Genomic DNA, 125,845 nt, shown 5'->3' with positions numbered 1-125,845 from the left:
ATCTTAATATGTTATATTATTAATTTAAATTTTTTTACAAATATTGTTCCATGATTCCATGATTCATGTTGCCTCCCTAACCTCTTTCCTTCTGCCTCCCAGAGCTGACAAGCAATTCCACTGGGTTAAAAAAAATGTATTATCACTCAAAAGCTATTTCCATATCATTCAGAATAAAATTTTAAATGTATAGGGTTTGGGGGCAGCAAAGTAGCACAGTAGATAAAGCACCAGGCCTGGAGTCAGGAGGATCTGGGTTCAAATCTGCTCAAACTGATACTAAGAACTGATACTAAGACCAAGGTAAGGGTTTTTTTTTTAAATGTATAGCAAAGGAAACCAAAGGTTAATGAAAATAAAGTATTTTTTTTCTCATCAAAGTATCCTGGAAATTTCCTCTGAAATTTATCTGTGGAACCCTTGCAGTCCAGACTAATATCTCATATCCTCCTACTGCATTTTACAAGCAAAGAAACTAAAGACTTCAAAAGCACCTCCCATTGAAAGCCATGAGAGGGTGCAGCCCAATTTTGTTTGGTTCAATCATTAACATGTAAATTGTTAATTTACATGTTAAAATTTTTAAAAATTAAAATGTAATTTAATTAAATTTAAACAATTTAAAATTTTAATTTAAAATTTTAATTTTAAAAATTTAAATTAAAAAAATTTTTAATTAAAAAAATAAAAAAAAAACTTTACATTAACATGTAAAGTGCCTACTAAGTGCTGATTACAGCAGACACAAGAAGTCAAGTTCTCTAGGTAGCCCAATTCTACCTGCCCAGAAAAATGAGATGATGTGCTTACATGCATCCTCTTAAAACATAAGCATCAAGATTCCAGAACCTCTGTACTTTCACAGAAACAGCTTTAGGTCAGATGTGCAAATGCTAAAAGATTTTCAGTCTCAGTCTCTATAGCAACTTCCTTTGCCTGACTTGACCCATTTAAAATTTTCTCCACGTCCTGTCCAGGAAGTGTTTGAGTAAACAGGGAACTGATGTCATCTTTTCACCACAAACCACCTAGTGGAAAGAGTCTAATTTTAAAATGAGTGTATGTATCTATTAGGATAAAGCCATATATATATATATTTTTTTTTAAATAAATGAACCCTTACTTTTGGTCTTAAAATCAATACTAGTATCAGTTCCAAGGCAGAAGAGCTAAGCATTATGCTATGCCCTGTAGGGAGCACATGAGACGGATTATAAGGAGTTTGTAACTCACTGACATGAGTAAGAAACATGAATGATGCTGGATTAGGAAATGGAGGCATGGAGGAAAGTCAAGAAGGCTGAGAATCAAAGAGAATCTCTCAAAATCCCCAAGCCAAATGCCCTTCTCTGCTCCCAGAAGCCAGATGGTCCACTGCCACCCTGGAGGCTTCAGATCTATTTTAGGCTGTGCCCTGAAATCCAACAGAATCAGCCCATTCACAGGTAACTGATCTAGATTTCCAGAGTAAGAGAATAAGACCTCATCCTGCCCTGCGGCCTTCCCAAGGGCTCATGGTTGCAACAGGACTTCAGGAAAATGGAAGCTCTTTGGAGGCAGGGATTTCCTTTTGTTTGTTTGTTTGCACTGCCTTGAACCTACCTGAAACGTCCTATGTTTACTGGATCCTTTCTGGGCTAGGAAAATGGAAGATCAGCAGGCCAGGCAAGTCTGTGAACTAAGAGATGATAGGAAACTAGTGACTCACAGAACGGCTTTTGGCAAGTTATCACCTTTTTCCTCCAATAATCAAGGGGATGGCAGATGAGAAAAGGGGCAGGGGGAGGGGGGAATAAGGGGGATTTTCTTTGTCTCTTATTTCTTAAAGCTTTGCAGCTTAATCAGTGCCTTATATCTATGATCTCACACAATTGGGAGGGAGGGAGGTATCAGAATTACCCTTCAGCTGTGACAGCCAAAGACAGCCCAAAAAGGGAAGGTGAAGAAAGGTTGTCTTTTTTTTAACCTTTACCTTCTTATTATTAATTCTAAGACAGAAGAGAGACAAGAGCTAGGCAATTAGAGTTAAGTGACTTGCCTAGGGTCACATAGCTAGGAAGTGTATGAGGCTAAATTTGAACCCAGGTCCTCTTAACTTCAAGCCTGGAGTTTTATCCACTGTGCTTCTCAGCTACCCAGAAAGATGAGTCTTGATCAAAGTCACATGGCAACAGTGGAGATGTGAATTGGACCAAAATGCCTTTTTTTTAACCTATAAAATCAGAGGAGTCAAACAAAATTGTGGGAAATTTTTTTGTAGCTCTTTTGAGGAAAACTGTTAAAACTTGTATTTAATCTTTGTATCTTGCTCCCACCACCACCCTTTTAGTACCTAAACATTAAAGCTGAAAAATACAATAGATATGAGCTTAAACTCCTGCTTGATGGAGCTAAAAGGTGTCCTCCACAAAAACCAAAAGGAAAAAGTAGGGAGAAATTGGGGCAGAGGTGGCCAAGATTTCTGAGTTCTGCCAGTGCCAAATGGGTGACAACCAATGTAAAAAATGCTCTGTGCAAAGGTGTCTGATGAGACAGGAGAGGAGTGAATAAAAGATAGTAATAACGTACAGGCGTGAATAGGTTCATGTGCATCACAGATCTCTTAGAAGACCAAAGGAAGAAATGACAATATCGAGGAAATGGCTAACTAGCACCTAGCATTGTGCCTGGTACACATGAGCATAACAAATGCTTGAAGAAAGGCTGATATTCCAAGATCAACAACCCTGACCCAGGACTAAAGGGAGATACTTGAAAGCTCCCTAAGTATCCCTGTCTACAAGTATGGAAAAGGGGGTAAATTAAAGAGGAAACAGGAAAAAGCCTGCAGAAGGGGGACAATCAGGATACAATGGACTGGGGAATGCACCCACTTCATTATGAAAGCTTCTGGCCAAGCATGTCAGATTAAGAAACCTGCTTGACTCGGTTTGGAATTCAAAATCACATAGCTTGTACAAATAAAGTAAGTTGATATTCTGGTTTCTAAATCAAGGGAGTTTAAGCTGATGTGGGCTAATTACAGCATAATAACCTAAGTGAAAAGACCTGTAGTGATCTCTCTAATGTAGTGAAGTTAACACTGAGGATGCTGCCAACTAGCCTGATCTATTCAGTAATTGGGAAATGATCTATTGCACTGAATTGGGACTCTCAGAAGCTCAAGATGCAGAGAAATCCCCCGACTTTTCATACCTATCAGGAAAATACCCACAATAATTAGCACCCCCAAGTTTGGGCATGTCCTAAAGGGCCACAGACTCTCCTGTTTCTTTGTTCCAATTCTTGACATCAAAAGGTTTGGAGAAGAAAGGCAAAAATGGATGAGATGACTGGCCCTGATAGATGATAAATAGATTTGTGTAGAAAATACCAACCAAACTATGGCTGGAGGTATTAAAAGAAAACTGGGGCCACGAGGTGGCTCAGGGATGAAGAGCCAGGTCTAGAGTTAGGAGGTCCTGGTCTAGCTGTGTGATCCTGGACAAGCCACTTAACCCCCACTGCCTACCCCTTACCACTCTTCTACCTTGGAACCAATACACACTATTGACTCTAAGATGGAAGGTACAGGTTTTTGTTTTTTTTTTTAATGTAGCCTCAAATTCCATGTGAACTGGAACAACCTCCAGGAATTAATGCAGAGTGAAAGGAGCGGGTCCAGGAGAACCTTGTCCATACACTGTGGTACAATCGAATGTAATGGACTTCTCTCCTAGCAGCAATGCAATGAATGATCAAGGACAATTCAGAGGGACTTATGAGAAAGAACACTATCCACATTCAGAGGAAGAACTGTGGGGCAGAAATGCAGAAGAAAAACAACTGCTTGATCACATGGGTCAACGGGGATATGATTAGGGATGAAGATTCTAAACAATCATCCTAGTGCAAATATTAATTTGGAAATAGATCTTGGATCAGTGATACACATAAAAATCCAGTGGAATTGCTCATTGGAGGGGGGAGAAGGGGAGAGAAAGGACATGAATCAGATAACCATGGAAAAATATTCTAAATTAATTAAATAAACTTTAAGAAATGTGGCCCTCAGACTTTCCTGTATAACTCTGGGCAATCACTTAACCCCCACTGCATTGCCCTTAACATTCTTCCCTCTTGGAATTAATGCACAGCATTAATCCTAAAATAGAAGGGAAGGGTTTAAAAAAACAAAACTAGCTAGACTGGGTCAGAGGAGGTGAGAGAAAAGGAGGGTAGACACCTACTCCACCCTGGAATCTGGGTGTATCTTAGAAAAAGGAGTCACAGGCTGACAACAGGAAATGTTTGTGGTCCCCTCAGAGAAGACTTCCCTCGGGGAACAAAAGGCTTCACTTAGCAAAGAACAGACTATCCTCTTATAATTCTCCAGGAAGACAGGATAAGATAGTGCCTTTCCAGGTCTTTGGAAATAACAGATTATCAGAGTGCCAAGAAGAAGATAAGAATGCCAAAAGGAATTTTTATGGAATAGTCAGAGATAGGCCTGCCATTTCATAGCTGTGATCTTGACAATCACTTTTGGCCCTAAAATTCTGAATCTGTTTATTGGGGGCTTTTCAGAGCTGGTCCTAACCTGATGACAACTTGCAGCTGTATTCTGTTGCTTTCTCTAGAAAAGATAAAGTTAAGTTTATTTGGTTATCTTATTGTATGATTTTAAAAGGGGAGGCACTTGAATCCGCCACTAGCTTTTAGATTGCCAAGCTTTTGGATTTCCAGAATCATATTATCAACAGGCCAAAGATACAGGCAATGGGAACAAATGTCTTGAGGGGCATCTGTGTGAAACCAAAAGCAATTTCTAAAGAGGTCTCTGAGACAGAACATTGGATTTAGCATCTTATTTTTTTTACTTTCTGTAAAAGTTCAGAGGCCAGCGTAAACAACATGGTTGAGAAGGTCATTACGTAGGAAACTGGGTAACCATTCGACTTCTTCCAGTGCCTGCCTGTAGGTTTGGCTCAAACCAGATTTGGAAAACATAGCAGGCCAAAGAGGTCCTTTCATCTGCAAAGGGGATTTTGAAAACTATCCAGGCAAAGGAACTCTGTATTCCAAACCTCTCAAAGAATAGAGCATTCATTCAAGTGTAAGGAACAGAGAAGTATGCTCTGAAGGTTCCTAGTATACATAATAGGCGGGCAAAAAAGAATTTTTTGGACTTTATATATTCATTTGTCACTTTCATAGGTATATGACTTGGTAAAAGTCCAAGTGGAATACAATCATTTGTTGGCTGCTCCTCTGGGGAAAAAAAGGAAAAAAACAGTATTTTGGAAGGAAAATTAATTTAGCACAATACTAGTTGATCAGGCTGCTTTGGACACGTCAGTACATTTAAACAAGCATTTCTATTACCCAGACCAAGCTGGGACTTTGTTCCAGGAACACATTCAGGTCAGAAAAAGCTGGCCTGAATGAAGGAGTACACAGAGCAGAGACAAGTCTTTTGGAAAGCCAATTTAAAGGGCATACACTTCAAGGGAATTAAAAAATTGCAGTAAGACCTTTGAAAAGCGCTATATCTGGGGTGGCAAGGTAGTTCAGTGACTAGAGGATAGGGCCTGGAGTCAGGAGAACCTGGGTTCAAACCTGCCCTCAGTCACTTCCTAGTTGTGCAACCCTGGGCAAGTCACCATTCCAACTGTTCAGCCCTTGCCCTTCTTGGTTAACATTAAGGCAGAAAGTAAGGGTTTTTTTTTTAAAAAAAGTCCTCTGGTGAGGGCTGCCAATAAGTAAAACCAAGTAGCAGAAATGAAAAATGCAGATGCCTATTATGAAGAAACCCCTAAACTTTCTTGAAAATGAAAATAGGGAGCGTCATAAAGCCATGTTATGCCCCAAGTCACTTGCACAAAGAGTCATTTGAATGGAATGAATGAAAAGGCATTTATTAAATGTGCTTAAATTGTGCCAAACACCAAGCTAAGCTGTGGAGATACAAATTCAGTCCCCAAGAAGCTCAGTTCTAAAGTGGAAGATAAGCCAAAGAAGGTCCAGCTAAGATATTTTACTTTGAAAAATTCTAAGGCAAATGAGTGGAACCCTTAGAGAAGTAAGCAGACTGACAGTGTGTCATAAAAACATTATGTCCAGAGGCAGCTAGGTGGCTTAGTGGACAGAGTGCCAGCCTTGGAGGCAAGAGGTCCTGGGTTCCAATCTATTCTCAGACACTTCTTAACTGTGTGACCCTGGACAAGTCCCTTAACCTCAATTGCCTTTTCTGCCTTGGAACTAATATGCTGTATCAATTCTTTCGAAAGGTAAAGGTTTTTTTTAAAAAATATTATGTCCAGAGAAAAAGGACCAGGTGCTACTACAGGTTACACTGTTGATAGTCAAATTAATTACTACCAGCAACGGACTACATCAGGTCACTCCATGGCTCCCTGGAAACAAATTTAAAACCTGATGCTTTTCTAAATAACACGGCAACAGGAAATTAAAATGGGCAGTCATGCATATGGAAAGTACTTGACCTGCTAGATAAATTGTTTCACTGCCACTCTGGCCTTGGGCTGGCTGACTCAGAGTTAGGGGCATGAGAAACACCCATATCCTTGTCTCCAAGAACATTGGAGTTGGGAATAATGAACCCAAATGATTGTAGAGTGCTTATTTATGCACTTCTAGGAATATTCAAAAAGCAATGCCTGTGACTAATCCAAATTTAGGAAGAGGGGCTTGGACCTGGGATCTCACGGATGTAGAGAACTCTGGGATGAAGAAATGCCTTCTAAAAAGGAGAAGTGAAATACTCAAGATCATATGGCTAGTCTGTCAGAGGTAGGGCTTCCTGGCTCTAAGGTCATGTTGCCTCTTGAATAAGGACAACAGTAAAATAGAACATGTTTAAGATAGTAAGCTGAGTTGTGTCTACACTGAACTATGCTTATTTCCAAATTTAATAAAAATCTCTTAAATAATTTTGGCAGTGGTCTCAAAGAGGGAGAGGGGTCAGAGGGCCTTTCTTCAGACAATGGGGATTTGTTATATTTTGGCAGGATTTTCTGGGTTGGATGATCACTAACATTTGGAAGGGGTCATCTAATCCAACCCCTGCATTTTGAAAATTAGGAAACTTGAGGTCCAGGAAGGAGAGAGATGGTTTGTCAAAGGTCACACAGGGAGAAAGTATCAGTCAAAAAAATAATAGAAAGTGTCAGCATTTGAATCTAGCTCCTCAGACACCACATTTAGAGTTTGTTCCATTGTATAATGGGTGGAACATTTACGCAGCTATCCAAGTGCTGACATCATTGTGGGAATGAGTGGAGACACATAGAAAGTCCCACATCTGAGAATCCTCAGCAACCTAGCAGGCCACCAGGGGGGCAGGCTCTTCACCCTACTTCAATCACATCAATCAGATAAAGTTGAGAAGTTTATTGGGAAAACATGACAGGCAGAGACATCTCACATGACAAAAATGAAACAGACTTTGAAAATGGCCCCTCCAGCCATGTGAGAGCCCAGCCCCATCTCCCTTCAAAGGACAGAACACCGGCAGGTTAGTAAGAACAACATTCTATGGCAGCCATTGAGCCTGGTGGAGGGCGCCAGTCTGAACAAACCTGACACCGCTCCCCCTCACAATGGAGTTCAGCACCCCCACTAACAATCAGCAGTGAACACAGAGCCCTTCCAGAAACGACAGCGTGGGTTTGATGGGAACGCTCTTCAAATGTGAGAAGCTGCAGGGGGGCAGGGACTGAAGAAGAGGAGGACGAGGGCATCATAAGGGTCCCAGACTTTCAGCTTTTTAGCCACTTTGATAAATATCTCCAAGTAAAAAAATGTCACTTAAGTGAAATGCCCAATGTTGGTTTTCTGAGAGTTCCCCCTGGCCTTCTCCCCCACTCCACATACCCACAGATGCATATGGTAGAGCCCAAAGGCCACATTTTTCAAAACAGAAAAGCAAGAACAAGCCCTGGAGCTCTGTAAGGAGTCAGGAAGGAGCTGGAGTCTGCTGGTGCCTCTCCCACACAGGCGACTGTCCAGCAGCTGTAGAGTACTGGTCTAGGTAAGGGTCTCACCCTTTGTTACCTGTCAAAGAGAAAGGGACACAACTCAGTTGACAAGGATTAGAAGTAGCCAGCCTAGTCTCCTCAGAAAGGATTCCCAGATGAGTGCTTCCCTTAGGCATCTAGGTCCTGCCTTGAGATCAAGTATCTCCCGAGTCTTGCTTACCCTTGCTTCAATGTACTCAATTCTCCGTTCCAGGGCTGTCAGTTTCTCATTGAGTGTCGCAAGCCTTGAACGACAGGACATATCTAATAAAAGGATATAGAAGACTCAGAGTCAACATCACAACATACAGACATAAGGACTGGAATCATTCCCCCAAAACACAAAGAATTGAGACCTCATTTAGAAAATGTTTAAAGCAAAACCTAGAGGCAGACATCTTAAAACAGCTCAGTACAGATGATCATCTGTTCATGACATCTTTTTTCAACAAAGTTCCAAAACTGCTCCAAAGGGTTTAGGATGAAAGAACTGACAGAATCTGAATGCAGATTGAAGCATGTGCTTTTTAAACTTTATTTTTGTCTTTTTTTTGGGGGGGGGGGGGTTCTTTTCTTTCACAACATACTAATATGGAAATATGCTTTGCATGACTGCACATCCACAACCTATATCAAATTGCTTGCCTTCTCAATGTGGGAGAAAAGAGAATTTGGAAATCAAAATTTAAAAAAAGATTACAAAACATTGTTTTCACATGTAATTGGAATAAAAGAAAATATTTGATTAAAGAAGCACACATAGTTCAGTGCACTCAACAAGGCTGGGGCAATGAAATTTCTACCCAATAATCTTGCAAGAGTAATGAACATTCAAGAGAGGAAAAGCCTTACAAGGAAGTTAATGATTTCAATCAAATGGGGCTAAAGAAGGACAGGGCAGGGTAGTACAAGGAGTGGGAGGGGCGGCATATTTTTAAAACTCATGATAATAAAGCTCAAATAATTTCTAGGACAAAGGGACCTGAAAAACAATGCTAATAAATTTTCATTGAAGAATCAATGATGAAAAGATCATATTTAGAACAGGAAGAACCATAGCTCATCTACTCTAGCTCCCTCATTTTGCCTTCAAGGGAATTAAGATGCAGAAAGATGAAATTAGGAAGCAAGAAAAAAGGAAGCTGTCCACAGAACCTGATGTATCTATAAGTCATCAACCAACACTGATTTTTAGCAGACATGGGTAACAACCAAAATATTAAGGGTCACACTACAAAAACATTAGGAGAGAATCAGATCAAATACCTTTCACTTATTGCAAGGGGCAGAGTTCTTACAAATGAAAGAGAGGTGATAGCAAAAGGCAAAATAGATGATTTCAATTATATAAATGTAGAAAGCCATTGCAGGACAAGAGTCAATATAACCAGTTTAAGGAAAGTTGTTGACTGCAGGGAAAAAACATTAAATATGTTTGATTAAAATCTATATAGGAAGGAACTAAGTAAGCATTTATTAAGCATGTATTAAGTGCCAGGCACTATGTTAAGTGCTTTACAAATATCATTTCATTTTATCCTCACAACAACCTTGGGAGGTAGGTACTATTATCCCCATTTTATGGTTGAGGAATCTTGCAGTAGTTAAGCAATTTGCCCACAGCTACACAGCTAGTAAAATATATGACTATGTTGGCAAACCTATGGCACACTTGTTGGAGAGGGCTGCTCTCTTCCCCCTCTCCACGCATGCCTTTGGACATTTCTTACATAACCCACCCCTCTGCCCAGAAGCCCAATGGGAGTGCTTTCTTCCTCCCCTGTTTGGGGTAAGGAGGTAGTTCACATGAGGCATGAGGACTGCAGTTTGGACATTCGGTCACTAAAAGATTTGCCATTACTGATAGATGAGGTTACATTTGAACTCAAGATTTCCTGACTGAACAGTGCTCTATTATTGCACCATTGGCATACATATGAGACTATGAGCCTTTACCAAATGAATAAGTATTCAAAAACTAAAAGCAATTCTCAGAAGAATATTTTAAACCATTACACTATTAAAAACCAAATAAAAGACTGCTCTACGACATCTCTAGTAAATGAAAGAATCAAAAATCCAAACAACCATGAGGTTTCTACCTCACTCCACAAACTGGCAAATATTACAAAAGATGGAGAAAAAGATGGATTAGAGATGTGGGAAAGTAGGCAAACTAATATACTGTTGGTGTAACTGTGAACTGGACAGCAAGCTCAGAGACACCATCATGGTACTAAAGTCAAACATACTAATCCATTTAGGTTATGTTAGAAGTGGCACAGTGAAGAGGACAAGAGAACTCTAGTCTGCTCTAGTCAGTCCCAACCTAGAGCACTGTGGTGAGCTCAGGGTACATTTTATTTACTGTTTTTGTTTTTTATTTACTTATTTTTATTTTAATTTATTTAAAAATTTTTTTCATGGTTACATGATCCATGTTTTCTCCCTCTCCCTTCCTGGAGTTGACAAGCAATTTCACTGGGATGGATATATATATATATATATATACATGTTAAAAAATTCACTTGAACCCATTTCCACATTATTCATTTCTGTAAGAGTAATCCTTTAAAAACCCAAATCAACTACCCAATATAAACAAGGGATAAATCACATGTTTTCTTCTGTGTTTCTACACCCACAGTTCTTTCTCTGGATGTAGATAGTGTTCTTTCTCATAGGTCTCTCAGAATTGTCCTGGATCATTGCATTGTTATTAGTAACAAAGTCCAGGGTACATTTCAGAATTAGAAAAGACACTAAGGATAAACATTTTAGAATAAGAAAAGCCACTGTTAAGTTAGAATATGTCCAGAGGAACCAGGAAGATGATAAGCATTTAGAACATGTCATTCTTGGAACTTTAGAAACTTCTGTGTGATTCAGTGGGAAGGAAAGAGTATTATTGGATGTCATGCTAAGAGTTTGAATGTCACCATTTACAAACTAAATGAGTTTAGTCCTCTAATCTCACAGTCTCAGTTTCTCTATTGTTTTACTTTACAGGGTTGTTATAAGGGAAACACTGTGTAAATCTCAAGCACACATAAATACAGCATCCTAACTCTAGGACATGGTAGTTATATAGTCCCCAGAATCTATTTCAAAAAGAAGGAATTGTGCAGAATTTATGGCTTTACTCCTAAACTCACTACATATTTCTTCTAATATATCCTCTAACCCACAGAAGGAGCACAGCTCAGAAAGCCAAGAATTAGCCTGAAAAATTGGTTTCTATTTCAAAGCAAAAGACCCTAACAATGTCCATTCTGGGGAGGGTAGTGATTCCCTGTTACACATCTCAATGTGATGGGGCCCCCCTATTGCTTCCCTGTATCACCTGTCACAACAAATCACCAAAATCCACATTTCATCAAGCTTGCAAGCACACACACACTAGGCCCAACCAAAGAGTCATGCCACCTCAGAGGGCTAAGGATTAGAACAAAATATATTTTTATGGTTAAAGTCATTAAAATCCCAAGTCCAGCAAGCACATTAAGTATAAAAGAAACAAAGTCAAAGAAAATATATTAAGCAATTACTTATATGGATTTTTCAAAACATGTTTCCAGTGTAAATGCTAGGTCCAAACTATAAAAGCCTGCATTTTTCTTTCAGTTATATTTGAACGTAATACTCTTTGATTCTGAATTCAGCAAGTATGATGTCATTTCAACTAAGAATAAAATGGCTTAGATTTGGGCATTTAATCAGGGCAGAAATACTGTCACCACATCTGATTCTAATTTTCAGAGCAGGCCTGCCAAACAAAATGTGGCAGAGAGCAGTGTCAGGTTTTTTATTAAATGCTAGAAAATGTGTCTCTTGATTTATATGAAAGGTTCTCACATGAGAGAGCCACCAGGTTTAATCTCTTGCTTGGAAGCACAATAATGTGTACACACCATAACTTAAAAGAAACAATCTTCTATACCTCCCCCTACTATTAAGCAAAAGAATTACACATCCTAAGAGCAGAGCTCTGATTTTTCACTTCCAATATCATTAACTGCCATATTCAGATTAAGACAAAAAATCCCTCATCCTCTCACTTTCCCCCACCTCCCAACAGATAACTTGGAAGTCTTTCAGCCTTTAAGTTAAGAAATTATAATGACTTAAAGAATCGTGTGAGGAAATGGTTTAGTTTCTCTCAGAGACACAGGAAGGAAAAGATGTCAGTCACTAACATTAAAAGTCGGAAAGCCCTCCACACTGGAGATTTCAAAGGAGGATCACTAGCTAGCTCTCTGATTTAAACTTAGCTCTACTGGGTAGAGGTATTTTTAATTTTTTTTTTCCAGTTCAGAGAATCCTGGAATATTAGAAGTGACCTTTTCAATTGTTTAATCCAATGCCCACATTTTACACATAAGGAAACTAAGACCCAAAGGAGGCATATAACTTGCCTAAGGTCCTGACAGCCACCTACTGGTCAATATAGGATTAGAGGCACCCAAAGCTTTTGACTTGGAGTGCAGGGCTTTCTACCAGCATTCTAAGAAAGCAGCATAAACTTTTGGATTTTCTCCCAACCTGACCCCATCCCCAGGGCCACAACCCTGACAACGCTTCCTCTTCTTTCGATTACCAATCAATCAGCAAACATTTAAGTACTTCACAAATGGAATAGTTACAAAGTTTAGCTAAGACAAGATCCTGCCCAGAAGTAGTCTACTAGACACAGGACAAGAGCACAGGGAACTACACAAAGTATTACCTGTGTCACTGGAGCCAAGGACCTCAGCTTCAATTATAGCCTTGGATACTTACTATCTGTGTGACTTTGATCAAGTCACTGAACTTCTCTACACCTCATCTTGCCTCAAGTTCCTTCCAACATTTTTTAGGTCTATGATTCATTCTCTAGAGAAAGTATTATGTGATCAAAAGCTTCCTGAATGAAGTGGTGTCTGAGTTATCATAACTGTCTTGACATTCCATTCCTCACTCTCCCCCAAAGTAATTTAGTTCATTGAGCCACAGCTCCAAATTCTCTCCTCCTCACCTTTCCTACCATAAGAAAGCAAGAAAAACAAAACTCATTACAAACACACAGAGTCATTGGCCATGTTCCCCACCCTCTCCTAAAAAAGCCTTGACTCTGCACCTTGAGTCCTTCACCTCCTTATCTGAAGATGTATAGATGCTTTACCATGAGACCTCTGGAACTGGTTGGTTTTTGTATTATCTTTCAAAACTGCCTTTTCAATATTGCTACTTACTATATACATTGTTCTCTTGGTTCCAGTCACTTCACTTTTGATTAGTCCATACAAGTCTTCCTAGGTTTCTCTGAAAACATCTCCTTGATCATCAGCTTCTTAAAGCACAAACAGTATTCTACCTTGTCAGGCACCCTTTCAATTTCCAATTCTTTGACAAAATGAAACAGGCTACCAATGCTCAACCCTGGACCATCACCCAACATCTACCTGCCTTTTGTCTGTACTGAGGAGCTAAAAGACATTGAAGGGAAGCCATTAAGTGTGTGGACTGACACCACTACAAATTCCATTATTTAACTCCATTTAGACCCTCACAGCCACATGGCAATTCTTTTAGTCTTCTGATTGACTCTTACTTCCAAACTTTTTCCTTTAAACTGAATACATATACCCCCATCCCATCTCTCAGTTGACAGCCTTGCTTTCTACCTTCCTGAGAAAATAGAGACCATTGGTCATGAGTTCCTTCACCTTCCTATTCAATTGGAAACCTCTCTCTGTCTCCCCCAGACCTCTTTCTCCTCTAGAACTAGTCACTGAGGAAAAGGAGACCCTTCTCCTTACCAAGGATACTAGAGCCCTCCTGACTAGTCCCCTCTTATTTCTTTCTAGGATATGTGCCCTATCAATCATTCTCTTGCTCATCTTCAATCTCTCCCTAACTACTAGCTCCTTCCCTATTGCCTTCCACTATTCCCAGGTATCCACCACCCTTAAAAAACCCCTACTTAATCCTGCTATTTTCTCAAGTTACTATTTTATATTCCTAAAGGCTTTCTCTGCCAAATCCCTATAAAGAATCTTGTGCTGCCCCCCATCTCACCACCCACTCATTCCTCAACTCTTTGAAATCTGCCTCAACACTCAAATGAAGCTACTTCCTATAAAGCTACCAAGATACCAAGAAAGTTATCTCCCAGGTGCTAAATACCAGGGTTTTTTCCTGTCCTCTTTCTCATCTTTTTTTATTTAAGACACTGATAATCAACCACTCACTCCCTCTAACTGGAAAATCACTTCTCCCTTGCTTCTACCTCTCTGGCTATTTCTCAATGTCCTCTACTGAACCAGTTCATTTCCCACTTCTCCAAAAGTAGGTTCTCCTATTCTTATCTTTCTGTACTTTCTCCCTTGATGATCTCATTGGCTCTCGTGAATCCAATTACTTTTGCTCAGATGATAAATCTATATATCCAGTACAAATCTTTCCATAATATTTGGATATTGTTAACAAAGCAAATCAAACATGTTCAAAATAGAATTTATTGTCTTACCTTATTCCTTCAATTTTCCCTATTTCTGCTGAAGACACACATAGCTTATGCCCTCAGAATCATCCTTAAGTCATTTTTCTACATTATCCCCCATATTCTCATCCATTGTCAAGTCAGGTGTATTCTATCCCCACTGCAGCTCCAATTAATTCTCTTCAGTACCATGGCCACCAACCTAGCTTATTATGCCTTTCTCACTTGTCATAAGTATTTTTAATTGGTTTTTCTGTTTCCAGTCATTCTGATTTCCAATCACATAAGCTGCCCAAAAAATCTCAAGGTATGTCTAATCATATTATTCTCCTGATCAAAATTAGCTTCAGTGGTTCTCTATTACCTTTTGGCTCAAATATCAATTCCTTGGCCTGGCATTTAAGCTACCACATAAGCTGGATCCAGCCCACTTTCCAGATTTAGTTATCCACTCTTCCATGTACACTATATCCTGGCCTGTTGGCTGTTCCTCAAATGTGTAGTTTTATTTTCAGTCTGAATATAATTTACACAATCTTTCTCTCATGTCCACAACATCTTCATCCTCATTTCTAACCCTCAGAAACTTTATGTTCCTTCCAGGTTCAGCTCAAGGCCTTCTTCCTTAGTGAAACCTACCTTGGTCCTCTCAACCATCAGTACTTTCTCCCTTCTCAGACTACCTTTTATTTATGTTCTATTCTCCTAATATAGTGTAAGCTCCTTGAGGACATAGCATCCCCCAGAATGGCATGATGTCTTACAGAGTAAGTCATATGCTGAATTGAACTGCTGAAGTCTAATTCCTATTCCATAAGTAAATATAGCTAAATTTCTCCCTTAAGAGTTTCCTTTTCTGGCAATCTGTACTCCACTCCCATTACTTAGCTATCATTCAAGACAGACAGCTACATTTCTCAATTCTCCTATTAACCTACACATTATCTGAGGACAAGTTCCTGAATTCACCTTTATATATTCTCCTCTAAAGTATCTAGGCCTCCTGATGCGCATGACATATTGCAGCATTCAATAAATACTTACTGAAGGAATAAATAGAGCTAGAGAAATGGATGAAAACAAATAGATTTTGGTGACTTTCATTAGGAGGAGAAAGAGCCCTGGATGTGGAATCTGAGGGCTTTAATTTAGTGTTTGTTTTAAATAACCCTTCCCTTCACTCTTAGAATCAATACTGTGTCTCGGTTCCAAGGCAGAGTGGTAAGGGCTAAGCAATGGGTGTTAAGTGATTCACCCAGGTTCACAGTGTTAGAAGTGTCTGAGGCCACATTTGAATCCAAGCCCTGCCATCTCTAGGCCTGGATCTCAATCCACTGAGCCAACTAGCTATAATCCCTTACTTAGTTTCTGTGGAAATGACATTAAAAAACCAGCTTTACTGCTGTACCCTAAGAAATATCTGCTCCTTCCATCCATTTGAGGCTGTGATCTCGAGTGTCTTCCCATTAGAATGTGAACTCCTTGGCAGTAAGGGCCATCTTACATTTCTTTTTGTAATCCCAGGGTTTTGCACCTAGTAGGCTTAATAAATGCCCACCCCATTCATTCAAGTCCTGGTTCTGCCACTTATTAGCTGAGTGACTTCCTCCTCTAAAATATGAGGTCGATCTCCCTCCCCCTCTTAGCTTCTTCCTTCAAGACTCGGCTCCAAGCCCGCCCTAGGGAGGTAGGAGGCCTTTCCCGTTCCCCTCATCCGAACTTCTCCGAGGACCTTAGCCTGCACTCGAGTAGGAGCTCCTAGGGGCAGGAGCAACGCTCTGACTCCCGATCTTGCCCACCAGATGGATGACCTCTGCACTTTCCAGCCTAGGGGTGACGGATGGATTCTCTCTCCCTTCCCCACGGAAGTGCTCGGAAGGGGTGAGGGGATGGTCTCCTGCGGATCCAGCTGACAGAGGGCGCCCCCCACTCCTTTGACGGTGGGGGGGAGGGTCAGGAGTCACGGTCAGAGGCCCGGCGTAGGGGCGAGATAAGGGCGGGGGAGGGGTGCAAATGGGAAGGGGGGCGCCCTCATCGACCCCTCCCAGCCCCAGGCCCCCTTCCTGGGCGCTCACCGAACGAGTTAAGGAAGTCCGTGATTTTCTTTATGCTGCTGGTGATGACCTCGATGTACTCGCGGTTCGCCCAGTCCTGATGGATCTCCCGCTGCACCGGATCCTCCTGCCCCGCCATGGCCCCCGCCCGACCCAGCGCGCTTGCGCCGCCCACGCCGGAAGCGCGCTCCAGGCTCGAGCCCCGCCAGCTCCCGGAAGGCGGAGGAGCCGGCAGCGATGCGCGTGCGCACTCAAGGACAGCCGCCCCCCCGCCCGACTCTGCAGAGAACCTCCAAAGGAGGAGCGCCGCGCGTGCGCCTTGAGCCCAGCGGAGGAGGGGAGCAGTGCCCAGTGGTTGAAGGCCGTTAGGGGGCGCGCGAGTGCGCCGGCCCAACACAGCAACCTCCCAGGTCTCAGTCTAAGTGACGTCTGTAGAGAGGGCTAAAAGGGAGAGCCAGCTTTTGTGCGCCCAGCCCTTGTGCTAATTTTTTTTTTAACTTTTGCCTTCTGTCTTAGAATCGATACTAAATATCAGTTCCAAGGCAGAAGAGCTGTAAAGGGTTGGGCGATGGGGGTAAATTGACTTGCCCAAGATCACACAGCTAGGAAGTGTCTGAGACTGGATTTGAACCCAGGTCCAGAAGTCTATCCACTGAGCCACCTAGTTTCCCCACGCCACCCCCTTAGCTGATTTTCAAAGTGCCTTTCGAATGGGGCAAGGTGGTGCATCAGTTTGATTCCTGGAGCCTATGGTTCAAGCTGCCTCTGCCAGAGTCTGGCTGTGTGATCCTGGGCAAGTCACCTAAGCTCTGTGCATCAAGTGACTTCACTAAAACCCAGGGCAGTGTCTGTCTGTTCTGCATCACTAGAAGGAGGAGAGTCCTAAGTTCTGTCTCCCAAAAGTGCCATCCAAGTCACCACTTGGGTTGGGGAAGGAGAAAAAGGAATCATAACCGTAGCTGACATTTAATCAACATTGATTAAGTACCTACTATGTGCCATGCAGTGTGCTAAGTGGTATGTGATACAAGAAGAGGCACTAGTCCCTGCCATCAAGGAGCTGGCTATCTAATGGGCAAGGCAAGCTGCGACCCAATGCTCGCAAAGCCGGCTGCGCTAAAGGGTGGTTGTGCTTAGCAGGAAGTCGAAGGGGGTCTGGTGTCTCAGGGGACTTTGTCTCAGATCTGCCGAGACGTCTGTCTGAGTCTGTTTCTCCATTTGTAGAATTCAGGCGGCTGGACTACATGCAGCTAAGGTCCCTCCAAACTGAACATTTCTGATCCGGGGTAATTTTCCCAGCGCAGGAGGCTAAATCTGCCTCTAGGCATCTCCTCCCCATTGGTCGCTTCTTCTGCCCTCCAGCCAGCCAAAAGGAGCCTAATCTCTGGTCTAAATGGCAGCCCTTCAAATATGGGAAGACAACTACAGCATCCCCTCTTCTCTAGGCTTCTCTAGGCTAAATAGGTCCTTCAAAGGATCAACAGGTAGCTCGGACTTCAAAAGACCAGGAGGGAGGCAGAGCAGGTCGTTTTATCTCCTTTTATAGAGGACTAACTTGGCCAAAATCATTGGAAGTGTCAGAAACAGATTTCGAAACATCAGTTGTTCCGAATTTAGTAACTGGTTGCCTAGTAACAAGAGATGACAACATAGCGGAGGAGACCTTATCCTGAAAGCAGACTGGTTTAGGGAGAGACAAGACGAGTGATTCATCCTCATCATTCCATGAGAAAGCAGTTCTCCCGAATGAAAATGGACCTTAGAGGTCATCTCGTCCAACCTCTTCCATTTACAGAGGGGATCCCAGGGTAAGGGACTTATCCAAGGTCTCAAAGCTGTTCAACAAGAGAGCCAGGACTTCTGTCAAGCCTATGCTCTTTCCCATCCCTGGAGAATTCAGCCAGACCAAAAACAAAAACAAAAACGGAGAGCCGCCTGGATTATAAAAAGTTTACATTTTATTCCAGTGCTGCTGGTCTCCTTTGCTGGCTACCTTAGTTTTTCTAGAGCTTGTTACCAGGGTGAGATAAAGGAACCAGATGCCTGTCATTCAAAGCCAAGGAGTATACACAAAATAGAAAATGTATATCTCCTATCCCAACAAGGCCACGTGAAATTTGATATTATCTTGGTGGCTTAGTGGAAAGATCAGGAAAACCAGAATTCAAAGTGGGCTTCACTTACTAGCTGGGTAACCCAGGACAAATCATTTAACCTCTGTCTGCCTCGGTTTCCTTAATTGTAAAATGAGGGTTATCATGGCCGAGGCTGTTGTGAAGATAAAATGACAGAATATTAGTAAAGCATTGAACATAATTCCTGGCACATAATAGGTACTTAGAAAACGGTTGTTTCCTTCTTTGCCTCCAATACAAATATTGTTAGAGGCAGTGCTGTGTTCCACTACCCTCTCTGTGCTGTCCTGTTTGGTCCCTGGAAGCTTATAGACAACCACAGGCATGTTGGCATAGTCAAAAAAGCAGGGCTTCAGAAGATCTAAACTGGGGAGGTCTGGCTCTGTGACTCACCAGCCTCGTGACTTTGAACTCAGTTTCTTCATGCAGTTTGATGAAGATTTATAAAGTGTTGGACAGCTGGATGGCTCAGTGGATAGAGAGTCAGGCCCAAAGACTGGAGGTTCTGGGTTCAAATCTAGTTTTGTGACCCCGGGCAAGTCATTTATCCTCAATTGCCTAGCCCTTACCACTCTTCTGCCTTGGAACCAATACACAGTACTGATTCTAAGATGGAAGATAAGGGTTTAGGAAGAAAAAAAGATTTATAAAGTGTCAACTGCAAGTGACACCCATAGGACAGACAGCCTTGGGTTCAAGTCCCAGTTGTCTGTATGACCCTAGTCAAGTTGTTTAATACCTTGAAGCCCTAGGAGGCTTTGACAATGTTGTAAAACTCAGATAGAAAGTGACAATTAAATCATCCATACTGATCCCTGTTGGGCCTCCCATTGACTTAGAAAACTACATATTAACATTATCTATGTTCTATTGTATTTTTAATTAAATATTTCCCAGGTACAATTTAATCTGGTTCAGCCTGCCATGGAGAGTGCTAGGGTGCCAGATGGATGTTTGGTCCCTCTTCCCAAGACCTCAAATTGCAGAGCAGGTGTAGATTTCTACTGGTCAAAGTTTCCTTATCTAACAATTCCTTATTCCTATAAAATCCAGGGCCAGTCCCTATCATAACTTCTTAAATTATTTACCTTCTCTCTTAGAATTAATAACAAGCATATGTTCAGAGGCAGAAGAGTGGTAAGGGCTCAGCAATGGGGGTTATGTGACTTACCCAGGATCACACAGCTAGGAAGTGTCTGAAGTCCGATTTGAACCCAGGACCTCTTGTCTCCAAACCTGGCTCTCTATCCACTGAGCCACCTGACCAACCATGGTCCTTATATCTAACATAGACGGCAAAAAAATGTTCCTACATGTAACTGAAAATAAATTTTTTTTTAACATAGAAGGCACTTGTCGGACCCTAAGAAGAACCAAAATGCTGTCACACACCTTCTGTTCTCTGGAGGGAAGACAGCTTGTACACTGAGAAACAAGGTGTAAGGGAAATGGGGAAGGAGTCAAAGAGAAGCAGCTAATGGGACATCTGAAAATGGGAGGCGAGTGAGATGGCAGCTTGAGCTAAGGGAATCAGGGAAGGGTTTCTGGAGGAGGCGAAGGCTGAGCTGAGCTTTGGGGGCACAGAAAGACTATGCCACCGAGCTGGAAGAGGGCGGCGTAAGATCAAGCAGCCCTGGAGGACAAGAGAATGAGATGAGGCTGCACATACTCTGCTCAGTGGACTTCTCTGGCCCCAAACACGCATTTTATTTCATTTGCTGTCTCCGTGGTTTTGTTCCTACTGCTCCTGGAATAGCCACCACCTTCTCAGGCTCCCTCGTTGGGTGAATTCTTACTCCTCCTTCAATCCTCCCCAGCTGTTGAGGAGAAACGGATAGCCTTTCCACTGAATCCCAACAAGAGCAATTGGGGTTGAATAGTGACTCACACACGACCGCTTGCGTGATCCTGCTGTTATTGTTCAGTCGGTTTGGACTCTGAGATCTCATTTGGGGTTTTCTTGGCAAAGATCCTGAAGCAGTTTGCCACTTCCTTTTCTAGCCCATTTTCTTTTTTAAAGGAAAACTCTTCCATTCCACCTTAAAATCAATATTGTATATGGGTTCCAAGACAGAAGAGTAGTAAGGGTGAGGCATGGGGGTTAAGTGACTTGTCCAAGGTCACACAGTGAGGAAGTATCTGAGATCACATTTGAACCCAGTAAGATGAATCTTCCTGACTTCAGGCCTGGCTTTCTATCCATTGACCACAAAGCTGCGCCCCTACTCATTTTACAGATGAGGAAACTAAGGCAAATAGGGTTAAGTGACTTGCCCAAGGTCACACAGCTAAGAAGTGTCTGGGGTCACATTTGACCCCAGGAAAATGAGTCTTCCTAACTCCAGGCCTGGCTTTCAATCTCTTGAGTCACATAGCTGCTCCCTCCAGCTCATTTTACAGATGAGGAAACTAAGGCAAACAGGGTCAAGTGACTTGCCCAGGATCACATAGCTAGAAAGTATCTGAAGCTGAATTGAACTCAGGAAGATGAGTCTTCCTGACTATAAACCTAAGGATCTATCCACTGTGCCACTTAGGATTCTGTAGAAAGTTCCTAAAGCTCTCTGAGCCCATTTCCTCACCCATGAAGCAGGAATGATAATCCCTGGAGCACTTACAGAGTTATCACAGAGCTCAAATGGAGAACAATAAAGCACTTTAAAACTCAAAGCACCATATAAATGTCAGTTATTATAATTATTAAAGTACTGTAAAGACTTGTATTTCTACTGACTCAGCCCACCAGATCCTCCACAGTCTGGTAACAAGTCTCTCCAAAATTAGCTGGACTGGTCCTCAGACAGAGGTCGAGCCCATCACTGGGCCCTTATTTGAAGCTTGTCCCGTTTGGCATTGCCTGACAGGATGTTTCCTCTACTGCAAAGCCTTCAACAAGTCAAAGTCCAAGCTTGGTCCAGAAGAAAAATTATGAGCAGGCACCTCCTTCCTCCCTTCCTTGCAGAGGTGCAGAACTAGGGAAGTGAAATACTGCATTTGTTGTGGGACTTAGATGATGTACAATTTCTGGTCTTGGCTGAAGGAAAATGCTAAAACTTTTTGGGTCCTCTCTTAAATTATTTATTAAAAGGGATAGTCCTCGAGGCAGCTAGGTGTTCAGTAGACAGAGAGCCTAGGCCTGGGCGAGGGAAGTCCTGGGTTCTAATCAGATATTTCCTAGCTGTATGACCCTGGACAAGTCACTTAACTCCAATTGCCTAGCCCTTACCACTCTTCTGCCTTGGAACTAATACTTGACTTCAATTCTAAGTCAGAAGATAAAGATTAAAAAGAGAGTCAGGAATAGCTCTGCATGGAAAAGGGAAAAAGGGATGTAACAAAATATTAAAAATGAGGAGGGGGAAAAAGCAAGGTCACTTCCATGTCACGGTGAGATATCAGGCATATTTGTTTACTTTCAAAGAGATGACACCTTTTAAAGCCTAGCTCAAATGCCACCACTTCTGTGAAGTCTTTCCTGATTTCTCCTATAATGATCTTCCTCCCTCAGACTTTATGTAATACTTTGTTCTATACTTTTCTAAAGCACTTGACACATAATAATTAATCCATTTGTTTCTTAATCTCCTACCATACTTTTCTTTTTTCTTTTTAATATATTTATTCTGGATTTAGAACACTAAGAAAAAATTCCATATACAAAATAGAGCACAAAATTTTTCAATGTAAAACTGTGAATCTCAATTTCACACCACTTGCTTTTTTAAAAATACATCCTTAAGGGGGCAGCTGGGTGGTTCAGTGGATTGAGAGTCAGACCTAGAGATGGGAGGTCCTAGGTTCAAATCTGGCCTCAGACACTTCCCAGCTGTGTGACCCTGGGCAAGTCACTTGACCCCATTGCCTAGCCCTTACCACTCTTCTACCTTGGAGCCAATACACAGTATTGACTCTAAGATGGAAGGTAAGGGTTAAAAAAAAATACTCAATTCTACATTACTTTCAAAACTATCCTGTTTGTTGGTTCTTCCTTCTGAACTTCCTCTTGTTCTTTTCTGACCGTTTTATTTATTTTTAATTTTTTAAAACCCTTACCTTCTGTCTTAGAATTGATAACAAAAGTATCACTTGCAAGGCAGAAGAATGGTGAGGGCTAGGCAATGGGGGTCAAGTGACTTGCCCAGGGTCACACTGCTAGGAAGTATCTGAGGCCATATTTAAACCTGGGTCTTCACATCTTGTTCTCTATCCAGTGAACCACCTAGCTTTCCCTTTTCCATTGTTAGATTTAGATTTATGATTTAAGACTGATTATATTCATTTTATTTTGGTCGTCAAGGATTTCACTTATAAAAATCCTAAATGAAACACTCAAGTCAGTATGGAGTTTTATGGTGATTTAATTACAGCAGGAGGGAAAGATTATTAGAGGGAGAGAGGAAGAGGGAGAGAAGGAAAGAGGTTAACTCTACCACTGTGGCTCAGACTGAGCCAAACAGGAGCTCAAGGTCTTGGAGAGCCAAGGCAAAGAAGGGAGTTAGTCCTTATCACTCACGTGACTGATCTGAAGGAAAGCTGTCTGCCAGCCTCCTCCCAGCTCGAGCTGCAGGATCGAATTGGTGCCTAGCCCTCTCCACAGGAAGTCAGCAAACCCCAGAGGCTGTTCTCTACCTCACTTCCTGGGTCTTACAAGTGCCAATGATGGCTCAAGCTTGGCTTAGGACAGCCCAAGGGGGCAGTTAGATGTTTCTGATTTGTCATTAGCTAGCACATGCCCGTGTAGTGTGGGTGTGCCCATTCTTGGGTGCTAGACCAAACAAGATGGAAGAAATTTAAAAATCACAATCCCCCCTGATGATGATTGGGGGACTAATCTCCCCAATTGATCACTAAACATAAGCGTCCTGCACCCCAAAAATTTCTGACTGCAGGTATATACAAAATTTTACCCTCTAAGAGGAAAACTACAATAGTTATAGATAAGGGGGAAATAGAGGAGAGAGAGAAACAGCAAAACCAATGTTTTTGTTTAAAAATCACACTATGCATTTAAAAAACAGCCCCCCCCCCTTTTTTTGGTATCATTATTACTAACTCCCTCTGCTTTTCCTCACACACATTAAAATGAGAGAAAGAAAAAAATCTATAATAACTATAGTCAAGCAAAATGAATCCACACAATGATCGTGCCCATCTCTATTTCTTGTGTCCATCACTTCTCTGTCAGGAGGTGGGTAACAGCTTCCTAAAAGGTCTTTCATAGACATAACTAATTATTGGATTGATCCGAATTCTCAAGTCGTCCAAAGCTGTTTTGCATTATGGTATCACTATATTTGAATAAATTGTTTTCCTAGTTCTGCTCACTATTAATTTATACTTCCCAGGATTCTCTGAAATCATCTTTCATAATTTCTCATAACACAACAATATTCCATTATATTCACATACCACAATTTGTTCAGCCATTCCCTAACCATCTAAGAGGCAACCTAAAACACTCCTTTAAATTTTAGTTCTTGTTTTCTTTTTTCCCTTTCAATTCTCCCTTCGGGAGGTTGGCCTCAGACACTTAGTTGTAGGGTACCAATTGGTTGTAGACAAATCACTTAATCTCTCTGTAGTTCAATTTCATCATCTGTAAAATGGGAATAATAATAGTATCTATACCCCAGGGTTGTTGGGAGGATGAAATGTGATATATGTGTGTTCTACCCTAATGTACTTCTCTAGTCAAACCACTTCTAGGAACACTGGGGCCAGGATGTTACACCTTCTACCTTTCTACTAAAGAACTGCTCTACACCTATGTACACAGTCTAGACTGGATTCGGTCCTTGGGTAGCCTGGTCTTTAATGACAGCTCTTTTGTAGCTTGATAATTAACTTGTCCTTTTACCATTTGGTAATGAGTGACACTTGAGCATTTGATAAGAGTCTGCAGGGGCAGCATTGGCAAAGGTTTTCAAGTTTGCGTGCCCAAATGGCAACTTCAAGCTTCTGGGGAGCCCCAAACAGTACTTCAAAGAGCAGAAGGGGGACGTGTTTGTTTTGGGTGGCTGGACAGAGGGGTGGGACATGTGAAAAATATCCTCAGGTGCTGGGAAGAGGGGGAACAGAACAGCACATACACATACACTTTGCCAGATGGGTACACATGCCAATATTTCACCAACACTGATTTAGTGGATTGAAAGCTAGGCCTGGAGATGGGAGCTTTGGGGTTCAAATCTGGCTTCCAACACTTCCTGGCTATGTGACCCTCGGCAAGTCATTTAACCCCAATTGCCTAGACCTTACCAATCTTCTGCCTTGGAACCAATACATGGTATTGATTCTAAGAAAGAAAGCAAGGAATTTCTTTTAAAAAAGTCAAACAGAAAAGCAGAGAAACAATGTTCCTTCCTGGAGCTTCCCTCCCTCCTAGGTTTCTGAACTGGTCCTCCTAATCCTAGTAACACTCCAGCTTCAGAATCACACTTTCAGAAGGACCTCAGTGGCCATCCAATCCAGCCTGTGACTCAATGAGAATCTCCTCTCCAAAATGACATCCATCTTCTGCTTACTCTTTCTCAAAGGAGACAGAAACTACCATTTCTTTGGGAAGACTCTCATTGTGGGGGAAATGCATTCTCTAAAAACACCCAAGTCCCTCTCTTCCCCTTGAGCCCTTGAAGCTATTTTCCTTACCTCTGATTCTTAGAATTCCTAACTTTCTTCAAACCTCAGTTCAAGAACCAGTTCCTATATTAGGCTTATCCGGAATGCCCTCTTTCCTTTCCTGTGATTATTTTGAACTTATTTTGTATATTTTTTGTATCTTTATGTGTACGTACAGGTCCTTCCCTTCCCAGGAGAATGCCAGCATCTCTATTGTGGCGACTGTTTCATTTTTCTTTGTATCCAAAGCACTACACACAGTTACCTTCCATTTACCCTTCATGTATCATTTATATACTCCTTGATATAAATGTTGCCTCCCCTGCTAGAATATAAACTCCTTGAGGGCAGGGACTGTTTTTGCTCTTTCTTCATACCTCCAGTGCTTAGCATAATGTCTGGCTTAATAAACACCCATGGAATGATTTAAGAGATTTCCCCCAGAACTTTGGATGGGGCATTACAATCTAGAGAGGATGGGGAAAAGCCCTAGATCCACCCCCACCCCCATCCACTTTGGGAGAATGAATCTGGACTCTAAATAAGTCCAAGTGCTTTATGTGAAGGGGCTCTGTGGCCCACTGGTAACATTCTCATTTTACAGATGAGAAAACTGAGGTTCAGAGAGCTTGGAAATGTCAGAGCTGGGAACTGAATTCTGAGTTTCTTAGCTTCAAGTTCAACATTGGTTCTGGTTCATATTAGTTCAGTAGTTGCTAGTAGACAGAGCACTGGATCTAGAGCTAGGAAGCTTTGAGTTCAAATTCAGCCTCATACAAGTTCATCCATAGTAGAAGAGGACCAAAATGACATCACTACATGGGGGTCAATGTACAGGGTGCCTGACCGTGGCTGATCAGCAGCATATGAGCTCAGAAGGCTCTCCTGTAAATATCTTGAACATTTAGGATGGAGATGTCTCTAAATGGGCATGTCTCCCATTTCTTTTGAGCTCCTGCAATTCTGCTTGGCTCATAGAACTCCAGAGCATTTTCTCTGATGAGAGCACGCCGCCATGCAGGAAGGTCCTGTGCCACTGCCGCCTCCGTCTCACAATGGATGCCTTAGTTCTTCAGAGACCTTGAGAGCATCCTTCTCTTGCTTCGTCTGATCTCCACGTGAGGCGTTTGCCTTGGGTGAGCTCTCCAGAAACTAGTCTTTTAGGCAAATGTGGGTTTGATATTGAGACAACATGGCCAGCCCATGAGAGTTGTGCTCTCTGCAGAGGAGTCGGAGTGCGTGGCAGTTCAGCTCAGTGTCTGGTACCTTCCCTTGCCAGATGATCATCAAAGTCTTCCCAAGACAATTCCAACGGAAGCAAGCCAGTTTTCTGTCATGGTACTGGTAGACTATCCAGGTTTCACAGGCTTACAACAATGGCGTCAGCACGATGGCTCTGTAGACCTTCAGTTTGGTAGGCAGCCCAATCTCTCTTCTCTCCCAAACACTGAGCTAGTTCTGACAATGTGTAGGTCAACCTCATCCTCTATGGAAATATACTGCTCACACAATTTACTAGCCCTGTGACCCCGGCCAAGTCACTTAACTTCTACCTTAGTTTCCTATCTATAAGATGGAGATAATAGCATCTATATCTCAAGAAACTGTTGTGAGGATAAAATATTTGTAAAGCTCTTTGGAAACCTGGCTATATAAATGCTACCTCTCATCATCATCATTACATGATACCTGATAAGAGGGATTTTGTTCAGTCACATCCAACTCTTTGTGACCCCATTTTAGGGTTTTCTTGGCAAAGACACTGGAGTATTTTGCCATTTCCTTCTCTGGTTCATTTTATAGATGAGGAAACTAAGGTCAAGTGACTTGCCCAGGGTCACACAGATAGTAAATGTCTGAAGCCAGCTTTAAACTAGGAAGACCTCAGGCTCAGTGATCTATGCACTAGACATAGATCTAGCTGTCTAAATCGGCTCAGGAGCAGGAGACCTATATTCAAATCCTACTTCCTACCTGGGTGAATATGGGCCAGGCACATCAACTCTCTGAGCATTTTTTCCTCATCTGCAAAATGGGGTAATCCTGGCATTAATGACTAGTGGATAGAAAGCTAGCCTTAAAGCCAGGAAGACCTGGATTTTAGTTCTATCTCTGACACTGCTTGTGTTGTCAAATAAACTAGTTAATTTTAGGATTCAAGGTAAAAGACTTTAGGATGACTACAGATTGCAGAGTTCCTTGGACTGATGAGGTCACAGATTCTTTTCCTACCCCTAGCTTATGTATTCTCTCATGGGTTTGTTGTGACAATCACAGATCACAGGTTTAGTTCTGGAGGGGCCCTTAGGGGTCACTTAGTTCAAATGCTCTCAATTTATAGACGAGAAAACGGCAAGAACCTTAAGGTGATTGGCTCAGCCATACAAATATTAAAGTTGCAGAAACAGAATTTGAACTCAGGTCCTCTTGTTGTGGGGGGCTGGAGATTAATGCTTGGTTTGGGGAGGGTACCCTTTCAAGAACAACAGATTCCCCTTTAAAGATAGATCTATTTAGATTGAATGGTTGGGAGGCAGCATGCAGGACTACTAACTGCCTCCCTGAAGAGAGAAAAGTTCAAGATTTTTATATCCTAAAGGGATGGGGTTTAGGTGACTTGGAAGGGAAGGATGGGGAGGGGGATGAACAGTGGGAACCAACAAGTGGAGCAAACAGGGGAGAATAGGTAACAGAATATGTGTCTATGGGTCTGGGGGCTTAAACATAAGCACACATCATTTATGACATTCTGATCATAGACGTGGGTCTGGGGGCATAGGACAAGTACACATCCTTTATGGCATCCTGATCGTGTTACCCATCTTGAGAAACCTGGGGAATGTTTGGGATCCTAAGTGATGTTTGAGATGTGGGGATCATGAAGGTAGGTAAGTTATTTGGAGAAACCTAGTGTGTTTGAGATGTAAACAAGAGCTCTCCCTTGTACTCAGGCCCTTATCATAAGGCTTGTGTAAATACATCCAAAGCTTAGAGGTGTAAACATTAAAATTTGTCTCAATAATAAAAGTATATTTTAGGAGGTTTATTAATGAGCATTAGAAATCAAGGAATAAAGAGGATACAAAATAAAGACCATGTGCAATAGATGATTAGCCCATTTCAAAATCCCCATCCTTAGCCTACCACCGCCACCATGCTGGCTGCAAGTCCAAGAAATAGTCCAAGAGGACCGCACACTCACTAATATCCTCTGTCTACAGGAAGTATGCAACAACAGGAAGTCAGTGGGCTCATGGGAAGTGTAGTTCTTTTTTTTAGGGTAACAGATTTTCAATTATACAGGGGTAAAAGATTCTATCTATGTTTGTTCAGCTTCTACTCCTACAAGATGGATTCCTCATGTAAACTTTGACCTGTGGTGTCTTTAGGAATTTGGGGTGTAGTGGGGGACCGTGCCCACCACATCTTCTCCCTCTTGAATTGCTAAGGGAAAGAGGGTGAGGGTCAGTCTTCTGTAATGTCTTCAAGGCTGGCAAGGGATATAGAGCTGGCCCTTCCTCCTAAGGAGGGAGGGAGAAAAGTGAGGTCCAGGTTATAGAGGTCATAAGGGTTGCAGTGGCATTGTGGTGGCTTCCATGAAAGCTTTTACTCTAGAAGCAACTAGAGAGATGACAAGTGTTAGAGACACAGGAGCCACATATCAGACACCTGGGACTATCAGGATGATAGGAATGAAAGGGCTAAGCAGGGCATATAACCATGAAATCCAGGAGGAGGAGGAACCAGAGAATAGTTGGCTCAGGGTGTCTGCTGTCCAAGTAAACACCTCATGTATATAAATACACCAGGGGTCAAGGACACCCAGAGTACATTCTCCAGAGTTAATGTAGGGGCTGAGACAGGTAAGACTCTTCAGGTGACCACCCCAGGGCATAAGAGATTCCAGAGGTGACATGTAGTGGCCCCAAATAAATCTGTATCCTGAAGGGGAACAAATGGATCTTTCTGTAGATTTCAACATTTGAGTAGCCTTGATTCCCCATTCAGGGGAATCACTACAAGATGAAAGCCTACCCAGTTTAAGGTCAGCCTGGGTTAGAGGGTCCAGTGTAGACCATGAGCCTAGGGGTTGAGGAGGGGTTGTCAAGTTAGAAAAGTTCTTAAAACTATTTCCTGGGTTTTGGATGGTTAGGAAATATAAAAATTAAAATTAATGTCAATAATAAAAATATTATATTTTAAGAGATTTATTAATGATCATTAGAAGTAAAGGAATAAAAAAGTAACAAAATAAAAAACCACGTGCCCATGACTAATCAGCCTGTTCAAAATCCCCGCTTACCACCACAGTCACCAACAGGAAACAAAAGAGGCCAGGACCCCACTGCCTAATATCCCTTGTCTACAGGAAGTACATAACAACAGGAAGTCAGTGGGTCCTGGGAAATGTAATTTTTAGGGTAACAGATTTCCAATTACACAGACACCAATATGTGCGAATGGAGGAATATGCAGTCTTTCCATTACTGAAAATGGCAGGATTCTCAGTATAATTTCTATACAGTGTGTGAGTCATATTAAAGGGAAAAGGATCAGTGTTTCAACCATCATATGGAAGGGGCCATGGTCCTCGACTGAGCACTACCTTGGTGTACTGGACCTGTTTGCATTCCATGAGAGTGAAAGGCTGTCCTGTGAGAAAGTAAGGGACAGGGAGGTAGCCAGAACAGGAGTAGATGGATGCAGATCTAGAAAGTTCAGGCATCAGGTGGGGCTTTTAGGCATAGAGACCATGGGCCAGAGGCTAGGGATTCTCTTCACTCTGTGGGTGTCTCTTGCATACCTGACAATTAGAAGGACCTGCTTTGGCTACCACCTCCCCAAGATGAATTAAGGAATTATCTGTCCAGGAAGCTGAGTACATAGCTTAAAACCCAGGAGAAGGCCCAGAATTTGGGGAAGGGGGTGACCATCTAGCTGGTAGTGAAGGATCAAAGTAACCGGTAACAACAGGAGGGATGAGAGAAAGAGAGAGACAGAGACAGAGACAGAGACAGAGACAGAGACAGAGACAGAGACAGAGACAGAGACAGAGACACACAAAGAGAAAGAGAAAGAAAGAGAAAGAGAGAAAGACAGGGAGAGTCGGTCTCTAAGGCAAAAGTGTAGAAACTAGGACTGGGACAAAGACTGGAGCATATAAACAGAGGAAACTAGTACAATAGCAATTGATAGCATAGATTAAACATTAGACTTTCCCACATTTGAGTGACTTATCCCCATATCGAACAAGGTCCATCTTCAGAAATCTTCTGACCCCAATGGGTCCCCTCAGGAAATTGCCTCCTAAGATGCTTGGATAGATGCTTATGAAGTTGCAGCTAAAATCTAAAGCAAAGATTAATCCAGCTTCTATAAACACCAAAGTAACAATACTTTACAGATAGGATTCTGGAGGAATCACAGTACAGTTGTCTTAAACATTAGCTAGTGGTGGGTGGATTCTGATCTCATGGCTGATACTGGCCAATAGCTTGCCCCTTCTTCTGTAGTGAGGGAATGAATTGTAGTAATTCTTGAATTCTAATGAGAAAACAATAACATTCTCCTTTCCCTTGAGCCAAATTAGGGGGAATAAATTTGCAGGCAGTTTTAACTTCTTAGTGGTGCATCTCAACTCTGTCTTTCATATCCCAGTTGTTTGCAGGACTGGGAAAATGAGGAAAATAATCTTGGTTCTTTCCCCTACAAACCCTCTGCTTAGAGCTGAATCCAACTTTCTTTAAGCTTCCCTATTTCATAATTCCTCTCCAAATGGACTTTGATTAAAGTCCCTTCCACCTTTTTCTTTCATATTCAAAACCAAACATTCGTCTCACCATCTTAGACTTTACTTTTTACCACCATAAATTGGAATAAACTTCATTCCATTAGGAATCACTTCAATTGCTAATCAATAACCCCAAAGAATCCTGATTTAAAAGGATTGTACCATTTAAAAGCTAGATCTTTATCCAATTCACCTCATACATTAATTGTAGTCCATAGTACAAGTTGATAAACTGAGATAACTACTCGGGATGAAATAAAATATGGGGTACAGGCAGATTGCACCAAGCACATGTTTACATTCAAACAATAAAATAATTCTTATTTAAAATTACATATTTAGTAGCAACCCATAGTACTAGCCACGTTTTACAATACATTAGTCCTAGATCACTTCTGTTTTGCTATTTAGCCATTTGTTGGCCTAAGGCTGTGCTAACTGCTTAAAAGAAGTCGTCCTTCTCATACTGAATCATAATCTTAAAATCAGAATGAAATTTCACTGAGTCCAACAAGCACAGTTAAGAAGTAGGGTGTTAACAACATGGACATAGGTTTTGATCAAGGACACAAGTAAAACCCAATGAAATTGCGGTCAGCTGCGGAAAGGGTGGGTAGAGGGGAGGGAGGGAAATAAAGTGATCATTGTAACAAAAAAAATTAATTAATTTTTAAAAAGAATTAGGGTGTTACAGAAGAAAAACAACTGCCTGGTCACATGGGTCGATGGGGATAGGATTGGAGATGCAGACTCTAAATGATCACCCTAGTGCAAATAGTAATAATATGGAAATAGGTCTTTTTTAATTGAAATTTTTAATTTGATTAATTAATTTAGAATATTTTTCCACCATTACATGATTCACGTTCTTTCCCTTCCCTCCTCCCACTCCCGGAGGGAGAACGTGATTCATGTAACCATGGAAAAGTTTTAATTAATCAATTAAATAAAATTTAAAAAGATGAGGGTGTTACTTTCCAAATCACATGTATCCCCAGCCTGACTTTGAAATGGACATCATTTAGGCTCTGGCCAGCAGAGGGGCGGGGCGGGGCGGGGCGGAGTTGGCAGGCGAGCGAAGAATTCCTTTCCATTTTGTCACGCTAGCTTCCAACTCCCGTGTACGTTTTTCTTCCTCTTTCTTTTTCATACTGCTGGTAGCTTGTGAGCCCTTTTCCCAGCCTGGGATGGTTCAAAGCTTAAGCCTTAGAACTGCAGTATTTTCTCCCAGATTTTTAAAGGGATCTTCGAGAAAGCTTGCAGAGGGTTAGCCATGCGCAGCCTGGGAGGGAGTGGCTGAGATGAGGGAGAACTGACAGCCTACTTTCCTTAAAAATGAAAGGGTTAAAAAGAATGTACTGGAATCGTTTGTCTCTGCGGGCACAAATTAGGGGCGAAACTTCCCTAGACTTGATTTCCCACCTATTCCAATTCCCTGTTGCCAAGGTGGAACCACAACGGGAGAAAGGAATAAAGAAGCTTGCTCTTACCTCCTGCCTTGCTTGATTTCTAAACTCCCTAAGTCTAATCCAAGCTGGGGTCCTGGCCAGGCCCTGCTGTGGCCCCAGGAAAAGGATAGGAGCATTGGGAGTGAGCAGGGAAACCGAGGAGAGCCTCGGGAGCACTGTAACCTCAGGTTCTGGCTGAGAGGTATTAAAACTAAATTATGGGGAGGCACTGAGTAGCTCAGTGGATTGAGAGCCAGGCTTAGAGATGGGAGGTCCTGGGTTCAAATCTAGCCTCAGCTAGATCCTAGCTGTGTGACCCTGGGCAGGTCACTTAACCCCCATTGCCTAGCCCTTACTGCTCTTCTGCCTTGATTTGACTGTGTATTGACTCCAAGATGGGAGGTAAGGATTTTTTAAAAATAACTATGGGGGCCTCCAGTCCATATGCCCTCTTCCTGCCAAATACATCCGATTGCCACATGGCATTCTAATTTAATGTGTCATCCAAAAGCCAATTTCCTCGTTTTTCTAGAATATTGCTCAGCCATTCAACCTTACAAAAACAAATCTTTTTTTCAAGCTTTCTTCAGTTGTTAGAGATTCCAGTGGTGAATCTTGGGGGATATTCCCTTTCTGTCCCATGATGAAAGATAAGGGATGACTACTCCCTTATGGGGTTCACCAACCTTGCATCCAAGGAGGGTGCCCAACAGCCAATCTCTTAGGTCAGACCCATTTCTGAACCTAAGAGATGCTTCCCTAAATCAGAACGTCTTCCCAGAGAAGTAGTTGTCTTAGAAGCATCTGGGGCATGGCACCAAAATGTTGTGGGAGGCTAGAGATTAACCCTTGGTCTGGGGAGGGTGCCCTTTCAAGAATGACAGACTTCAGGGAGCAGCTGGGTAGCTCAGTGGATTGAGAGCCAGGCCTAGAGGCAGGAGGTCCTAGGTTCAAATCTGGCCTCAGATATTTCCTAGCTGTGTGACCCTGGGCAAGTCACTTAACCCCACTGCCTAGCCATTACCACTCTTCTGCCTTGGAATCAATACTGTGTATTGGTTCCAAGACAGAAAATAAGAGTTTAAATAAAAAAAAATTTTTTTAAATTAAAAAAAAAAAAGAATGACAGACCAGTGGAAACCCTTTAAAGACAGATTTATTTAGTTTGAATGGCCAGGAGGCAGTGTGCACTGCCTCTCTGAACAAAGAAACGGTTCAGCACTTTTATATCCTAAAGGGATGGTGTGTAGGTGATTTGGAAGGTAAGAATGGGGAGGGGGGTGAACAGTGGGAACCAACAAGTGGGGCAATAAGTAACAGAATAGGTGCCTTTTGGTCTGGGAGCTTAAACATAAGCACACATCGTTTATGACATCCTCATCTTAAAGGTGGCTAAGTGATCCATCTTGAGAAACCTGGAGATGTTTGGGATCCTAAGTGATGTTTGAGATGTAGGGATCATAAAGGTGGGTAAGTTGAGATGTAAACAAGAGCTCTCCCTGGTGCTCAGACCCTTATCTTAAGGCTTGTGTAAATACATCCAAAGCTTAGAGGTAGAGGGTCCTATCTGTGTTTGTTCAGCTTCCAGCCCTACAAGGTGGATTCCTTTGTAATCTTTGACCTGTCTCTAGGAATTTGGGGTATACTGGAGGACCCTCATGCCCACCACAATACAAATATTAAAGTGGCAGAGACAGAATTTGAACTCGGATCCTCTGACTCCAAAAGCTGTAGGGAAAGCACAGTTTCCATTTTAAAGCCCATGCAAATATGGATTGCAGTTATTGTGACCTAATTAAACACTATGTGTCTCTTCAGCATCATGCTCACTCTATTGGTTCTCACAACTTACTCTCACTGCTATAGCTGGGGGCTCTGGCCAGTATTCCCTTTAACCTGCAGATCTGCTGATTGCTTACTTATCCCGACCATCCTAGGCCAATCCCTCCTCCTCCTCCTCTTCCTTCTTTTTTCAGATGAAGTGACTTTCCCAGGGTCACACGAGAACTTGAAACCTGGTCTTCTGCCCCTTCAGAACCAGGATCTCCTACTTACTGTGTGACCTTGGACAAGTACCTTTCCTACGACGATCTCCGGTTTCTCACAGCCCTGTTCCCACGCCGTAACCTCTCCTTCTGGCTCCCTTAAAGCTACGAGCGATGGGAGAAGGCGGAGGACGCCCCCGAATAGGGAAGAAAAGCCAGGAGCGGACCCGACGGCAATGGAAAACGCGCTCTCAATAAGCCCACCCCAGGCACAGAGGATGAAGGAATGAATGACTCAGCCGAAAGTCCAGTTCAGGGAGTTAGGAAAGGGTCGAGGCTTAGAGGGTAGCGGGCAGAGGAAGCCCTCTGGGAGAACCGCCCCTCGCGGAAGCCCCCTGGCCTCACGCCCCTGCCCTCCCCCCAGTCCCATCCACGGGCTCTCCCCGCGGCGCCTGGGTCACAAAGGCCGTTGCCAAGCACCCGGCAGAGGAAAGATGCGGCCCCGGGAACAGCGGCCGCCACTCGGGAGCGTGCGACCCGCGGAGCCCAGCAGGTGAGCTCCCCATCCCGTCCAGCTCCCGCCCCGGCAGCTAGGACTAGAGCCGGCCTGCGGCTCCGGCTCCGGCCAGCCTCACCTTGTCCCCACCCTGGGCGAGGTCCCCTTTCCTCCACCACCCTCGGGCTAAGACGGAGACAATTCCTTTCTGTCCGGCTAGGAGGCGGCGGATCTACCTCCACAGCCACCCGGGGGGCTCCAGCCACTCGAAATACCACCCTCGGCCTCGGAGGTGACACACAGCTCAGCTGCGGTTCTGCATCCTTATTTTCCAGGTGGAGAAGTTGAGGTACAGAGCTATGCCTACGGCTCGTCTGAATATCGGGGGAGCCGCCTATTTCATCTCTCTCCTCCTCCTCCGACTCTACAGTTAGGGGTTTTGGGGAGAGCACTCTAGCCTGCCCCACGGCTTCGTCTGGGGCCCTAAGATCGATGCCTCGGAAAGAGCTGGGTCTCCTGAGGAGATCAGCGGAGTGAAAGCAGATAGGGGTTCTAATCCTGCTCTGCTAGGAGCTCCGACTTTGAGCAGCCGCTTTCTAGGCCTCAGTTTCCTCATTTATAAAATGGAATGGGAAGAGATGTTTTCCTAGATCCTCTAAGGCTATAGTTCTGAGGCTCCATGTCACTCACTTCTCAGGAGACTGATCTTGCAATTACAATTTGTTTTGGTGCATCCCAATGAGCAAAGTATAAATGAAGCTGGGAGGTGAGGAGGAGAGATCATTTTTGTTCTTTCCCAGTTAGCTCCCTAAAATTGCAAGGGAAACGATGCACTCCATTTGAATGGTATGAACAAAAAAAAAAGAATGTTTGGGTGGGGTGTTTAGGATGGGGAATGACTCCTTTACTTCTTGGGAGTTCCTTTCCAGAGATCAGCTCCTAGATTTACTTCTAAGAACTAGATTTACTTCTAAGAACGAGATTTCCACACTGGTTCATGGTCAACATTTGAACACAGAGCTTGTGCAAAGAACCCCTTTAGGTCCTGCTTAGGAGAATTCTGGGGAAAATATTGCAAATTGATCTGGAAACTGCCTTAACTATTCCTCTTCACACTCCACAAAAAGCAAAACCATCTTCCAAACCAATTCTCAGTGACGGCTGGAATGAGTCCATCTAATTCACTGTCACATACATAAGGTGATGTGAATCTAGCATTTTCAGGACTAAAATTGAATGAGATCTCCCAGGCTTTTGTAGGTGAAGAAAGAAGGGTCAGAGAAAGGCCCATTTGTCTAGGAAGAGGAATCTTTCTTACCCTGGGCACTTTGAAATGTAAAAATGGAGAATTCACATGTAATCCTAAACACAGAAGCAAAACCTGGTTTAGCCAAGTTGAGTTGGGGAGGGGGGGGAAAAGTGAGATTTCAAATACAAAGTAAAAGTTTTAGCTCTTGATATAACAGGTATTCTACTGAATAGTGATTGGCCCACCCAGAACCGGAAGCTGGCTTTTAATTAGAAATAGTTGAGATTTGGGGATCTTTCTTTACTAGAGTAGAAGAAAAATGTGATTTGTAATGGATGAGACTTTTTGAAAGCCCTTTTGACCCTTCCTGAAGAGAGGTTCCATGTTTTAATTGCTCTCCTCTAGGTGTAACAATGGCAGGATATCAGCTCTGGTCACCATGGACCCCACTGGATGAGAGTTTCCAGTGGTTACGACATACAACACCTACTCCTTCTTCCAAGCACCCCTTTAGGGCTTCTCACTGCTTCCCACATACCCCTTCAGACCTGGAAGTGCAGCTTTGCTTCCAGGAGGTTACCCTCGTCCTAGACAGCCCATTTCTGGAGACTGGGGTGAGTCCCAAGTTGCCCTGCCACACGTCGGAGCTTCGAACAATGAACAATAAGAAAGGTCTTGTCCGGAAGCCTCAGCCTGTCCGCCTCAGTGGAGTGGACTCTGTCTTTGGCAGGATCATCACAGCTCAGCCCCCAAAGTGGACCGGGACATTTAGAGTTTCTGACAAATCAGCCTTTTGCAAAATCATCAGCCGGGAGCATCAGTGGCCCACTGGACTGAAGGAGCCTCAAATTCAAATGACAGTGACTATGTGTAAGCAGATGCTGCGGTCTATTCTATTACTGTATGCAACGTACAAGAAGTGCACTTTTGCCTTACAGCACTCCAAGTAAAACCCCTACCTGGTTTGCAGTCACACTCACACCATGTCCTTTGGTAAGTGTCTGGAGTTTACAGAAACTCATGTAAAGCAAATTGCAACATCATTGGAGCTGTCTTACCTCTTCTGTCAAGACAAGACAATGCAGGAGTCCCCCCCACCAATAAGGGCCGGTGACACAGAGCAAGAGAGAACGTCTTTCACTTGTAAAATTAAACCACTTTAAAAATGAGGCAAACTAGCACATGTACACGCGATAACGAAGAGCATTAAACAAACAGTAGATACCAAAGAACACAGGAGCTGGCTTGTCATTTCTTTCAAATTTATGGTGACAAATGATTGCAGTTTTTAAACAGTGGGGGTATATGGTGGATGGTCTGCTGTGTGAACAGGATTGAAGGCAAAGGCATCAAATCCAACACTATTAGTTTGGTTGATAAGTAAAAAAAGAAAAACCTGACCGAAAAAACCCCCAGGACTCCTGGAGAGAGAAGGAAGAGAATCCAAATGGGTAGAAATACACTAGATTAAATAAATTCTGACCTGACAGGGACTCGTGAGAGAGAAGGGGAGTAGGGTGGGGGTGGGGAGTGGAGGGATGGGGTGGGCTGGGCTGGAGGCAGAACAGGGTCCAGGCTCTGGGAGGAAGGAAGACATTTGATTTCCTGTTTTTGGCTGAAGTGCACAATCCACATCTCTCACTTGCTGTGGTAACTCAAACAAATTGCCAATGATTTTTTAAAGCAGTCTGTAACTGAGTTATCAAGTATAACTCATACAACATAATAGGAATTGAGAATAAACCTTATGTGCAAATCAAACCCAGCTCTGTCCTGCCTCTTTTACACACACTGCTGTAGAATAGACTACTGCTGAAGAGCTCAGTATAAAGACCCACTTGAACGTCTAGATAGGAGAGGAGAGCCATGAGTGCTGCTGCTCCCTCCTTTCTCCTAGAAAGGCTGAAAGAGCAGGCAGGCTCTTAATCTCCAAGCAATACCCGAGGGGGAGTGACATTTGGGATCCCAGCAGGAAGTCTGATGACATGGATACTGCCAGATGATTTGATTTCTTGGTATCAGTTTCGTTCATTCCTCCCTTTGCAAAGACCACAACATTGCATCCATTACCCCAAACAATTAAGGAAATATAGGAAGCCCACTGAGGGGAAGGGAATTTCTCCAAAAGATGAGATGGGAGAAGTCTAATCCTCAGAGCCATGTAAAGTGCTTGTGTTTATGACTAGCTCCTTAGACCTGAAATCATATCATAGTCTTCACAGCGATCTCACAAACCAAAAGGGAAATGAATTAGAAATGTCATTAAAGAATGTCACTTCCCAAAACAGCAGGCCAGCTAAAACTCATGGCAGGGTGACACCATAAAGATTCCTCATCTTCACACATAGATGTTTTTAACGAGACTGGCTGCTGGCTGGAAGCTGGGAAGAGTGAGCTTCTGAGAAGAGGGAGTAGCTTCTCCCACTTCTAATCAGCCATCACTCTCATCATCATTTCCACCAACGCTTGCTTCATCTGCACTTTCCTGAAGAAAAGAACAATCAGATTGACAAGTTCAGTATTGTAGGCTTTATGGACCTTCCTAAAGCCTTCTGAGGGAATGCTGCAGTGAGGGAATGAGCTCCATGAGCTTTAATCTGGCCAGGTGTAGACTCCCCACTCCTGAGGGAAGTGCCTGCATTGTTTCCAAGCATTCAATAGACAAACCAGCATCCTCCCCAATTCCATAACTTTTTAGAATGTAGGCCACAAACAGCACAAAGTAGATGAATTTTAGTCTCAAAGAATTAAGGCTCTCCAACAAGCCTGAACCCTAACTTAACCACTACATGTGGAGTTTGGTGGAACTTGAAACCTGTGAACATGACCAAGGAGGGTTAGTTATAGGAACAACCAGAAAAGGACCTTGGGCACAGTTTCACTGTGAAATGATACAGCCCCAGCCATGGGTTGAGAGAACATTATGCGGAGGCATTACTACATATCTCTGATGGATTAAATGTTCAAAATGGGACCTTTGAATTTTTTCCTTACAGATATTTGCAGGTTGGTAGTAGGCCTTAAACATGCCAGCTCACTGTGATCTGTGAGCACTGGGCTCACAGTGTTATGTGTATATGTGTCTGTGCTGCCTCCCATTTTCAACCCTACAACTCCGAAGCACTAGAATTGATGGTTTTTGAAAACAGTTTCTTCTTTTGAAAAAAACCCAAACCAAAAAAAGCCCCATGCCTTTTGCTTTGAAAAGATACTCAAGTATCAGTTCCAAGGCAGAAGAATGGGAAGGGCTGGGCAACTGGGGTTAAATGAGTTGCCCAAGATCATATAGTTATGAAGTATCTGAGGCCAGATTTGAACCCAGGTCCTCTAGATTTCAGCCTTGCTTTCTATCCACTGAGTCACCTCACTGCCTAAAGAACAGTTTCTTCTCTGAGACTTTGGAAAGATCTAGGTACCTTATTGTAAACATAATACCAATTTGGGACAAGTATACATTTTTCCTGAAAGTATAAACAAAAGAATTAATTTAACTCAAGACTTTCCTCCAAAATACATGTTCTGCAAGAAAAAAGTAAGCACGATCCCATTCAAGAAAAGTTTTCAGATATGAGCCTTATAAATAAAAAGCTATAAGGAAAACTGGCACAGAAGCCCAAATGTAAGATATTTAGGAATAACTACAGGTAAACCAGTGAGCTGCATAGAAAGAATAGAACTACTTCCATTGCAAAAAAATTTACAGGCAAGATAATTTTTCTTCTCTGCTTCAAAGACCTCTGAGAATAAGGACTATTTGGCTACAAATACATGTAAGACAGACAGAAAAAAAGGGAAAGAGAAAGGGTAAGAGTTTGTGTTCTATACTGTAAAGTGTTCTAAAATTTAACTAATAAAACCCAACCACTATGGCAACAGCAATACCTCCTCAGTTTCCTGCTTGGAGATTTGAGAGCTCACTTCCTGGTTCTCATCCACTGAGCTTTCCTGAGATTGCTGGGATAGAATCTCTTCACCCTATTTGGTAGAACAGTATGTTAATAAAAGAGATGTTAAGAAAAACTCCAGTATGTTTCGTATTTCTTTAAATAATCTTCAGATGTATGAGCAGAATGACTTAACATACCCAATAGAAATGGTCATTTGAGAAGCTGAAGGCCAAGTGAATGCTGAAAGTGATAAGCTAGAGACAGTTTCCATTGGTTTAGAAGACCTTGGCCTCTCTTCCCACTAGCTCCTATCTACAACTTTCATTGGACATTGAACAGGCTCCAAGTCACCATGTTCTCTGACCCATAAGTGGAGATGAATACTACATATCCCAGGCTGCATCCCAGGACTTCTGAGTGTCTATGCTGTCTCCCATTTTCAACCCTAGAACAACTCTGAAAATGGGTTATCTGTAAGTATGTTGAACTTTTAGGAGGAAAGGCCTGAAAGAAATTCTAACTGTCACTGCAATGAACCTTTGTTGCCTTTACTACAACACTGTACCAAATAGGCACAGGGCACACATTCTGTGTGGTATCAACGCACCTTGGGAAAATAACAAAACCCATTTCTGAAGAAGAAAAATAACCACTCCATAAACAAAAGTGACCCTACCAGCTCAAACGCAGTAGGGAATGAATACAATGAGATGTTTTTCCAGGATTTGCTCCAACTCATAAGGTTTTTCACTCTCCCTTATGATCTAAGACATGCAGTTATGAGATGGCTGGCCATGCCTGGGAAAAGTGTGTGATACTGGAACAGAATGACCCATAGGAAGAATTAACTGAAATTTGATTCTCACTAAAACTGTCCTTTTAACCCACCAAGCTAGCCAGGGATAGGTAACCAAAAAAGTCTAAATGGATCTTTTTAAGAACAGGGTTTAAAGCAACAGTAAGAAATAATAGGGGTTAAGTGACTTGCCTGGGGTCACACAGCTAGATTTGAGGCTAGATTTGAACCCAGGACCTCCCCTCTCCAGCCCTGGTTCTCAATCTGCTGAGCCACCTAGCTGCCCCAGGTTCCCCCAGTTCTAACAAAATATACTTTCACTTGACCTTTCTACCCTATGTAGCCATTTTTTCCTTTCTATCACTGACAAATTTCTTGGGAATGGTAAAAAAAAAAAAGAACAGGGTTTAAAGGAGTGAGTTATAGCCATCACTTGCTTTGCTTTCTAGATGCTTTTATCTTCCCATTCTTCCCTGAAGTGAACCTCCTGTTCTAAATAAACCTGGCTCAGTTTTACTTGCTGGCCCCAAGCTTACCTGCAGGTCCCTGTTTTTGAGATTGCCCAGCCAGAAAGCTTCCTGGCAATTGTTGAGGATCAGCATGGCTTTTACCCGATACACAAACAGTTCCAGGGTTTTCTTCAACAAAGGCACATGGTTGGTAAGGCTCATATCTTGGTGAATCTGAAAGGGGAACCAAATATACCTGAGCTACTCACTATCTACTTTTCATTGGGTTACCCTGAGGATTGTTATCACTTCCTTGTACTTCTCAAACAGTCAATGAGAACTTATGAAGCGCCTACTACAATGCTAGGTGCTGGGGATAAATACACAAAGGTGAGGCAGCTGGCACTTAGACTCCTATTTCTCCAACAGAAAGGTCAGTTGATCATTAACAGTTGGATTTTCAAGAACTCAGATTCACAGAATCCCAGAATTACAAATTACAAAGGGCCTCTAGTTTAACCCATACACCAAAGGGAACCTCACTATAAATATCATGCTCCAAAAGTGGCAACCCAGGCATCCTTTGAAGACCAATTTGGAAAGGGTGCCTATCACCTCTTGAGTCAGTTCAGTCCCTTCTGGGATAGCTTTAATTGTTACTTTTTCTTGACATCAAATCTAAATTGCTCTTGTTCTACTCTATGGGACCAAGCAGAACAAATTTAATCCTTCCACATGAAATTATTCAGATATTTGAATATAACTATCATGCCATCCCTTGCGCCTTCTTTTTTCTAGGCTAAGTCCTCATATATCATCTCAAGGTCCTTTACTCTCCTGGACATTCTCCAATTTAGCAATGTCCTTAGTCACTTAAACCCCAGGAGTCCTGCAGAACCCACTCTGACAGGGGAAGAAAACACGATATATTCAGTTGAAGTGCATACTACTTGCCTTCCATGTCAGGTTCAAAATAGACATCATGGATATCTCAAATAACACTTTATGCTATTAAGGGGCTATTAAGTCCTTTAGGAATTTATTCATGTTAATAACAAATAAGAGAGACTGGCTCTAATTGGCTGAAATGTTATTTGAATCTTTTCTGATCACACCTTCTAAAAATGGACCTTCAAGGGCACAATAACTAGTGGAAGGACCTAGGTAGGAGATCCAAATCATCTGCTAAATTGCCTTTGAGTTCTGTAGTGCTTTGATCCTTTGGATTAAGGAAGACACAGCCTGTCAGAATTTGACACTGACATCTAGCAAGAAAAAAAATTTTTTTTTCTTGTACTTTTTTGGTACCTAAGGTGTCATCAGAAGCAAGAGACCTGATTCTGCCAGGCAGATTATAAATGCAAGCAAGGCTCCAACAGCTGGCTTCCTGTCACCAATAGGGATTCACTACTTATATAATATATCCACAGGCATTCTGTCTCTCTCTCCTAACACCTTCTGGAGGATATAGGGTGTGAACTCATTTCACATGCTGAAATTCATCTTGGACCTGGCTGTTCTCCCTCAGCTCCCTAAAGTCTTTACATCACTGCAAATAAATGACTTCAGAGAGGGCATCAGTTTGATAAAAAGTTAGAAAATCCAAGCCTATGAAACAATATCGTGCCTGCAGATTTGAAACAGATATAAGGGCTGGGACACGTCCCATTATCCTTCTTACCTTTGAATGCCCACACATGTGATGAAGTTGTCTGGTGCTCAGCTGGAAGGTTTTCAGCAAACTCAAAACATCTTCCTGAAACCATCAGATCCCAGAAAGGTTGGTTATGTAAAAATTGTTGTCCCTAGCAAGTTGTCAACTAAGGCTAAAAAAAGATTTTCCTTTTTTTCTGCAATCAGAGCTCTCATTTCAATACAAATGCAAAAAATAAGATAAGCCCACCACAAAGGGTCCTGGCTACATAGCTATGTCATCTATACTTGAGCCTTGTATACAAGGAGCAGTAATGGAGTACAAAGATGTCTTCCTTAGTTCTGGCATCTTCTGTCACCTAGCAGACAGTATAATTCATTGGAAAGAAATGAGAGCCAAGAGTCTCAAGACTTGGATACTTGTTAGTTCTCATCTAGGACTTTAGCTCTTGGGTCTTGTTTCCTTCTTGCTAAGTGAAACCTGAGAATTAACAAGAGAATCAAATGCGATTATTTTGTAAGGCTTTTAAAAGCATGAGCCAAGGGCTCAGCCTCTATTCCCTCCTCAACACTGTGCAACTTTGCCAGTGTGTCCTCATGACTTAGCCAGCGGGCTTACTGCTAGGACCTCCAGCTTGATGATAAACTATGCTCTACCGGACCTAGCTCTCTAGTCACTTCTCTTGGGTCCTGGGAATTGGGATCCCATTGACTAATCTCCCAAGGCTAATAGCAGGAATGACTTGACTTAAGGCAGAGTATTAAATATCAAGAACCTGAGAATGATCTGGTGTTTTCAAAAGGAAAACCATTCAGTCTCAAGCTATAACCTCAGTTTCATTCTTGAGAATAGGATGACTCTGCTAAGCAACAGGAAGTAAGAGGACTGAATGGCTGTCCTCCATGCAAAGTCCCTACAGAATCCCCTTTCTGGAAAGTCAATGTTAATATCAATTCCAGGACCAGGATTAAAAAAGAATGGAATGTTGGCTCTGAGGCCTAGACAAAAACATGGACACGATGCAACAGCAAGGTAAGAGGCCATCAATTCGCCATCTTAGGGGTAGACCTAGGAATATAGGTTGAAACTAAGTTTGGCCTCTCTTGGGTTTAGTTTCCTTTGGGGCAGGTTCTTTTGTTCCCAGCCTGGAATGGACCCAAATCCAAGGGAGGTCCTGAAGCTCAGCATTCAGGACCACCATACTCTGAGTATTTGTTGTCCATGGATTTGGTTACTCTTACCCGATGTTTTCTGAAACTGAAGTCCAGGAGCGGCATGCACTGCTTCAGAAAGGTTTCCACAAAGAGACGTCCATACTAAAGGGAAGGAAGGCAGATATCATAATTGATGATCTTTAGAAACATCACTGGGCTATAGCCAATTGCATACAACTGTCCATGTTCAGAAGGAAGAGATTAAAGAATTCCTTTCCTTCTCTCCTTTCTCCCACCTGCCCAGAGATCTTGGGGAAGACAGTCATTGTTATACTGGTCTCCCACCTAGCACTCCTACTCATTCCTAGGGCATCTGTACCCCTCTTCTCCCCTTATCTTGATCGCTTGGCCTCTAATCAGGGGTTTCTCCAACCATTCGCTCATTCCCAAATTTCCTCCCAAAATACCATCTGGAAAGTATTAATTCCTGAGATTTGGACCTCTGAGGAAGAGACCCAGGCCAAAACTCTCTCAGCTAAAGCCTTTTCCTAGAGCAATGGAGACTTTTTGATTGGAAGGAAAATCCAATACAAGAAGGGTCTTAGTGGAGCAGCAAAGTGTCCCTTACCTTAAGACAAACATTTAAGACTGGCCGACTATCAAATACCTGAGAGGGAAGAAAAACAAGCAAAAGCTTAGGTGTATTTCTTACACTGGTAGATAAATAATACTATTGTCTCCACAATTCATACTTTAGTATTTTAAGAATCATAAAGATTTTCTCACTATAACCTTGTATAGTTTGGACTACAAGTATTTTTACACCCACTTTACAGATGTGAATACCAAGGTTCAGAGAGGGTAAGCAATTACCCATTGTTTCACAGCAAATGTGCATCAGAGCTGAAACATGACCTCCAAGGATACACTTTTCCCACTGGATAACACGGTCTCCACAGCTCTTTATTCAAAGCCTTGGGAGGCAGGGTTCTAGCCACTAATCAGTAGGCAGGACATTAGTTGGAATTCCACTGTGATGGTAATCACATAGCAATATTATCACTGAGTTGTTTATGAGATGATAGATGGGAGCCAAAATCCTGATCCGATGTGCTAAGAAAATATATAGGAACATGCCAAAGGAGAGATGACGTCCACACACAGTATTCTGCACATCTGAGGAAAGTGACAAAGAGAAGCTGGCATGGCATATGGGGATAACAGATTGATCCAGGGGCAGAGGCAGTGAAGACTAGCATCTACACATATGATTCTGGCAGGAAGGAGAAACATTAGGGGGCACTGCTCAAAGGGAAAGGAAAAGAAGGCATTTCTGTGTTTCATCTATGGATTTGTTCCCAAGTTTCCCCATCTCAAAATAGCCCTTTATGAGGGGACACAGGATAGGGAAAGTATTGGGCTTTGATTTCCTCACAAACTTTATAGGGAAGAAAGAAGGTATTATCTGGGTGGTGGGAGGAGAGGTTAGTTCTCACCCAGGGAGAGTTGGGAAAATAATGCAGAAGGATGATGGATGGATTTCCCCGGAATGGTTCACTGCTTCTTAAAGAGAATATAGAATTCGGAGAGATGGAGCAAGTCTCAAGTACTCACCTTGACTAGGTTGATAAGGATATTGAAATCTCGGACAGCCATGCTCCAATAGAGAAGCTTCTCCTCATGCACCTAGCAGTAGTCATAGAAACAGGCATTGCATAATCAGAGGCAAATTCTAACATTCTAGTTCAAGCAAACAAAACCTTAAATTGTATGGAGATTCAAAGATTGAAACCATAAGAAACACAGCAACATATCCTTAAAGTGGTTACAAGTACTACATATACAAAAGTCTTTGGCACTGTCAAATTGTTCAACACCAGAAACTGATATGGTCAATGAAAATGACATTAAAAAGGATGCTATTATACCCTAACGACTATGGATCCTTTCTAAATGATTGGTAGCTGAAACTTTACATATATGTTATTTCTACTATCAGAATGGGAGTTCACTGAAGGCAGGATCTGTATTACTTTTCTATTTGTGTCTCCAGAGCTTAGCAAAGTGCTTTGCATGTGGTGTTTAATAAATGCTCAGTCATTCATCCATACATTCACATGCCAAGCCAAAACATGTGTAAGAAACAAGAGTTTCTCCCTTCGTATTATATGGATAGACTCTGGTTTCCAAGCAGATCTTGACCTCAAGGTGACTAATAGCCATGAGACTCTGAGGCTCCTTCACACACAACTGTAGGGTCCCTCGTGATCAGCTAGCTATATAGCTATATCCTATCTTGGCTCCCAAGAAGCAAACATCTTAAGTCAGCTGACCACCAGGGCATGGCAGGGACCAGAGATGGTTTTTCAGGGTTGGGTTCATAAGAGAAAGATCATGCCTCAACCATTAGGAAACATACTTAGGGCCAAAGTTATCCAGTGAGTGAATGATGGTCCAATCTCCAGGAAAACAAAAGAACAGATCAGGGGATGAGGAGATTATAGGAGCTAGAAATGTTGGGACAAGATTTTGGGGGTCAGCTGACAGGGAGTAAGGAAAGGGGACTAGGTATGGCAGAAGAACCTTCTGAAGAATCCCAGGGGAGCAACTGACTTAGGAAATATGTGGTACTTGTGTGAGTGTAGGTGTCTGGAGAACCCAGAGTTCCCTTACAAGGACAGACTCTGACTGTGACTCTCTCACGTCACTAGATAAGAGTGAACAGAGCTGGATGAGACTACGTGTGGTGGAGGTAGTTTTAAATCATGCCTCAGTTATTATTCAATATTAGGGTCTCACCTTGGGCAAGTCTGCAGCAGTACCAGCCTGAAGGCTCCTCACTGATTTCTCTAGCTCAGCCATCATCACTCGAAAGAAAACTACAAATGTCTGCCTAGAAAAAGGGAAGATTTGTAAATTCCTGGTCTATAATGCAGCAGCTGGGAGTATGCTAGCACTGGCATTTATTCTGTGAAGAAACCAAAAGCCATTCCTTCCCAATTCCTCCAGCAGCCTTGCACTGGGATCCATTAAAGCATAAGGGACACTAAGGGGCAAGGACACTGAAGAAACCTACAAAATAATGATAACCCAATGAATCCAACGGGCCAGGGAGGAAAACATAAGAGGATGGACATAGGTCTCTCATTCAGTCATTTTTTCCCCCTATTTTTAATCTTTTAAAAATGAAATAACTAGAGGGGGCAGCTGGGTAGCTCAGTGGATTGAGAGCCAGGTCTAGAGACGGGAGGTCCTAGGTTCAAATCTGGCCTCAGACACTTCCCAGCTGTGGGACCCTGGGCAAGTCACTTGACCCCCATTGCCTAGCCCTTACCACTCTTCTGCCTTGGAGCCAATACACAGTATTGACTCCAAGACGGAAAGTAAGGGTTTAAAAAAAATGAAGTAACTAGAATATGGAGTAGAGCAGTGATAGCGAATGCTGGGTATGCCACCCCTCCCCTTCACCCCACACAGAGGTAGGAGAAAGCGCTTCCATTGGGCTGCTGGATAAAGGGAAGGATGAAGTAAGGAATATCTTCAGCAAGTATAGAGAGGGGGAGGGGGAGTGGTCCAAGCGCTCTACTCCCTTCTAGCTCTGCCGCCTGTAAGCCGCTCACCTTCCCCTCTATGTGTTTTCATTGGGCTGTTGGGCAGAGGAACAGGGGATATGAAAACATGTCATCAGGCATAGTGAAGAGGAGGATAGGAACAGCTCCACCTGAGGCCCTCTGCCTTTCTAGTAACAAATGCAGGGGATGGAGGTGGGTGGCCAAGTGCCCACAGAGAGTGCTCTGCATGCCATCTTTGGCATCCATGCCATAGGTTTGCCATCACTGGGCTAGAGGTTCTCAAAGTTAAATGATAAAGTGAATGGCTTTGAAAAAAGGGCATTGCATGGCTAGATTGCCCCCCACCCTAAGCATCTCACTAGCTTTAAGAATCCTGATCTTCTAAGTAAGATTTTTTCATATCTGAATCATACTAGCTGAGAACAAGTCATTATTTGTTATCTGTCACAGAGACTCCACCAATATCTCCTAAGAAACACTAAGGTCAGACATAGAACACAGGAATCACTAAAACATTAGAAAAATGTCTAACAGTTTGACAGTAATGATACAAGGAGTAAGGTGCTTTATTAAGTCCCTATTTAAGTACTTCTGAAGTAAAACAAAACATCTTCAGGAAAAAACAAAACAGGGAAAAGGTGAGAAGTGGAAGCCTTTCTTGTGACTATCTCCACAGAACCAACAATCTAAGACTTACCTGGTCAGTGTCGGGAAAGAGGAAGAAGAAGCATCTTTGGAAGATTGGATTAGTTCTGGGACCCCAGTACCAGAGATCTCCTCTATAAACTTGAGGACATTGTCTGCTCGCTCCAGGTAAATACTGCACTAAGAGAGCCATGCAACTGATTAGGAACAGAATGACTAAAGGCTTTAAAAGAGACTAAACACTACTTTCTTAGAGACTCAGGAGAACACTTATTTATTTGCAAAATAAAATCTCATTCCTTCCCTAAACTTTCTCAAGGTGAGATGAAATGTCTAATAGATAGAAGTAGAAATTGAAACTAATGGAATCAATTATGAAATGCTGTCCTTTGGAGTTTCTCTTCCCAAACCTATGGACAGAATACATTTAGGAGCTACAGATGAACTTACACTTCATACAAAGAGCTCCTCTGTCCATAGCTCCATATGTTTCTTTTGGATCAACCAAGGAGGGTGATATCATAGATTGAAGGATTTTGTGTGTCCTAAATTATTTTGTTCCACCAAAAGAGCTAATGTGGCAATTTAACACAGAAGGGAAGGTTCACAGACTCGACTAGTCTCAAGTTAGGCTCATTTCAAGCCTATGGCTAAGACATACTCCAGACTTTTATAAACACTATTTTGTCACTGTTCAGACTCTTCATGGCTCTATGGATCAACTGTTCATGGGTTTTTCTTGGCAAAGATACTGCAGTGGTTTGCCATTTCCTTCTCTGGTTTTAAGCAGGCAGTGGTTAAGTGACTTGTCCAAGGTCAGAGAGCTGGTAAGTATCTGAGGTCAAATTTGACCTCTGGACTTTCTAATTCCAAGCCTAGTGCTCTATTTATGGCACTGTCTACTATTATGAAATTCTCTTTATAGAAATTAAAGGAAGGCTTATATAGCTGAAGAGAGAATCGTTGTGAATGGAAATATTTCACCAATATAATAAAAATGAAAATAATGTCTAAATTTATTTACAGATGAATGCTGTAAGAATCATTTCAAGCTGACTTGGTCACTCTCTCTCTTTTCTTCTAATATTCACTCTACATTTCTGAGTGTCTTGTCAGGTGAAGGGCCCTACAAATAGCAAAATGGAAAAACCATATTTGATTGTCTTGGCAAATGCCAACACTCTCACCAGAGCAAAGTGTGCAGTTGGTCGTTAAAGCTGCTGCCTTTCTCTCTCTCTCCATTAGGCTGCACCCAGACCTGACAGAGGAACTGCCTCGCCAGGGAAGCTGTTAGAAAGAAGATAATGATAAAGACTGGCTTGGAAGGAACCTCCCTTGTTTTTTAACCTTGAAAGTATAACTGTAAAGCATCATTCTTCAAAAAGGCAATTCCTCATGATGCCATCTCCCAACAGAAAGCTTTTTAAAAAGCTAATGTTGATGTATCTTCCCTACACCTGCCCTGACACCTTTAATAACGCTTAGGATCCCCATATTTATCAAGCAAACTTCCAATGGTAATCTGGCTTCCCATAGTTTTTCTTACTAGGAAGAGTATGCTCAAATAGTCAATAAGTTTTCTTTTGAGATTAAGCCAACAAGTACTTTGTTTCTTGTGGAATTAAACAATCTTAGCTGACATTTTGGATATCATTATGTTTTTATTATTATTAACAAGTTAGCCATCACATTTGAGATTTGTTTCTTATGAGTTTGCTTAGTCTGAATGTTTCCTAGTGCTTAAACACCCCTAGGTGAATCAATAAAACTGAAATTCTAAACCTTTAAAGTTCAGAACAAGATTCTGGCTGGTAGTGACTGTCTCAATTAATCGGTAAAGATTTATTAAATACCTACTCTTTGCTAAGCACTGTGCTAAGTGCTGGGAATACAAAAAGAAGCATAGAAGACAGTTCCTGCCCTTAAGGGGCTTCCAGGCAGTTCTCTGAGCTCAACCTTACTCATCACAACTATAGTTTATTCCTGAAGGTTTAGGGTTCACAATATGGCTTAGCTTTAGTTTCTACACTCCTATTACAGGGGCTAAGTCAGAGTGGTAAAGGCTAACTCTAGATAATGTCAAAAGCTTTGTTAAGCAAACTCTTTTTCCCAAGGAGCTTTCCTGGCATCTACTTATTAATTTAGATTTGGGGCAGGAAGCAGCTGCCTGCATGATATGACTAATAATACCTGCTACACTAGACCCTCGAATAAACTTCCCATTTTGTAGGTAAAGAAATTGAAAAAACAGAGAATTAAACAAGTGTTATCTTTTACCTACAAAAGTGATGCCACTAAGTTATCATCATTAGAACCTAGGCTTTTAATTTGATTTTCTTATAGATTTTGAAGATGCCTCTTTCCCAAATATTAGCTGTGGAATAAAGTGAAGTTCACTGTTCTAGAAAGGAATTAACCTTCACTCCTGATTTTATAAGTCGAATTAAGTTAATTAACCACAGACTGGGCATTTTTTTTTTGAGAATCCAAGTTATAGCTCCATATTCCTGATCAAATAAGAACTGTCTAGATGACCTCTGAGGTTCCTTCCAATTCTGATAGTCTATGATTCTTTAAAGATTCCAATTATCCTGCTATTGATAACAACAGAAATACACTAGATAAAAGTCTTATTACGACCCCGCTTTGGTGCCTCAGCTTTTTAAAATCATTACTACATAGAATATGGTAATAATACCCGTTTGCTACTTTAATTAGTAATGGGGTTTATAAGGCCAAATTCATAAGGTACTTGGAGATCTTCAGATTTCAAATGTACAGTATTATCCCATTTAAAAAAAGGAAAGAATCTTTCACCTAGTTTTTCTTTGTTCTGAGAGGCTGAGGATTTCTCTGAGATGACAATAAGGAGTCTAATGAGATAAATGGCACATTGGAAACTTGGAACACTGTGATGAAAATTCTGTAAGTAGTGGAAGCTCTGGCTGTAAAAAAAAAGAGAAAAAAGAAGAAAAAAACAGCAGTAAATTCATTCTAGTTCTGCCTGGAACTAAACCTTGCATCCATTTCAAGAATTTTAATGCCCTTTCCATTATCCTATCCATTTACATTTCAAGTGTTTAAATGACTGATTCCTCCTTTGAAGTGATAGCCATGTTATGTGCCCCAAACCAGGAAGAATCAGGATAGAACCCTGGAGTTGGAAGGCAGGGACCAGTCAGGAAGTCCTACTTCTATGTTGACTTTTTGACAAACTTTGGTGACTCAGGCAATTCATCTGCTATATTTCCAACTGCAAAAATGTAAAACTGTCCTCACTTTTCACACAAGGTTGTGAAGAAAAATTGAAATAAGTGAGATAGAGACATCTAGAATTTTCTAAAAGAAAGATGCTACATTAGTCCAAAGTAACATTACTAATATCTGTAGAAGGCAGCATTTTAGTGTGGAGGATAAGTGACCTATCTGGTAAACAAGAATTGTTTGGAGACTGCTAAATCTGTGGAACTTATGTGCAAGAATACTCTAAGGAAAGAGATCTATGTATTCCTGGGCAACTTTGCTGCTGATCTATTTCTATTCTAGAAGTAAGAGCACAGAATCCACTTGGGCCTCGGCTTTTCTAACTTCCCCCCAGTCTGCTCACTTTTACACATCATGCTCATGGGCCAACTGTTGGCCTTCCTCCTTTGCTAGGGCCACCCATGGGACATTCCCTCTGCCTCACTGTCATCCTCCTTAATTTTTTGCTTTCCTGCTGACCCCCAGGGGGCACCAGAGTTTAGAGTCTATCCCCATGATCAAGGTCCCCTAATTTCCCTCTAAGGATGAGAAGGATGTTAGAACAAGGCTCTGAGATACATCTATTACGCACCTGAGTAACTCTCCTAAAGGCATTTCTTGGTCTCCCTGTTTCAGTCTGTTGGCAAGGACTTTCAGGGCTTCCTGCATTAAGTTTCGGTTTTCAGTCTGAGAAAATCCACCCCTAGAGAAAAGCCAAGAGAAGGGCAGATTAATAAGGTTTCAGGCAAGAGAGGTCTGAAACAGCATTTGGGACACTTAGCTTGAAGTTTATTGATATAATCAGGAAATGAGGAATAAGTGACAAAGAACAAACTGAAACTATCTCTGGTTCAGCTCTGGGTCTGTGTGGCTGGAATGGGAACAAGGACAAATTATGTTCCTTAAGGTTCTGCCAAGATTCTCCAAAGGAAGAAAGCTCTAAAAAGATTTCTCTCTCTTTTCCTTTCCTGACAATCAACCAGGCACCATATCTTGTCGATTCTTTTTCAGCTGTTCTGTCTTTCTCATGTGCCCTCTTCATACTTGTTGTCACTGTCCTAATCTAGGCCTGTTCTCCCTTCACTGCTACCACATTAGTCTTAGATGGCCAATATTTCGTTTCAGACACACAACTTTATCAGGCAGTTCACAAAAGAGCAACTTTATAAACATACATCTGGATAATTAGAGCAATAAAGTCTTTTAGACATTTCAAAACATGATCAGTAAAAATATAAGATTATTAATAAAGTTTTCCTTAAAGAACACTTTCAGATTTATAAAAGTAATCTCTTTTCAAAGAGTACATAATTGTATGGTATACCTACAGGATAAAGTCTAAACTTCCTGTCTACTATTTACAACAATCTGGAATGAACCTTCCTTGGCTCACACCTACTGAGCTCCACACTGTCCCCTTGCTGACTCCTGCTCTTTCTTCTTCCAGGTCTTTGTTTATGCTAACCATCCAGCCTTCAAGTTCTACTGAAGGCCTTCCAGAGAAATTCTAATTTACAAAAATTTCCTTCTTTGAACTTTATGGGAACTTACAGCTTTTAATACTCAATTTTGTACTTGAAAACATTATGCTTTGTAATTAAACTGTAAATATTCATGTGTATAATACTATCTAGTCTCTCTAACATTATAGAAAAAATTTGGCATAAACAAAATTGTGCTATTAGTCAAGGGTGCCAAGTTCATTTATCCTCTCAATGACTGTTTCTCTATTTATAAGTTATGATACATAAAGTTTTTCTTCAAAGGGATATGGCAAAGAAAAAAAAACAATAAACACCATATAAATACTTAGAGCTTTTTAAAGAAAAGTCTCATGTAAATTCATTGTATCATTGTTACTAAGACAGAGGAATTGTGTGGGTTGATAAAAATTATTTGAAGACCTGCAACGGTTCAGTATTTATCTGAAAGGATTTTCTAAAAGCATATCTAAGAATTTCAGAAACTCAAGATATGGGAGAGAAATGGTCAAGTAAAATTCAGGAAACCTTTTTGATCCTATATCCTATGTTTTTAAAGGGATCTTGGGGATGAAGTCTCTCCAGATAGTGACATTTTGGTTATGTGCCACAAATTTGCTATGACCTTGGAAAGGTCTGTCATCTCTTGGCACTTCAGTTTTCTCATTTTTAAAATGGGGTAGAACAGCTAGTGGCTCAGTGAATAGAGAAGCAGGCCTGGAATTGGGAAGAACTGGTTCAAATCTGGCCTCAGACACTTCTTAAATGTGTGATCCTGGGCAAGTCACTTCACTCCAATTGCATAGCCCTTAAAACTCTTTTGCCTTAGAACAGATACATGAGAATGCTCTGAAAAACAGAATACTTTTGTACATGTTAGTGATCCCCAGCAGGGAATTCTGATTTTTTTTATATTCTGAAAAACACTGCACACAATATATACCTGCTCTCAATAGTAATAATATTAATGCTAATAATAGCAACTACTATTTATTATTGAATATATTCAAATACATTAATATTTGAAAAGTCCATTATACATTATCATTTAATCCTCACAACAACCCTGTAAGGTAAATGCTTTTATTTTAATTTTATAGATAAGAGACTATAGCTGGAAGAGTTTTAAATGACTTGCCCATAATTGAAAAGCTACTAAGAATCTGAGGTCAGATTCAAACTCAGGTCTTTTTGACTCAGGTCAATTTCCCTATGCACTAAATAATTGGTTACTGAGGACTAAAAGTAGTACATAACACCTTTACATCCACCCAGTCATATCCCACACACTAACCAGGCAAACAAGCCAAGAAGAATCTGCAGCAGCCTTTGGTAACAAGATGACATTATCTGGTGCTCCTGCATTTTTATTCCAGGTCCATCCACTATACCATGGTTTTCAGTAGCCAAGCACTTCAATAAAAGGAAGAAAATGTTTCTAGGTCAAATTCTTCAATGGTTATTCCTATACCCACCCCCTAACCCCCACCAAAACAAAAGAGATGAAATTTTTTATTTAGGTGATATGTTTTAAGCTTCTCAAACATGTGGCCAATGACATACAACACTCCCAAGTGAGGGTTAAATGAGATTAAAATATAATTAGGAAACATTTCACAAAATAAATAAGGATGCAACAGAACATATAATGGTAATATATGGTTTTCTAAGTCATTATGCAGCCTGCAAGAATACTTCTATACAGGGTAGTGGCCCCCATTTCTAGCCGAGTTTGACATCAATATTTTAGATTTGTGTTGATGAACCTATGGCATATGTGCCAGAGCATGCCAGGGGGGCTGCTCCCTTCCCCCTCTCCACACACCCCTGAAGACTTTTCTCACAGGATCCATGCCTCTGCCCAGCAGTCCAATGAAAGTGCTTCTTCCCTCCCCTGTCTGGGGTAAGGCAGGGCTTCCCATGCAGCATGAGAGTTGCAGTTTGGGCACTTGGGTCTCTAAAAGGTTCACTACTACTGATCTAGATGATCTCAGTTGCTTAAAAGACAGAGAGGCTGCTGACCTGAAAGTAGTTGTGCATGTTCTCCAGGTGGTTACAGAGTGGAGTCAGAAGCAATACTAGGCACCGAGCTACTTCTTGAGCTGATCGCTGATGCAGATGGGAGAATCCAATGTTCCGACTGCCCTTACTCTGCAATGAGGGCAGAGGTGAAAAACAAATAACGATTCAAGTCCAAACCCAACAACCAGAGATTACCACATGGCTCCTTAAGAAGCAAGATCTTGTTTACTGTAGACAAGAAGTTCAATCTATTGATTGCTAGTCAGGAGTGTCTGAGGCAACCAGCTCCCCCCGACTGTTTAAAGAATTCTGACTATGAGGAACAGAATAGTCTTTTTTTCTCCTCATTAGTTTACCATTATAGAAAAGTGAAGTTTTCTTCTAGCCTTGTATAAATACAGAAACCAGAGACCAGTCAAGATGGTAGAAAAGGAAGATACAGTACAAGCTGGCTCTCCTCAACAATGGCTCTGCTGCCTTCTAAAAGGCCATGTATAACAGGTGCCTCCACTTCCTCTCCTCACACTCTCTTCTTAATCCCCTCCAATCCAGCTTCCAAACTTTTTCTATTGAAACCACTCTCCAAAGTTACCAATGACCTCTTATTTGCCTGGATTTGGCAAAGTTTCCTTTTCTCAATCCTCCTTCTCCTTGGCCTCTTTGATTACTATCTTCTCTCCAGTTTTTCAGGATACCATTCTTCCTTATTCAGGCCATGCCCCTAATCCTCATGGCTCTGTACTGGACCCTCCCCTTCTCCCTTTATGCTACTTTACTTGATCTCATCAGCATCCATGGATTTAGTTACCATCTTGATGCAGATGATTCTCATATCTACTATCCCATTTCAACTTCTCAGCTAACCTCTAATCTCACATCTCCTTTTGCTTTATAAATATCTTACTCTGGATGTTTAACTCAAATGTTGAAAACTGAACTCATTATCTTTCCTTAATTCTTTCCCTTCTCCCACCTTCTCTATTTTTCTCTCAGTTTCAAAATCTCAGAGACATCCTCCACTCCTCATTACCTCTCACCTCCAATATCCAAGCTATTACCTGAGGTCTGCTGATTCCACCTTTGCAACATCTCTCCAATATACACCTTTTCTCCTCTGTTACTGCCACCTCTCTAGTGCAGCCTTATCATCTCACATCTGGACTACAGCAATAGCTGCTAGTGGGTTGGTCTACTTTACGTTTCTCCTCACTCCAGTCCATCCTCCATTTATCCACTAAAGTGACTTTCCTAAGCACACATCAACTGTGCCACTCTCCTCCTCAATAGACTCCAGTACTCCCTGTCATCTCCAGGATCAAACAGGGTTTGCGGCCAAGGCCAACTAAAATTCCTAGGAAAGATGAAACGAGTTTTTAATAAAAGAGTTACAAGTATTTTAGGAATGAGAGCACAAAATAATTGAAAAGAAATGAGAATTGTGGAGGAGAGATTTAGAAAGATAATTAACATCTTAACACAAGACACAATACCTTATGCATCAGACTGTATTAGAATGGCAAAGAGAAGTTAATGACTCCATGAAACAAGAAGAAATATTCTAAGAAAGCTAAAACATAAAAAAAATAAGGAAAGTAAGGAAAAAAGAAAGCTAAAACATCAAAAAGATAGAATGAAATGTAAGGTATTTGATATTGCATTACCTGAAAGTCATGATTTTTAAAAGGAGCTGGTTATTTTAAGAAATCATGAAAGACAATTGCCCAGATTTATCAGAACAAAACAGCAAAGGAAAAATACAAAGAATCCACCTGTCACCTCCTGAAAGAGATTCCAAATGAAAATTCCTAGAAATATCACAGCCCAAATCCAGAATTTCTAAATCACAGAAAAAAAATACTGCTAGCAGGCCAAGTGAGAAACCATAAGCCAAACCTTCAGCAGCTAATGTGTAGGCTGCACTCCTTCAAAGACATGACTTTCATCCTGGGGGTACTCTCTTCCACAGATGGCAGCTCCAACTGCTCAATGACTTAGAACAAGACCTTTTATGAGGTCCTTTCACCACAAGAAAAGCCCCTAGAAGCCAACCCTTTGCAAAGGAGAATCTTTAACATGAAATTCAAGTGGGTCCTCAGACAAAAGACCTATAGTCCTTTATTGGACCTTGACTCCAAGCTAGAGATAGAACTCAGCAGGTATTTGGGAACCTAAGAACACCCATAAACCATCATGACATATTAGAGTAGGCCCTTACTAAAAGAATTTAATGTAGTAATGGAGGTGAAAATGCTTTTAATAACTTGTGAAAAGCTCTATATAGATGCTAAACTGTTTTCATCTGAGATGGGAAGAGTGTTACATTCTCAGAACTCCTTTAATTAAGTACCCACAATAGCAAGCATGATACTGGTCACTGAGAAAACAAAAAAATCAAACTGACAATATCTTTGCTGTTTAGCAGGATGTATCCAAGTGGACAGGCTAACAGAATCCCAAGATGCACAAGCTTCATTGTCATGCAACACCAAGCACTAGCAAGCACCTGAATCAGTGCGGCTAAGCTTGTTCACACTTGAGTAGATTTGAACATTTTATCTGCTTGCAACATCCCAGCTCCAATTTGGTCATTTACTGTGTAGGGAGAGCCATTAGCTTGTATGGCTTGTGTATGAGCAACCAGCTACAATACTGTAATTTGGAATACGTTAGTGTAAAAGAGGTCGTTAAATAGAAAATTGGGTAAGAGCATGATTCAATTAAGATGGGAAATACTGAGAAAATCAAGTGGGTGTCTGGCAGCAGGTTCCTTATGTGAATTTAATATAAATTGTACCCCCTTATTCGGTCAGAAAACCCATTTTGATAAGTACCAGCCTCACCCTTTGAGTGGGTGCACACACACTGTGGGAGGAAACCAGAGGCCTCCTGGCTCCTTGAAGAGGCTGGGCCCAAGTGCTACATGAAGAGGCTCTGACCCAGACTGGTGTCAAGTCTGTCCAACCAAAGAGACGCAGGAGTGATACCACTGGCTTTATAAAAAAGGGGATGGATCATGGAGCAAGGTAGTGTGGCATACAGATTAATTAGGAACAGTCAGCTTATCATGTGATTTTCTCTTTCTCCCTCCAACTTTTACTAATAAATAATTAAATGAATATCCAGTCTCCAGAAGGTTTTAAATATAATACTTATTTTACATGCCATTTAAAATAAATTTTGCTTGTCACATTATTAAGTTGAATAAAAAATCTCCCAGCAGTGGCTAGTTGTACAATGATGCAAATATGAAAGAAACCATCAGCAAATACTTGCTAGTCAGGTCCTCTTATTTCCACCCCTGCCATAAGCCCTGGGCTCTGGTTGCTTGTACTGACCTTGAGGAAAGAGATTCGCTTCGTAGCAGTGGGCACAAGCATATTTTCCAGCTTCTGGGAAAGATCATTCAGTAGGAAGAGTAACTCAGGGGGTCCTAATTGTACAATTTCAGTGGCCTGAGATTTGGAGAAAAGATGCCAGATACCCTCAAATTACATGAATTATTGTTATCCAAATGTCAAATATCTACAACAATTTCACATGCTGTTTATCTCTGCCACCTAACACTCCATGTTTAAGAGCTCTCTTACCAGGATCTATTTTTTGTCCTCAAAAAAAAAAAAAGAAACTAACTTAAGCTGGAATAATTTTACAAGAATAAAGGCTAAAAACTTACAGAAAACATTTTAAAAGTTATTTAAGTTTCTTTTACACTTATTTTGTCTTGTGAATTTTTGATGATTTAAAGTTTTAATTTTAACAAGACAGATTACTCTGTCATTGACAGTTTCTGGATGATACTTTCTCAGATCAGAAAGTCAGAAGAGGGGTTGATCTTGCTTGGTCACCTCCATCTGCCTCCATTAGACTTCTTGTCTGGCCATAGAAAACAATGTAGTGTATGCATCAAAACCTCATTCTCTGGATGAACTTAAGGTGATTACAAATGCAGTCTTTTACATGGTGAGCAGCAGCTGCTAAAAGTTTGTATAAAGTTCAAAAGTCAACTAAAATAATATATAAAATAAGATTCTGGTTGTGCTGAATTTCAGTAGAAAATGTACCAATATTTGATAAATATTTAAAATAACCTTTCAAAAATTTTTTTTAGTAAATTGTAGCATTTATCCTTCTGAAATTATTAAAGCTTCAAATTGCCCAAAGACTTTTGGGATATCTTGCAGACTGTAATTAGTGTCCTCCAATTATAAGCAAGTCAGTTTTGTCAATTCCTTTGACTTTCATTCAAGGGTTCTTACTATATCAAAATAATGGGGTTTTATCTTTGGCAGCTACGTATTGAAATTTATCATTTTATCAGGTTTATAAATACAGTAAACAAATTCTGAATTGGGGGTAAATAGACTTGGGTTCAAATTTTGGCTCTGCTACTTATTACATGTGTGACCGTGAACAAGTATCCCTTAACCTGCGTGGGCTCAAGTTTCCTGAACTTTAAAACGGGCTAGACAAGATAGGCTTGATGGTCCTTCCCATTTCTAAATCTATGATCTGAAATTTCCACATTTTATCTTCACTTCCTCTCCATCTAAAGGGGAATTCTCACCCATCTAGTTTCCCCAAAGTCTAAAACCTAAATGCATAATAGGAAAACCTGCCCATTTCACAGTTTAGCAATGTTACTTTGAAATGATTAAAGAATGAACCTTTCTATAGTGAATTAAAACTAATGAGAGGAGGGAAAAGTTTTCTCCCCTGCAATGAATGCATCCTTCCCCTATGGAGTCAGCCTAAATCATCTAAAAACCCAAGGATGAAAAGTGCTTAATTCGTGGTTAACTCTATTTGCTTCTCTCCTTGTGTTAAATTTATTTTCTAACAAATTAGTATATACTATTCTTAATGGGCTACTCCAGGATAACTATTTTTCCAAGAACATAAAGGAAATGTATCCCAAACATTGGAATTTGCATCTCAGGTGATGAATATTTATCTCTAGTCTGAGGAGCATGACAAGATTTCTCCAAAACAGTAAGGCTGGCCACTGCCAACCCAGAACCAGGCTACCCAACAGATCTACTTAAATACCTCAGAATGTAAAATTTCTCATGGAGCCAGAGGCAAAAATCAATCTTCTCAGTAGATTGTACAGGGATAAAACGAGTCTTTAATAAGGATGTCTGAGGTAAGAGGACCAAAATGAGATAACCTTTGTAAAGTATTTAGCAGGGTCTAGCACATAATAGGTGTTTAGGAAATGCTTGTTCCTTTCTCTCCATTTTTTGTGGCAGAGAGAGAGACAACTGAGACAAATTCCAAACTTTCTTACTGTTTGCTTCTATGATTTCTCAAAAATAATACTAAGGTCCAGAACTTTTTATAGAAAGATGCGGTCTAGTCCTCTAGGATCTGTGCTTTATCCCTTACCTCAGTGTGCATTTCGTTATCTAACAAGGACTTGGTCAAAAGTCCACAATGTAGAATTGAGAACACCTCAAGATCTAGCTCTCGGAAGGAAGTGGTGTAATTGTGGAGCGACACAGAAGTCTTCTCTTCTTCCTTCTCTGTAAATTCCTAGGCAAAAACAGCAGCAGTACATACAATACAGTAAATCCTGGGACCAAATCATGGATTCTTTTTGATAACTACAAAGTGTACTAATGTTTCTAATTTAAGGCAAAAGCTGTATTTCTGAGAAGGTTTGCCTAAATATAAGTAAGGATAGGAACCATGAAGTAAGAAATTACAATATACTGGTTTATAAGTTTATGAGGAAACAAGGTAGGTTTCTTTCCCTCCAATCTCTCGCTACCCTGTCACCTTTTCTGGTTGACTTTTATCATCAGCCTGTGAATGTTCACATTCGGATCCATCTTCCTTTGAAAGTCTCTCAGGGGAAGAAGACTTGTTCCCATTGGCTTTTCGTTTTCTTCCTCCCTGTGCTTCAGAGGAAAAACAACAAAGAATATTCCGGCCCACAGAATGCTGCTGCATAGGAATTGCCACCTCTGCCCCTGAAGGCATGTTTCCTTTCCTGTCCAAAGCTATACTAGTAAAAGGCAAGCTCAAGAAATGTCTTCCCAACGTGCATCCTGTCATCTAAAGTGCTACACACTCATCTCCAGAGGGCTGTCTACTAGATGATGAATTTATGTTAGGCCACAGAAATTTAAGAAGATGTAAGGGCATGAAAGGATTCTGGTCTTCATCAGTAGAGGGACAAAGAACAAACATATTCATGGTTAGAATACGTCCCTAGAAGGGGTTGGAGTCCACAGCCACCCCAAGCTCTTTGAGCCTTGGAGCAACTTGCATTTGAACCAGAGGATGCTGAAACAACAGCCAAGGCCACTGAGTCAGTTCAGAACAGCCCACATCAAGGCTGACAGTAGGAAGAAATAAATGCCTACCCTTTTCTGCCTTCTTTTTGTTTTTCACTATAGCAGCAGCACTGGTATGAGGACCTCCATCCAAAGTCTCCAAGTCAAAATTTGCAAGAAGAGGGACATAGTCAGGAGTGACTGGAAAAGAGAAGAGATACTAACTAGCAGCCATCACAGAAAATGCCAGCCACTGATCACTTACTACCACTAGTCACCTCCACATGCAGCTATGGCCCAGTTTAACAGGACAGCCAATGAAAGGGTTTCTTTTTAGTGCTGGTCACACACAGCTTGGTTTTTGTGATATACGGCAAAACAATGCTACATTAGATGGCTTGCCAAGAAATTCAGCAAGCTGTCCAAGACACCTTATAGAGAGATTACATTAACTGACCACATAAAAAGAATTTTTGCTAGTAACAGAGGATCCCTGTAGATAATAAGCAGAAACATACTAGCCTCCATTTTTGGCTCCCCTCAAAGTTGCCTGTGCTGTATTTAATAAGAGCTAACATTTATTTGTGCTTTAAAGGTTTGCTATAAGACAGCCAGCTGGATGGCACAGTAGAGAGAGTGATGGGTCATAAGGACCTGAATTCAAATCCAACCTCAGATGATTCCCACTAGGCTCTGGTGAGAAAGTGGCTCTGCTAGTTACCAAGACTAATCTTTTTGTCTATATGCTTGATTTTGTTCCCTCCTTTGTCTTCCAGAAAATCACCAACACGATTTCTCAATAATCTTCAGTTTCTTCTACCTACTGGTCCCTTCCTGGCTGTCTACAAACACATTCCTATCTCCTCTATCCTTAAAAAATAATTGTACTTGACCTTACTATACTCTCAAGTTATTTTTCTACCTTCTATCTCTGTCCTCCCATTTAGAACCAAATTCCTAGAGAAATCTGTCCTCTTTTTGCCTTCACTGTCTCCTCACCCTCTCCTGTCAGCTCTTTGCTATCTGGCTTCTGTCTGCATCTCACCACTGAAATAGGTCTCTTCAAAATTACTCATGACCTTTTATCATTCTCATCCACCCTGACCACTTTGTCATGTTTGGCGCTTTTGACCCCATATTCTTCTTGGAAAATCTTGCCTAAGTTTTTGTGATGCAGTGCTCTCTTGTTTTCCTGTCTATCTTGACTCCTCTTTCTTAGTTTCCTTTATCTCCCTAACTATATGTATCTCCTGAGTCTGTCTGGGGAGCTCTTTTCTATTCTTTTTGTGACTTTCGGCACCCACAGACTTAATTACCATCTCTGCAATGTGCATCTTTTAGTTCTCCTGTGCACTAGCTGATCAGACATTGGAAAATGACCATCATACAGGCATCTCAAAATGAAAATGCCCAAACACTGAACTTATAAGCTTTCCTCCTCAACATCACTCCTCTGAACCTCTACACTGCTGTTGAGGGTGTCGTCATGCTTCCAGTCCCATGCCATCAGTGGTACCTCACACACAATATTTCAACTTCCATCTCCATTCCTTGCACAGGCTGGGAATGTGCTCCCTTCCTCACCCCTTCAAGAATTCCAGGTTTCCCTAACCCAACTCAAACAGCACTTCCTTAATTTCTCCCTCCCAATATAACCTTGTGTTTGTTTTGTATGGGGTTGGCAAATTCTTAGATATGTATGTGTTGTCTGCTCCAATAGTGTAAGTTCTTAGAGGGCAGGGTCTCTTTTATTTTTGTCTTTGGAGTCCTAGCTCCCAGCACAGTGCCTGGCTCCTCATAGATGTTTAATAAATGAAATGCTTGTTGACTAACTGAATGGCTAAATAAGCTGTGATCCTGGGATATAAAGTAACATTATTTGCCTAAGTAAAAAGGACCTAAGGGTTGGGTTCTAAAGCTAAGGTATAGCCTCCTATCTTTCTCACCTGCCAAATACTTCTCCAGCAGAGTCTGTAACTCTGTGATGTGTCGTAGCCGGATAAGCACCTTCCCCTTCATCTCAGCTGACTTTTGTTGGCAGAAGGCATTTACAACCTGAAAAAGCCCACCAGATACTCTTAGCCTGTGTGGCATGATAATAATGTCTAAGAATTATATGGGTTATTAGCATTTGCAAAGCAATTTACAAAAATTAATTATCTCATTTGAGCTTCACAACTCTGAAGTGTGTGCTCTAGTCATTATTACACTCACTTCACAGATGAGAAAACTAAAGCTCAAAAACAAGTAGTGACTTGCCCAGGACCAGCCCACTATTAAGTACTGGAGAGGAAGCTCCGACCTCTGAGTTCAGTGCTCTTTCTTATACCAAACTGCTTTTTAATAAAGAAACACTAACTGTTTCTCGGGGTTTCTCAATTGCCATTCTTTCATATGCAATTACTGTCCTTCTCTAGCTGAGAAAGTCATGTGGATAGGGTTTCTTTGCATGGCATAGGAGAGAGTGGTAGATTTGGAGAAGGGAAGACCTGGGTTTGAATCCTGCCTTAGACTTGGACCTAATTTTCTTTACATTTAAGCTTCAGAGGTGAGATCCTATGACCCTTCCCTCATGTGGGCCTCTGTAGCACTTTATACATTTCTCATGTACTTGTTTTATCCCTTGCCCTATCTCCACCTAAATAATTCCTGAGGACAAGGACTTTCATCTATCTCCTACTACTTGGTGTAATGACCTGTACATAATAAAATTAAACTAAACATTGATATGAATTTATGAGAAGCAGCAAAATTGGGGACCTCAGCCTTGGAGGTCACATTAAGAGCAACCTGCTAGGGCCACAAGAAATACAGTAAAAAGATTATAGATAAGGCATCAGGAAGCCAAATGTGGTCACTAACTAGCTGTTTGGTCTTAGGAAAGTCACTTGATTTTATTGGGCTTCAATTTCCTTCTCCTGTAAAAGAGAGATAAGAAAACTTCCATCAAACCTCATAAGATTGTGGTACTAAGGGGAAGCTAAGTGGCTCAGAGGATAGAGAGCCAGGCCTGGAGAGGAGGACCTGGGTTCAAAGCTGGTCTCAGATACTTCCTAGCTATGTGATTCTGGGTAAGTTACTTAATCCTAATTACCTAGCCTTTACTGCTTTTCTGCCTTGGAACAGATACTTATTATTGATTCTAAGACAGAAGGTAAGGATTTAAAAAAAGATTGTGGCACCAAACATGACAATATGTCAAGAGACTTGGAAAATATGAAATACTATATAAATGTGAGATGCTATTATTAACAACAACTCTCAAATCTAAGAAGCAGAAAATGGAAATATTTTCTAGACTTAGATACAAGGATCAAAGCAGATGTGACAATGGGCTACATACAAATACATTTATTAAACACTTCCCTGGATGTAGAGCACTGGACTTGCTACTAGGCAAGTACAAAGTTTAGTCAAGACAGATCCTGCCTTCCAGCATTTCTTTCATCCTCCTCAGTAGATGTGTGAGATGGAGACTTGAATCCAGGACTTCAATCCCCAGAAGTCCTTGCTCCACTTCCCCAGAATGCTTTGTAATATCACTGAATTCTCACCTGGGCCAAGATCGAGATGGGGTATTTAACCTGATTGGAAAGGCTTTTGGCTCTCTTCTCTTCCTGTCTCCGCTGGCAAGCAGACGTCTCTCATGATGTGAGTGAAATTGAATTGGGCCCTTCGGCCCACCTGGCACATGCCTTTCTTACTTGTATTTTTCTTAAATTCTCAACCTTTAATAAAACTCTAAAACTATAATACTCCTTGCAGAGAGAAACTAAATCTCTACCTGCCCCAGTTCCCCCAAATTTTAATCTTGCAGTTTGCATACCTCACGGAACCAGTTAATAACAAGGAACAAGAGTGAACATCTAAAGGAACGCTCCTGTACAGACAGAGATCCTAGTTTCTCTCCAAGATCCAGGTCAGTGAGGTATAAAGGGCAATCTGAAAGAGAAGGGGAAAAAAAATCTCTCTTTCCTTCAATTCCAACTAAAAGTTCCAGATTTTGCTAACTTCAGGACTTGGTCTTGTTTCTTACTTGCTACCTTTCCTGACATTTGTCAAAGAATTTTTTTTATGGGTAATAACTTTACTTCTCTTTCATCTCAAGAATAACTCTCTTTCCCATAACAAGGTGGCCTTATAACCATGCACAGGTGATATTCCCTCCCCTGCAATCTACAGAAAAGATCAACATAGATTATGGAAAAGTGGAAGCCAAGTACCTAACAGACCATCAATCTCCTCTAAATCTCCATGTTGTTTTTCCACGGAAAGCCTCAATAACCGGAAATAGGGTGACAGGCACACTGGAGACACTAACCTAGAAAAAAAGAGTGAAGGCTTTTCAACTTCATTTTACAATTTCGTTTCTAAATTATAATTAAGGAAGTCCAACCACTCGGACTAGGTAAAGAGGATGTACTTAGCAAACATTTGTTGTTCTCACTGAAGATGGAGGTGAAGGGAATGAAACCAACAAAGTCAAGTTCAAAGGAATTGAAGAGAGGGGACAGGGAAAGGAACAGACAAGCACTGGCAAAAGAAAACTCTTCCCTAATATTTACTGCTAAGTGAGAGGGCTATTCAGTCTCCTGCACAAGGAACAAAGAAGTCCTCCCATTTTTTTCATCCCTTCTGCTGCTACCAGCCCAGGAGAACTCTTCCTGCTCAAGTGTTTGAAACTTAAGAACTGTGGACTTGCCAGTATACATTAAGGACACAGACAGGAGGTAGGTAAGTGCCTCAGTAGATTGAGAGGCAGATCTAAAGACAGGAGGTCCCAAGTTAAAATCTGGCCTCAGATACTTCCTAGCTGGGTGACCCTTAGAACCCATACACAGTACTGATTCTAAGATAGAAAGTAAGGGTTTAAAAAAAAAAAGACACAGAGACCTTGGAAAAGAGAAACTTAACTGACTTTTGGTCTCGGTCCTTAGAAATCATTCCACCTATATCTCTCCCAAGATCATCATGACACAGCAGAAGTGGCAGAAGATTGATGGCGATTCCATCCTGGCTGTCATCTTCATCCAGGCCATACAAGGCTTTTACTGGGAAGGGATAATCACTGCAGAGAAAACAAGGACCTCAGTTCCCAGGATCAAGTAGAAGTCAAGGTGGCCAGAATATTATACCAGGTCAATTAATTAACTCTCATCTTATTTTGGGGGAGAGAGAAATGGCATACAAATAGCTGTTTGACTAAGAGGAGAACAAACATCACTTTGAGGAGCTCTTGTTTCTCAAGATGCCATCTCTACAAATGGAAGGGGAATGGCCTTGAGATTTGGGAGGAAAATAATCATATTCTAAAAACTTGGTAAAAGCCAAAGATACTCTGCAGTTCGCACAAGCCACTGAATGCCAAATGCTTGGCACTGAATAATGTTAGGGCAAGAAAAGTCTAATGAAGGAGAGGAACTCTCCTAAGAAAACAGAACCAAGCCAAGGGACAGAGCACTTACCATTTTGGCAGATCAGAGAGGTCCACCACAAATGCATCCTGGAAATCATTACATATGGTCTGTCCAATCCACTCCTTCAGGAGACAAAAAAGAAGCAGGTCTGGGCAAGGGGCCACTTCAAGAAGAGTCCTAAGAAATGGAGAAGCCAAGGGCCGATCCAGCCAGAAGAGCTGAAACATCTCCCAGCATGTTCCTTTCCATTTTTGTCCCCCTACACTGACTTTCCTAGTCAGCAAAGATCATCTAAAGTAGCCCCAGCCTCTTAGATTCATATAGACTTAAAGTGATTATGAACACTTAGTCATACCAGAGTTTTTGTTGGCAATTTTCCTTTTGCAATCAGATTGGCAAATTCATCATAATACAGTGCAGAGGCCTGAGGAGACTGTTCACTGCAAGAGTGTACCAGCTGTAATAAAGAGGTCACCTGAGGAAGTAGGGAAAGAATGAAATCTACCAATGAGCAATGTCAAAAAAATAACAAAAACAATAACAAAGCAGCTACCCCTCCCGAACTGTCCAATCAGTCCCTTGCCCCAAGTCTTCCTAGTGAAGCACTGTGGGGGTTTCTCAGCCATATTTCCTTTCTGAAACCATCAACATCTTTCAGGAAAATACCTCGCCTTGGCCAAGAGCTTGTTTCATTCCACACAGACTAACCCCATAAGGTTAGTAAATGGTTGGATGACAGATTTAGAGCTAAAAGAAATCTCATAAACCATCTAGTTCAACCCCTTGGTTTCAAAGATGATTCAGAAAGATTAAGTGACTGCCTGAGATCACACAGTAGTAGCAAATGTCAGAGGCTGAATTTGAATGTGGGTCTCCTGATTTCATAGTCTCTGAACCATGTGGCCTCCTGAATAAGGCTTTGCCTGCCTTAGCTATAAGGGAATCTTGTTATAAGCAGAGGCCCACCCACATCTCCACAATACTAACCTGTTTGCAGAGCTCACTGCTCAGTTCTGCTCCATCTGGTGTAAGACTGGAAGCATCACTTTAGAAAACAGTAAATAAATTAAACAAACATACATTAAGTACCTTCTATATTGAAGTCTCTACTAAGGTGTTATTCTGATACTTCTTAAAAACTTTGACTGTGGGGTTCAGCAATGGACCTGTTCCCTTTGTCTGAGGACCAATCAGTCTAGTTAATTTCATTGATTTTTATTTATTTATTTTAAACCCATACCTTCTGACTTGCTAGTAATTCTAAGACAGAAGAGTAGCAAGGGCTAAGCAAAGAGGGGGTGGAGGGGAGGGGGGATTAAATGCCTTGCCTAGAGTGGCATAAGTAGGAAATGTCTGAGGCCAGGTTTGAATCTGGGTCCTCCAGATTCCAGGACTGGCACTCCATCCACTCTTCTGCTTCCCCTCCTACTTAAGTTTAGAGGCAAATCATAAGCAAATTGATATCATTTCTTTCAGCCATAGAAACTAATTAAGATTGCCTATTAAGGAGTTGCTATCTGCAATGGTGGAGGGAGCATCAATGTGGATACCTTCACTTGACATTTAAGGTCCTCTACAATCTGACTCACACCTAATTTTCCAGCCTTATTTCACACAATTTGTCAGCATGTATTTTTATTTGCCAGCACAATGAATTTGTAGCTCTCCGGTCTCAGTCTTTTCTTTCTAACCTCTCCACGTTTGCCCATCTTGTGTCTCAATAAAGTTACATATCTATGACGGTTGGTAGTTGTTGTGAATACAAAGATTAAAAAAAAAAAGGAATTTCTCAGAGAAATAACCTCAGGGAGCTTACAGTCCAGTAAGTGGATCAGACATTAAGATATCAATGGCACAAGTTGGAATGGCATCAAATACATAGGAAAGCTCAAACAGAGCTGCCCCCAAGGTTAGTAGTAAGAAGGATCATTGTTAGCTGGAAGATCAAGAAGGATTCATGGAAGAAGTGGCAGCTAGGCTGAGCCTGAAAGGAAGAGAAGGATTTGAGCAGGCAGTGAGTATGGTTAAGACACGAGACACAAGATGGGCAAACGAGAGGTTAGAAAGAAAAGACTGAGACCGGAGAGCTACAAATTCATTGTGCTGGCAAATAAAAATACATGCTGACAAATTGTGTGAAATAAGGCTGGAAAATTAGGTATGAGTCAGATTGTAGAGGACCTTAAATGTCAAGTGAAGGTATCCATATTTAACTAGTAAGGCAATAGGAAGTCACAGTGAGTATTTCAAAGGAGTGTCAGCTGGTCAGACCCATGCCACAGGACGATTACTTTGGTAAATTTCTTTGGCATGAAAGATACTACAGAGCAGTGAAATGGGAAATCAATTAAGAGGTAAATGTAAAGCTGAGATCTAACAATGGCCTGCACTAGAGCAGTTGCAGCAGGAATGGAAAGAAACATATTATGCAGATAGAACAGACAAAACTTGAGAGCTTATTGGATATGATGAGTGAGGGTATGGAAATGTTCCCAAATAACCGCAGGGATTGAGCCAGACAGTCAATGGGAACAGGGAAATTAAAAGCAGGGAAGATTTTGGTAGAAGATAATGAGTTCAGCTGTACAAATGTAGTACAGAATACTTTGTCACAAATGTATCAGCGGGGCCCATTTTCTTTGAGACGGATAAAGGCACAGGAGAGGTCTTCTCAGGGCTGCACTGGATATGAGCAATAGCACTGAAAATCGTATCAAGAAAAGTCTACCAATATAAATAATACAGAGCCAAAGTACATTATGAAGAGCAAATAAAAGAACAATTATTTCTGTAGCTCTAGAGAGTTACAAAATGTCTTCCTCACAAAATGCTTATGCCATGTGCTAGACTATTATTAATATTCCTTCTTAATATGAGAAATGGAGGGTAGGTAATTAAATAACTTTTCCACAGTCACAGGGCTAACAAATAGCTGAACCAAGACTTAAATTCAGTTCTCCTAATTCCAAGTCCAATGCTCTTTCTGCTACACCATAAAAACCCTCTGAGGAATTCTAAAAATGTCTTCTGAGCTCTTTGAAACACCCTTACAAACAGGTTCCAAGGAGAAATCACCAGACCCCAAGCCTATAATTTTATTATGTCCTCAGTCCCTTTGCTAAATTTGTGATAGACTAGAATTGTGAAGATGGGATTAACCCTCCCATTTCGCACTTTTAGATTTAATCACCAGAAGCATATACACCCCACTCATTCTTAAGTATGGGGAGGTCTGTGACCTACATATGCTATAGTGGGGGATGAATCAGAAATGACTGATTGCCCCCAGGTAGTCCTAAGAAAAGCTAAGGGTACAATTGGTCCACGTAAAGTGGAAGGAAGGCACAGGAAGTAACAAAAGGAAAGGTCTTTAAAAGTGGGAAAAACTTCCTGTGAGAAGTCTTTTATCTTTGAACTTGGTCTTGAAGGAGCTTCAGTTTGGGAACTCAACTGCTCGAGTTTTTCCTCTAGGACTACCACATGGGTGAGTGAAAAGGCTGACTCCTTTTCCTGGTTTTTCTGTAAGTACTAGCCTCCAGAGAGGCTCCTCATCTTGGAGGAGGCCTCGTGGCTAGAACCCTTGTTTAATTTACCTCTTGGTCCCTCTTTGCTGGAGCCTCTGAAGCCCTGCCTGGTTCAGACCTCACTGGAGTGTCTCTCATTTCCTTATTTTCACTCTTTCTCCTTTTGTAAATAAACTACCATAAAAAGTCATCCTGACTTGAGTAATATATTTTTGGCGACCACATTTTTATACATTTAGTCCAACCTTCCATTTTTAACCCTTACAGAATCTAGAAGTCCAATTTTACAGAGTATCAGTATAGTATTAGCCACAACAACACAAACAAGAGAAAACACCATTATGAAAATGTAGGTTCTTAATTATACTGGTTAGTATTGAGGAAAAAAGGGGTGAGATGCTAGGAAATGAACAGCAGAATGCCAAAAAAAAAAAAGTTGAACTGAGAAAACGCTGGGGGGGGGGGGGGGGGGGGAGATTCGGCCCTAGCAAATGTCTAGAATAACTATAGAATTCCCATCCTATACATAGCCTGAATCTCCAATCCATGAGTCGTTTTTCATAAAATGGAGTTTGTTGTTGGCTTAATAAATTCATTTAATAAAGAAACATGTAAGGGGTAAATTTAGGGGTTTTGACTAATATATTATCCTTATGGTCACTAGGGATTAATTCAAATCCCAATAAAAATACTCAAGTCAGTTTGGGAAATTTATGGTGGTTTAATTAATATAGAGGGAAGGAATTAAAAAGAGAGAGGGAAAAGGTATAAGATTTCTCTGGCCTAGCCTGAGCCAAGGGGAGTTCAGAGACCTTCCAGGCACGAGGCCTCCTCCAATATGAGGGGCCTCCTAGGAGGATGGCGTTTTTTAGGAAAGATAAAGGAAAAAAAGGAATCAGCCTAAACTCCAAGAGAGCTCAGGGAAGATGCCTCACCTGACCCATGATATTAAGCTTCTCCCAGTTACTGTATCAAGGATGCTCACCACCAAACCCAGACAATAGCTGCAGCCACGCCAAGATGCCAAGATGCCCAGCACGCTGCCACCAGCCACCTCTCCGCCAAAAGAGGCAGAACAGAGGAAGTGACATGAAATATACAGACTGTTTTTTATATCATTTCTTGTGTCTCACGTGTACCAATGGTAGCTTAAGCTTGACTTAAGATGGCCCAGGGGGTCTGTCAGTTGTTTCTGATTTGTCATTTGCTAGCACATGTCTGTTATAGGTCATCCTTCTCAACACTTAATCCTTAAGTAGGGTTATAGACATTCCTGTTTTGTTAGACTAAGCAGGGTGGAGTAAATCTAAAATTCACAAACAGGAAAATGAACAGCTACTAATTTCCTTCTCTTTGTAGGTTAAGGTCTTCCCAAGGGTAATTTTTCTCAAGAATAATCAACTGGTGCTATTTTTATTGTATCATGAACATGTTTATAAAAGTGAAAACTAGTAACAAATTATTGCTACTACAAATTAAGTAAATGGTACTTTTTCTTTTACTTGTGAAAGCAGAGAAATTTGTCACTGATAGACTTGTGCAAAAATGAAAACAAGAGTTCTATTCTGAGTGGACTATTGAAGGGAGATTAACATTATTGTTGTTCTTAGTAGCTTAGAGTACTAAGAGGCAGGACATATGGAACATGGGATCTTAGAATTGAAAGAGATCTTACTATTCATCTAGCCCAAACTATTAATTTAGTAGATTAAGAAATAGTTTAAGTGATCTCCCCAAAGTCACATAGCTAACTGGTGTCAGAATTAAGCCTAGAACCAAGATTCTCCTGACTCAGTCTAGGGCTCTTTCTTCTATGCAATGCTCTCTTTAATGCTGATTATGGTTCTCCTTGTGCCACTTACCAGTTCTGTGACTTCGGGCAAGTAAATCACAGCCTCTCTCTAGATCTAATCTGCAACCAAGTGGGGACACCACCTGGTCTTCCTAAAACAGAAGGATAGGCTAGATGATCTCAGGGTCCTCATCGATTCTATGATCCCATGATTATAAGGCCAATTCCTAACCTACAACTTCAGGAAGCATAAATTTTCCCTGCTCTCACCTGTCTGCTGCCATACTGCCCACCATGGTGATGGCACCAATAATCCCAATTAGTTTGTATTTGAATACAGTACTGGAAAGCTGCTTTCGTATCACCAGGTACATATCATCCTACAAAACATACAGAAAAATAAAGAAAAAAGTCATTATTCTCTTTATTAATCTATAAGCTATTATTATGTTTTTAACTAGTCTACAAGTAGATAGCAGGAAACTAAAGTAACTTCTTCATTAATTTGTATAGGTATTAAGGACATGCATGTGATTAAACCCAAACATATGATTTTAAAAATTATCAGTCTATTTCATATTCCTGGAATCTATGTTCTTGAATGGAGAGAAAGAATCATGTACCAGAAAAGAGTCTGCATCACCAGGTTCCAGGATACCCTACCAGAGCTAAGGAAAGAATATGGAATTCTCATTTTATGCTCTTCATCTTTGTACTGTTTTCTTGCCCCTAAACTTCCATAAATGTGATTTCTCCAAAATTCCAGAGTCCCATAAGGCATTTTGAGGAGTTTCAGGAAAGACAGTGGAATCATGGAAGATATACTTAATTTCTGTTTATTGTACCACCTCCAGTTTCTCTCTCAACATTGCCCCTTGTGCGATAATTCCTATATGATTTTAGAAATGCAGAAAAGTTCCTTCCTCCCAAAGCCTTTAAAAACACTGCTCTAAAGAAACATACAAGGGCAGCTAGATAGTACAGTGGATAGAGGGCCAGGCCTGGAGTAAGGAGAACTGGATACAAATCTGGCTTCAGGTACTTCCTAGTTTTGAGATCCTGGGCAAATCACTGAACTCTGATTGTTAAGCCCTTACCACTCTTCTGCCTTAGAACTGATACTGATAAGACAGAAGGTAAGAGTTTAAAAATCTAAAAAGAAAGCCTCATGCTAGGTGAAAAGATAGGAATGGGTACCTTCTGACTGGACACTACATAGGTTGTCTCTCATCTTAAAAGACTTGTCTTTAGGGAAATACCTTAAGAAACTGTAAAATATTACAAAGAAATCCTATTCTTTCTTCTACAGATAGCAATACTGAAAAATGCCAGTAGAGTTACAAAGAAGTTGTTTGTTATTCAAAGTTAAATTCCTTAGTAACTTCCATAAGGGTGCATCAACTAATCCCAGAAATTTTGGATTCCAATACAATTTGCTCATCTATTTCAATATTTATTTATTCAACAAACAGTAATGAAATACATATTCTGTAACAAATGTTAAGCACTCTGCCAGGTGCTGCTGAGGATACAAAGAAGACTGTAAAATACAGTCCTTGCCCTCACAGAGCTTATAAAAAACTTTCCTCACGTGTGAGAAAACATGCACAAATCAATTAAAAAAGCAGAATTAGAAACATTCAAGTGTAATTAGATAGTACAAAGACCTAGCAGTGTTGAAAGAAAAGGTAACTTCTGACTAAGAAGAAGAGGATCAAGAAAGGCATCGTGGCAAGGATTTGTAGTTGAGCTTAACCTTGAAGAATAGGCAAGAATTCAATGGATGGAGTTTGGAGGAAGGGCGTCCTTGGTGGAGAATATCATGAAAAATACATATATGTGGGGAACAGACGGATATGTTTAAGGATCCTGGAGTTGTACAAGTTACCTGGAGCATAGAATATATAAACTGGAATGTCAGAAGAAAAATAAGATTAGAAAGAAAGAAGTACCTAAATGTCAGGGAGAAGAGTTTAGACTTTATTTGTTAAGCAATGAGGAGTCATGAAAAATATTTAAGCTGGGTGATGATGTGACATGAACAAAGCTGTATTTTAAGAAAATTAATCCAATCTCATTAGCTAAGCAGGGTTAGCTCTGATTAGTTCTTGGATGACAAACACCACAGAAAACAGCAGTTTTGCTTCAGTACCAGGCATGGAAAATATGTGATCCTGAGTTGTCAAAGGTTATGCCAGGGAAGTACAAGCTCTGGCAGCATCTATGATACTGGGAAAGCTTTAGGTAATCATGGTGAGAGTCTACTTTTTGATGACTACCTAGTAAGTATAAGACTTCATCCCTATAAAGCTAGCTATTTAGTGATTCTTAAGCTATCATAAAACATGAGGGAAAAAAATACAAAACAGCCCTCAACTCTATGTGGCTCCTTTCTGTTTCTGCACTAATTGTGGCAAAGTAGCAGAAAAGTGTCTATAAGTGCTAAAAATCAAACATATTTTAGGCTATCAATAAGCACTAATGTGTGCTGGTACACTAAATTTAAGATTCTTTTTTTTGATCAAGGACAAATGACACTCATTAGTTCACATGAGTTTAATAATCCTTACACTGATCATCTTAGATTTACATATCTAGTCTTCACCTATCTCCTGAACTCAAGTCAAGCAATTGTAAACTGTTGGCCTGTTTTGAGTTCAAAGTCCCATCTGTGAGCCATCTGCACAAAGATAATAGTTAAAGCCATGGGAGTGATGAGAGTTATTCTATGTGTGAGAGAGAATAGAAGAGGGCCTGGCTTAGAACCTTGGAGAACACCCACATTGGGAAATGTGATAGGGTGAAGAATCACCAAATGAAACTGAGGAATGGTAAGAGAGGGAAGAGGAGAATCAGGAGAGAATAGTGTAGTGAGATCCCAGAAAGGAGAGTAGTCAATGGCATCTAACACTTCAGATAGGTTGAGGAAAGATGAGAACTGAGAAAAGTATATCAGATTTGGCAATAAGATCATTGCTAACTTTGGAGAGTTTTTTCAGTTGAGCAATAAGGCTGGAAATTAAACAGTAAAGGATAGAGGAGTGCTTGAGAAAAATGGAGGCATTTTGCATGCTCTTTGTGGTGGCAAAAAATTGGAAAATGAGGGGATGTCCTTCAATTGCACAGTGGCTGAACAAATTATGGTATCTGTTGGTGATAGAACACTATTGTGCTCAGAGGAATAATGAACTGGAAGAATTCAATGTGAACTGGAATGACCTCCAGGAAGTGATGCAGAGTGAAAGGAGCAGAACCAGGAAAACCTTATACACAGTGACGAATACATTGTGGTACAATCGAATGTAAGGAATGTCTCTACTAGCAGCAATGCAATTAGCCAGGACAATTCTGAGGGACTTATGAGAAAAACACTATCCACATCCAGAGGAAGAACTGTGGGAGCAGAAACACAGAAGAAAAACTGCTTGATCATATGGGTTGATGGGGATATGATTGGAGATATAGACTCTAAATACAATTATCAATAATATGGAAATAGGTCTTGATCAATGACACAAGTAAAACCAGTGGAACTGCTCATTAGCTATGGGAGGGAGGGGGGAAGAGAGAGGGGAAAGAACATGAATTATGGAACCATGGAAAAATATTCTAAATTAATTAATTAAAAATTTTCAATAAAAAAAGAAATGGAGGAAGTCTGTATAGAGCTTTTTCAAAGAATCTGGCTGGAAAATGGAGAAATAGAATGATAACTTTGTCCACCATGATGCTGCTTACCTGAATGTGGCTACTGTCTTCATGTCCCTTGCTAAATGCCAGCGTACTGAGGATATAGAAGAGTTTTCTTATCTGAGAAGGGGCCAAATTATCCAGATAATCCAGAATGCCCTGGGAAAGAGAAAACCTATAGTAATCAGACCATGAGGTATAGGAATCAATACTTCCTAGAGAACAAGGTAGATGAGCTGCCTAGAAAAGTATAGTAGAAAAATCCTGGGTTTGGAGTCACACCTTCATTCTTATTCTAGATCTGTTACTATCTGCCTGTCCTTGGGAAAATCACTTCTACTTTACTGTCCTCTTCTTTGAAAGGAAAGAATGGAATTATATCATCACTAAATCTTATAAGCCATAAGACTTCCATAGACTCTGTAAAGGCTCCAATTTGCTTTTCAAGAGAAACTAAAATTCTCAGTCATGGACCTTAACAATCTCTACCACTTGGCCTTTATCAAACTGCCTCATCTTGATTCAATTCAATAAGCACAGAAGTGATAATTTTGAGCAAGGCTTAAGGTCACATTCTTTCCAGGAAATATAACAAGTATACCATCTCTCACTCTACAATTATATGTGTGACCTCAAACTAAGTCTACTACTGACCGACTTTCGGATAGTTCTCTCTTAAAGTTAGTTTCTATCTACCTTCAAGTCAATGCCAATCATCTACTTGACATGGTTTCCTCTCTCATTTTCACCAATGATCTTTTCTTTCTTATGATTGCTACACTGAGAATCCTACAAGGCTGGCTCAGTTCCAATCATGCCATTACCATTCCAAGATCACTCTTTCTTCCCAATTCATCAAATATTTATAAATATTTAACAACACCAATTTTTCTGTCAGTTTTTTTTAATCCTTTGAACCCTTACCTTCTGCCTTAGAATTAAAAGTGTATTGGTGCCAAGGCATAATAGTGGCAAGGGCTAGGTAATGGGAGTGAAATGACTTGCCCAGGGTCAAACCGTTAGGAAGTATTTTGAGATCATATCTGAACCCAGGACCTCCCATTTCTAGGCCTGACTCTCGATCCACTGAGCCATCTAGCCGATGCCTTGTTCTTAGTTCTTAATATACATACATAATTATCCTTTTCCACCTCTCCTCTAGATTATTGTTATGGACTGATTTCTCTCCAGGGAATGTATCCCCAGTCTAGGTTGTTTTATATATATATATTATATATAACTCTCAGGTAGTAAACATTTTCCTTAAGTACAGATTTAACCAATTCTCTCCCAATTCACTGAGGCCACAAGGAATGCCTCTATTAAATAGCTCAAGGGCCACCTTCCATCTAAAGCTTTTCCTGAGTCTCTCTCCTACTCACAACCAGCCACAAGGCTAGAGCTCTCCTTCCCTTATATTTAACTCTTTTTAAAAATTTATTCTATAAACATGTGTCCTTGCTTTTTCTCTATTAGACTATAAATGTGTTATAAAAGCATTTGCTTCATTGTTGGCGTTTATATTCCCTGTGCCTGGCCAATAATAGGTTAATTATATTTATAATATACTTATTTATAATATAATAAAAGTTTATTCATTACTATGATATCATTATTATTATTATAGGTGCAGCCCGTAGCTTATTGATTGCTATTGTTAATTTTTAAGCTCTTGTTATTGGGTGGAAAGGACTCAGATTTGACAAAGATGTGTCACACAGTATTACAAGGTATGAAGCACTGCAGTCAGAGCAGACAGTACAAGAAGTCCAAGTTATAATGGCTGATGCCATTTGGATGAGGACTTGTGAATGATGATTTCAATGAAAACTTCAGGCTATTCACTGAGCTTTTCAATAACCAAGAATAAAAAACGTTTACTCTCACAGAAGTCAAGCACAACTTCTATCTTCCCCCCCACCTAGCTGGGCTCATATATCAGTTTGTTGCTATTTTGAAATGGCAGAGTTGGTGATTATTCTCTTGTTGCTTCATGAATGTGTTCTACCTCCCCAGTCAGATCATGGGTTCACAGCTTTAAAGGTGGAAAGAGGGAAGGAGAGGAAAGGGCAGGTGGCATATAGGTAGCACAGTAGATAAGACCAGGTCTAGAGGCAAAAGCACTGGGTTCAAATCTGACCTCAGATACTTCCTAAGTCAAGTCACTTAAACCCCATTTGCCTAGCCCTTGCTGCTATTCTGTCTTAGATTTGATTGGAAGGGAACTCTATCTGACCAAGGTCACACAGTCTTAAGTAAGCAGCAGCTACAATTCAAAAATCAGGTCTTTAGACTCCAAAACCAGAGATTTTTCCACTGCGTAGTATTGCCTATTCCAATCATAAACACCTAACCCTACTATTTAATAGATGTGTGATTATGGGCAAATATCTTTATCTTTTCTATATCCCACCCAAATATAAAATATTTTCTCCACAATAGGAGGCACTATAATAGGTATTAAATGAATAGATGCATCCTCTCAAAGATGGGCAAGGCTGATGAATATTCCAGGATTCAGCAGAGAGCACAGCACCTTCACAAAGACAGCATACAGTCTCATGGCAGACAGATTGAGAACCACCAGCTCTGAGAGCACCTCTAGAGCGGTATCGACTTCGGCATCATTTCCGCTACAGACGTGGGTCACTAAAGCACCAATTACTTCCTGCCAGGAAAAAAGCAATTAGGAAGAGATAAAATAAAAAATATAGTAAGTGACCACATGCCTGTCTCTTCTTGTGCTTTCCTACCCCACTACCAGCTGATTATAACTATTGTGTTTCAGTGCTGGCCACAATACCCTAATACCCTTGGAATTATAGAACTATAGATGTTCCTACACCTTCCACAACTCTTTTCATTCACTTTCAACTAGACATAAGAGTGTGGGCACATCGAACCTTCTCCATAAAATGAGGCAGCCTAACTTGACAATCTCTCAAGGAATTTCCAGTACAAAAATTCCATGTTTTCTATTTCTGGTGAGAAGCTTTGTTTGGAGGACAGTGAACTGGTCTTAGAGGAAGGATAACATGGGTTCTGGTGCCATCTCTCACACATGCTGGCTCTGTGTGATTCCAAACAATTCATTTAACCTCTCAATACTACGGCAATTCTTCAGGTCACTTAGTACAAGTTCTTCACCAGGCATACCTCATACCAATGACAATCACAAATGTGTTCATAGACATGTTCATATGTGTATATGCATTTATATTTATTCACACACATTATTAAGTTAGTTCTTCTGATTTCCCCATGGAGCTTCAGTTTTATCCCTTGGTAACACATGCCCTTCTTTTCCCCAAAACTGGGTATGGTTAGAGGCAACGAATTTTTAATTCATAGCAAGCTAGATTGAAAAGTACTGTTAAAATCCCAAGAAGAGGAGGTGATAGAGAAATTTAGGCAATCAGCTAAAATATGAATTTTATACTAGGCTGTCATTTGTAGTATTCGCTACTTAGCACAAATTAGAATTGTGTTCCAAAAAATATAAGTAAAGAAGATGCGACAGAGTCAAATAAAAAAAAAAACCCTTAAGTTTAGAAATTAACTAATGGCTGTCATTGCAGCCAAGGTGAGAAATGTTTCAACAAAACTAATCAAACTAAGAGCTAAATTTGAATCACATAATTTTTCCAAATAAAAAAAAAAACAAATTATCCATTTTGAACTTCATCATTTTCTGTAGTTGTATTTCAAAATATCTGTTGATAATATGTGTCAAATGACATAAAGTTCAGTTCTGAAGATCTTTCTAGAGCTAAGTGGCCTAAAGCATACTCTTGGTATTTTGTTTATTTCCCTCCCATTTCTGTATTTAAAATGATTAAATACTAAAGTTGGAGGAGTACTTATTGATCATCGATCATAAGGTTCAATATCTAGGTAGAGGGTATAGCAGATGAAGTCCTGGGCTTAGAATTAGGAAGAGTGAGCCTTCAGAAACTTACTAGTTATGTGTTCACACCAGGTAAATCCCTTAAGAGTTCTGGGGCAAACTGAATAAGTTAGTAGCAGAGGGGTGCAAAGAATAGAGTGCTTGACTAAGAGAAAGAAAACTGGAATGTGAATCCTCTCCTTTATCCTCCCTTACCCTCAATTTTCTCATCTGCAGAGTGAAGAGGCTAGGTCTAATGGCCTCTGTTAGCTCTAAATCTAGAATATCACAATCCTAAAACCCTCATTTTACAAAAGAGAAAACTGAGGCCTAGAAAAATGGAAAGATGTACCCCAGGTCATATAAAAAACAAGTAACAGAGCCCATGGGCACTAGGACTCTCCTGATTCATGGGCCAATGACCTTTCTACCCCACTCAATGTTATTTACCCAACACCATTTTCATAATCTCTCCCTAAAGAGCTACTTGCTACCACTTTCACTTCATAGATATGTTCATGGAAAAGTCTTGGAAAGAGTTTCTTAATCTGAAGTCCAGGAATTTTAAAAAATTGATAAACATATTTTAATATAACTAGTTTCCTTTGTAATCCTAGGCATTTTGTTTTATGCATTTGAGAATATAATTCTGAGAAGAGGCCTAGGGACTTTACCAGAGTGCCCAAGAGGTCCATGCCACAAAAAAGTTAAGAACCTCTGATCTTGGAGCTCATTCTTAATTTGCTGGCACATTCTTATATTTTCTTCTAGAGAAAAGTTCCAGGCTCAATAGACAACTAGACTATTTACAGTTAAATTCTGAAACTATCCCTCTACTCCATATTCCATTCTACTTGCTCTAAAGTCAAACTGAAAAACAAGAAAATAACTACTTAAATTCAGAAATTAACTAATGGTTGTCATTATAGCCAAGGTGAGAAATGTTTTAACAAAACTAATCAAACTAAATGCTGTCTAAATCGTAATTTTTCTAAATAGCAAGAAAAAGAAACAACTTATTCATTTAGAACTTCCCCATATTCCCCAGTTGTATTCCAAAATACCTGTTGATAATATGTGTCAAATGACATAAAGGCGTATTTATAAAGAAGGCTGCCAAAAGAGATCACACTGTGGTCTGTGGAGTGCAGCAAACTCTGAGCCAGTGATAAAATGGATGGAAAGACATCTTTGAGAACCTGAAATGGGATAGGGTAGAGCCAGACAACTTTTAGTTACCATTTATATACTTCTTGAAGGTTCACAAAACACATTAAATATAAATACCTATAATAATACTGTGAGGTATTAGTAACATCCTCCTTTAATAGATGAAGAAAAGGAAATTGAAAGAGGCCAAATGACCTGTTCAAGAGTACATAGCTAGGAGTGCTAGGGCTCAGGCTCAACTCTGAATACTCAAAGCAAGTGAGATTTCCATCAAGCTTCTTTCCATCAAGCTTCATTTCCTATTTTGGGGCTCTTCTCCCTACCTTTCCTCTGGACTCTTAACAGTGCCTATTCTTTCTTAGAAGGTTTTCCACAATTAGGAGGCTAAGTCAGTGTTTTCTTTAGCTGTTCTGCCTGAAGATTTGAAGCTTGAACCCAAGAAATCTCAGGTGACAGACTTCATAAAGCTACTTTAGCCAAAAAAGGACCTGATGACTTTCTTCAAAGACCAGAGAGTAGGACAGGGTTGTTGTAAGGAAACATTAAAGCACTGTATAAATGTGATTTATTGCTGTATTATATAAATAAACAACTTCTGAATCAAGCTTCATCACTGTCATCAAAAAATATTTACTAAATACCTGAAAGGATATGAAGTTGACCACCTTGGCAACATAGAAAAAGTTCAACAGAAAGTTCTCTCTAAAAGCTTATAATCTAAAAATATTGTAGTAACAAGCAAGGCAAAGATCTTTCAAATGAAAATAAATGCAAGCATAGGTAAGGGCAAAATCATAAAGCTGAACCAAAACATTCCTGCATCTTATTGGGGTCAAACCAAAAAAGCCTGGAAGGCTCAAATCACTAGTCAGAATTCTAGGAACTTGCACATTGCTCATTTCATCCTCAAGGCTGGCAAAACATTCATTTACTTAGAAAATTCAGTAATATTTTCACTCCAAGAAGAGTGACCATACAGGAATATAATACAATTAGATGAGAGTACTGATTGCCAGATTTGTATTCATCTGGAAGGAGGTCTCAGGTGGCAAGTCACTTTTGCGCAGTCTAATTTGCTATCAATGTAGACAGATAAAAATGATACTTGTCAAATTTCCAAGTAATAAAGCTGAAAACATTATTTAATGTTTTACGATTGAAAAAAGTGAAGATGCAAAAATACTTCCCATAAGCTGGTAAAATAAATGGAATAAGAATATATATTAGAATAAAATTAATGGATGAAATTTAACAAGGAATGACATTCAAATATTCACCCACAATTACCAACATGGAAAAGAATTATATACCAATTGTGTTATTTGCTCTAAGATCAATGAGCCAAAAGGGCTTAAAAGAAAATCCAACAGGATTTTAGGATGAAATTTTAAAAGTAGAGTATCCTACTTGCTAGTGGAGCTCTGAATTTATTCTACTGGTCTAGAAAATAATTTGGAATTGGGCGTAAACTAAACTGTTTATATCATACACCCTTCAGTGCTTACTGACAGAAAGGAAATAAGTACAGTTACAAAAACACTAACTGTAGAATAATATTTGTAATATCATAAAGTTGATAACAAAATTTGTGCCAAACAATGCTTAAAAAACTATGGTATATAACAGAATTGGCAAAGTATTGGCATGCATGTTTAGCCAGCTCAGGGGGAGCTATATGCTCTGCCCCTCTATCCAGCTGCCCAAAGCAAGTACTTCCTCCTTCTGCTCTCTGGGGCAATGCGAGGCTCACAGACAGCTTGAAGTTGCAGTTTGGGCACACAAACTTGAAAACCTTTGCCAACGTTGGCATATAAGCTTAATACAATGTTAGTGCATTAGAAGGAATGAAAAAATGAAAATTGCAAAGAAAAATGGGATTGTTTACTTGTATGAAGTAATGCAGAGTAAAGAAAGCTGAACCCAAATACGAATATACATGACCATAAGGCATAAAGATATCATTGATGTACACTAAAACTCAAACCATATACAATGGACATACTATCAAAATTTAAAATCTTTTCCATTAATATTTTCTTTTTTTTCCTTTCCCTCCCAAGTCTCCCTTTGTAAAAAAGAAAAATGAAAAACAAATCCCTTATAAAAAGTAGGCAGTTAAACAAAATAAATTCCCACACTGGTTGTGTCCAAAACCACAGACCTCAGATTCTACATCCTGACTCCAACCTTTCTGTCAGGAGCCTAGCATCAAAGTTTAAACATATACATCCTCCTATAAACTATTAGGAAAATATAAAAGTGGAATGTGACACATCAATAAAGCCACAGAAAGTACAAAGGTTAACTACTTATCCACAACTTGGAAATCTGTGCTTTAGGCTAACACATATACCCATGTGTTTAAGTAAAAAAGTAAATAAAATTTAGTTATCCTAAGTGAAAACATCAAAAACAAAACCTGCAAGAAAGAAGCTAACCACAAATAAAATATGTAAGCACAGAAGCAGCAGAAATTAAATCTTAAGCCTTTATTAAGGCTTAATCTATGGATTGAGTTGATGCCAAAAATAACACTTTCTTAATATTAGAATTTTATCACAGTGGCAAAGAAACTAATTACAACCCAATTGTTTTCATTCTTTAATAATGGAACAATTATATAGATGTAAAGGCTAACTTGTTTCAACTTGTCACTTAAATGCATACTTAATTGCAAAATGCTGACTGAAAATTACATTATTTTGTCTGTTTTATTAAAAAATTTAAAATACCAATTTAAAAAAAAGATACACACTATCAGGTGCCATCACATGATTAGAAATTTTACTTCTCTATTTTGGGAGAATATATTCTGTACACTGGAGGTTTACCAAGAAGCAGTGATCACATCGAAATAAAAATATTGATAATTAAAAGGGTTAAAGCCTTGGATCATGGGAAGAGTCAACATATCAGAACATGGCCAGAGTTTTAGGGTCAGCTGATTGGATATGGGGGTGAGAGAGAAGGAGTCAAGGATGATTCCAGAGTCATGAACCCTGCAATACCATCAACAGAAATAGCCAAGTTTAGAGGGATGGGTTTGGGAGAGAAATATCCCTCTATATCAGACATATTTAGTCTGACTTACCTGGAACAGGCCTTACAAGGTAGAGATGTCTAGCAGACAACTGCCAACAATCAAAATGACATTTAGGAGAAAGATTAGGACTGGATATATAGACGGGGAGTCTATAAATAACAAACAAAGGAGATCAATGAGATTACCATGAGACTAAAGAGCAGAACAGAAGAGACCTCAGGACAGAGCCTTTAGGGACATATTTTGTGTGTAAAAGGAGAATAATGATCCAACAAGAGACAAAATGGTTCAATCAGTAGAAAGAAAACCAAGAGGGAACAGTGTCTAAGCCAAAGAAGGAAAGTTTCTAGGAAACAGAGGTAGTTTAGAAAACAAAAGCTACAAAGATTTTAAATAGAATGAAGTCAGAGAAAGGGCAGATCGAGGAGATAAGATCCTTATATTAAAGAGAACCATTTCAGGCAGGTGGTAGAATCAGAAGGCAGACTTAAGTGCATGAAAAGTTCTGGGGCTGATAGCAAACAGGAGTCAAAGAGTTTAGACAACTTTTACTGGGGGTTTGGCTAGGAAAAGAAGTGATTCAGGACCATGCATTACATATTTATTACTCCAAGTGTTGAATTGAGGCTGGATATTCCTTTATGTGTCAATATTACTGAAGAAAGCATTCCTGCACTGGTCAAGAGTTTGAACCAGATGAGCTGGCTGTAAAGTCCAACCCTTCAAATTCTTTGAAACTTACCGCTGTGTAAGTGCAGAATGTGCTTTGAAGCAGCTGCTCTGGGATGCATCCCAACTGAATTTTGTTTCTCAGCACCTTCTCAATGCACTTCTTGTTCTGGGTGTTTACACTATAGATGATCAGAAGCATCAACAGGTCAAGAACCTTCCGTAAAGAAAATGACAGTGAGATAAATCAACTGCAAAGTGCCAACAAAACAGCTAAGCAGAAAGCCTAGAGAACCCCTTGAGGGACCCCTCCACTTTTAGTGGGCAAAAGGGGAATAAGGAGTCAGCAAAGGAGATAAAATGGTCCAACAAGAGAGCCAGCATTTAATTCTAGTTCTTTGGAATAAGCCAGAATTTCTAGAATTGAAGCAGAACTGGTTTAGTACAATTGGCTTTTTGCCAGTGGTAGGAAACTTTAGTTCTATCTTGGCATACCTCTTTTACCAGTGAAATAAAGAATGGAGGGCATTGGGGAAAGGGAGAATATATAAGAATGAAGTTTAGAAAGATGTCAGTATTTTGGCTGAGTTAAGTAAGTTTTTAATTTTCTACTTTCTTACCAGTGAAGACCTGGTCTTTGAGTGCAATAGGCTAGATTCACTTAAAATATACATCTTTTCCTTTTTGGACAGTAAAGATCCATTCATTAAAATTTCAATGAAAAATAAATAGGAGTAAGCTATCTTGGGAAGTCATCTCCATGATGACCCAAGATCACAAATAAAGGCTTCTAAAGTTTCTACAGGTTGAAAACCCCAAGAAAGACTCAAATTTCAAATTTCAAACCCAAAATGCATATGATTACAGAATTATGTTTCATAAATGTTACCTTGTGTTCAGACACAGAATCAATGTTTTCAATTGCCTAGAGAGAGAGAGAGTAGAAACAAAGGAACATTCAGAAGTTGAAGGTAGCACCTTATTTTATTTCAGTTTTACCTTATAAACAGAGCTGATGTCTCAATGGCTTGTATTGCTATTTATTTCTCTACGTATTCTCTTCCCAGCTAGATTATAAAGGGCATTGGACTAGAATTAGAATCCCAAATTCAAATAAAGGCTGCAACCTTTCCTAGTGGAAGGACACTAGGTAAGTCACTATTCCTACTGCCATATCTATATAATGGTGATAATGATTCATAATCAACTTCACAATATAGTTATAAGTAAAGTGCTTTGTAAATCTAAGAGGGCTGATTCAATGTGAGTCATCACTATTGTGAACTATTCTAAGTCCCCTTGGGGCAAGAACAAGGTTTTAGACTCTTTTGTATGACTAGAGTCTAACACTCTAGTGTACTAGCCTAGTGTCCAGCACCCAGTAGGTACTCAAATAAATATTTGCTGATAATAATACTGAAACTCAACACACTGAAGATAGCCTTTCTTACTGAGCTTCTCTTTCCACTCACTTTTCCAACCAAAGTCATTAAAACTTTTAGTTGTATTTTCTACTATAAAACCTTTTTTTCTTAGGATTATAGAAAAATGTTTCCAAATCTTACCACTTCTTTCAGAACATTTATAGTCAATGCCATTTACAGATTATACTTTCTTTATCTTATTATCAACTTCCAGTCTACACTTGGCCTATAGAAATATTTGAAAGGTGGAAAAACACAAGTGTTTTTTTAATGTGTTTTAATAATTGTTAATTAATAAGAAGTTAATTTCTCTGGTACACTTCTAATAAATTAATAAAACCACTAGCCTTCATATAAACAGAAGATTAATTTATCCAGGTCGTACTCAAATATCCTTGAATCTGGCAACACTTCCTACAGAATAACTGACTAAGATGAGCAGGGGATCTGTGGAAGCAGAACCCAAACACTCACTTGCCTCTTTGGGGGTCTCATCCATGACCCTACTAGTCTATGTAGTAACATGGCCTCACAGACCACAAAGGTCTCATTAGAGGAGTGGGCAATTACCTTAATCCATGCTTCTGAAATGGCTCTCTCATATCGAACAGCTGATTTTATCACATCAAAGAGGAGAGAAACACAATCCTGATTACTATTTTCTTGATTTCCAGAACTATAAGAAGAGAAAAAATCATGTTCATTTGTGTCATGAACAAGAAGCATCACTCTCTCCCAAGCTGCAGCTAGCCTGCTTTCAGAAGACTGCCCAGCACTTAGCTCTGCCTTTCAAATATCACTCAGAACAGTGACTTCTCTTATGATGAAAAGAGAAGCTTTATTGCTTGGGTGGATAACCAAACAGACCAGGAATAAGAGGTGTCAAGGACTACTATACCTCACTTGACCTTTATTTTTCAATTTGCTTTGGGATGCTTGCAGCTGAGGTGGCAAAATACAGTAGTCCAGATCCAACTTTTTCCGAAGCTCAGAAATCACCTGCAGAAAGCAAAGGATTCCTATTGTGTACTGATCAATTGGGATGGATAAGCTCAAGTCACTAAAATGATTTTGACTTCCTTTAAGTTTGGGGATTATAATTCATTGGGGGGGATTATACATACTATTTATTTATATATATAACATATATATAATTTGGGGATTATAAATTAGAATTATAAATAAATGAAATACCAAATTCTTTGATTTAAAGATTGATAATAATGAGGTGTCACAACCTTCAAAATGCCAAGTGTCTAAGATTTTATAAGAAAAGAGTAAATATGATTTTACAAGAAATATGACTAATAGTGCCAGTCTGCATTTCCAGGTGCTACCCTGACTCATTAATCAGTTAGTCTGGAAATACGAAAAGTACTTTAGTTTTTAAGTTTCTCTTCCAATTCAGAAGAGACTCTCCCTAAAGGTGGAGTCCGAATCTATGTATGTTGTGGTGTTTAGCACCGTCCTAAGTAGCTGGTAAGTAAATAATACCAAAATACCTCTAATGGGGGGCAGCTGAGTAGCTCAGTGGATTGAGAGATAGGCCTAGAGACAGGAGGTCCTAGGTTCAAATCTAGCCTCAGACACTTCCCAGCTCTGTGACCCTGGGCAAGTCACTTGACCCCCATTGCCTAGCCCTTACCACTCTTCTGCCTTGGAGCCAATACACAGTATTGACTCCAAGATGGAAGGTAAGGGTTTAAAAAAAAAAAAGTACCTCTAATGCATCTGTGACTGTGACTGCATGAAGAATGAACTTGACGATCACAGGTAGATTTTCCAGTGTCACAGCTGACAATTTAGCCATTACTAAGTGACGTACCTAAAATGGAAAGCAAGACTACCTCAGTTTCCCAAGTTCAATACTCAGATCTCTCAATCTTAAAAAAAAAAGGAAAGGAAAAAAGTCTCTCTGTGCCTTGTTTTCCCCAAAGTAAAATGGGGAGGAAAACACCTGACACTAACTGAAGTCTCAAAGAAACTGAATGTTAAAAAGATAATTACTAAAGACATATTATATATAGAATTCTTCTATCTAAAATCTTCTCAGATTTTAGAGCTGGAATTTTCCATAGTTAGGAGAAAGGGGATTACATAAACTCTAGGAATTTAGACCATTTAATTTAGTTCATTTCCATCAGCAACAGCAAGAACAACAAAAAAACCATCTCTTGGTCTTAATCTGAGTATCTAACAAAATGGATCATTGGTCTACTGCAGCTTAATTTACAGCTTAACTCTAAAATAATAAAGTTCCTGTTTGCCTTACCTGGCCTAAAAAAAGAATAACAAGATAATTAATGTACTTTCAAAATGCAATTTCCACTTCAATGATTTTCTTAAAAGGCATTTGTTCCTTGAAAAATTGGCAGGTATCTGGGTCTCACTCCCTCCTTTACTACCTTAGACAGAAGCTCTGGATCAAGACGGAGACTAGAAAGCACATCCAGGATTGGGACTGTCAGTGGTGTATTCTGCATCAGAAGGTCACTGTATAAAAAAAGGATCAATTATGTAAGAAATAAGAGAGAATTAAGAGAATGCAAACTTAGGATAGGGGCAGCTAGGTAGCATAGTGGATAGGGAGCTGGGTCTCAACTCAGGAAGGCTTGAATTCAACCCAGCCTCAGACACTTTATTATCTGGGTGGTCCTGGGCAAGTCAGTTAACTCTGCCTCAGTTTCCTATCTGTAAATGTGTTGGAAAAAGAAATGGCAAACCACTCCTGTATCCCTGCCAAGAAAAACCCAAAGAAGAGCTAGATTGGATTGAATAGCAACAAACTCTGGAAAATCCTTCTCTCTTAAGAATCCAAAGTTTAATCAGGTTAGTTTAATGGGGAAGCCTTCCAAGAATCTAGATTCCCTTTACTCCAAAGTTACCATGATTATCCCCTGGGGAGTTGATACAAGTCCTGTACTATGGTGGGTGGCAACAAAGCTCCCTCTCCTCACATTTCCCAAAGCCCAGTCCTACCCTTCTCCAGGGAGACAAATGCAGGAGCAGCACATTTTAGTCTTCCCATGAACCTCCAGGCCTGCTAAAGACTTCTTGCTCTTTAAAACATAGTCACAAGAACACAGAAATAATTCTAAGGAATTGTGGGGTTTTGGGGGGTGGAGGTAAGAACAGTCCAGAGGTTTGGAAAATCCTCAGTCCAGCAGGAGACTCCACAGAGAACTTGAAGTGGGGTCAGGTGGGGAGGCAATATCACAAAGAATACTCCTCAGTTTAGGAAAATTCAGGTTCATATAAGGCAATAGGTATGTATATGTAATCTTGGAAAATATATCTAGGATTGGACACTATTTTTCTATCAAAATAATCTCACATCAAGAAATGACATCCAAAAGGCCTTTTACCTGACCTCAAACTCTACCGCAGCATTCTGTTATCCATCTGTCCCCATCTGCACTGTGTTTATCAGCCCTATCAATCTGAGAGCATGGAATTTTTTTAGCCACAAACTGAAGGAATGGGAGCATTATAAAAGGAGTTTAAAAAAAAAAAAGACATTGATGCAGCTGGGAAAAGGAATTCAGTTTAAGAAAATTGTCCCTTGAGGACAGAGTTTGCTTTTCCTTCATTATAAATCCGCTATGACTTTTGGAGAATCTGGTTAGCATGTTCAGAGGACACATTAATGAGGCTGAGCCCTTTGGTTTAATCTGTAGGCAGGCTAGGCCCTAAACCCAAACAGTCAAGCTCATAAAGGTCCATAGGTGCAGTCAGCTTGGCACCATGGAAAAAAGCAAGAAGACCAGAGCTATAATCCCATCTCAGCTCCTTGCTGCTCCTGAAGATTTGGGCAGGTCTCTTAACACCACCAGGGGCCTCTTTTTCTATATCACTCCAATGATGGGTTTAGACTGTCAATGGCCTCATTGGACTCTGAGGTCCCTGCCAGCGTCAGATCTATGTACATCACTGGAAAAGCAAATCAAAACACATTTGTAGCACAGACAGTAGGCCAGCAACATCTTTTTCAAAAATTCATTTTTAGGGGGCAGCTGGGTAGCTCAGTGGATTGAGAGCAAGGCCTAGAGATGGGAGGTCCTAGGTTCAAATTTGGCCTCAGACACTTCCCAGCTGTGTGATGCAGCTGGGAAAGTTGCTTGACCCCCATTGCCTAGCCCTTGTCGCTCTTCTGCCTTGGAATTAATACATAGTATTGACTCAAAGATGGAAGGTAAGGGTTTAAAAAAAATTCATATTTATTTTATTATCAAATCCCACCTCCCCACTGAGAAAAAAAAACCTGTTACAAACATGTACAGTTAAGGAAAACATAGGTCCACACAGTCAATGTCCAAAATAAATAAAAATATATGCACTGATATGTACTCTGAACCCATCACTTCTCTATATGGAAGTAAAGAACTCTTACTTTTTAAGAACTTAAGTATAAATAAAGCTATAGCATTTGAGTTCTGGATGATTTATTTGACAGGATTCTGATAGAGAAGTATGACAGAGTAACTTCAGTCCCCATGTCCAATCTTTTCCCTGAATATTCTGGAACTAAATGGTCTAGATCAGTGATGGCTAACCTTTTAGAGACGAAGTACCAGGCCCCACGCCCACCTCACCCCCAATACCTTACCCTACACAGGAGAGAAAGTACTACCATTAGGCTGCTGGGCAAAGGGGAAGGTTATGTGAAAAAAAAATGCCATCAGACTTAGTAGAGAGGGGTAGGAGAACAGCTCCACCCAAGCCCCCCCTGCCTTTTTTAGTGACGAACTTGGGGGAGGGAAGGGAGGGAGGGTGTGCCTAGAGTGCTCTGCATGCCGTCTTTGGCACCTGTGCCATGGGTTTGCCATCACTGGTTTAGATGATGACAAAGGCTTGCCTTCCTCAGTAGGAAGAGATATATTAGTCATCTAGGACTGTAGAAGACTAGGGCCTGCATTTGCAATGGGTACTTGGCCTTAGCTGAGCTGAAAGATGTGCCTTGTGTGAAAATATGGGTTTCTCACTTTTACCATGTAACAGAACTTTAAAGTGGACACCAAAATGGATAGTTGACCACATACTGATGAAAAGCTGACTTTTCCAAGAGCTTTTTTTCCCCATCACTAGTTAAAAAAAAACAGGCATCCCTTCCAAAATGTGACTTTGCCCATCATACTTTCAATATATAAAAAGTTACATAAAAAATTAAATGGGAATTTTGGGGAAGTTTTGCAGAAGATGATGGCCTCACAAAAGACCAGCAGAAAATTTAGGAAACTTAGAAATGCATAAAATATTGCATAATATCAACATATTGACCAAATACTAAATCCAAATTTTACAGTAAGGTATTATAAATACTCCATCAAAGAAAAAGACAAAATTCAGACTTCTTCTCTGGTATGATGAGACAGCCAAAAAAATGTACATGGATCTTTCCAGATCATGGAGGCACCATGCCCCAAATCCTCTGTAAATCTTGAAATTTCTCAGACTTGTGAATAAATTGGAACAATTCCCTACTGGGAACATTCCCCATTTTGACTGTGGCCAGGATCAGAAATGGGAAGACCTCTACTCCACCTGTACTTAAGAATGCTTTAGGGGAGAAAACTCCTTGCTAAACAATGAAAATACTTAGACCCATACTTATAATGAGGCAAAGGAGTTCTTTGAGCCATGCCTGTTTTTAGAATTGATACAATGGGATGCTAGGTACCTATAAAGGTTGGGCAACTTGTAAACTTGCCAGAAGCAAAGAGGTGAAAACTTATTCAGAGGTTTTCTCTTGAGGGGACTAGTCGACTCAGCTGTGTTTTCTCTGGTTCAGACTTACTCAGAGTTTTTCTCCTAAAGGGATTAGTCGACCCAGCAGTGTTTTTAGAATGGGTTGTCCTTTGGAAAACGTCTACTGTGATTGGTAGATGGAAGAACTTAGGGGAGGTGACATAGGAGAAAACCCCCTATATAAGAAAGAGATTCTCTTGGGAAGAGGCTCTTGAGAGGTCTTATGAGAATCCTTTTGGAGAAATCTCTTATGAGGATCGCTTGGGAAGAATCTCTTGAGAGAGGCTCTGGAGAAGGGAAGCTCTTGGAGGACAATCTCTAAGGAGGTCTCGCTGGAGCTCCTCTGAGGGGACTCTGTCCCTCTGGAGGCTCTGGAGAGAGGCCCTTTGAAACAGTCTCTGGCTGGATCTCTCTTTGAGGAGATCTCTGGCTGAAACTCTCTCTGGTGAAGTCAGCTGAGATGGAGCTGGCCTGGTGTCACTAGAATCCTTGCTTAGACAGACCTTGTGGTGAGTGCTAAAAGACTGACTGACTGATTGATCTCTCTCTCTTAAGATTCAGGTCTAGACCATGTTGGCTTAAGGCCCCTCATACTTATTCCTTTCTTACTCTTTCTCTCTTTCTTTGATTACTCATTGTATTATTAATTAAAGTCTCTATAAAACCCAGTTGACTTGGGTATATTCATAATTGGGAATATTTCCCTGGCGACCACCTTATATTTGATTTTAAACAAAACACTGTAGTGAAAACATATTTCCTGTGGTCACAATTTACTCACCCACTCTTATATCTACTACAATTTAGTTCTTCCACTATTTTAACTCTTACAGTTTATGACCCCAACTCTTTTAACTGTCACAGTTTATGGCAGACAACTATTTTAATTATTACAGTTTAAGCCATATACTCTTTTAAATATAACACCTCTTGATGGAGAAGGGATGCCTATATTTTTCCAAATGCATGTTAATGAACTTTCCTCACACAATGCAGAACAGGGAAATTTGAGTTCAGTCAAAGTTAATTCAAATATAAGCCTCCTGGCCATATTTGATCCAGAAAAGTAATAATTAGAGCTAAATATTGCACTACTCTAATGTACATCTCCCTCTTTCCAGCATAAGTAGGAGATATTGAACACCTAGAGCTGGAAATCAGTATCAGTGTTCCTCCCATAGGCATCTGTAACATCTTTGAATTGGTCTCTGCCATTAATCTGCACAACATATGGGGCTGGTCGGTAGGTAGTATGTGAGGGGAACCCCCTCCCAGACCTACCTGTGTCTTGGCACTGCTAGAGCTATATCACATTGGTGGGTTTGGGTCATGGGACAGTGACCTAGGCACTTGACCTGGAAAGGATCAGGTTATTGATCCAGGGTAAAAGAAAAGGAATAAAAGAGGGAGTTCCAGGAAGTGGGGTCTCTATTCTCTCAGGAGTGAGCAGTGAAAAGAAGGTGGCTGAGGAAGCCATGCAGTGAGCACCCACATGGTTAAAAGGCTTTTCTCTCTAACTCTCTGCCTATACCTATCCAATAAAACTCTGTGGAAAAATAAGGACCATAGTCCTAATTTTATTTCTTATAGTAGTGACATTTTCTCTGTGAACCTTTTCCTCTTCTCTTTGTGTTTTCTTCTTCATTCTTCCTGTCTTCTCCTCCTCTGTTTCCTTACTTTCTTCCTTTTCTTTTTGTTGACTCTACCAAAGCCCACTTGTATTATTAACTCTTCTCCTGGCACTCAGAAGATTCCTACTACTGGCTTAGGACATGATGGGAGATGTCATCGCAGTAGAGGAAGTCAATTTATTAGCTGTGTAGGAATATAGTTAGGGATAGTCTAGTTTTCTAGGGTTAGTGGAAATAAGGGAATTTTAAGATAGATTCTGGGTAGCAAGGAATTGTGGGAGTCTAACACTGAAATAACTGAACTGCACTTCCTTCTTGGATTTTCATCTGAGCTGGGAGTGGGTTTTGTCTCTGCCTACAATTCCAAGCAGAAGGAAGAGTTTTGCTCTAAGAGATTCTCCCTGGACAGTCAGGATGTTCGTGGAGAAAATCTTTGGCATCCAGGTAGAGAGTTTACTTGGAGAAACCTAATTTTCCTGAGACCAGTTATCATCTGGCAATGGTCCATCTACCAGGATTCCTATTGGCTAAAGTAATTCAAAGCTTTCCATTTATCACTTTGAGTTACTTAGTACAGCAGTCAAACCCAGAGGTTCCTTCCTTGGTTCCTTCCTTCCTTTCTTCCTTCTTAATTACTAGGGGAAAGATTATGGTTAAGTCAGCTAGCCTGGGAAAGGGCTTTAGATAGCATAAGGAGGTGTAGGTAGGGCCTAAATAAGAACAAAAGGCTCTCCTTAAGCAGGAGATTTAGGAGCCAGGTGGAGGTAGCTTGAAGAGTTTCAGGGTCATACCTATCAGTTTCCCTTATCTCTTTTTGTTAAAATAAACTGTGTTTCATAACCAAAGGGTTTGGTGCTTAATTGGCCCTGTGGAGTTCCTAGGTGGGTTAAAACATCTTACATCCCTCTAGAACACTTCCACATTATAGCTGAATTTAACTGTGGGTCTAGGCTATTTAAACCAATCTCATTGAGTCTAGACATTCTAATTCTTAAATGGCTCTAATGCTTAGCGATCCCTAGTTAATACTGAAATGAAAAAGAGAGCAACATCTTAAGAAAGGAAAGATAATGCTATCTTTTAGACCAAAATAGCAAAACCCATTTCTAGGACAAGATTCTGTTGAAGGAATTCTCTAACCCTATTTCAGTACCTCAGCTCTCCAGCCACATCACCATGTTGGGCATCTCCAATTATCTCAGGCAAACTGGTTATGAGGTCATGCTGCAAGGTCACTGGTGCAATACTAATCAACTGCATAATCTTGGTTGTAAGGTCCTAGAAGGTAAAGAAACACCAAATTATGGAGAAAGTCAACCTTATGAACAGAGAAAGGCTTTCCATTCCGATCTGTGAGATAAGGCATCAAACTGAAATTTTGCTTCTTATTACATACTTAACCCCAAAGTCTGTTCCTGAATGTAACTAGGCAAAGTTTTGGATAAAGTTTTATCCATACTTAAAGGTTGTGGGGGAGGGAGTGAAGAGAAGGGAACTGAGATGGCTGGGATGAGTAGGAGAAAGAAATGAAATGGCTCAAATGTCACCTCCTCCCTTGGTCCCCTTAGTTGGAAGAGCCATCTCTTTCTTCAGAAACGCTCCGAACCCTGTCTGTTTAAATCTCTTTGGGGGCATTTCTCACATTCTGCTTTGGATTAGTTTTTTCTGTCTATGTCTTATCCCTAGGACTAGATTATAAGATCCCTAAAGACAAAGACAATGTCTTATTTATTTTGTGGTGCCCTTAGTATCCAGTATAGTCCTTCACATATCACTGGCTCTCACATATATAACTGTTTTATCCAAAAGTATGGAGTTTCGCCTTAACTTTTCTATTTTTGCCTGAAGTTCAGGTCATGCTCCCCTTCTTCCTGGACCACCAGGAAAGTATTCTCCAGAAGGGCCTAACCACCAAGATGTTGCTCCTATCCTACCTCCCCAGTCCATATATTCATTAGGCATGGGCCAGAAGGATATAGTTTTCAGTGAAACCGGTGAAAGAGAATTCTTTACTCTATTGTCTATCCTGAGTTAACACTAATTTAAGTACTCCTCACCAGATTGTGAAGATAGGATTAACTCCTTTGTCTACCTTTTGACTGAATCAACAGGAGCTTAAACAAGGTGGAAGAGCTTACAAACCACTTAGTGAATTCACACCCTCAGAAACTCAATCAGCCAGATGAGTATTCACCTCTCCAGAAGGTGAGATTTAGAAAATTCACACCATTAGATGAGAACTTAACCTTTAGAAGGAGAGAAGTCGATCCCATAGACACTGCCCTCTGGGCAGTGCTAGACAATTTGGAAACTGTGATTAGCCCCTATGAAGAGAGGCAGGGACAAGAAATCACCATAAAAGCAAGCCCTGAACTCCCTCAAAGCAGATTGTCTTTGAGAAGATAGTCTGAAGAGATTGCTTTCTGGAGATAGTCTTCTAACTGGGAAGAGTCTTCCAAGGAGCTTCGCTGGAGACTGTGGCTTAGATTGTGAGCTTGGAGCTCGGCTTCAATTTAGACTCTGACTCCTGGACTACTTTGTTGGATAAGTGAAAGGCTGACTCCTTTCCTAAGAGACTAGCTTTCATCTTGGAGGAGGTCACATGTAACTTACCACCAGCCTTCCTGGTTGAAAGCTAATTAATCTCTGTTTGGATTAAACAGACCTGGAGTAAACATTGAGGTTGATAGGATAGATATCTAATCTCTTCACATTTCTCTACTTCATTGTTTTCTCTCCATCTTGTAAATATTTGTAAATAAATTTCTGACTCGAGATAAAATAAATATTGGCAACCACAGAATTTCATAAAATTATTGCCCAAATATTAGTTTTCACCTTTATAAACCTGAATATTGGTCTGGAGTTTTACTGGCTCCCACTGCAAAAAGCTGAACCTCCAATGGGCCTAAATATCACAAACCTACCATTTATACGACTGGATTATTAGACATCACCATATTCAGACTTCTAGGGACCATACTTCTGCTTAGCTCAAACAAGAGGATAGACCTTTCCTCTGGCTCTGATCCTTACTTAAAGGACTCAGCCATAGCTCTACCATATCTGGTATGACTGATAAACAATGCCACTAATCCCAAATATCCAAGACAAGTTCCCAGTAGTCTTGGATCACTAGGGGACAGTGTCACAACTCAGACAAACAACCTGTGATAATGTTTACCCAACCTCAACTTTAAGGCCACATTCCACTCAGCCATAGGTGAACCTGAATCACAACTCACAGAAGAATGACCCTCTCTTTTAGACCAAAATGATGAACCGTGAACAATCTGTAGGGTACATACCTATCAAATTGGGTTAAACTACTCCATCACAAGACATTATCTGGGCCTTTTCTATCACCTCAACCTTGTCCTAAACTCCAGGCCAAAGCTATGCTATACCTCAATGTCCAGGACAGGTCTCCATTTACTCATTCATTCAACATATCTTTAAGTTTACCATATACCAGACATGGGAAATACAAAGAGAAAAACAAGATAGTCCCTGTTCTCAAGGAACTTACATTCAGTTGGGGGTGAGGGAAGAGGGAAATAACTTGTACAGATTAGTAAACACACACACAAAATATAAAAACAATTATACTATCACAATTGAGTAGACATATGTACCTCATAAAATCATTTTAAAATTATCTATTTGCAATGGAAAATATAACAAGTAAAAAGATGCTCATCTATTTTCTTGCTATAAAAACTGATAATCATGAAGGATATGAGGAAATAGGAAAAGAACTGTAGGTTGTCATACAATTTTTTGCTTTTATTTGTGCTTTATTATGTTCAAGGTTAATTCCTTATTCATATATTCATTATATCGGTTTTTAAATTAAGTTTATAGTAAAAATTTTAAATAATCAATTGTTTTTGAAACTTCTATCCCTTAGATAATAAAATCTAATCACTGCATTCTAATAAAAATTATTTTGAATAAATTATAAAAGGTTAACCACCACCATAAGTCTCAATAATCATTTCTCAATAAACTAGAATACATGGAAGAAGGAATTAATGAAAAATATGTGAAAAAACAATAGCTACAAATGACAAAGTTTTTGGACACGGCTAACATAGGAATCTGTATGGTTATAAGAGTTTTGATTTTCCTGCCCAGTATTGAGAAGAGATAGAAAAGAGAGAGAATATTTATTAATTGGGGAAAAATTTTAATTTTAGAAAGTCTATCCTTACACAGAAAATAAATTAAAAAACCACAAAACCTACCTTGCCATCAATAATCCTATCAAGCCATTTCAACTGATTGATAATAAGCCGAGGCATGTTGAGTCCATCATTATTAACACTGAAATGTTAGAACAGGGGAAACACAAGGATTTTTAGCCATATTTTTATGAATAACAAATCCTAATGTTATAGAGAACTTTTAAAAAAAATTTTTCTATTAAAATTATCTTTTATTGCATGTGAAGACAATATATATTTACAGCTGAAGGGCATGGCAGTGTTCTCTTTCTCTCAGGTACCTTCTAAAGGATTAAACATTTCTAGAACTTTTTTTTTTAATTGAATATGATTTTCAGAAAAGCTGAGGTCATTTCAAAGAAAGCTTCCTAAGAGATTCCTTTCCAGGGCACACTGGGTCTCTGCACATATGCCACTTACCTCTCATAAAGAAACTCTGGCAGCTTTTCAAATAAGATTCTGATAATGGGAGGCTGTTAAAAAAAAAAAGGTAAGAAGTTATTCTAATTCAAAACACTGAGAGAACCTATAGTGACCCAACAAACCCAAGAAAGTCCATGTTAAACTATCATAAAAACTCTTACTACATATCTCAGCTTATAAGAAAGACATCTAACTTAAAACAAAAACTGTAAGAACCTATAACCTGTCCTAATGACTAGCAGAGGAAAATGATTATTTAGTAGTAATAATGATAATTGCCAATTCATCAAATGGAATATTTAAAGCAGTCATCAGGTAACAAGGAGTTTTTAGAGGAGGAATTTTAGAGGAGGAATTATTAGGCTTGTCCCGGTTGGCTCCAGAGGGTAGAACTAAGAACGATGAATGGAAAAAAGCAAACTGCAGATTTAAGTATGCTATAAGGAAAAGCTTCTTAACAACTGACACTCTGTCAGTCTAACAACTGACAGTAGGAAGGACCACCTTCAGAACTAATGAGATTCTACTTCACTAGAGGTACTGAAGAAAAGAGCAGATGATGCCTTGTTGGGTATGTTGTAGAGTGTATTCATGTTCAAGTATGGCCTCTGAGGACCTTCCAGTTCTTGAGATGTTCTTTTGAAGAATTAAGTTGACTGAATCATACTCAAGACATCTAATGGAATGAAAGAAATTAAGGGCAAAGGAAAGAGACAAAATCAAATCTGAGGAGAGTTGCAAGTGTGTATTTGGCAGAGATGCACAAGTGAGAATCTACAGGACAGAGAGGTAAGAGAAATCAGGACAAAGGGAACTTATCAAAGAACACAGGAGGCTACTGGATGAAATTGAACCAACTGAGTTGTGAGACCCAGAAACTAGACCCAGGTAAGCAGTAGCAGAGCCATAAATTGTGCTGAGGCACATGGCACAAAATGTATTCTCAAATCAATTTTTAAAGCCAAGTTCAACTGATGCTTAGGGATATTACAAGGCTAGTAGGGAGAAGAAAATAATTTGTGGAGAAGTGCTAAGGGGGAGGGGGGTTCAATTGTTTCTGTACTGCTGAAGGACTACAAATGCTATGAGCCATCTCCAAATTTGTCTTCCATTCTGCCCTCCCATTCTGTACAAGGTCATGGAGAAGTTGACTATGCTAAGATAGCCATTACATTCATCTCAGCAGTACTTGAATCTCTTACACTGGGTTGACATAAATTATAGCATTTTAAAAATTTTTGTTTGGGAAAAAAGTCAAAAGCTCACCTGTAAATTGTCAATCCCCAGCAAAAGTTTAATGAGGCTCTTATAGTAAGGAGTAGCCAGGCTGTAAAAGAAACACAAACTTCACTCTAAAGGATGAGCAATGAAAAGACATCTCTTGCTCAAGAAAATAGTTGATATAATGTGTTAAAACATAGGTGGCACCCTGGCTTGGTGAAATAATTCTAGATAAAACCTTTGGCTCTGAACTTTAATAGTCATAACTTAGAAGCTGAACTATGGGAGAAGGGAGATGTAATTCAGGAGATGTGACTCATGATAAATTTTAGGAAATTACTACATTCTTTCTTCTACCCCAGAGAGATACTGTATCCAAATCATACCTTGACTCTACTAGATATACTTTTCTTTCCATACCTTGTCTCCTCTTCTTGTAGTCGTTCACAAGACAAAAGGCAATTCCGGAAACAGTCTCGATCTTCTACGTATAACTCCAGGCCACTAATAAATTCCTCCACTGCCTTCAGGAAAAGAAGCAAGATGTTTGATTTAGAGCAGGGGGGCTTAACATGGGGATCCATAAAAATGGTTTAAACATTTTTTTTTATAATTGTATTTCAATGTAATTGGTTTCCTTTGGATGTTCTTTTATGCATTTAAAAAATTACTCTGAGAAGGGGCCCAAAAAAAGGTATAACTAGACTGCCAAAGGAGTCCATTATACAAGAAAGACTAAGAATACCTGATTCCATTTTCTTGTTAATGGAAAAATATCATTCCAAACTATCTCAACTCTGCAATGGTCTTATTCAAGCCTATTTCAGTATAACGGACTACTGGCAAAATAAAACAGCCAAAGGGCAAGAAATACATACCTTGGGATAAGATGGGTGTTTCCTCAAGGCCTGAGAGAGCTTCTTTTGGAAAATTGCTTGATCCACAGCTATAGAATAAAAAATAAAAAGTTGGTGTCAGAAGCAATCATCAAATTAAATTTTAAGCAGATTGTCTTTAAAGCAGATTATTATTTCAAGTTCTATAACCCTTCCCAATGCCATTAATTTTCATCAGGTCCCATGTTTCTGGCCTGAATCAAGTTTTCCTATTATGACTTAACAAACAGTAAAAAAAAAAAGTGTAGGGGGCAGCTGGGTAGCTCAGTGGATTGAGAGCCAGGCCTAGAGATGGAAGGTCCTAGGTTCAAATCTGGCCTCAGCCACTTCCTAGCTGTGTGACCCTGGGCAAGTCACTTGACCCCCATTGCCTAGCCCTTACCACTCTTCTGCCTTGGAGCCAATACACAGTATTGACTCCAAGACGGAAGGTAAGGGTTTTATAAAAAAAAAAAAAAGTATATTTCTTGATATTTCTCAAGTTTATTTAAAAAAAAAAAGGAAAAATTTAAAGAACTTCTTTTACAGATCTAGAGAATATCTTTTGGAAAACAATTCTCTATTGGTCCCTGGTTAATAGCATTTCCCCTACTTTCTCCCACTTCTTTCCAGCCTTTTGTAATCTTGATGACATTAAATTTTAAAAGCACATAGTTTAAAAAAGCATAGGAAAATGATAAGAATATTACCTAGTTGATTCTGCTTTTCCCCAGTTTTAAGAGTAACTCCAGCTGTCTTGAGAAGCTTTACAAAAGCACTTTCATTCTCTACCACTTCATCCTGAGGGAGCAATTTCCTTGGCTTTTTACTCATTTCATTCTTCTTGGCTTGAGGAAAAAAAGAAACATCTCAGATTTCATGAACAGAGCAGCAGATGTTGAATGTAAACAAAACACGAAATTTGATGTGTCTCCCAAAGACAAGAGGTCATACAGTAAAAAATACCCAGATACAAAAGTGGTGAATCACCACTTAAAAAGAGCCAGGCCTAGAGATGGGAGCTCCTAGGTTCAAATCTGGCCTTAGACACTTCCTAGCTGTGTTACCCTAGGCAACTTAACCCCCATTGCCTAGCCTTACCACTCTTCTGCCTTGGAACCAATACACAGTAATGATTCCAAGACAGAAGGTAAAGTTTAAAAAAAAAAATTATGTCAGTGTTTCTATGTGTTAATTTTTATCTGAGGAACAACAATTGTGTAAAATTTCAAGTGAAGAAATGACAAAGGAAATTTTCTACCTAGCTTCAATGTCTAAGGATAAGTATAAGAAGACCTCTGTCTTTCTTGTGTGTGGAACTCAGACGGACTTCAAACAGAATTTAAGACATACTGAAAAAACAGTAAGAACTAGAAGTAACATAATCGGTCTCTCTGTTGATCTTCCTTTTCTATGTTCTTTTTTCCCCTCTATCTCTTCTTCTTCCCCTGAGTAAAACTTAAAATAATGTTGCTATGGTCAATAGATCCATCCAGCCATACCTTACATACTCTCTCTTTTGATGCAAATAAGTATGGATATGAAAAATAAGAGACTAAGTTAATTTATCGCGTATCCCCTAAACCCTGGTCTCCTCCCAAGAAAGTTAATACTGAGGTTTCTCACCTTTGGGGCTATCAGATGGCATTACCTCAAGTAGCTCATTTACTTTCAGTCAGACTACTAGATTATTACCATTTAAATTTAAACATTTTGTGCTCACTTCAGCAGCACAAATACTAGATTTAAACATTTTTACCAGTTAGGAAAAAAACATAAGCTTTACAATACCTTTAACAAAGTATTATTAGGTTGCCAAAATCAAAAAGCTCATTTTCTCAATTTTTTATATTTGGAATTTTACATTCTGCTGCTGTAGTTAAACAAAAGGAAATCTAATACGGATTTCTGACCAATGTATTGGCTCAAGAGTCAGAAGCAAAATCCCCAAACCAGATAAGATGATGAGCTCCACAATTATAAAACTGGAAAATCAATAGACTAGAGCTCCTTTTTTTTAGGGAATACATACACTGAATGAAAGCCATTGGCCATACTTCTTGTTTTCTAAATTAATGCCTACTATTATTACTCAACAATTTTAAGTAAATCAATCATCTTCCTAACATTAAAAATAAAATTTTATCACTTGGACTATGAACTCCCATAGGCCAGGGACTGTGCATAATATAGTTGTGTATCCCTTTCAACACAAAATGTAGAGTTTTTGAAAAAGAGTTGCTTAATAAATGGAATAATAGAATTGGAAGTTTCATTAGAAATATTTAATGGAAATCCCCAAGGCAGAAGAGTGGTAAGGGCTAGGCAATGGGGGTCAAGTGACTTGCCCAGGGTCACACATCTGGGAAGTGTCTGAGGCCAGATTTGAACCTAGGACCTCCCATCTCTAGGCCTGACTCTCAATCCACTGAACTACCTAGCTGTCCCCAGAAATCCCTGTTCTAATACAGAAACTCTCTATGTAACATCCCCAATAGTCAGGCAATCAGTTTCTCCCTGATCACCACCAATGACAGCCCATTCCAAATACCAGCTGAATGAAATGAATGACTATTCACATACTAGAGCAATCTTCTGTCAGGCTCTTTCTGTCTTCAAGTTTTGACAGTCTTCTTTTCCCAAACATTGTGGATAATATCTTCTACAGCCAAAATTATTTCCTATAGTAATGTCAGAAAGGATGTTACCATTCAAATAGGTTTTAAATTTCTAAACAAAGTTGAATGTCAAAGGCAAACTTTAACAGAGCCTAAAGTCTTTACAATAAACCTATTTAAATCCAGGAGAGCTAATTGCAACTCCATGAACAATTAATATTCCTCTATTTTTAAGTCTCCCCCATAATTATCTCCATGCCTCTCCTCCTGGGGTCCTTTAAGTAACAACATTCAAGGAATCCTGGCATCTTAAAATATCCTCTAGTATACACTTGGCAGTGTGCTACATATTAAACATTTTTTTCTTTCACTTCTACCTTCTTGTCTTAAAATCGATACTAAGTATCAGGTCCTGGGCAAAAGAGTGGAATGGGTTAGGTTAATTGGGGTAAGTGACTAAAGATTCTTGATAAATGTTTTGCTGCTGTATAAGTAAAACTTTCCCACAGGGAGAAATTCAGAGCAAGAAAATAAAAACCAAGAAGCCTTCTCCATCCCCATTTCCAATATTCCAGTTTCTGTGCTAAGTGCTAGCAAAAGAAAGAACCACCCCCCCCCCAATCTAATAGGGAAGACAATATACAAACAATAATGGGAAAGACAATTATGTTCAAATAAGATAGATATAGGATAAAATGGACATAATTTTAAAGAGAAGACACTAAAGTTAAGGACTGGAAAAGGCTTCTTGCACAAGGTAAGCCTGCAGAAGGAAGACAGGAAATGGAGATAAAGAAAGAGAAAATTCCAGGTATGGAGATGGCCACTGAAAATGCCTGAAGCTGGAAGATGGAGTATCATGTTCAAGAAAAATCAAGGAAGATAGTATCAATTGATCCCTTCATTTTAAAGATGAGGAAACTAAGGTTCATAAATGTTACAATGACTTGTCCAAGGTTACAAAACAATGAAAGAACTAAATCCAATTTATTAGAAATCCAGAGCTCTTCCTATCATAACAATGTCCTAGTGAATGATGTTTGAAATTTCCTTTCTCTATATTAAGCACAGCCATTTCTAGGCTCCTTTTTTTTATGATATAGACTTTCAGAAAGGACTTACTTGAACTGATGCAAAGTGAAGTAAGCAAAACCAAAAGAATATTGTTTTGTGTTTTTTTTATATTTTATTTTCCCAATTACAAGTAATAATTTTCCACATAAGTTTTCTCAAACTATAAGATCAAAATTGTCTCCTCTCTCCCTTCTCTCAGAGATGATAAGCAATTTGATCTGGGTTATACATGCAAAACTTACTTCTATATTAGTCATTGTTGTAAGAGGATACTCCTATAAAACCAAAACTCCAAAATAAAAACATAAATAAACTAATGTGGAAAATGGTATGCTTTGATCTTCATTTTGACTCCAACAGTTCTTTCTCTGGAGGTGGGATAGAATTCTTAGTCATACGTCCTTTAAAACTGTCCTGGATCATTGTATTACTGAGAGTAGCTAAGTCTTTTACAGCTGATCATTATACAACATTGCTGTTACTATGAACAATGACCAGAAGAACACTGTACACAGTAATAATAATATTTTTGATGAACTATAAATGATATATTCTTAGCTATACAGTGATCCAAGACAATCCCAGATTCATGATGAAAAATGCCATCTGCCTCCAGAAAAAGAACTGGAGTCTGAATGTAGACCAAAACATATTATATTTCACTTTCTTCTTTTTTGTTTGAAATCTCTTCTGCAAAAATGACTAATATGGAAAAGTGTTTTTACATGACTGCATGAACACATAAAATCTATATCAGATTGCTTACCATTTTGGAGAGGAGTGGGGAATGAGGAGAACTTTGGTTTTACATGTAATTGGGGGGAAAAATATTAAAAAATAATAATGAAGACTTCCAGCAGTATTCCCTAACCAGTATTAAGTGGTTCAGATTTTATGTGGGTCAGGCACTACCCTCAAACAAAAGTGATATATGATATTTCTTTTAGTATCTGCTATTCTTCATCTATTTGGCATATAATATTCTTGCTTTAAGCTGGCTGTCAATGAATACTTATTAAGGTATTCATGGAAAATAAGATTTTTGAGAACAGAGACTATCTGTATTTCCTTAAGCCCAAAATGAAGGAGGAAGGAAGGGAGAGAGGGAGGGAGAAAGAAGGGAGGGAGAAGGGGAGAGAGACACAGAGACAGAGAATACACACACACACACATACATATTCATAGTCCCTAGGATTTTTGAGATTCATATGGGCTACAAGGAATACTGAGAAAGCTACAGTCTCAGTTCTCAAAAACCTTAAATTATGAATATATGGGGACAATATATTTGGTTCCAAGTCTTAGTTCAGTTTTAAGCACCACGTTATTTATATAACTGCATTGCTTTTTCATTTATATCCTCAGCATTTAGTACATAATGCTTCATTCATTAAGTAAAAGGTCAGCTCACCACAAGTAGGTGAAATTGATTTTCTAAAAAACAGAGATTATTGATACACTAATCGGGAGTCCAGAGATGTTACATACAAAATTGATAGAGGCAGCTAGGTGGCACAGTAGAAAGTGTAGCGCCTGGAATCTGGAAGACCTGAGTTCAAATTCTGTCTCAGAATTTGGTGGCAGAATTTAATAGCTGCCACCTTGGAGTTAATCCCTTAGTTCCCCTGAGCCTTAGTTTTCTCATCGGTAAAAAGGGAATAATAGCAGCCATCCAACCCTATGATCGTTGAGAAGATAAAGCATTTGACAAAGAGTGCGGCTCAGATCGCGGTTACATAAATGTTATTAATGAAGGGGTGGGGAGGGGCAATAACAGCTGAAGGTGAGAGAGCTTCGGGAAACCAGGGCTGGATTCGAACTCAGGAGCTCTGATACCAGCCAGCCTCCCGGGCATCGCGGTAGCAGGGGAGAGGCACCCCGGGGGTGGGGTAGGAAGGAACCTGCTGACCGCGCCCCACCCCAGTTGTCTGGGTTCACACAGGGTCAGGAAGGAGGCTCACTGTCTCTCTCCCGCAGCTGTCTGCCGCTACCTCTGCTGTCGCTGCCGTCTTTCCCGGGGGCCGTCAGCTAAAGCCCTAGGCCACGGGGCACACGGGAGTTCCCACTCACTCACCCGATAAACTCCCGCTTCCAGCACGGCTCGACTTTCCCGCTCAACACACCCCCACAGTACGCCGTCACCGGAAGGGGCGGGTCTGTTCTCCGCTCCGTGACGTCATCGGAGGGCGCCTTCACTGCGGGCCGGACGCGGCCCCTGGGACTCGCTGGGGAGGGCGGGGGAGCGGTCTGGAGAAGCCTGGGGGGGTGGTGAGGGAGGCCCGAGCTGAGGAAGCTGCCGCTCGCCCTCAGGGTCGTTGCGGGGCGAGGCAGGAGGAAGGAAGAAGGCCGTGAAGCCGCCAGAGACCCCCGGCGGTCATCCCTGCCGGCCACGATGGCCGAGCCCGAGCTACTGCTGGACTCCAATATCCGCCTCTGGGTGGTCCTGCCCATCGTGTTCATTACCTTCTTCGTGGGCATGATCCGCCACTATGTGTCCATCTTGCTGCAGAGCGACAAGAAGCTCACCCAGGAGCAGGTGTCCGACAGGTGAGTATCCGCGCTGGGCCCGTGGGCTCCCAACCCCGTGCCCCGAAGTCTGTCAGCCGGACCACCCCCCCTTACCGACGCCTCCTCTTGGATACGAGAAGGCCACAGCCCTGTCGGTCGGCCCCTATTGAGCGCTGGCTGTATGCCAATCTCCGGGCTAAGCGCTGGACGTACTAAAAAAGGCCAGCCCCTGCCCCCAGGGAGCTCCCATCTAGCAAGCAAATCACTAGATGCAGACAAAATTTAGGATAAATTAGGTAGAATCTACCAAGGAGGCGTTAAATTTGGAGAGGAACAAGAGAGGGTGAAATTTTAACAGACTTGAAGGAAGTTCAGAGACTAAAAGGAGGCCCGGAAAAGGGAAATGACTTATCCAAGGAAGTTCATAAATTCATGAAATTTGGAAGGAACCATCAAGATCCCTAGGCCAGGGGCAACAAGGTAGAACAGTGGGGTAGAGCACCATGCCTGGAGTTGGGAGGACCTGGGTTCAAATATGACCTCAGACATTTCCTAATGCAAGCCGAATAACCCTGATTACCTAACCCTTGCCACTCTATTATCTTAGAATTCATACCAAAATAGAAGGTAAGTATTTTTTTAAATGTCATTTAGTCCAGCAGTATCAAACTCAAATAGAAATGGATACCTGGCTGGAAGCACATTGCATTAGGAAACTAGATATTAAAGAGCAGCTAGTTGATAGAGTGGATAGAGTTCCAGGCCTGGAGTCTGCTTTAGAACTGATTTATTCAAAACAAAGAAAGGGTTAAAAAAGAAAACTAGATATTAATATTAGCTATTTTGTATTTTTTTTAATTTCATTAAAGATTTCCTTATTACATGTTAATCTGGTTGGGCTGACCTTGGGTTTTGATACCTCTAAACCCTTTATTAATTTTCATGTTTATATATTGAGATCCTCATGTAGTGCCTGGCTTATAGTAAGTGCTCAATAAATACTTGTTAAGTTGAGTTGATTTGAAATAAAAGGCTTGAATATCTGAAATATACTACTCAGGGTTGTTGTGAATGAAATGCTTTGTAAATTTAAAGGGAGAGAGAGAGAAATGCACACAGAGAAAAGAGGCAGGCAGGCTGGCCATTCAAAGGATAAATTGCTCAACCTGGAATCAGGAAGAACTGAGTTCAAATGTGGCCTCAGATACTTACCAGCTGTGTGACATGGGACAAGTCATTTACCCCTGTTTGCCTCCATTTCCTCATTGGTTAAAAATGAGCTGGAGAAGGGAATGGCAAACCACTCCCAATATCTTTGCTAAGAAAACCCCAAATGGGGTCATGAAGAGTCAGATAGCTTTTTTAACAACCACATATATAGGTGAGCTATCATTCTATTGCTGTCTGTCACTCAGTCTATGACTATGAAAGCTGCTTAAGTCACAACCTCTGTGAGCATAAATTTCAACATCTATATAAGAGAGGGGTTTGGAGGCAGCTGAGTAGCTTAGTGGATTGAGAGCCAAGCCTAGAGACAGAAGGTCCTAGGTTCAAATATGGCCTCAGACACTTCCCAGCTAGGCAAGTCACTTAACCCCCATTGCCTAGCCCTTACCACTCTTCTGCCTTGGAATCAATATTCAGTATTGATTCCAAGACAGAAGGTAAGGGTGGGGGCGAGGGGGGAGAGAGAAGGGGAAGAAGTAGTGTTAAGAAATCCTCCCCACAGTTACCCTTAGGCCAAACCTGTGCTATTATCTCATCCCCACTGACTTATTCCAGCCCCTGAAAAGAAAGAGAGGTCCATAGCATTCTATGTTTTTGTATCCAGTTGTAGCCCACTGAGGCTCTTGCTCAGTAAAGATTATGAATGGGGCAGGGAGAAAAGATTCAATAAAGAATTAAATGTTTACTCTGGATACTGACAGATGTTCCAAAGACAAAAACAAAACAGAGCTTGGCCTCAGGGAGTTTACATTTATTGGGAAAGGGAGGGAATACTGCATGTACTAAAAATGTAAAATAACTTCCAGAGGGAAAAGTTGAAAGTATTAATACCTGGAGGGATCAGGAAAGGTATCACCTAAACTGTATCTCAAAAGAAGCTAGGATTCTATGAAGGAAATTTGAGGAGAGAGTGTATTACAGGCCCTAGGAGACCACTTCTTCCATGGCATAGAGACAGAAGATGCAATATCATGTCTGGGGAACTGCTAACAGGGTGGTTTCCCTGGAATGGAGAATGTGAAAAGAAGGAATATGAAATAAGACTGGAAAGGTAGATGGTAGCCAAATTATGTAAGGTTTAAAGTGCCCTGATGAGTATTTTTTATTTTGTTCTAGAGGCAAAAGGAAGTTGAGATTTTTGAGTAGAGGAATGACATGATCAAATCTGTGTTATAGAAATAGTAATTTGGTAGCTGTATGGTAAATGGATTGAAGAAAGAAGGGCCTGGAGGCTGAAACACAAATCAGGAAGCTCTTGGGATAATCCAAACAAGAGGTAATGCTTGGGCTAACTTAAGAGTAGAGGCTATATGATTAGACAGACAGTAAGTGAAAGAAACTTTGTAGAATCAAGACTGGGCAACTGTTTGGATGTGAATGGTAAGGGAATAGGAGGAGTCAGGGATGATTGAAAAGTTATGAACCTGAATGATTAGAATGATATCAATGTTCTCAACAGAAACAAAGAAATTTGGAAAAGGGATGGATCTGAGGTGTGAGAGAAATTCCAGAGCTTATATTGGAGAGAGAGGCATAAAGAAGGTTTTGGGGATGAGACTGAAGGACTCCTATTTTTTCCCTCAGTTGGAAATAAGTAATTTTAATTAATTACACTGCTAAGAAGAAATTTTTGTTTGGGATGTTTTGAAAAAGATCATCTGGATTGTGTCACTCAGCTGCAAATTGTTGGAGAGAAGTTAAGATTGTTTCTTGTTCTAAATTGGTGAAAAGTTCCAAAAAAGAATTGTGTAATTTTAAGAATGAGATTTATTGTTCCTATGCCCTCAAGACAATGAGGGTTTACTTTTAGCTAGTATTGAAAAAAGTATTTGTTTCACTTACTGTCTGTGCTATAAAAAGAATATTTTTTTCAACTAATGTCTTTTCATGATATGTTTGAATTCCATAGACTAGAGTCCCTCAGGATCTTTTTCAAAACGTCCAGCTTAATTCTGAGGATGAATGACTATATGATAGACTGTGGCAGACAGGAATTTCACCATATTGGGGACAAGCTAATTTTTTGTCTATTCATAATTTTTAAAAAATATTCTTATTTCTATGATTCCTTCTGAGTTCAATAGTAATTATGTAACCAATATTAATAGAACCATGAAATTTAGTAATATGTTTATTCTTACTGTTCTTATTACTTTGACTATACATCTTTTTTTGAGTTGTTCACATGTTCATCTTAATATTCTGACTTTGTGTTGAAGTCATACTTTCATTTTTTCAAATGCTAAATGAGTAAGAGATTGTCAAGTCACTTTACTAAAATATATATAGATGCAGATAGATCAAGGAGCTTAGGATCATGGAATTAGATCTGAAAGAGCCCTTAGAAGTTTTCTAAGCCAGTCCCATCAAATTAAGGAAAGATGGGTTGAATGTTAGAGGGGAGAAAAAAAAGAAGTGACTTGAGGATACATGGAAAAGTTCTGAGAGATAGAATAAGGGAATTTTTTTCCTTTCCTGGCCTGCATTGAATCAAATCACTGATAGCAAAGATTTCAAGCTAACAGCAATCAACATACTCTAGAATGAGGATAGCTGGGTAGCACAGTAGTTTGAGTGCCAAACCTGGAGTCAGGAGGACCTGAATTCAAATTTGGCTTCAAACACTTACCTTGTGATCATGGACAAGTGACTTAACCCTGAAAGTCTAGCCCTTCCTGCCCTTCTGACTCAGAATTGATACTAAGAACAAAGGAATGGGTTTTAAAAAAAACAAACTTGCTACAAAATGGTTTGGTAGCCACTCAAAATAGAGAAATAAAGAAAACAAAGGATCATGAATATTTCTTTTTTAAACCCTTACCTTCCATCTTAGAATCACTACTGTGTATTGATTCCAAGATAGAAGAGCAGTAAGGGCTAAGCAATGGAGGAGGGACTTGCCCAAAGTCACACATCTGAGGCCAGATTTGAACCCAGGACTTCCCATTTCTAGACCTGGTTCTCAATCCACTGAACCACCCAACTGCTGCCAACATTTTTATTTTTTCTTTTTAAGCAAAGAAGTTGTTAGAGAGCCAGCTCTAGAGATGGGAGATCCCAGGTTCAAATCTGATCTCAGACACTTCCTAGCTATTTGACCCTGGGCTAGTCAAAACTCCAGTTTCCTAACCCTTACAGCTATTCTGCCTAGGTATTGATTCTAAGACAGAAGGTAAAAGTTTATTGATTTTGTTTTTAAGCATAGAAAATAGTTGCTTTAGAGGCCAGACTTTACCATAAATGGGCTTATACTTTGTTGGGAGGGGGAGGGGGTGGATTATGAAAACACCAAAAAGAGACATTTCAAATTAAAGAATGATGAGAAAACTCCCTAAGGAGATTTTTCTATCTGCTCTGCATGTCTGCTGGGCAAAAAGGAAGTCTTTAGCCAAAGTTCTTTCTAATATGATTAAACAAGAACAAAAAGAAGAAAGGAGCTAGGAAATGAAATATACTATTGCCAAAAGTCCATGCCCTGTGAAAAATAGAAATCTTAAAGTTTATGTACTGGAAAGGAAAAAGGAGAAGACTTGGAAGAGAGTGATTACTAAAATCTGCTTTGTTGAGATTGTTTTTATTCAAGTAGCACCTATTACAAATGATTTATCAGATTAGGCTTGCATTTCTAGAAGGATCATGTAACATTCTGAAGGTAGGGTCACCCTGTACCTGACCATACTTGGTAAAAAGAAAATTCCTCATCCTAAGGCATTGTTATTGAAGCAGATTTGAATAGACTGTGCCTTGTGACTGAGGAGGCAAAGTTACCTTTCAGAAACCTGCTGAGGTTATTAGAGATGAAGGAAATGATACTATATAAATGCAAGCCTGCTCTTTTTAGTCATTGAAGTTCCATATCCACATCTATGTCTATCTACAAACAAGTTTATAGATATACATAATATAAATATACATAAAAAACAGTAAATGATTTTTTAATCATAGAATATACATTCTGCCAGACTTCTGTTATCAGGAAAATTCTGTTTGTAACAGAATATACTGATCAATGTCAAAGACCTGAAGAGAGGGAAAGCATGAAAAGCATGAAAGCATTTGTATAATCTGTATCAGACTATTTACCACCTTGGGGAGGGGGAAAGGGAGAGAATCTGAATCATAAAATGTCAGAAAACAATGGTCAGATATTATTTCTATGTGTAATTAAAATTTTTAAGAAAAAATAAAAATAAATTCAAACATTTTAAAACCATACCATTCATTCAGCAAACATTCATCAAGGATTATTGTGCAGAATCTTATCCGAGGTGCTGAGAGATGTCATGATTAATGAGTTCCTCCAGGGCAAGGATGTTTATCTGATATCTTTTTCCTCTTCCCCTCCCCCCCCCACAAACACTACCTATATAACTTATTTATATCCTAGCTTATTCTGACTTCCAAAGTTACATTAAATGTTTGTGCCTCTAGATTTCGGGGCAAACAAACCTTTATCCTTGGAAATTAATCTGTATTATCCCTTGTGAATATTATTTAAAATAAAAGGAAGAACAGTAGCTTAAACACTGCAAGTGAGGATCTGGCTTTGGCTGGATTGAATATATATAACCGAAAAAGATAAAATATTTTGACCTTCATATTAGTCAGGTTTTGAGCCTTTATTTTGTACCCAGCATTGTTGAGGACACCAAGGAAGTAGAAGACTTGGCCCTTGCCCTTGAAGAGATTACTGTCTGGCAAGGGAGACAAGACTCACATGTGTGAAGTAATTAGAGAGCAATTAAGTGCTAAACTGTCTTCTACTGGTTATTAGAACATTAAGAGCCCAGAGAAGGAAAGTTCAGTTAAGCCAGAGTAATCTTTAAAAAAAAAAAAACTTGATAGAGAAATTTTCGGAGTTTAGAGAGCCAGAAGGATGAATAGCATTGGAAAAGGAAGTTAACATTCCAGGAGGTGAGAACAACATAAGCAAAGGAAGACACAGAGACAAAACAAGTGCAGCTTGTACAGGGGACAGAAAGACCAGCCTGAGGGAGTAAGGAGTCTATTGGGCAATTGCAGAAGTTTGCCAGAGGAAAATGAACTTGATACCATGAGGTGCTATAGAGGCTTTTGTAGATATTTTTCTGGGAATGGGAAAAGAAAGGAAAGGACAAATCCAAAAGGCTTTTCCAAAATGAATTAACAGCCTTTGATGATCAAGTGGATATTGAAGGAAGGGTAAAACTCCAAGTTTTCTACACTGGGAAGCTGGACAAATCATGGTAACATAGATAGAAACAGAAATGTGGAAGCTATGTGTAAAAGAAGTCCTGGTCTCAGACACATCCTAGCTTGTGACCCTGGACAAGTCACTTACCACCCATTGCCAACTCTAGTCCTTTCTTAGAGTTGTTACTAAGACAGAAGGTAGGAGTTTAAAAAATAATAGCTAATATTTCGATAGTACTTTACAATTTGCTAAGCACTTTATCTATATTTTCTCACTTGAGCTTCCAAACCACTCAATGAAGTAGTTGCTTCACTCCTAATTTTACAGATGAGGAAACTACAACTTGGGGGAGAGGGGCTTAAGTGACATCTTGGTCATGGTCACATAGCTTGCAACTATTAGAGTCAGCTCTTCCCAACTCCAGATTCAATACTCTGTCCTTTCTGCCATGCATCGATTATATAAGTGAATATTATAACTAACAATAGTTTATGTTGTATGTAATTTAATAATGATCATTGATATATTATATAAATGAACAAATCAAAGAACACTTACTAAGTGCTTCCTTTGTGTGCCGCACTGTGCTAAGCACCAGGTATTCAACAAGAAAAGCAAGGCAGCCCCTCCTCAAGGAACTTCCATTCTAATAGCCAGAGACAACTCATAGAGGAGGTTTCAGCTGCAAGTCAGATGGAAATAACTTTTGGTCCTTAGGCTACAGCAGAAAAGCAGTTGTGACACATCATTTAAAATGTAATTTCCATTAGTAAAACCATTTTGGTTTCTGATACTGAGCCACATGACAGTGCCAAGGACTTTGGCAGTGAGAACTTTGTGGCTGGGTTTGCTGAGGAGGCAGCAGCTTGCAGCACTTGCTGCTTCTTCTCAATGCCAGATCATTGGAAACTGGGCTAAAAGGGAGCCTGGTTTAGGGGAGAGGGTACTATTCTGGCTGCTCTTGGGCTTACTAGCTGTTGGTGGAAGTTGGTGTCACCCTCCTCCATGCTGGCTTGGAGGACCGGACTGGAAGCAGGTCTGGTGGTGATGGGGTTGGTGTTATGCTGTTAGGCTTAGGGTGCTGGATTACCTTCAGTGAGGTCTAACAGGAGATGGTAATCAAGGTTGTGAATAGCATTTTACTAGGTGTGGGAGAGTATAAAATGTATGAGATAGGGTCTGCATCTGCTGGGAATTTTCAGTTTAGTCGAAAACAACGTACATGAAACAATTTGTGAACGCTTTTTTTAGTTTAATATTTTTAATATTAAATTTTTTATTTTATCAGTGTGGTTCTTCCATCTAATGCAAATCACAATTTTTCTATTATTGTCTTCAAGAGTTCCTAGCTGAGGGAGCTAGGTGGCTCAGTAGAGAGCCGGGCTCAGAGATGGAAGGATCTGGGGTCACATTTGGCCTTAGACACTTTCTAGCTGTGTGACTGTCACTTAATCTCAATTTCCCAGCCCTTAAGGCTTTTCTGCCTTGGAACCAATACTTAGTATTGATTTTAGAACAGAAAGTACAGGATTTAAAGCTAGCTGAAAAATTTATCATTCTGGCCAGGATCACAAGTCTTTGAATTTAGCTTGTTCAGACATGTAATCTTTATCTGAGCCCTTCTTAAGGCCTTACTCTTTGTTGGAGCCTGCCAAAGGTTTTGCTTTACTGGCATAGTCTTTGAGAGACCAGAATCAGCCATTCTCAAAACTACTAATATTAATATAATTATTTGTTTCTGTGATATGCTTTGAGACTAGAATTGTACATCATATGCTAATTGTTATCAGCAAATAGCACGAATGAAATTTGAAAAATGGGGGAGATAAATAGGCTTAGAAGATGAAAGAGAGTTTGGGGATCAAGAAGAAAATAATAAAGTAAGCCACAAAGGTGGGAGCAATTATCTATAGAAGGGGCAGTAAAGAAGACAACTAGAGTAGAGGTGGGGGAACTCAGTGGTCATTGCTAACTGGATTTTTTGTGATTCAACTCAGTCAGGCAATTGTGACTTTGATCATTTTCAGTGCGTAAAAGGGGGTTCCAATTAATTAAGATTTTATTCTTTCTTGATTGTATTTTAGAAAGCCTTCAGAATCTAATTCTTGCACTGTGTAGCAACTAACTGCTATTTTTAGTATATCTTCCTGAAGGACATTGTGCTGTCCTTGTTGATATACCCTTGAGATACTGAAGAATATACCATGTTCCTCTTTAACAGGAAGAAAAGGAAAAAGAAAATGGATCCTGTTGGAATTTCCATTTATGGTTTGCCACAATAGTATATCTTTGCAGCAAGGAAAAGCTCTTAAGTCATATAGGCATTTCTCCATAGAGCTGTTAAAAAAAACTTATTTTTCCCCCCATCTCCTGAGCAATGACCAACTGTTCTTTCCATTCAGGGGAAAAAAAATCTGTCCCACTTAAAGTTAATAGAAAACTTGGTGGTCCTACTCTGTCTCCCTTAGAAATCTTCTTCCACTTTGAAAACCAGTGTTACTAATAACATCTGTATTTTGGTGTAGCTCTACTGAGGTAGCTAGGTAGATAGAGTGCTAGACCTGGAGTCAGGAAGACCTAAGTTCAGATTCATTTCTTAGCTGTGTGACCCCTGGCAAGTCACTTAACCTCTGTTTGCCTCAATTTCCTCAATTGTAAAATGCGGATAACACCTGCCTTGTAGGATTGTTATGACAATCAAATACTATTTGGAAAGCAGGTTCAGTGTCTGGCACATAGTGGGTGCTCTATAAATGGTAACTCCCTTCCTTGAAGAGTCATTGCCAAGTGAGACCTAACTTGTATTTAAGTGGATTTTATAGCTCTATCTAGTGTCTTTTCCAGTATTTCATTCAGATAATTTCATTTCCTTGATTTCTTTTTTTTCTTTCTCCAGTCAAGTCTTAATTCGAAGTAGAGTCCTCAGGGAAAATGGAAAATACATTCCCAAACAGGTACTTCATCATTTTTATTGGCATCTCTCTGACTAGACAGATTTGTAGTCCATGATTGTAAGTATCTGAATGTTTTATGAGGGTATTGTCTGGGGAGAGTCAGTGGCTTCCTTCTGCTTGCTGTGTGTATCTTTCTTAGGAAACTCATTCTAAAACAGGCTTACACAGCTAGCAGGTTAGTTGCTGAGTAATCTGAACATTCCAAGGTCAGGAAATGAAAAAAAAAAGTTTTGGTCAATATCATTCAATGTATCGCTAATTCTTGTTTTTCCATCACCTTTATTTCCAAGTAACCCTCTTCTCAATGCAGAGAGCAACATCTTATAATAAAAAAAATTCAGAAAAAGAAAGGGAAAAATAGTTCAGCAGTACTAGATAACACATCAGCCAAGTCTGACGATAGAGAAAGAGGTTGTCCTCCCCCCCCCCCTTTTTTTAAGTAGATATTTTGGCTAAGTTAACAAACTATGTAGTGTATATAATCATCATCACCATCATAACATTTTTAGAACATATCTCTATATTCAGTAATTTTGTCTCTGAATTTTTTTTAATATGTGCATGTTTTGTTTCGTTTTTTTAGTCTTTCTTAACACGAAAGTATTATTTCAACAATCCTGAGGATGGATTTTTCAAAAAAACGAAGAGGAAGGTAGTGCCTCCATCTCCTATGACAGGTATTTCATTAACTTTCTTCTACTTTAAATAAATGGTGAGGGACAAGGAATTGTTTAATTCTTAAGAATCTCATAGAATGTATTATTGGGAAAGAGTCATCCAGCCTTTGCTTAGTGAAAGGGAATTCACTTCTTATTTACCAAGACAGCCCATTTCATTCTTGGGCTGCTGTAATTGCTAGAAATTGTCTGATATGTCTACTCTTTTTGATTTTGTAAATGTCTGTCAAGTTTTGTTGCTGTAGGAATAAATTGAACATAGATATTTAAAGTAGATTAGAATGTTATTTTGTGCTGACTGCCTTCTTTTTTACTGTATTCATTTCTTGAGTGAAAGATAACCAGTTACTTTGTAATGTCTTATGTGAGGCGCTCGTTAATGTTAGATTTATTTAAAGCCCTTATCTTCTATCTTAGAGCCAATATTGGTTCTCCCAGAGATGGGAGGTCCTGGGTTCAAATTTAGCCCCAGACACTTCCCAGCTGTGTGACCCTGGGCAAGTCACTTAACCCCCATTGCCTAGACCTCACAGCTAGGAAGTGCCTGGGGCTAAATTTGAACCCAGGACCTCCCATCTCTGGGCCTGACTTGGAATCCACTGAGCCTCCCAGCTGCCCCCAGATACAATCATTTAGAATACAATCCAGAATTCACTGGGAAAAGAAAATATTGGTGCTTAGACTGTTTGTTTATTTCTTAGATCCTACCATGCTCACAGACATGATGAAAGGAAATGTAACAAATGTACTTCCAATGATTCTTATTGGTGGATGGATCAATATGACTTTCTCAGGATTTGTCACAAGTAAGTGAGTGTCCAACACAGCATGCTTTGGGAATTTATTTTGTTCTTCTGTTCCTTGGATTAAGAACTGGAAAGAACCTTTGCCACCATCTATTTCTACTCCCTCATTTTTCAGAGAAGGAAATTGAGTCCCAGAGACAGGAAGTGATTTAGCCAATACCTAAACAAGTAGTAAGTAGCATAGGTGGAATTGGAATCCAGAATTTCTGAACCCAGAACTAATGCTCTTTTCACTATACTGCCTTTTTTCCTTGTTCAGAGAAATCCAAATGCTCCTAGGATATGTAAAGGCCCATATATACTCTCTTCATTGTTAGATTTTAATAGTGTTTTTCAAGGCCATCTTTTAAACTACAGTAATTTTACTAGTTCATCCTATACCAACACCTTATTTATGATGTGGAAGTTTTATTTTCTTTGTGAATGTCTTCTCAACAGGGATTCAAATCAAATGAGATATCTGTTTAGTTTAAAGAATATTTTGATGTTCCAAGCCATTAGAAAATATGTAAGTTTGTTTCTGGTTTGAACTAGTTCACTTTTTTAAAAAAAAATTTACTCTGTTCTCAGTTCAGTTAAAAAAAATTAGGTTCCATATTTGAGTTCAACAGATTAGTGAAATCCATTCTAGTCTTTGATTCACAGTTGAAATGCTCGGCTCTTAAGAGGACCTGATTTAGCCCAAGGAAACCAGTAGCTGAATGATGTATAATTTGCTAGAAATAGTTACAAATAGCCTTTAAAAATTCATTTTCACAAGGAAACATTTGTTGAAGATTTTTCACATCTACTCAAGTAGAAAAAATATTGTGTACATTAACGCTTAAACCTTTCTAAAAAATAATAGTGGGAAACTGTCGTGAAGTTTTAGTAAGTTTTGTTCTTTCTTCCTCACAGCTAAGGTCCCATTTCCTCTGACTCTCCGATTTAAGCCCATGCTACAGCAAGGAATTGAATTGCTTACTTTAGATGCATCCTGGTAAGAACATTCTTTTACTGAACTCCAAACTTAATGTGTAAAATGGAAAAGGTGTTCTCATTTCTGTAGTTCATTGAGGCAGTCTTTCAGTGTCATATCATCTAAAGCTCCCACAGTGCATTTATAGATTCCATAACATATGATAATCCTACTTCACTTCCAGCAAAGTACATCTGTGAGATATAGGGCAGAGAAGGTATCAATGGCCACCCTAATACCAAGCCTTTAAAAGTAGCACAATTCGGGGGGGAAAAGGTATAGGGTCAGCCTTATGAATAAAAATGTCTTAGATGTGATGTCAGCAGTGCTAGGGAAACTCTCCTGCTTTACCAAAATTCTCTACCCCCTTTTTATTGGCCTGAGATGCTACCATTATCACTCATTTCCTTGGCTTAAGTCTTTCCTCCTGTCAAAATGCAAATAACTACTTGCCTACAGTGAGTAACTGTAAAGCTGCTATTCTTTGTATGATTCCTATCTTTAATTTTGTTTGAGAATGAATACAAAATATTGGATGGGCCTTCTTTTACTCTATAAAAGCTGCCACGATCTCAACTCAGCCCTTTCTCCTTTCTTAGACAGATGCCAATGGATATAGTTTTGTCATTCTAATTTACCTTGAGAATTGGGAACACATTCCCAAACATAATTCCTTCTATAATATCTTCAATGTTTTATCCTGTTTTGTTAGGGTAAGTTCTGCATCCTGGTACTTCCTCAATGTATTTGGACTCCGAAGCATTTATTCACTCATTCTGGGCCAAGATAATGGTGAGTACTCTTAGTTCTATAAATGAATACTCTTTGACTCTTCTCATGGAAATGATTTTCATTCATATCTGGGTGAAAGAACCAATGTGGATTTTCTCATGTGGCAGCACAGCTAACCAGTGCATCCACTATACCACCAGCTCATTTTTCTGATTGATTCCTCAGTCACTACAGTGAAGCACAGAAGCATTCAGTACTGAGGGTAAGCTGGATGCTTTAAACATAGGGAATGACATGACACTGACAGCACACTAATTCAAGAACAAGATTGGCAGTGAGGTCTGGACAGTCCGTCTTTCTTTCTTGTGATTATTGCTGAGGAATCTATGATTCCTTAATGTCTGTACTCCTTCCACTGATGAAGATCTCAGTTCATCCATACTGTAATAGATCTCCACAATACCTTATCCTACGTGTCCTTTCATCTTTCCTGCATTAAGGGTATTTCTGTTTAGCAGCACCCTAGAGACTTCTTCCCCTCTCCTACTTGTTATAGACATCTGATTTACCACTTTCCGTGGGCGTCATTGTTGATACTCTGTAGGCTGTTTGTACCCATGAATCTTTCCATTGTCCTTGAGTCACTTGTATTTTTGGTTTTTTTTGGAGATCATAATATTCTAAGACTTGAAATCATACTTATCATCTGGAGAACCATGGAGAACATTTCTGTTAAAAAGATGAGCTTTGGTGCCGAGAGCAGCTTGGGATCATGGAGAGCTGCAATTTCTGAAATGCAGTCTGACTTCTCTACCCATCCCTGCCATTCTCAGCCCATACTGCTGTCCCCCTGAAGCACTTGTCCTCAATACTTCCATGGCCTTTATCAGATTATATGGCATAATTTAAGTGATATGCATTCTTCTTCACCTTGGCTGCCCAGGTTTTTTGTCAAATACTCCCTAATGAAGAAGCTGCTCAGAGAGCACTCCTGTCCTTGACCTTTCTGCTCTGTAATCCATACAAGCACATACAGTTCACCAATCCACGGGTCTTTCTTGAAAAGGGTCAAAGTCAGTCCCAAAGTGGGTGCTGAAAGAAAGCAAGACTCGATGCCTGCTGAAAGTCATCTCCAGTGAAGAAAGATGTAAGGGCTTTAGAGCAGGTCCTCACAAAAATGCTAGCACAGATATAGGAAGTGACAAAGGACAGTCTTCTTTTTGAGCCCACCAACTATGTTAAAGAAGAGGCAGAAACAAGGTGGCTGAAGTGGGACTTGATGCTTTGGTGGTGTTAGTCTGCAAACTCAGTGAGACCAAGGCCTCTGTCTTCCCTTTCCCCCAGCACTTGGTGTGGTACCTTCCTAACACATAGTAGGCATTCACCAAATATTGAATGAAACTAAAACAATCAGCCTTTGAAGGCTATTTAGGAGTTAGGTGACACTGTTTTTTTAAAAACCAACAAGGATGGATTTGGGGGGAAGGCAAGATAGAAAATGCTTTAGCCTTTAATTTGGGACTTCATTTGGCAGAAAGCCCATCCTGTTAGATTAACTGAAAGGATACTTTGATTTACACTTCATTTTTTTTTAAACCCTTACTTTCTCTCTTAGAATCAATACTGTGTATTGGTTCCAAGGCAGAAGAGCAGTAAGGGCTGGGCAATGGGGGTTAAGTAACTTGCCCAGGGTCACACAGCTGGGAAGTGTCTGAGGCCAGATTTGAACCTAGGACCTCCTAAGTCTCTAGGCCTAACTCTCAATCCACTGAGTCACCCAGCTGCCCCCTACACTTCATTTTTTTTTTAAAGGTAGACAACCAAGTTCCTGATTGTGATTTGCTTCCTGGTTGGTAAAGCAAATTACTTTAGGGTCTATTTGTACATAACCCATTTGCAGCCCAACGTTCCATATCTCTGGCTTGTGTAGGATAGTATGATGGATCTTCATAATGATGACCCTCAGCTGTCAAGAAAAAATTAAATCCTGGTCATCATACCTTATTCCCTAAAGCAGGGAAATAAATGATTTGGGGGAAAAAAGTTCCATTAAGTAGAGTTAAAGAAAAAAAATTAATCAGTTACACAATTGAATACCTTTTAGTTACTAAGAAGACATCATTCCCTCCACAACTATAGTTAACTGAAGGAACAAATCATTTCCTCCATTTAAAGCAGGAAGATAATTTGTGCTCTTTTGGACATGTTTAGTTTGTGTTGCTGATACAACACCTGGCAGGCAGTTAAAAATATGGGACTGGAGTTGAATAAATAGACTTATAGGTTTGGAAATTGTTTATATAGAGATGAAAATTGAGCCTATGGGAACTCAGGAAATGACTGAGGGAGAATATAGGAAAAAAAGGAAGATGGTTTGAGACAGAACTTTGGGGTATTGGTTACTTAGTGAGCAGGAGATGGAGAATGATCTGGTAAAGTGTCACGGACCTTAGGCCAGGCATCCTCAGGAAACAGGCCTCTGAAAAGAGCCCTGTATATCTGACTAAATATAGGAACTTGAGGAATTTACATATATATGTGTGTGTGTGTGTGTGTGTGTGTGTGTGTGTGTGTGTGTATATTAGAATACAACCTAATGAGCCACAGAATGGATCTTCACCCCACAGCACACAGGTATTTTTAAAAAGAAAGGGCCAGATAATTCGATTGTTAACAGGAATGGCCTCTGTGAGGAAGAGACCCGGCTACTGCCTCTCCTGGTTGGCAGGTGTAGGTAATGAGCCTGAGAAGGCGTTGAAGGGTTTTCAGTAAGGAGAAGGGAGAAGAGAGAAGAAAAGGGGGAAAGGGAAAATCACAGCAGAAGAAATCTGGTTCCTCTAGTTCTGGTATCCCTTCATAGTCTCCAAAAATTTGTAGGAGTAAAAATGAATAAATACTCCTAGTATTTAAAAATATATAGTATGTTTAATACGAAATCAAAAGAGAAGGAAAAGAAAAAGGTTCTTTCAGTCAAGTGAGCAGAGCAAAGAGAGAGAGACTCACACCTACAGCACTTTACCAAAAGCACAAGCTCCAAAAGAAGAGCCCTGCAGAGTGGGTCTCAGCCAAATTTATCTCCTAAGCATCCTTACGTAAAATGAGGACGTAACTTAAAAGGATGTTGGGAATGTAGATCTCCCATGTGCCTGTGGGGGCTGCTACATCAGTCTGAGTAGGGGCAGTCAGTACTGGCTAAGTTCCATTAGGAAGAGATAGTTACTCTCACAAGCTGCAGTAAGGTCAAAGAGGATAAGAACTGGAAAAAGGCCAAGAGACCATAGTTAACTTTGGAATCAGTAATCCCATGACTGACATCTGTCATCCTCTACCCCACTTGCCCCGTTAGGTGGACATCTCTTGGATCTCCCACCACCCATAACTGCCACTCTAATGTATGAATATATTTGTTAGCAACTCTGATGCCTGTTGAGAGATGGATATTTGTAAATGTATTTATCTAAAAGCTAGTAGGGACCTTCAAGATGATCTCATCTCAATCACTCGTTTTTGCAGGTGGACCACCTGAAAAGCCCTAGAAAAGTGCACTGGTGGTCTAGCTCTGAGTTGTTCTTCTTTATGTTCATTATGTTGCAGCTGCAGACCAGTCTCGAGTGATGCAGGAACAAATGACAGGAGCAGCAATGGCCATGCCTGCAGATACCAACAAAGCATTTAAGGTATCTTAAATGTGAATTCTACTGTTGGGAGGGAGTTGGGGAAAGGGAAGGGCGAAGGGAAGATGAGACTTCAAAATGTATAGCAATACCTGTATTATTCACAGTGTCTTTCAATGAAACCTGCCACAGAGTTCCTTTTAAAAAGTAAGATCTGGGGGCAGCTGGGTGGCTCAGTGGATTGAGAACCAGGCCCAGAGATGGGAGGTTGTGGGTTCAAATTTGACCTCAGACACTTCCCAGCTGTGTGACCCTGGACCAGTCACTTCACCCACATTGCCTAGCCCTTTCCCATCTTCTGCCTTGGAACCAATATATAGTATTGATTCCAAGATGGAAGATAAGGGTTTAAAAAAACAAAATAAATAAATAAAATAAAAAGTAAGATCTACAATTACACATGTAAAACCCAGTTGAATTGGAGGAGGAGAGGGAAAGAACATGATACATGTAACTATGGAAAAATATTCTAAATTCATTAATTAAATAAACTTTAAAAAAAATAAAAAGTAAGATATAGGGTACAGCTGGGTGACTCAGTGGATTGAGAGTCAGGCCCAGAGATGGGAGGCCTGGGTTCAAATCTGGCCTCAGACACTTCCCTGCTGTGTGACCCTGAGTAGGTCATTTAACCCCCATTGCCTAGCCTTTATCACTCTTCTGCCTTGGAACCAATACACAATTATTGATTCCAAGACAGAAGTTATAGGTTAAAAATAAATTAAAAATAAAAAACAAGATCTTAGTGTATATGATTCTATATTCAGAGTTTTCATTTAAACATCCTTTCTTGCAATAGGAGCGCCCATCTTTATGTCTTTGTTCATTTGGCCTATTTATGGCCAAGTTTGATCATTCTTACAAAATTAAATTCTGATACATAAAGCTTGTTTAATTTAGATCAAGTCATCTAATTTACTGAATAAAGTCAATTTAAGAGGTGAATCGTATAAGGGGGAACTCAATTATTAGAGATTTATAATGATTTGTCAAAGAATTAGGCAAGATGTAACTTGTTTAATTTTGTTTCTCTTTGCAAACCTCTTTAACTGAACGAAAGGACTGGCCAATAATCAATTTAAGTATTTTAACAGGATCATTTGTATAAAAGTAATTTAAAAGAATTCATTCTATTTTCTTAGCAAATCTGTATTTCTCTCGTCTAATTAGTGTCAAATTATTGTGATCTGTATAATGAGATTTATCATGGAGTTCTTTTTATCATCCATATCCAGCCCTCTAATGTAGTTTATTGCTAAGAGAGCATTCCTAGAGCCCTTAAAGGAGCCTCCACATCATTTAAGCCAAAAAGGTTTACCCTCTAGCCCTTTCCCCACCTCCTCAGTTCTGTTCTGCTCTCTTACAAACCTGCTCCATTCTTTCCTCACAGACTGAGTGGGAAGCACTGGAACTAACTGATCATCAGTGGGCACTAGATGATGTTGAGGAAGAACTCATGGCCCAAGATCTCCACTTTGAAGGCATGTTCAAAAAGGAGCTACAGACCTCCCTTTTCTGAAGGCTCAGGCAGCGGTTCAGCCAGCTCTGGCATCCTCAGCATGCTGCTGCACTGCTGGTGCTCAGTGAAGTCAAAGATTTTTATTGTTTGTGTTTGAGAAGCTCAGAATAAAGAGGAGCATGCGTTGGACACCCAACTAGGGCCTAGTCTCGTCTGAACTTGTTTCCCTTTTATGTTTGAAGTCACAAGAAGTTAAAGTCTTTTATATGACTTGGTGGAGAACTCTTTTTAAAAATAATTTATTTTCCAGTTTATGTCTCTGGTAATAGAGGAGGAAGTCCCATAGTGAGAGCATAAACAAATAGCAAGGTTGCACCTTTTGCCAAAACAAATAGTAACCCTTCTGAGTAAATAACAGTGCCGCTGATCTTTCTCTGGGGCTCAAAGAAATGAAGTCTCTTCTTACTGCCCTCCAATGACAGGAGCTCCCATTTTGTGGTACGTGACAGTTTACAAAGCTCTTGGTAGACCAGGCTTGCCAGAGATATTCAACCCTTTTTAGCAGGGCAGACACAGAGGCTCAGGAGCCCCATCACCTGACCAGGATAGTGCAGCTGCAACTCAAGGCCGGGTCTGCCCCATCCCCACCACCATCATTCTAATCAGCAGCTTACTGGAAGCCACAGCTTCTGGAGTGGGTCAGGAAGTTAGCTTCCCCTTCTCCGTCGACAGTGAAAGTGGTGATGGAACCCAGCACGGTCCTGAAGTGCCTTCTGAATCATCAGAGGCCGGTTCAGGGATGGCTGGTCTTTACTAGTACTGAGTGGGATTTATTGCAATCTAACTTTTCGGAAAGCTGTCATCTGTGCCCTCTGTTGTGACTCAGTCAAAACACTCCATTCCTTAGGGATTGTTGTAAATAAATAGGAATTTGCTGCTTGATATAGTGAGCTGGGCAGAAGCTGATTTAATTCTATCCACACGTGTTATGGGCTGAGCAGTGACCATTTTGACTTGGTTAAATGTAATGGCAAAAATTGTTTTTACAGTGTGGTTCATGAATCTCTTCATGTGACAAGAGTTGTAACTAGTAAAAAACCTAACCAACTCTACAAATTAAACAACTGAACCCTCTTCTCTTTGATCTGTGGAATTATTCCCTAACAGGCTGGTGTGTTGGGGCCTGGGTAGGGGTCTTGTTACTGCTGGTCATGGGTTACTAAGGCAGGAAATGGAAGGCTGTGGAATAAGAAGGCCCTTAAAGACCCTCTCACCGAGGTGGCACCACAGGTAGTGGCAGAAACAGGATGGCGCTCAGGTTGGCCCGATTCCTAAGCGAATCGTCTTTCCACCACACCAAGCTGCTTCTTCCTAGAAGGGTGATACCTGGGCTAGTCACTGCCTCTGGGCCTTCCCTGCCTAGTTGTTTCCATCAAGCATGATTGTTAGATAGTCTACTGTCATAGGAGAATATAAACTGGGTGTCAGGAACACCTGGCTTCCATCCCGACCCTGAATGGCCTGAGGCTCAAGTGATAATGCCTACATACACCCATGTAACAGTATACAGCATCAGTGGTGGCGGAGGATCTACTCTGCATAAAATACAAAGAATGCAAATTTTAAAAATAGCCCCAGCTTGCTTTTGTTTCTTAAACCCTTGCTTTCCATCTTAGAGTCAATATTGTGTATTGGTCCCAAGGCAGAAGAGCCATATGGGCTAGGCAATGGGGGTTAAGTGACTAGCCCAGGGTCACACAACCAGGAAGTGTCTGAGTCCAGATTTGAACCCA

The 125,845-nt window shown here is 40.1% G+C and overlaps 4 protein-coding genes across 7 annotated transcripts; 2 read left to right on the top strand and 2 right to left on the bottom strand.

Moving 5' to 3' along the window:
* Positions 1-5,876: 5,876 nt before the first annotated feature.
* BRK1 (BRICK1 subunit of SCAR/WAVE actin nucleating complex) lies at positions 5,877-16,831 on the bottom strand. The gene is made up of 3 exons (XM_001365583.4): positions 16,575-16,831; positions 8,200-8,282; positions 5,877-8,055 (listed from the first exon to the last, which is right to left on the bottom strand). Exons 1-3 carry the CDS (start codon positions 16,690-16,692, stop codon positions 8,029-8,031), a joined length of 228 nt encoding a protein of 75 aa, XP_001365620.1. The 5' UTR covers positions 16,693-16,831; the 3' UTR covers positions 5,877-8,028.
* Positions 16,832-34,964: 18,133 nt separating this feature from the next.
* FANCD2OS (FANCD2 opposite strand) lies at positions 34,965-37,507 on the top strand. Of its 2 annotated transcripts, XM_007500213.3 has the most exons (3): positions 34,965-35,083; positions 35,247-35,375; positions 36,681-37,507. In XM_007500213.3, the coding sequence occupies exon 3, from the start codon at positions 36,689-36,691 to the stop codon at positions 37,223-37,225; it is 537 nt and encodes a 178-aa protein (XP_007500275.1). In that variant the 5' UTR covers positions 34,965-35,083; positions 35,247-35,375; positions 36,681-36,688; the 3' UTR covers positions 37,226-37,507. The 2 variants fall into 2 exon arrangements, with proteins under 2 accessions (XP_007500275.1, XP_001365559.1); XM_001365522.4 differs by lacking the exon at positions 35,247-35,375 and having other exon boundaries at positions 34,995-35,083.
* Positions 37,411-106,044, bottom strand: FANCD2 (FA complementation group D2). 3 transcript variants are annotated; one of them, XM_007500214.3, is made up of 44 exons: positions 105,959-106,044; positions 102,776-102,873; positions 100,903-101,040; positions 100,196-100,263; positions 99,738-99,841; positions 99,363-99,423; positions 98,094-98,146; positions 97,695-97,773; positions 94,601-94,725; positions 88,477-88,564; positions 87,792-87,896; positions 86,970-87,070; positions 86,642-86,747; positions 85,537-85,572; positions 84,721-84,864; positions 80,830-80,964; positions 78,416-78,547; positions 75,928-76,038; positions 72,460-72,569; positions 67,861-67,918; positions 67,229-67,348; positions 66,922-66,995; positions 66,375-66,524; positions 65,680-65,777; positions 65,283-65,398; positions 63,403-63,511; positions 61,547-61,657; positions 60,957-61,078; positions 60,564-60,710; positions 58,514-58,630; positions 55,179-55,307; positions 54,451-54,569; positions 52,268-52,378; positions 51,250-51,377; positions 49,620-49,719; positions 48,485-48,607; positions 47,015-47,108; positions 45,830-45,901; positions 44,844-44,882; positions 44,303-44,377; positions 43,089-43,163; positions 41,495-41,641; positions 40,158-40,250; positions 37,411-38,760 (listed from the first exon to the last, which is right to left on the bottom strand). In XM_007500214.3, the coding sequence occupies exons 2-44, from the start codon at positions 102,837-102,839 to the stop codon at positions 38,707-38,709; spliced, it is 4,341 nt and encodes a 1,446-aa protein (XP_007500276.2). In that variant the 5' UTR covers positions 102,840-102,873; positions 105,959-106,044; the 3' UTR covers positions 37,411-38,706. The 3 variants fall into 3 exon arrangements, 2 of the variants coding, with proteins under 2 accessions (XP_007500276.2, XP_056660605.1); XM_056804627.1 differs by lacking the exon at positions 78,416-78,547 and having other exon boundaries at positions 105,959-106,040; XR_008913423.1 differs by lacking the exons at positions 37,411-38,760; positions 40,158-40,250; positions 41,495-41,641; ... (2 more) ...; positions 44,844-44,882; positions 45,830-45,901 and having other exon boundaries at positions 48,485-48,612; positions 105,959-106,042.
* A 232-nt stretch (positions 106,045-106,276) lies between these two features.
* On the top strand, positions 106,277-125,186 carry EMC3 (ER membrane protein complex subunit 3). Its single transcript, XM_001365452.4, has 8 exons — positions 106,277-106,431; positions 115,689-115,746; positions 116,330-116,423; positions 117,125-117,229; positions 118,127-118,208; positions 118,900-118,979; positions 122,514-122,596; positions 123,984-125,186. Exons 1-8 carry the CDS (start codon positions 106,277-106,279, stop codon positions 124,110-124,112), a joined length of 786 nt encoding a protein of 261 aa, XP_001365489.1. The 3' UTR covers positions 124,113-125,186.
* The last annotated feature ends 659 nt before the right edge of the window (positions 125,187-125,845 follow it).

Source organism: Monodelphis domestica, chromosome 7, assembly GCF_027887165.1.
Source record: "Monodelphis domestica isolate mMonDom1 chromosome 7, mMonDom1.pri, whole genome shotgun sequence".
In the NCBI taxonomy this organism is placed as follows: Eukaryota; Metazoa; Chordata; class Mammalia; order Didelphimorphia; family Didelphidae; genus Monodelphis; species Monodelphis domestica.
Note: the sequence above shows the minus strand (reverse complement) of the source record. Positions and strands in the feature narration are given on the sequence as shown.

Bases quoted from the DNA above. Each gene is read 5' to 3' on its own strand.
- BRK1 (XM_001365583.4), bottom strand. From the start codon at position 16,692: ATGGCGGGGCAGGAGGATCCGGTGCAGCGGGAGATCCATCAGGACTGG. The intron at 8,283-16,574 runs GTGAGCGCCCAG...TCCTTTTATTAG, and splicing joins GGACTTCCTTAACTCGTTCG to ATATGTCCTGTCGTTCAAGG. The intron at 8,056-8,199 runs GTAAGCAAGACT...TCTCTTTGACAG, and splicing joins TTGAGTACATTGAAGCAAGG to GTAACAAAGGGTGAGACCCT.
- FANCD2OS (XM_007500213.3), top strand. From the start codon at position 36,689: ATGGCAGGATATCAGCTCTGGTCACCATGGACCCCACTGGATGAGAGT.
- FANCD2 (XM_007500214.3), bottom strand. From the start codon at position 102,839: ATGTTTGGGAAAAGAAGACTGTCAAAACTTGAAGACAGAAAGAGCCTG. The intron at 48,608-49,619 runs GTGAGAGTGTTG...CTCTTAGTGCAG, and splicing joins CAACTGCACACTTTGCTCTG to TATTTACCTGGAGCGAGCAG. The intron at 38,761-40,157 runs GTATTGCTGTTG...TCTTTTCTTCAG, and splicing joins CCAAGCAGGAAACTGAGGAG to GAAAGTGCAGATGAAGCAAG.
- EMC3 (XM_001365452.4), top strand. From the start codon at position 106,277: ATGGCCGAGCCCGAGCTACTGCTGGACTCCAATATCCGCCTCTGGGTG. The intron at 116,424-117,124 runs GTATTTCATTAA...TTTATTTCTTAG, and splicing joins GCCTCCATCTCCTATGACAG to ATCCTACCATGCTCACAGAC. The intron at 122,597-123,983 runs GTATCTTAAATG...CTTTCCTCACAG, and splicing joins ATACCAACAAAGCATTTAAG to ACTGAGTGGGAAGCACTGGA.